The sequence below is a fragment of the Saimiri boliviensis genome, chromosome 16, assembly GCF_048565385.1.
Source record: "Saimiri boliviensis isolate mSaiBol1 chromosome 16, mSaiBol1.pri, whole genome shotgun sequence".
Classification (NCBI taxonomy): domain Eukaryota; kingdom Metazoa; phylum Chordata; class Mammalia; order Primates; family Cebidae; genus Saimiri; species Saimiri boliviensis.
Window position 1 is genome coordinate 72,752,760 of NC_133464.1, and position 122,655 is coordinate 72,875,414.

At 38.2% G+C, this 122,655-nt stretch overlaps 2 protein-coding genes and 1 non-coding gene across 14 annotated transcripts; 2 read left to right on the forward strand and 1 right to left on the reverse strand.

Annotated features, from left to right (window-relative positions):
- Nucleotides 1–4,462: 4,462 nt before the first annotated feature.
- SPART (spartin) lies at nucleotides 4,463–41,871 on the forward strand. Of its 10 annotated transcripts, XM_074387828.1 has the most exons (13): nucleotides 4,695–4,950; nucleotides 5,482–5,552; nucleotides 5,692–5,854; nucleotides 6,743–6,921; nucleotides 7,158–7,285; nucleotides 15,452–16,263; nucleotides 19,961–20,158; nucleotides 22,306–22,461; nucleotides 25,082–25,205; nucleotides 30,961–31,155; nucleotides 33,247–33,405; nucleotides 33,490–33,580; nucleotides 41,032–41,871. In XM_074387828.1, the coding sequence occupies exons 6-13, from the start codon at nucleotides 15,454–15,456 to the stop codon at nucleotides 41,297–41,299; spliced, it is 2,001 nt and encodes a 666-aa protein (XP_074243929.1). In that variant the 5' UTR covers nucleotides 4,695–4,950; nucleotides 5,482–5,552; nucleotides 5,692–5,854; nucleotides 6,743–6,921; nucleotides 7,158–7,285; nucleotides 15,452–15,453; the 3' UTR covers nucleotides 41,300–41,871. The 10 variants fall into 10 exon arrangements, with proteins under 10 accessions (XP_010343287.1, XP_010343288.1, XP_074243929.1 ...); XM_074387829.1 differs by lacking the exon at nucleotides 5,692–5,854; XM_074387826.1 differs by lacking the exon at nucleotides 5,692–5,854 and having other exon boundaries at nucleotides 4,720–4,950; nucleotides 5,460–5,552.
- A 2,227-nt stretch (nucleotides 41,872–44,098) lies between these two features.
- Nucleotides 44,099–106,714, forward strand: CCDC169 (coiled-coil domain containing 169). Of its 3 annotated transcripts, XM_010344988.3 has the most exons (8): nucleotides 44,099–48,931; nucleotides 50,667–50,746; nucleotides 62,661–62,771; nucleotides 62,854–62,894; nucleotides 90,632–90,730; nucleotides 90,927–90,980; nucleotides 96,074–96,150; nucleotides 106,194–106,714. In XM_010344988.3, exons 1-8 carry the CDS (start codon nucleotides 48,849–48,851, stop codon nucleotides 106,291–106,293), a joined length of 645 nt encoding a protein of 214 aa, XP_010343290.1. In that variant the 5' UTR covers nucleotides 44,099–48,848; the 3' UTR covers nucleotides 106,294–106,714. The 3 variants fall into 3 exon arrangements, with proteins under 3 accessions (XP_010343290.1, XP_010343291.1, XP_010343292.1); XM_010344989.3 differs by lacking the exon at nucleotides 50,667–50,746; XM_010344990.3 differs by lacking the exon at nucleotides 50,667–50,746 and having other exon boundaries at nucleotides 62,858–62,894.
- On the reverse strand, nucleotides 77,622–77,725 carry LOC120365795 (U6 spliceosomal RNA). The gene has a single exon (XR_005580644.1). It is a non-coding gene; the product is annotated as a U6 spliceosomal RNA (small nuclear RNA).
- Nucleotides 106,715–122,655: the final 15,941 nt, after the last annotated feature.

The window sequence follows — 122,655 nt, forward strand, 5'->3', positions numbered from 1 at the left end:
ATTCAAACTCGGGCTCTTGAATTTTAGAACTAGTGGTCCCAGACCCTCCACTACAAGTATGTGATATAAAAATATCTGACGGCGGTATGCATACCACTGGAGGTATGCAGAAAATTTACAGTGATATAAGATAATCAATATCCAGATCTTAGTTTCTTATGTGCTATTTCTTAGTATGTCTTTTCCTACTCCTCCTTTCACATTAAAACTTCTCCCACTCTGCACAAGAAATACACAGCCCTCAGCTTCCTAAATCTTACTCTGGTGCACTGCCCAGGGGTAAAAGCCCCAAGAGTGCCAAAATTTCAAAATATTGTTCTCTTCTATAATGGTATGATGGTAATTTTCCTTTAAAAATCTCAGCCACAGTTATTCACTATTTTTAGAGAATTATTATTATTATTTTGAAGAACGTGGTGAGAAAAAAGACAGGGGAGATAAGTTAGAAGTTAAGTGATAAAGGCTGGTCTATAGCTAATTATTCCTAGCCTGAGATGGCCAGGTGGAAATGACCAAGTCAAATCTCCTTGTAAACAAGCAAGGTATATCCTGGTAAAAAGAGAATGGGGAGTCCTTGTCTATGAAATGCTTTTTAGTAGGGTATACCTGGTCTGTCTCAATGGCATAAGGTAAATAAACCTGGAATTGATGGATATATTAACACATGGAATGGCCCAGTGGGAACTGTCAGTGTCTACCATACAATTATTTCAGTACAAAATACAGACAGTTCCTGACTGAAAGAGCTCCATCTTTTTAAGTGATCACTGGCATAGCTTACTCAGAGACCTCACCTGCTACAGCTAAGCCAGAGTGTGTTCTGACAAATTTGGGGAAGACGTGAGGAGCCGGGTTAGTGGTTTTGGATACTGCCATTATTTTCTTGTGACGGGGTAAAACCTCTGATTCTTGTCAGTCTGATTTGATAATTCAAGCCTTGTTTTACCTCAGTAAGATATACTAAATGTTAAAAATGTTTTTTTACATGTTTCCAAATATAAGCAATTATTTTCTGCTGATCTCAAGTACCCCTTGGGCCTAAGCAGATCCAAGTTTTGCGATGGTTGCAGCTTTTACACTTTGGATGGCCTTCTGTAGGAAATGAATTAAAAAGTGAATTTAAAAATTATGAGTTTTAAAAAGCCGACGACTACTACAGATACCACAAAATCCAGAAAAATAACATCATTTTATTATTCAGGTGCTCAGCACATCCCATTATACCTTTCCCTACCTTTCTTGGCTCTATGCTCTGATTGCTTCTTCATATAAAAATGATTTTGCAATATATTCCACAGATAGAATAGATAATACAGTTTTTCCTCTAGCATGGTTTATCAAGATTAGCTTTTTAATATAATTTAGGAAAACTTAGTTCAGCTTCATAATTCAGTATTAAGAGTATCGCGCCTGTAATCCCAGCACTTTGGGAGTCCGAGGCGGGTGGATCACAAGGTCAAGAAATCAAGACCAACCTGGTCAACATGGTGAAACCCCGTCTCTACTAAAAATACAAAAAATTAGCTGGGCATGGTGGCACGTGCCTGTAATCCCAGCTACTCAGGAGGCTGAGGCAGGAGAATTGCCTGAACCCAGGAGGCGGAAGTTGCAGTGAGCCGAGATCGTGCCATTGCACTCCAGCCTGGCTAACAAGAGCGAAACTCCGTCTCAAAAAAAAAAAAAGAGTATCGCAAATTTTCACAATTGTTACCAAATTTGGAAGGACCACTAATATAGGTTTTGCCCAGGTACTGATGAGCAAACCAAATCCTTTGCTTGTACTTTTCCACAGATTAGCTTCCAGCCCCATCCACTTTACACCTTGTTTCTTCCCCTCCCACATCCTAGTGGTACTGGGCACTGCAGGACACAAACAGAAAGCAATACGATGCCTGGCCAGTGTCTTTCTATTAGGGTACCAGGCAATTCTGCAGTCAGTAGTATGAATATTCCTAGAAGTCAGCAGTAGACCACTATGGCCAGCAGTAACTTAACCATACATGGAAGCTACTGTGAACATAAATATATCTCAGAAAACAAAAATCAACCACATTGACTTGATTACCGCAGCTTTGTAATAAGTTTTGAAAGTGGAATGTGTCAGTCCTCCAACTTTACTCTTCTTTTTCAAGACTTGTGTGTGTGTGCGTGTGGCTATTCTGGGCACTTATATTTCCCTGGATTGTATGAATTTTAGGATTGGCTTGCCAAGTTCTGGAAAAAAGTCATTTGCATTTTTGACCGGATTGTTTTGCATCTGTAGGTCCATTCAAGGAGTGCTGCCATCTTCACAATATTAAGTGTTTCAACCCTTTAACATGGTTTGTCTTTCCATTTATTTAGGTCTTTAAGTTCTTTCAACAATGTTGTATCATCTTCAGCATATAAGTCTTGCACTTATTAAATTTATTTCTAAGTATTTTATTCTTCTTGATATTATGAATGGAATTAATTTCATTTTTGAAATGTTCATTGCTAGTACATAGAAATATTATTGATTTCTGTATGTAGATCTGTTGTCCTGAATTCTTGATGAACTCATGTATTAGTTCTAACAGTATCGTAGTAAACTCTTCAGGGTTTTCTATACATAACAATTTTTTGTATAGAAAGTCTACAAGTTTTAAATACATTCATCTTTATGGCTGTTGGAAATTTTTAAAATTGTATTTAAATGTATATACTTTTTAAATGTAAAGAAGTAGAGTAGATGACTAATAAAAGATTTTCTTTTTTTTCTTGGTGGGGGTGGGGAGGGACAGGGTCTGGCTCTGTTGCCCAAAAAGGGGTTCAGTGGTAAAATCTCAGTCACTGTCCCCAGCTCAGGTGATCTTCCCACCTCCAACTCTGGAATAATGGGACTACAGGTGCACACCACCATGCTGGGCTAAATTTTTTTTTTTTTTTTTTTTTTTTTTGTAGAGACGGGTTTAGTCATGTTGCCCAGGTTGGTCTCAAACTCCTAGGCTCAAGGAATCCTCCTACCTTGGCCTTGGGAGTAGCTGGGACTACAGGCACAAGCCACCAAGCCTGGCCAATATTTGCAAGACTAAAGAAATATGACATTGGGATACAATTTCACAATATGGAATGAAAATATGAGTTCAAGAAGACATGATGTAAAATTTCCTTCTGTTAAAAGCTTGTTCACGTAGTTTTAAAAATTGATGACCTTATATATTAAATTGGTATTTAGATTCCACTGGCTACATTTAAAAGTTATATAACTTTTATTTTAAAACGTTAATTTACAATAAAACAGAAGTTGCCTCTTTTGCAACTATTTAAGTCAGATGAGAAATTTTGACGGTCAACCCAAAAACGTGGAAGAAAGAACACAGTCACAGTCTTTTGGGATTCCTTTGGTGGTATAAAAGCAAAATCATTTTGAAACCACTGTATTAATAAATTAATATATTAATAAAGGTTTTGTCTTTTGGGATGACTTGCTGCTACTTTTTTGAGATTTGAGGGAAGTATCAAATGACTCCCAGTTTAAAATTTAAAACCCTCTTCCCGTCCAATAGTCCCTATCACTAATTAATCTTGATTGAATTAATCTGATTAATTCATCGCGAATAAGTCACTGAAATCCTTAGGAAAGTCACTTAAGTGGTCTTACTGTCAAGATGGGTGGCTCATGCCTGTAATCCTGGCACTTTGTGAAACCAAGGCAGGCGGATCACTTGAGCTCAGAAGTTCGAGACCAGCCTGGACAACTAGAGGTCAAGCCTTGGAGACTAGCCTGGCCAACATGGGGAAACCCCGACTCTACTAAAAATACAAAAATTAGATGGGAGTGGTGGTGCACGCCTATAATTCCAGTTTCTCTGGAAGCTGAGGCATGAGAATCGCTTGAACCTGGAAGGCAGAGGTTGCAGTGAGCCGAGATCATGCCACTGCACTGCAGCGTGGGCAATAGGTAAGACTCTGTCACAAAACAAAACACAACAACAACAAAACTGGTCCTAAATGCTCAGGGCAAGTACACACTGCTTTTTCTTTTTTTTTCTTTTCTTTTTTTCCCCTAAGGCAGGCCTATTGAGGAGTTAAAAGTCTCTCATCTTCAATATTTTACTGATTTAAAAACACTTGTCAAGAGAGGTAAAGTATGTTCATCTTGATTTTTCTCTTTTAGCCTTCCATAATCCTAAATAGTATTGGCACAATTACTTTTGTATCGTGGAGTGAGGAATTAACATTTTTATGATAGTGATAGACTTTTAGCGCACATACACTCCGAGACTTAAAACATGTGGTGCAGGCGGGCTTTTGGAAATTATGCTCTGGATACAGAAGTCCCAAAGCTCAGGCTGCAGAGACATTGAGGGGACTGTCAGCCTTTGTTGTCCCTCGTGCACTGTGCCCAGCGCTCCCTCTTGCGGCTACAAGCGCTCACTGCCCACACTCGCTTCTAGTCTCTCCCGAGGCCTCCGTTACGCAGGGGAGAAAGAGATTGCGCAGGCGCAGAACGACCGACGTGGCCGCAGGGGACCGTGCCTGGGGGTCGCGCGGAGCCGCTGGCTCGCGAGTTTCTCTCTCGCCTGCCGCCCACGCTTGTTTTCTCCCTCTCTAGAGTGTTACGGTGACTGTTCCAAGAGGACGGACGTCCTCCCACGTACCATTTAGAAGGTCAGAGTGGGCAGAAGCCAGTCTGAGGTTAAGACGCGCGCGTGACCACGGGCGGCGTGACCGAGGCTGCGGCGGCGGCGCGCTCCGGGCCCCGTGGCGGGAGCGAGGCCGACGGGCGGGGCGGCTCAGTCGCGTGACGGGGAGCGCTCGAGAGCGCGCGGCCTGGAACGTCTCGGTGGTCCCGGAGAGCGCGCGCGCGAGGCCTTGGAAACCTCGGGACCGACCCGCGGCCAGCCCAGCGGCTACGCGTGTCGGGGAGCTGGAGCTGGCCCGGGCCGCCTCGCGGGGAGCTCTCGAGGCGACGCCGGGGCGCCCGAGGTCTGGAAGGCGCGGGTGGGGCGGCGGGGAGTTCACCCCTGCGCGGTCCCCTGGGTGGGCGGCGTGAGCGCCCCGGGGGCCCGCGGACCCCGCGGGGAGGCAGAGCCGGCGAGGGTCGCGGGACGAGGGCGGAGGCGGCCGGGGCCTCATCCAGGTCTCAGGAAGGGAGCGATTTCGTGAGAGAATAGTTTGAGAAGTTGTTCTGCGTCCCCTCCCCCGCCCCGGTGTCGTGCTTAGGGAACCTTCGGCCTCTCCTCCTTGGACTTTGTAGTTGGAGGGGGCCCTTCCCGCCCGCTTCGCGTCGCGGGGTCCTTTTCGGAGCATCGCTGTTCATCCTTCTCCCGGCCCCACCCGCGTTGTTTACTTTGGGTTCGCAGATCTCCCAGTTCTTTCGCCCTCCCCGCAGCGCCCGCTGCAGTGTCCAGGCTCGGCAGCCTTGCTCTGCCAGGAGGCCCGGGAACAACTGAGGTTGTATTGGGATGGGCTGCGCGTGATTTGTCTCTTTACAGAACATCCCTGCGTGCTTCCCAGGGATTGAGCTGCGCGGAGGATCCCTCGGACTTGACCGTGGGCCTGAGAAAAGTTTCCCTTGGAATGCGCAGGTTCGTGACGCGGCACATTATTGCGTGACTGTAGGGCTGACCCAGTTTTTCGCTAACTGTAAAGAAGTACTCTAGTAATCCACGGAGGATCCTCGAGATTGGCTTTATTGTATGATCCTGTAACGACTTTGCGTTCCAGGTTGTTAACGGCGTTTGAAATAATGGCCTCAGATGTGGAAGAATGTAGCAGTTTTTCTTTGAAATTTCCGAAAGTGCGGGGAAAAAGTATTAGAATATTGTACCCAATGACATATGGAACTGTTTTCTGATTCGTGGTTCTTTATCATCGTGGACTTCATTTGGTGGGTTTGTTGGACCTGTTTGAAACGGGAAGCCTTTCTGTAATGTGGTTTCGGGTCAGCTTCACCTGTGGCACTCTCTGAAACGTGGTTGTGTATGGTTTCCCTAACAGGCTAGAATGAGTGGGATGCCACGGAGAGAGTGCATGCAGGCCATAGACAAAGCCCCCTCAGCTTTTTTGGTAAAGGGCCAAATAGGCGTTAGGTAAACTTCAGCTATCTCTAGGGAGATAAATGCGTCATTATTAAAAACTACTTGTAATGTTGACTGTTAAGTGAGAGTGAAGTGAGGGTGTTACTACTTTCAGTGTTTATGGAGTCGAACTAAATTGCGAGGTATTTTGATTTAGAATTTTACCTTTGCCCTTGTGTATTTTTTTTAAGACACACACATACATTTAGTTATGTTGAAATAAATGTGTTTTGTTTCTTTTATTAGAACGTTAAAAAAATTAGAATTTAGGTGAACTACTGGTATCCAGGAACAGAGTTTGGTTTGTTCTCGAAGACTGTTAACACTGTTGTAGGTACTGTTTAATACTTCAGATTGTCGTTTCAAAGACTTTCTCTTCTCGTTGAAATCATGTAATAATAGTTTTTATCTTTTCTGGACACTCAACGCTTAATTGTGCTTAGGAATAGAATAGAGTTGTTTTTTTTTTTTTTTAAAGTCACCATCCTACAATCCTTATTTTTGTAAAATGTATTTTGTGAGACTGGTGAGGAAGTAGCAAATCCCAGTCACAAAATAAAAATGTGTTATTTTAATATAAACCGTTTTCTTTCTGTGTTGAAATTCCCCAGATATTAGACTAAAATTGACCATTAGACTTGTATGTAACCTCTAGATATCCAGGCTCTTCTCCCTGTGTAACCTTTTTCTCTCTTCAGGATGGAGATGAAGCAAGGAAGGTTATTAAGCAACCCTGTGGAATTAGCCCTCCCACTCCACCCTACACACAGGCAAACTCTTCTTTCTCAGGAGCCATCTTGTTTCCTCCATTCACACATTGTTTAAGAAATCTTTCATCACACTGTAAAATAAGCTTAGAAATAAAGGTATACCCAAGGTAAATATTGCTTCTAGCTGTATTCATTCATTATGTCTTGCTTCTACTTTCAAATGCTACCTATTGAAGACTTAAGCCACATGACTGTCTACCATGGGTCACTCTGGGTTTTCTTTCACCCTCCCTCACTCTGCTGACTTGTAAACATAGTAGGAGTTTTAGCTTTGGAATCAAATACAGCTTATCTAATTTTCATTTTTCTTTTCTTTCTTTCTTTTTTTTTTTTTTTTTTTAAGAGACAAGGTCTTGCTCTGTCACCCAGGCTGGCTGGAGTGCAGTAGTACAATCATAGCTCACTGCAACCTTGAACTTCTGGGCCCACGCTATCCTCTGGCCTCAGCCTCTGCAGTAACTGGGATTACAGGCGAGAGCTCATTTAATTTTCTTGACAAATAATTTTCTGATCCATGAACTGATTTATTATTTACTAGCTTTGTCTTAGGCAAACTGCTCATATTTATAAAACATTTTAAAAATCAAATATCAGCCTCCAAGAGTGAAGATTTGATAACTTTAGAAGGGTTCCAGACACACGTAGAGAGAGCTTAACAAAAGATAGTAAATTTTGGTGCTTCTAAGAGCCAGAGACAGACCATGTCCATTATATCTTTGCCATGTATTATAGTGTGAGTGGTTTTTAAAGCAGTACTTTTAATTTGCTTGTGAACCCCCAAATAATTTTTGTAAAACTGTCCCTCTTGCACACTTTTGGTTAACTTACAGCATTTTACATCAGGCTTTAGTTGAAACGGATGCAATTTCCCACATGGTATTGATACTGACATTTTAATATAATATTGGTACATCATTCTTTTACCTGTATTCAGTGGAGTATCATATCCTTGTAGTTTTAGATATATCACCATCCATTTTTAAAATATATTATATTTTACTACTTCGTTTTTGCTTTTTTATCACCCCCATTCCACAGAATATTATCTTAAGGTAATGTATTTTTATGCTTGAAAGCTTTTTATTAATTTCTGTCATACATGTCTTTGTAATTTGAACTTTTATAAATTGAACTAAGTTTAAAAATTTTCCTGTAATTCTATAAGTTGTAATTTTCTTCTGGATTGAATTAATATAAATAGTAACAGTTGATCAGAATAGCATAAATACCTGATAAATTTTAATGAATAATAATTAAGAGTAGAAGTTTACTGGAAATCTGTGTCTTCATGGAATAGATAGTGGGAGTTGTGCCTAAATTAAAGGAGGGTCTTTGAGCCCTTTGACTTATTTTGTGTTGGTAGGGAGGCTTTTCCATATTGGCAATGTCTGGAGACATTTTTGGTTGTCACAGCTGGGGTTGGGGAGGGGTGCTGCTATGGGCATCCGGTGGACAGAGCTCAGGGATGCCACTGACAAAGAATTAATTATCCAACCCAAAATGTCAGCCATGCCAAGATTGAGAAACCCTGATTTAGAGAATTTGTTTTGGAATCAGACTATTTAATTCCATAATCTAGTGCAGAGTCAGTAAACTTCTTTTTTTAAGTGCCAGATAGTAAATATTTTAGGCTTTTGGGGGCCATATATGATCTCTGTTGCACATTATTCTTTGTTTTTATAACCTTTAAAAAATGTAAAAGTAATTCTTAACTCCAGGGTCTTTCAAAAAAACGGGTGATCTATGGCAATTAATGCTTTCAAACCTCAATTTTCTTCTCTGCAAAGTAGTACTAATGGTAATACTGCTTCAAGAATTGTTTTTAAGGATTGAGATAAACACCTAGCGTACTGTCCAGCATATGTTAAGTGCTCTAAATGGTGTGTGGGGATAGTGGTGTCTTATAGTATTTTGCACAAAAGTGGGTGCCAAGTCACAGTGTTGTTCAAGATCCTGTTCAAGTCACTTGGACAAACTTAATGATGGCTGGTGAAGTTCCCAGTCAACTCTCAGAAGCCTATTTAACCTTTGCTGTCTTACTCTGAGTCTCCTTGTATCCTGAGGAAGATGGAATACAAAATACCTGTCCTGTGGTTTCTTTGGAAAAATGTGGCAGTCTTATGACACAACAGGATAGCATTCCAGGAAAAGAGATTGTTAATTTTGATAGGGGTGGTGGGGCAGAGCAAAAAGGTGGGTTTATGTATGGTCAATTGTATATGGTATTTTCTAATTGGGTACTGAATATGTTCTGTTGACTACCATGAAGTTGTTGCACGATAAGGCCGACTAGTGGTTTATTTTTCAGGCTGGAAAGTATTGCTATATTATTATCAAATGGAAGCCAGAACACAGCTTCTATGATGCTTCATAGTGTGGATTGCTGCTAAAATAGTCTCATATAAATGTAATTCTCCTATCACAAGTTTTCACGAGATCACAGGAAAAGAATTGCCATGTCTAATAAGAGTAGCCACTAGATACATGTGGATGTTGAGCACTTGCAGTGGGGTCAGTTGGAAGTGAAATATCTTTTCAGTGTAAAACATATTGAGTTTTGAAGACTTCATACCAAAATAAATATTTCACTGAAAGTTTTTATATCAGCTGCATATTGAAATAATATTTTTGATATATTTGGATAAGATACTATATTGAAATTAATTTCACCTGTTTCTTTTTTACCTTTTTAAAGGTTATTAAAAATTAAAAATTACTTGTGTGGCTTGCATTATAGTTCTGTTCGACATAGTTGCTCTAAAGCTTCCATTTACTTTTTAAATATAATAGTAATTAAGTTTTTTATCATATACATAGATTTAAGAATTAAATATTTATACAAGACATGCAGTGAAAATCAGAGGTCTCACCACACAAATCTTACCCCTTCCTCCCAAAGTAAGCTTGTATCACTTTTATTACCCAATTCTTTTGGTCTTTTTGTACCTCTAAACAGTGCAAATATATTGGTACTTTTTTCAGTTTTAGGCATTGTCCATTAACTTCTCAGTGGGAAAAGTGAAGTTTTATCTCTTTCATCCTTTGTCACATGCACATAAACTTTTTATCCATCCCATCTTTCATCTTTTCAATATGTTTGTATCGTATTTTTGTTAATATCGAGATTCATTGTGTTTATTATGACACCAATCAAAACTGAAACATTTAGTACATTATGAGTACTTTTTATTTCTTGCTCAATATCATTTTCTCTAGAGTTGTCTTGATTTTTATTTCCTTAGTTTTTAATTATTACTAATGAAACCCTGAATACTCATGGTTGTGTAGATCTTTTCTCAGAACTTACAGACGCATTAGGTATTCTATCAGTTTACTTTCTTAAAGAACTCTTTTCTGTTGTCTCCTACCCCAGCCTGGAGTGTTTGCCTAATTGTTATCTTGGAAACTCATCATCAGTCTTGGGATTCCTTTCATCAGACATGGCATCCAGCAAAAACGTGTCTGGGTTTAGAAGTTACTTTTACTCAGAATTATGCATTGAATGTATAATTTTCTTCTTCTGTTGTTGCCTTTAAGAAGTTCCTTAGCACTCTTATTTTTTTTGTATAAGCACTTTAAAGATGATCTTTTTGAGCCTAGCGTTCTAGAATATTGTGGTATGTTTCTTGGTGTGAATTTTTTTTTCTTATTTTTTGCCCATTGGTCTTTTTATTTACTTTTTAGAGATGGAGTCTTGCTCTTTCAACTCAGGCTGGAGTGCAGTGTTGTGATTATAGCTCACTGCAGCCTTGAATTCCTGCACTCAGGTGATCCTCCTGCCTCACTTCCTGAGTAGCTGGGACTACAGGCACACGCCTGCACATCTGGCTAATTTTTAAATTTTTTCTTTGTAGAGATGGTCTCACTGTATTGCCCAGGCTGATCTCCAACTCCTGGATTCAAGCAATTCTCCTGTTTCAGCCTCCTAAAGCACTGGGATTATAGATGTCAGCCACTGCACCTAACCTGTTGGTTGTTTTAAATCAGGAAATTTGTTTTCCAATTCTAGAAAGTTCTATGAATTACTTCTCTAAGTCTTTCATCCCTTATTTTTTCTCTGTTCTCTATTTCTATATTTCTAGACTTTTTTTTTTTTTTTTTTTTATCTGAAGGAGTCTTGCTTTGTCACCCAGGCTAGAGTACAGTGGCGGGATCTTAGCTCACTGCAACCTTTGCCTCCTGGGTTCAAGCAATTCTCCTGTCTCAGTCTCATGAATAGCTGGGACTACAGGCACATGCCAGGACACCTGGCTAATATTTTTGTATTTTTAGTAGAGATGGGGTTTTACCATCTTGGTCAGGCTGGTCTGGAACTCCTGACCTTAGGTGATCCACCCGCCTCGGCCTCCCATATTCCTAGAAGTTTTATTATTCAAATGATGTGCCTTATAGACTGGGTCCTGATTTTCTTATTCTTTCCTATTTTTCATCTCTGTCTTTTTGCCCTGCTTTCTGGGCATTTTCTGTAATTGTATGACCTCATCCTTCTTGAATTTTTCCTTCTTGCTTTTAAATATTTAATTTCCCAGAGTTCCTTTTGTCCCTTGAATATCCTTTTTTCAGTGTTCATGCACCACACCTTTTATTTTAAGGATGCAATATTTTCTTCTTTTTTATGTTGATGTAAATTACAGGGTTTTTCTAAAAGTTTTACTTTTCCTGCATATTGTCCATTTCAACCAAATTACATTGCTCTTATTTTAATCTTTTATGCTGGCTGTTTGCCTCATGTTTTGTGATCTTTGGCAGTGTTTGTGTATGTGTGTGATGAAGCACTAGAAAGCTGATCTGAGGTTCTGTGGGGTGGAACCTATCAACTGTGGTTTCTCAATGGTGAATTACTTGGACAGTTTTCCTAAGGGTACTCTCACTGTCACTATCTGTGGGTCTTTCCTCTTCGTGGTGATCAGATTCCTCAAGAAGATAACTTCCAGTCTCCTTTCTTAAGGGGTACTTGGCAGCCAGAACTCTAATTACCAATTTGTGGGGAAGAAGGCTGAGGGTCTCAATAATCTCAGTAATCAATGTTCATTTCATTTAATCCCCCTGCTTTTGGTTTTTACCCTTAATCATGCCTAATAGTTTCTTTTTTTTTTTTGAGACGGAGTTTTGCTCTTGTTGCCCAGGCTGGAGTACAATGGCATAATCTCGGCTCACCACAACCTCCACCTCCAGAGTTCAAAGCAATTCTCCTGCCTCAGCCTCCCAAGTAGCTAGATTACAGGCGTGCGCCACCACACCCTGCTAATTTTTTATTTTTAGTAGAGACAGGGTTTCTCCATGTTGGTTAGGCTGGTATCGAACCCTTGACCTTAGGTAATCTGCCTGTCTCGGCCTCCCAAATGCTGGGATTACAGGCATGAGACACCATGGCCGACCCATGCCTGATATTTTCTTATCCACACTTTATTTTACACTCTTCTAGATCAGAGCACTCAGTCTTTCGGGCTATAGAGAAACAGTGACCTGAGTGCTTGGTGTAGGAAATACCGGACGGTGCTACAACCAGTCCTCTTTTTTTTTTTTTTTTTTTTTTAAAGACGGGGTTTCACCATGTTGGTCAGGCTGGTCTTGAACTCCTGACCTGAGGTGATCCACCCGCCTTTGCCTCCAAAATGCTTGGATTACAGGCATGAGCCACCATGCCCGGCCTCAGCCAGTTCTCTTTTTTCAGCCCTCTCTCTACTTCCTTTCCGTAGTGAGATTGAATTCCATCAATTCTTACGTCTTTGGAGGTTTTTGATGTGATGTAAGTGCAGCTGCTTCTCTGATTTTCCCACTGACTGTTTAAGGCTTCTGTTTTCTCAAGTGTATTTTGGGAGTGTTCACTTGTCTGCCTCCTTTTTTGGTACCAAGCACTATTGATTTCTCATTCTCCCTATTTGTCCTTGTGAGTTTTGCCTTTATTATTTGTTTTATTGAGAAATCACATAAAATGCATATAGTACCCTAATCTTAAATTTATAGTTTAATGATTTTTAGGTATGTATACAGTAGTCCCTCCCTCCCCTTAACTAAGGGGGATACCTTGCAAGACCCCTAGTGGATGCCTGAAACCATGGATAGTGTGGCACCCATTGCTTTCTTTTTTTTTTTTTTTGAGACAGAGTTTCGCTCTTGTTACCCAGGCTGGAGTGCAATGGCGTGATCTCGGCTTGCTGCAACCTCCGCCTCCTGGGTTCAGGCAATTCTCCTGCCTCAGCCTCCTGAGTAGCTGGAATTACAGGCACGTGCCACCATGCCCAGCTAATTTTTTGTATTTTTAGTAGAGACGGGGTTTCACCATGTTGACCAGGATGGTCTCGATATCTTGACCTTGTGATCCACCTGCCTCGACCTCCCAAAGTGCTGGGATTACAGGTGTGAGCCACCACGCCCGGCACCCATTGCTTTCAATTGAAACATGTTTCTGTTCATATATGAGCCTTTTCCATCTTAACTAAACACTTATCACATGCTTTGACCATAAGTTTTGCAGTTTGAGGAACAACAGCAAAACTAGTGTGAATTTCTTTTTCCTTCTTTACAGTTTCAGGAATAGAGAATGTGTTCTTAACTGTAGAGATTAGCAACATCAGCATATGATTTTTTTTCTTGTTTAGTTGAAAACTTTCACGTTTTCACTTGAATGAAGCGCTCCACAGCTTCTCTTCAGTATATCCAAATTGCTGGCATCATTACTCTTGCACTTTGGGGCTATTATTAAGTAAAAAGAATTATTTGAACCCAACCACTACAAAATTGGGACAGTTGATCTGATAACCAAGATGGCTACTATATTAGTCCATTTTTACACTGCTGTAAAGAACTGCCCAAGACTGGGTAATTTACAAAGAAAAGAGGTTCATTTGACTCAGGGTTCTGCATGGCTGGGGAGGCCTCAGGAAACCTCATGGCAGAAGGTCAAGGGGAGGCAAAGACCTTCACATGATGGCAGGAAAGTGAGAGCTAGCAACGGCTGGGAAAACTGCCTTATAAAACCATCAGATACTGTGAGAACTCACTATCATGAGAACAGCATGGGACAAACTGCCCCCATGATCCGATCATGTCCTATTGGGTCCCACTCTTGACACCTGAATCTCATTGCAATTCAAGATGAGATCTGGGTGGGGACATTGCCAAACTCTATCAGCTACTAAGTGATCATGAGAGGGGAGCATAGACAGCATGGATGCCCTGGACAAAGGGATGATTCATGCCCCAGGGGGTCACAGAGAGGGACAAGAGATTTAATCATGATACTGAGAATGTGCAATTTAAAATTTACAAATTATTCGTCTGTGCAATTTTCCACTTAATATTTTCAGATCATGGTTGACTGCAGGTAACTGGAACCACAGAAAGTGAAACTGTAAATAACGGGGGACTACAGTACACCCTTGTAGTCATCACCCACATCAGCAGAAAACATTTCCAAAGGCCATGAGGTTCCCTCCTGTACCTTTGAAGTCTATAGCCTTCACCTATAAGCACTATTTTGATTTATGTCATATCATAGATAAGTTTTTCCCATTATTTAATTCATTCATATAGAATTGTATAGTATGTGGTCTCAATATGAAATCTTTTGTATTTGGCTTTTGCTCAAAGAATTGGTGAGATTCATTGATGTTGCAGGCAATCAAGTTTAAATTTTTTTTTCTATGTATTATTGCACTGAATGAGTGAGCATTTGAGTTGTTTTAAGAATTTGCCTTTTGTGAATGTAGTTGCTGTGAGTATTGCTGTACATGTTTTTGGCATGCACATGCATCCATTCCTCTTTGTTATATACCTGCAAGTGGAAATGCTGGGTCGTTGAGTGGGTGAATGTTTAACTTTAGTAGAAACTGCCAGTTTTCCAAAATGGTATATCATTTTTCAGCTTTCACGGCAAAGTGGAAGACTTCCATTTGTCTTCACTTAGCACTAGTCAGGCTTACATTTTAGCCATCTGATAAGTGTCTAGTTGTATCACTGGATTTTAGTTTTACTTTTTGTGGGAATAGTATGTTGAACACCTTTTCAGATGCTTTTCAAAGATTTTCTTCTGTGAAGTGCCTATTCATGCATTTTTCTCCTTAAGAAAAATGGTTATTCCTTTTTCATAATCTTCCAAGAGTCATCTTAGTGGGTTATGGGGAAGCAACAAGGCTGTGTGGGGTAACCTGCCACCTTTAAGTGGAAATCAGGTAACAAAGTTTCATTCACATGTTTTTTTTTCCTGATTCCTGTTTTCCCTAGTGTGTGGTTCAACTTATTTTTTATTGGTTGGATATAATCTGGATTTATATTATAATGAATTTTAGAATGAGACTTTTGTTTCAACCGTAAGGCTGTATGATAGGAAACTATTATAAGAAACTGGAACAAGAAAATTATTTAATAGAAGTATTCTGATTTATTCTCTTATGTTTTTAAATTAAGGTATTTTGGACCAAGAGTTTTCATTTATTTATCCATTCATCAAATACATAAGTGCTTTCTTTATGACAGACCTAATAGTAGGCTTAGAGGATAGTATAATAGTGAACAAAACCGAGATAAGCAAGACACTTGTCCTCTTAAAATATATTCAAGTAGGAAATAATGGATACTAAATAAGTAAACAATAGCTAAGCAAGATAATTATATATAATGTTTCCAATTTTGCAGAAATGGAGCAAGAGCCACAAAATGGAGAACCTGCTGAAATTAAGATCATCCGAGAAGCATATAAGAAGGCCTTTTTATTTGTTAACAAAGGCCTGAATACAGATGAATTAGGTCAGAAGGAAGAAGCAAAGAACTACTATAAGCAAGGAATAGGACACCTGCTCAGAGGGATCAGCATTTCATCAACAGAGCCTGAACACACAGGCCCGGGGTGGGAATCTGCTAGACAGATGCAGCAGAAAATGAAAGAAACACTACAGAATGTACGCACCAGACTGGAAATTCTAGAGAAGGGTCTTGCCACTTCTCTACAGAATGATCTTCAGGAAGTGCCCAAGCTATATCCAGAATTTCCACCTAAAGACATGGGTGAAAAATTACCAGAGCCTCAGTCTTTTAGTTCAACTCCCCAGCATGCTGAAGTAAATGGAAACACTTCAACTTCAAGTGCAGGGGCAGTTGCTGCACCTGCTTCTCTCTCTCCACCATCACAGAGTTGTCCAGCAGAAGCTCCTCCTGCTTATACTCCTCAGGCTGCTGAAGGTCACTACACTGTATCCTATGGAACAGATTCCGGGGAGTTTTCATCAGTCGGGGAAGAGTTTTATAGGAATCATTCTCAGCCGCCGCCTCTTGAGACCTTAGGGTTAGATGCAGATGAATTGATTTTGATACCAAATGGAGTGCAGATTTTTTTTGTAAATCCTGCAGGGGAGGTTAGTGCACCTTCGTATCCTGGGTACCTTCGAATTGTGAGGTTTTTAGATAATTCTCTTGATACGGTTCTAAATCGTCCTCCCGGGTTTCTTCAGGTAAGCCAAACAAAAATGGAATCATAATTTGAAATATGTGTAGACTACATTATTTTTGTTTGTTAATGTTTTTGTGTCCAGTATAAGTGCAAAAAGATAACAATAAATTATTTGTTTTTAAATATATTCCATGAAATTTATCAGCCTTGAACATCTGTGTTTGATTTTCTTTTTTAAAAAAGATATATTAATAGTTTTATTTTGGCATTAAGTTTGTGGTGATAAAACTTGAGAAGAGTGGTCATCCTTAAATTTTTAATTCTTTATCTGAAGAAGAAATCTAGTAAGTTTAATTTCAAAAGGGATTTATGTAATTCCTATGGATATGTAGCTGTAAATATTCACAAATATTGTGAAGACTTAGCTGAGGGTCTGAAACGGGCAAGACCCAGCCCATGGCCCAGAACAGTGGTTCTCTACCAGGGGTAATTTTGCCTCCCCAGAAAACATTTGACAATGTCTGGAGGCATATTTGGTTGTCATATTTGGAGGTTGATTGCTACTGGCATAGTTGAAAGAGGCCAGGGATGCTGCCACACGTTTACACAGAACAACCCTCATGAACAAAAAAAATTATCCTGCCCTAAATCCCAACTGTGCCAAGGTTGAGAGACCCTTGTTTAGAAGTAGAGACTGTGGTGCTACTTTAAGATATACTTTCAACAGTCCAAGCAGATAAATTTACCAGAATGCACTTGGTCCAAGAGTAAAGAGTGATGCTACATAAAGGTTGGTGTCAGGGCAATGCTGTGGATTTAGTGAGGTATTCTGAAGATAGTGGTCCAGTGACAACCTGGTTTCAAAAGATTGGACGTAAGTATAGGAAGATTAGTTCTTGAAATGAGGACTCAGTATATGTTGAGTATAACAAAGGAGTTTGCATTGAAGAAAGATCACTACTTAAGCAAAGTATGTGCTTTTATCCACAGTCGAAATAATGTGGTTTAGTAATAGCACAGGCTATCTATATTCATTTTCTCTTTCGGCATACTCTACTGTTGATTCTTGGGTAGTTTTTATGTGGAGTCAACTTGAAAGTTGTTTAAAGACAGAGGCTTACTAGTGATGTGTGAGGAAGATACTTTGAGGGCTTTATTGAAAGGAAATAAGATACTGGTCAGGAAGTATATTGTGAATCCTGTAGATTATTTTAGGGAAGGAACCTTAAGGTTAAAAAGAGTAGACTTATTAATTAGTGTTTGTGGTGGTGAATGATAAAAGCTTTAATAATTTCTAGTAATAGTGTTGTATTGCCGTGATGAAATTAAAAAATCTTTGGTTCCTTAGCAACTGGAGATGGGAGTAATGAATGGTGGAAATACTGTACTGGGGTCACATTCACTCATCCATTGAAATGACTTATACTTCAATACACATTTGTCCTTAGTGCTTTTAATTTTGTTTTTAATCTTTTCTCATATTTATGTTTTTTCTCCTAAATGAAAACTGAAATTTCACCCAAAATTTAATTTGAGTCTCTTTAACAGGCTCTCATTTGCTTCTATTCAGGTATTTGTAGTAGTGTGTCCTTAAAAGGAGTTAACATATATGTATACTGAATGTTTTCTTCCTAAAAAAGAAATAAGACTAATAAACCGACTGAATATTAGAAGTTAGATATTTCCTATGCTAAAAATCACTGTTGAAATCACTATTGGTCTAAATAGGAAATTAAAGTAATTTTTTTTTGGTTTTAGGTAGACGGAATTCTAGAACGTCCAAAAAACATTTTCTCTCGGTTTTAGTTTTAGTACCAAATACTTTTTAAACCTGTTAACTCTATAGTTAGTTTATACAGAAATTGGACATGAGCTTGCCCTCTGAAAATGAAACTGGGAAAAATCAGGCTATGGTAGATGAGCTCACTTACCTGTAATATCCTGTCCCAGGAAAGATCTATAAAGTATTATTTTTTTAAAGAAAATTTGGGGATATTCCAGTTCCATTAAGGTGACCAGGATATAGATAATCTGAGAGAAATCATGGAATAGTGAAGAAAAAGAACCTTTCCTAAGTTTTATTTTAGAAACTTTTACAATTTTTTTTGTCAACTCCATGCTGCTACTATTACTTGCTTTATATTTTTACACTAAATTATCCCACTTGTCAGTTTCAGCTTAATAATAACTGAAATTAAGGGAAATGTGTATTTTTTCTAGTACATATTAAAATATATAACTACTGAAATGTTAAAAATTTGTGGATAAGACAGTATTTTAATGATGAGCACAGTTATGTTTTGGTTTCTCAAAGAAAGTATTGCATTAGAAATAAGGCAGCCAGGATGTGAGCTTAAATCTGTGTGTGTGCTGGCAAGCTGACCTCCCCAGATGACACTGCAGGAGAGCTTTTGTTATTTTGCTTTGATTTCACAATAGACAATCCATAAACATTAACTTAAGCTATTCTGTTATGTTAGGTTCTCTTGGGTTTAGTACAAAAAATTATTCCACGTTGTGAATGAGTGCTGAGTTTATACTTTTTTTGAGACACAGTCTTGCTCTGTTGCCCAAGCTGGAGTGCAATGGCACAATCTTGGTTCACTGCAGCCTCCATCTCCCAGGTTCAGGTGATTCTCCTGCCTCAGCCTCCCAAGGAGCTGGAGCTAGGATTACAGGCATGTGCCACCACGCCCAGCTAATTTTTGTATTTTTAGTAGAGACGGGTTTCACCATGCTGGCCAGGCTGGTCTTGAACTCCTGACCTCAAGTGATCTACCCCCTCCCCTCATTGGCCTCCCAGAGTGTTAGGATTACAGGTGTGAGCCACCTTGCCCAGCCTGTGAGTGCTGGGTTTCTTTTTCTTTTTGAGACGGAGTTTCGCTCTTGTTACCCAGGCTGGAGTGCAATGGCGCGATCTCAGCTCACCACAACCTCCACCTCCTGGGTTCAGGCAATTCTCCTGCCTCAGCCTCCTGAGTAGCTGGGATTACAGGCACGTGCCACCATGCCCAGCTAATTTTTTGTATTTTTAGTAGAGATGGGGTTTCACTATGTTGACCAGGATGGTCTCGATCTCTCGACCTCGTGATCCACCCGCCTCGGCCTCCCAAAGTGCTGGGATTACAGGCTTGAGCCACCGCGCCCGGCCTGGGTTTCTAAATAAAATAATTGTTTGGACTTTCTAGTCCAGACTGCATGTGTTAAAATCCAAGCTCCACTTTTTAGTTGTTGATTCTAAGCAACTTAATTGACTTCTCTGTGCCTCAATTTTTTTGTACATAAAATGACAGTGATAGTAACTAATTTCATAGGATTATGAGCATTAAATCAGTAAATACTATTATTTCAGTAAATATTTCAAGTAAATAATACCTGAAAATAGTTTGTTTACCACAAAAGGAATATCTGATTCGAATAATGAAGGAAACCTTAATTTTCTTTGATTATTACTTATTTAAAGCTAGAGTCACTATTGATTAACACTGGGCTATTTAAGGCCATCAGCTTTAAGATTTTATAATTAGTGGAGCCATGGCATTTTTAGCGCAGTCCTTACTGCAGGAAGATTGGACTAGCAAATAATTAATTTTCTTGGGGATTTGCATATGTTGATGGTTCTATAAAGCCTTTTAAAATATGTTTCAAACTTTGAAGTTTTATTTTCTAGTATATAACAATTTTATCAAAACATAACTGAAAATCTAGTTTCATTCATTTGTATGTATATATTTTTTCTTCTAATGAATCCCTTTTAGGTTTGTGACTGGTTATACCCTCTAGTTCCTGATAGATCTCCAGTTCTGAAATGTACTGCCGGAGCCTACATGTTTCCTGATACAATGCTACAAGCAGCAGGATGCTTTGTGGGGGTCGTCCTGTCCTCTGAGTTACCAGAAGATGATAGAGAGCTCTTTGAGGATCTGTTAAGGCAAATGTCTGACCTTCGGCTCCAGGTAACTTGTGTGATCATCTTTAGGGTGAAAAAATCTCCTTTAACTTAAGCACTTCTGCTTTTAGAGAAACTGTAATAACCTTTACTGTGATCAAGGTTAGGAGACTGAAAGTTTATCATTTGTTTGTGTATTCACAGCTATGTGCTTGGAATTTGCTGTGAATAGTGGTTAAGATTGTGAGCCCTAGAGTCAGATTGCCTGTATATGAATTCAAACTCTTCCACTTAATAGCTATTTAGCTCAGCTGTTACTGATCTTCTCTACACTTTAATTTACTTATAAAATGGGGTTATAACAATGTCCACCTTATTGGGCTGTGGTGAAAATCAAAAATTCATACATTAAGTACGTATATCAGTGTTAGCAAGTAGTAATGCTCTGTGAATGTTAGCTATTGTTTTCACCACTGTTTTTCTGCTCATCTGGAAAAGTGGACTAATGGGACTAAATGGTTATGAGAAGATAATTTTAGCTTTAGTAGATGGGTTATGTTAGACATTTTAAGGGGTATGGTTGGCATTCTGAGGAAGAAACAGGTTTTGGTTGAGATGATTATCTTTGTTCTTGTGGTAAATGAAGGCCAAATAAAAAGAAAATACAATTTAAAATATGATCATCCTGAAACTTTCCTTATTTGGCATGTTTCCTCTGTCCACATATGTACCTGTAGAAATAAGAGTATCTCTGTTTAACAGGGAATTTGAATAGAGTATTATGGAGAGGCTTTATATGTTCTTGTAGCAAGAGGGAAAAATATTTTTGATTATGAATATTGACAGTCATCTGGAGTTGAATGAGGTTGGCATTATGATGGTATAATCTTTTATTCTCTCCTTCAGTCAGCAGATATTTGGAATTCATTAATCAGGTACTATGTTAAGTGGTGGGATGGGCAAAGTATGAGAACAGAAGACCACAAAGGGTGGGGGATATAAATAAAGAATCAGCACCTGTTCACCTGAGAATGACCTAGTGGTCAACAAACCAGTATGTTAGCATAGCAGCAGTTATTTGAAAAAATACATGATCTGTATACAGAAGTGTGTTGCCTCGTTGTACTTGTGGGGAGGAATTCACAAAGGCAGGAATATGGTCAAATAAAAGAGAGATCATCTTCACTGTTTACTAACTGAATGAAATGATGCTCTCAAGTATTCACAGACCTAATATATGGAACTGTTTCTCCCTTCACTCCTATATTAACTGGACCTATATTACTGGGCTTTAGGAAAGAAACTAAGCAGACTTTTAGATTGTACATTTATTTTCTCTGTTCAGTTTATTTTTTGGTTGTATGTTATCTTTAGCTTGCTTTACTGTCCAGAACTTCACCTGTAAACATAAGCTAGTTACTAGCTATAATTTTGACTTGTTTTTACTCTTAAGCATTCATTCAGCAAAGTGTATATTGTGTAGAAAATTTAAATATCAACCTTCCAGCCGGGCACGGTGGCTCATGCCTGTAACCCCAGCACTTTGGGAGGTTGAGGTGGGCGGATCACTTCAGATCAGGAGTTTGAGACCAGCCTGACCAACATGGAGAAACCCCGTCTTCGCTAAAAATACAAAATTAGCTGGGCGTGGTGGTGCATGCCTGTAATCCCAGCTACTCGGGAGGCTGAGGCAGGAGAATTGCTTGAACCCGGGAGGTGGAGGTTGCAGTGAGCCAAGATTGTGCCATTGTACTCCAGCCTGGGCAACAAAAATGAAACTCTATCTCAAAAAAAAAAAAAAAAAAAATTAACCTTCCAACAATGCAGAATAAAGCGGGCATGAGTTTTGTTAATTGCCTGTAAATTCATTTTGTCTTGTATATGTTACCTAAAATTTATTCATTAATTGAATTTAAATGTAGCTGCATCTGATTTAAAGATAACTTGTTCCAACAACTGCTGTAAGTTGTCTTTTCTACTTTATGTTTTGAAACTTACTTAGGCATATGCTATGAACCAAAGAACTCAGAGGTTTGGGGTTTGGTGATGAGACAAAACAAGAGTATAGAGAAAAAAGCAAAAGTAGTTGTTATTTATAGACTGCCAAACTGACATTCAAACAAGTATGTCATTTGAGCATGGTGTAATATAGCTGGCAGAAAGTCATCTAAGAAAAATTCTGATTTGAACTAAGCTTAAACCTTTATTCTCTAGGCCAACTGGAACAGGGCAGAAGAAGAAAATGAATTCCAAATCCCTGGAAGAAGTAGACCCTCCTCTGACCAACTGAAAGAAGCCTCTGGCACTGATGTGAAACAGTTGGACCAGGGCAATAAGGATGTACGTCATAAAGGAAAACGTGGCAAAAAGGTAAGTAAAAGAGTGGCGTGTGTGTTGTCTTCTAATGGTACCTTTTTCCAGTTTCATATATTTATATGGTCGTATTTCCATATACTAAAAGCAAAGCAACTTGTGCATAGTCAACATAGTGATCACTGCCAAAAACAATTAGAATCAGTTGTAATATTTCCCTTTTATAGTGTGTGTTACTTAAACTATTTTAAAAGATACTGTGTGTTTGGAGGATAGATATATTTTTTTTTCCCAACTATTTGAGAGATTTTATTTTTTTTGAGATAGGGTCCTGCTTTGTCACCCAGGCTGGAGTGCAGTGCTGCAAATATGGCTCACTGCAGCCTTGACCTCTGGAGCTCAAATGATTCTCCCACCTCAGCCTCCACAAGTAGCCAGCACTACAGACATGAGCCACCACACTTAGCCAAAATATTTTTATATTTGCATTAATGATTCATGTAACTTCCTTATTTTCTGTTTTTCTCTGCCATCCTATATTCACCAAGAGATTGGGGCTAAATATGCTACTGTCTCTCTTTTTCTTACATTCTGACACTTTTATTCAGTTTCTTGTTTTTTTGTGGGCAACAGGACAGAGATTTGATTTTTAATAATACATTGAGCGGTTTCTTCTTTCATTTCATAGGCTCTGAGTATGTGATATACTCTAACGGGTATATTTGGATTATTGTTCAGGAAATATTGAGTGCTAGAATGTTAAGCATAGATAGTGGAAAAAGTTTAAATTTCTTGACTCAATGAACTTACTGTCTAATGGGAAGGACAGATTAGCAAAGAGATTATTTCTATCCAATGTTGCCATTACGTAGAAGATACAGCCTAGCCTAATAGATAAGTGTGGGTGGATGAGTAGTATGGGAAGCAGTGAGGAGCTCCCTCCTACAGGACATTATGGCTAAGATGAGTCTTGAAGGTTAAAGAAGAGTTGGCTATATGAATAGCAAATTGAAAGGGATTCTAGGCAGAAGTGGTAATATAAGCAAGTGTATGAATAAAACAACATTGTCTTGAGTATCATATAACAGACAGTTTAGTATTGCCTGGAATTCATTGCTGTATTCCATATGGTAAATGCTCAGTAATTATCTTAGGAATTGATGAATATCATGTGAATATCCTACATTTATTTGCAAAGTATCACTGTGGTTTATGTTGAGTATCTTAGACCAGCTATATGAGGATATTGGGAGTCCAAAATGTTCCAAGAAATATATTTTACTCAAACACTTTTTTTTTAAAGTTAATCACAAGGGTACAAAAGGATATATGGTGAAAAATAAGTCTGCCCCCATTCCTTTTCACCAACCACCTAGCTCCCCTGTCCAGACACATAATTTTTTTTTTCTGAGTCTCGTTCTGTCACCCAGGTTGGAGTGCAATGGTGTGATCTGAGCTCACTGCAACCTCCGCCTCCCAGGTTTAAGCAATTCTTGTGTCTCAGTCTCTCGAGGAGCTGGGATTACAGGTACCTGCAACCACCCCTGGCTAATTTTTGTATTTCTAGTAAAGATGGGGTTTCACCATGTTGGCCAGGCTGGTCTTGAACACCTGACCTCAGGTGATTCCCCCACCTTGGCCTCTCAAAGTGCTGGGATTACACGCATGAGCCAGCATGCGTGGCCTCAGACACATAATTATTAACTTCTATTGTCCTTCTAGGTATATTTTATGCACAGCTAAATATATGTACACACATACACATAATATTTAACATAAATGGTGGCATGTAAAACATAATGTTTTGCTCTTTGGTTTTTTACTTAACAATATATTTGGAAATTCTTCCATATCATTTAGAACTTCATGTTTTAATATATCGTTTCTTGTTTTAAAAAAAATAACATGATATTAAAAATTATGTGCAGTTAAAAGCTTTAGATTTTACTTATGGGTGACTTTTATCCCATGTAGAACTCTTTTGTTTAATGTTGTTATTATATTTTATGTGACATTCTCTGTATTACTGGCCACTTTGACTTTCAAGTTATTTTATAATATTAATACCATGAGGTCTAAGTTAGCCTGCTTCTTATTTTTTAGAATGAGTTCATTTAGCTTTGAGAGTTTGGGTGTTGGCCCAAGCTCTCTTAACAGCTGTTCAGTTAGCAAAGTACAGATATTTCTGTGTTCTCCATTTCCACCTATATAGAATAGCAGATTATTCTCCTTCTTGTTTCAAATTAGACATTTGTTTGATCTCTGCCAAAACCAGTTTATGAATTCATCTTTCTAACTGAGTCGTTTAACAAAAATCTTTTAATCTTAATGAGTACCATGTACACACTAATCTCTAGGGATGATAACTGTTTGAAGGAAATCAGTCTAGTCCAGAAAAGAAAAATGTCCGTTTAGATGATTTGATAAATCCATATTGGACTTACATTGGAATTTAAATCTTACCAATCAAGATTTATATGGACCAGAACAGTTTTCAACTTCATGACAATTCTGGTATTATGCTTTATAAGATCATACTGGTAACTAGGTTGGCTGGAGATACTGTTCATTAATTATATCTAGTATTTGTTGGCTTCATATTTATTATATAATGCTTTCAATTTTTTCCCCCTCCAAGTGCTAACTCTTCACATTTTGAAACATTTTTACAATTTAGGCTAAAGATACTTCAAGTGAAGAAATTAATCTGAGTCACATTGTACCATGTGAGCCAGTTGCAGAAGAAAAACCAAAAGAATTACCTGAATGGAGTGAGAAAGTTGCTCACAACATTTTGTCAGGTATTATAGTAATGTTAACTTTTTCCCTGTCTAACATGAAGCCTTTGGAACCAAATAAAGATACTGTTTATTAGGGATTACTGAGAAAGATAATATTTTGTATTTCGGTTTTAAATAATCAATTTAGAAATAAATGTAGAAGGAACTAGTCTTTTAAAATATCTGATATTGTCGTTCAGGTATAAATTCTTCCTGGCCTATTATTCTGTTTTTCTATTGGGAAAATGGATAGTGAAAAGCTTCAGGACTCTTCAAACTCTTAATAGTTCTGAATCTAAAATTGGTTACCTTCCTTTCCCCTTTGAAGCTCCCTCTTACCCTCCCCCAATCCCTATCCCTCAGCTGTGGTCAATGTGTCCCTTCAAAATTTATATATTGAAATCCTAACCCCTGAGGCAATAAGTTTTAGGAGGTGGGGCCTTTGGGAGGTGATTAGGTCATGAGGGAGGAGCCCTCACCAATGGGATTAGTCCCTTATAAAGGAGGTCCCAAAGAGCTGCCTTGTCCCTTTCACTATGTGAGGAGTCAGTAAGAAGGTGCTGTTCTGTGAACCAGGAAGTGGGCCCCTCACCAGATACCAAATCTACAAGCATCTTAGTCTTATACTTCCCAGCCTCCAGAGTTGTGAGAAATAAACTTTTGTTGTTAATAAGCTACCAGTTCGTGATGTTTTGTTACAGCAGCACAAATGGACTCAGATACCCACCCAAAAAATAAGAACATGTTCATTCATCTTTGGAAGCGAAGCAGCACTGCCTAACTACACAGAAATGCAGACATGAGAACATCTGAGGGTTATAGCCAAGCCCTTTGAGAAGTAGTCTCTGGTGTTTAATTATGGTTATAAAGGGCTTCAGATCAATTATTCAGAAATCAGAATCATCATTAGTTACATATGTCTTTCCACTTTAATAGGTTAACATTTCATGTAGCTTTTTAGCTGTAGTGACTCTGATTTATATCCTTTGTTTTGTTTTTAAAAAGACATTGCTAGTCACCATTCATAAGTCAATTTCATAGCCCCATTAAATGGGTCTTGACTCATTTAAATGACTGTCAATTCAGGTTTTCATGTCCGCTAAAATCCATTTTAAAAGATGTATTATAAAGCAGAGGAAATTTTCAACATAAAAAACCAACAAGCTAAAATAATTAGCTACCAGGAACTAATAAAATATTTTTCCTAGTGCCGAAGAACTATGCTTGAGACAAGAAAAGGTCTTTTCCCCAAGTTTTTTGAGTTTATACTCATATAAGTTTGTTCCATTTACTATTGCTATCTAACAAACTGCCCCAAACCCAAAGGCACAAAACCGCAATTTGTTTCTGTGGAATTCAGTGAGCCAGGTATTTGGAAAGGTCACAGCAGGAATGGCTTGTATCTCTTTCATGGCATCTAAGGGCTTCATCTGGGAAGACTCAAAAGTTAGCTAGTGACTTGACAGCTGAGGACTGGAATCATTGCTGACACCTCTAGCGTCTGGGTTGGGAGAGGTCAAAGCCTAGAACTGCCAAATGTGCCTGCCTAGACATGGCCTATTGTGGCTGGACTTCCACCCAGCATGGTGGCTTTAGGCTAGTCTGGCTTCTATATGGTGACTTGGGGCTTCAAATATGAATCAACCAGCGAATAGACAGAAGCTGCATTACCGTTGCTGACGTATTCTTGGAAATTTCCAGCATCACTTGGTTAAAAGCAAGCAACAAGCTTGCCCAGATGCAAGAAACGTGACATAGACCCCACTTCCCACTGGGATCATATGGATCATATGGAAAGATGCACATTCGGAAGAGGAGACACTGTGGTTATCTTTAGAAATTACCAGCTGCCACTAAATCTCAGGCCTCCTAGATACCATGGTTACCACACAGTGGTACTAAGCAGTAGAGCCAGTTAATCCTTGTAAGAGATCTCTTTGGAGATTTCAAAAGAACTCTCAGCAGTGCCTAATTTTAAAACAAGCAAAAACTATGTTCTGGTAACATTATAAGGCTTTCTTTATTACTTAAGACCTCTCAGTTTCTTAATGCCAGTACCTCTTTTCGTTTTTATCCTGTACCTTCAGGGATGGTGTTCTAGTAATATCCCTCATAGTTTGTGACTATAAACCATTTGACTGTCTATCAGTCTATGTCTCTTTATGAGCTTTTTAATATGTAGAATAAATAACTAGTTCATCAAATGCTTACAGTATAAGGAAAACAAAGGGGGGCGGGCAGAAGATAATAAAAATTTACTCTAGGGAAAATTATCTGAATCAAGAGACTGTTGTTGCCTGACCCATTCAATCTGAGTACAAAATGAATATCCAGGGATATAAATTGAGCTTATTCATCTGAGCCCATAGTTGGTGCCTGTCCACTGTCAAAGAATAAGTAAAGATCACTAAAAGCTACTCTGAGGTTTCCCTAATATAAAAAGTGAAAAAAGTAAAACAACCATGCTTCAAGTTCAGCTGTATAGGCTTAAGAAACCTAGACTTAATGCTTTAAGAAGTCAGGGGCCATACAGTATCAATGGAGTAGGGCCTAGTAAGCTAATTGGAGGAATTAGAGGGTTGCCAACAGTAGACTGATGGAGCCTACCTTTGGAGCAACCTACCTTCAGCCATTCTGAAACACTTCAGAGGTTGTGAGATAGCAAAAGATCATCAAGAGTGTTTGTCCCCTCTCAACCTCCTAATCTTTCCCAATTTAATTTACACATGGACGCTGCAATGCTAGGCATACAGTTGACATGGAGTAAGACAGAATGATCACTTTCTGCCTACCTATTCCAGCATATCCGAGGGCTGAGAGTGAGCAGAAGGGAGGCAACTATGATGCCTCCCTAAAGTTTCTCCAAGATTATGTATTTTTTTTTTTTTTTTTTCTACCATTTTGTGCTTCTAGGCCCTGGCAAAAACGTTTTCATTTTGGTTAATTCAGTCTGTTAAAGAACAGCCAGGCGTCCCCAAACTACAGCCTGCGGGCTGCATGCGGGCCCTTGAGGCCATTTGTCCGGCCCCCTGCCGTACTTCAGGAAGGGGCACCTCTTTCATTGGTGGTCAGTGAGAGGAACACAGTATATGGCGGCCCTCCAACGGTCTGAGGAACAGTGAACTGGCCCCCTGTGTAAAAAGTTTGGGGACGCCTGGAATAGACAAAGAAGTCCTCCTATTCTTCAGTAGATTCTTTGTGGAACTCCATTGGCTGGTACAGCCTTCCAGCTGTCAGATCCACAAAGATCTTTATTCTAGCATGATTTAAATAAAATGAACAAAACATCAAAAAGCAATCATATATTCAACTTTGATGGGTATGGGATGGTTAAGTGCTAAGACAAATCATTTCTAGGTTTTTAGAGCACCACGCCAAACATAAGATACATGTCATGTGATTGGGAATTCAGTAGCCTTGTGGTAGCCAATTTTCTGCCAGTTTTCCACTGCTCTTAGCCAGAGGTAAAGAATATCAAAAACTGAAAATAGGTCAGTGTTCTAAACTCATATTTCTTATGATAAAATTATTAAAACTTATCAGAAAATTTGGGCTCTATGTAATCTTAGAGGTCAGCTAGCTTTTTACCAGGAGAGAAAGCTGTGATTTGGAACTTCTGTGTTGTTTTGTTTTTGTTTTTGAGACAGAGTCTCGCTCTGTTACCGAGGCTGGAGTGCAGTGGCGCCATCTCAGCTCACTGCAACCTCGGTCTCCTAGGTTCAAGTGATTGTCCTGCCTCAGCTTCCTGAGTAGCTGGGACTACAGGCACGCGCCACCATACCATGCCCAGCTAATTTCTGTATTTTTAGTAGCGACAGGATTTTGCCATGTTGTCCAGGCTGGTCTCGAACTCCTGACCTCAGGTGATCTGCCCACCTTGGCCTCCCGAAGTGCTGAGATTACAGGTGTAAGCGACGATGCCCAGCCAGGGACTTCCATTTTTAATAACAACCATAAATGATAGCTTTCTTTTGTTCAGTAAAAGTGGACAGTGTCCTACAAGCTGTAGTAGTTAGGTTTGAGTTAGGTAATTTTAACATCTGCCAGTGTCTCATATATTCAACAAACATTCATGGTCTGCCATACTACAGCATTGATAAAGTGCATAGGATGCAAATGTGAACAGAATCAATCTATATCTGCATTGTCCATGCCATTTAAAATATCTTAGTAGTTACCAATGAAATGTTATATTTCCTCATTTTCTGTTGCTGTGTTTACAGTTTTAACTTATTTATGTATGCTCTATACTTCCATGGTGCTATGTTGTTGATTATTTGCGTCTAGAATTTCTCATTAGTGCTATGACTTTTTGTTTATATCATTTCCATTTATTTTTCTCAGTCATCATTGTACTTCATCCTTTTTATTTCTCGTAGTGTCATTATAGGATTATAGTCTCCTTTGTTTCATTGTCATTTATTTTACAATTTCTCAGTTTTCAAGTTCAGCTGGTTTCTTACTTCTTAAAACTTTTCAACTTATAAGTTAATCTAAAAAGATAATTTTTTAAATGACTTCTTCAAGCCTTTTATTGTTTATGGGCGCCTGTTTGTTTGGGTTTGAATCCTTCACTTCCCCAGAAGTCGATTGTCAGGTAAGACAGTGTGGGTAGGCTTGGAGCTGGAGGTGGAGATGTTGACTAAAAACAGGAAGAGAAATATAAAATTTCGAATTACTTATTACATGCCACTTTTCATTGTTAATATTTTAAAATAAACTGGTATGATTTTCACATGATAGCTGGATGCTTACTTATGGGCTGGAGTAATCATATAAAACCATGCCACAGACCTTGAGAGAACATTCTTAAGTATTTCGTATGTTCAACTTTGAAAGCTTATTGCTAAGGGTTAGCCAAAAAAGAAGTATTTTCAATTGGAAGTCTCTGCAAAGTAGGGTAATACTTCTTCCCATCTTAGGGGACACTGTTCTTGTATATTTTTTCTTTTCTCATCCCTCTCCCAGTCTTTCTTTCCCCACATTCCCACTGACTCAGGACCTTTTGTCTTCACTAGAGAAGGCCCTTCCGTCCTTCTGTTCCTCTGGTGAGCACTTCTGCCATTCAAGCTATGAGAAGCATAAGCAAACCAAAGGGCTTGGGCCCACTCTGATGAGAAATGGCTAAATTATCTGGGCCTCTCTCTTCTCTTTTAGATTTTCTCTGCTCATGCATTTGGGTGTTGCCATGTTTTTGTCATTTAGGTTTATATAACAAGCTAAATGGTGCTGAGATCCAAGAGTTGGGTTTAGGATTGAGAAAGGAACAGGATCCCCTGACTAATGCTTTCAGCCTAAAGGAAGTAAGAGTTCTGCCTCGGTGTTTGAGATACAGTTCTTTGATTTCCATTTTGTGGTGTTTCTGTCTTTCTCCCTCAGGATTTCATGGGGAAAAGTGGTGCCTGGCCTAAGGCAAAAAGAACAAGAGTATCTGGGTTCTTTAGCCAAACCCTATTTTAATGGCACCAAAACTCAAAATTAATACCTAACAGTAATACACTGTGGTAAGTAACATACAGAGATACCTACAAGTTGCCATGGCAGCAGAGAGTAATGCAGAACTCTGTCACTGAGTGACATGTCGCCTAAGTATTCAAATATTAGCTAGAAAAGGTATATAAACTGTAGGTATAAAGTTAGCTTGAAAGTTTATGATGTGGCACATTTAGCATCTGATTATCAAACTCCTTTTATTTTTTTCTGGTTGATGTTATTAAAGTGTTTAAAGTATAATTAGACCTAATATTATGCAATTTTTAAATTTTCTCTTAAAAAGGTGCTTCCTGGGTGAGTTGGGGTTTAGTCAAAGGTGCTGAGTTTACTGGCAAAGCAATCCAGAAAGGTGCTTCTAAACTCCGAGAACGGATTCAACCAGAAGAAAAACCTGTGGAAGTTAGTCCAGCTGTCACCAAGGGACTTTACATAGCAAAACAAGCTACAGGAGGAGCAGCAAAAGTCAGTCAGTTCCTGGGTAAAGTAATTCTAGATAACTTTACTTCTTTAAAGTTAAATTTAAAATAACGTCTTAGTCCAGGTTTAATCTACATGTTCATTTAGATGTTATAATTTCAAGAATAAAGAATTAGGACAAAGCAGTTTCTCTTTGTTATTCATAGTGGGACCTGCAAACCAGCAACATCACATGGGCCTATCTGGAAGCCTTAGAAATGCAGAATTTTAGGCAGAGACACATCTACTGATTCAGAATCTGCATTTTCACAAGATCCATAGGTGATTCTTATTTGCATATAAAAGTTTGAGAAACTGGTTAAAGGGTTGTTTTGATGTGTTGGAGTGAAGAATGTGTGTACCTTTGAAAAAGAGTTCTGAATGTACAGTCATGTATTGTTTAATGAGGGGAATAAGTTCTAAGAAATGTGTCATTAGGTGATTTCATCATTGTGTGAACATCGTAGTGTATACTCACACAAATCTAAACATCACAGCCTACTCCACACCTAGGCTGTATGATATAGCCTGTTGCTCCTAAGCTACAAACCTATACAGCATGTGACTGTACTGAATACTATAAGAAATTGTAACACAAAGGTAAGTATTTGTCTATTTAAACACACGTAAACATCGAAAAGGTACAGTAGGACAATAAGAGTGCAGTATAAAAGATAAAAAATGGCTTAAAACCTTAGAGCACCTACCAGGACTGTCACTTGCAGGACTGGAAGTTGCTCAGAGTGAGTCAGTGAGTGAGTCCTGAGTGAATGTGAATGCCTAGGACATTACTATACACTATTGTAGACTTTCTAACACTGTACATTTGGGCCACACTAAATTTATTTTAAAAACAAAGTAATTACACTATGATGTTAAGGTGGCTGTGATGTTACTAGGCAATGGGACTTTATCAGCTCCATTATAATCTTATGAGACCATGAAATGTCTGAAATGACCAAAAGGTCATTATGCAGCACAACTGGATGTGAACCCTTGAATCCTTCTAAGGGATATGACATATTCTTTCAAGGAGAACAGTTTATTGCCTAGCAGTTGAGGGTCAAGAGGGAGGGATCTGTTGTTTGAGAAAAGCTGACTTAGTGATTCCGGTGCCAGTCTTCCCAAGCAATATATTTCTAACCCCTTGCTCTTAGAGAATCACAGCACTGAAATTTGGTGTTTTGAGATGGGTAGATAGGACCTTAATGGATTACCATTAAATTTAGTAAAATTATCTTTTTTGATATTTAGTATTTTTTGAATCAGATTTTGGATTGTTTACTTTTATAGAATTAAACACTTTACTGTTATTTCACTGAGTTCATGGAGATATTTATTGTTAGAAAAATATGAATACACTAGGCTGGGCGCGGTAGCTCATGACTGTAATCCCAGCACTTTGGGAGGCCGAGGTGGGCGGATCATGAGGTCAGAAGATCAAGACCATCCTGCCTAACATAGTGAAACCCTGTCCCTACTGAAAATACAAAAAATTAGTCGGGTGTAGTGGCACGCACCTGTAGTCCCAGATACTCAGAAGTCTGAGGCAGAGAATCACTTGAACCTGGGAGGCGGAGGTTGAAGGGAGCCAAGATTGTGCCACTGCACTCCAGCCTGGGTGAAAGAGCAAGACTCTGTCTCAAAAAACAAAAGAAAAAGTGAATACATTAAGCTGGAAAAAACTAAAAGTACTGACCAGTCTTGCATTGTAACAGTCCAAGAAAAGGCAGCTGGTTTTCTCAAGCAGATGTACAGGAACATGTATATCTGAGAGGCAAGGTTATAAACATCAGTAGGCTCTGCAAACACAGCTTTAAAACAAACAAAAGACTTTGTTTAAAAAATAGCTAGTCTATGCTGCATGCCTATAGTCCCAGCTACTCAGGAGGCAGAGGCAGGAGGATCAGTTGAGCCGAGGAGTCCAAGTCAAGGCCAAACCTGGGCAACATAGTGAGACCTCCGCTCTAAGCTTCATATCCATAAGTAGAAATTGTAACATTATAGGGTAAAACAATTTTAGATGCTCATTTAAGAATGTTGCAAGATGAGTGGTAAAAATCAAGGGAATAATATATTTTTCCTAAGTTTTCTTTTTTTATGGTCCTGTTAGTAGATGGAGTTTGCACTGTAGCAAATTGCGTTGGAAAAGAACTAGCTCCACACGTCAAGAAGCATGGAAGCAAACTTGTTCCAGAATCTCTTAAAAAAGACAAAGATGGGAAATCTCCTCTGGATGGTGCTATGGTTGTAGCAGCAAGTAGTGTTCAAGGTAACAAAGGGGCCCAGCATGTTAACTAGGAATATCTGTTTGCTTTGGACTAGATTTACTTACTTTTAAATATTATTTTTACAGGATTTTCAACTGTCTGGCAAGGATTGGAATGTGCAGCTAAATGCATTGTTAACAATGTTTCAGCAGAAACTGTACAAACTGTCAGATACAAGTAAGTTGAATTTTATCGTTTTCATGACTAAATGTCTTGCAGCATTTGTAAAAATTTATGACAGTGTAGATATTTCTATTAAGTATCTGATAAAATAATTTTTTCACTCACTGTTTTTCTTAAATAGGGAGAATATTTCTAGTATAATAATAGAATTCTTACCACATTGCTTTATATTACTAATTGTTACAAACATTTGTTCATCATTACAGTGAAGAATAAGTTTAATTTTTTTAAAAGCTTGGAATTTCTATATACCTTATTAACTTGCTACATGTTTTTGATGGGTGATATCTGCCTGCAAAAACTTGAATTATAATTAAACTCTTATACCCCTTGTTAATATTAGCCTTCTCTGTATACAGACTGTTAAATTATGTCACATCTTATTTGAATTTGATTACCACTGTACATTTGTATTGGAATGGGTAGATGGTATATCTTCAATTTCATATATCGAGAAATGGACAAACAAATGAATGATTTGTACATGCTCACCTGATTAGTTTATGAGTGCTTTCTCATTTGGCCTCAAGGTCTGTCTCTGGAGAGTGGCTGTAAATTGTAGTTCTGCTGTGTTGTGGCTCAAGAGGAAAAGCTCATCGTGTTTGCACTGTGCCTTTCACAGGATACTTCTTTATCCTGGCACACCCATGACCAGGTGTCCCTCTCTCACGGAACTTGTTTATGGCAGGTGCCCTTGTGGCTCTTGTCTGACCTGTGTTCAGTTTGTTCCTACTAAGATAGCCACTCTCTAGGAGACCCTGACTAAGAAGAGAGCAGGATTTGGGTGTGTTGCTCAGGTGAGACACAGAGAAGGCAGCACAACCACACACATTAAATAACAGAAGCATTTTATTACAGATCCTTGAAAGAAGAGGGGTACCCACGAAGGCCCACAGGAAGTCTGGAGACAGCAGAGTGCTCAACCAGTGTTTGGGTGGGGGTTGAACAGGGAGCACGAGCAAGGGAAAGGCGATTTGTGTGACTATGTTCATGAAGGTCCATGGGTGTTCTTTCTTTGGCTTTCCAGTGGGGCTTGGATTGTCTAGTTTAAAGAAAACAAGTGTGAACAGGGGAACTTATTTACATAACTCTAGTTTTATGTGACTCTAGTGTTGGACCATTGGGTTTTCTCGTGGTCAGCAGCTGTGGGGTATGCTGGGTTTTGAGTCAGTGAGATGAGAAACAAGTGGACTGTACTGCAGACAACCACATGGGGAGGGGGAAGTTTTAACTAGGCCAAAGGTGATGGGATGCAGCTAGGTTTCAAGCAACTTATGTCAGGCCTAAAATGAATGCTGAAGCAGCAACTGTATAACAAATTTATGACAAGTGGTATTAAAGGTGAGAATTAAAGCAGGGTCTTCTGCTTTTAGGTCCTTATCCTTTCTACCTGATTCTACTTTCTTTACACAATACTAGAAGAATCAAGGTCTAAAAACTAAATCTAGTATGAAGGACCTGAGTTGCTTTCTTAGCCTTGAATTAGTTTGGATCTTACTGTTTATTTAGAAAGAAAAAATAAGAGTAATATTAATAGTATTCACAACTCTTGGTTATTTATGTTAATTATACACTTACTGAAAGCATTTAGTTGAGTTCTTATTTTTGTATCAGTCATTGTGTTCATTGCTTTTCATATGTATTATTTATTTTCAACACTGTTACTGTCTCCATTTTACAGATGAGGAAACCAAAATGTAGAGTTAAATACCTAGTTAAAGATGACCCTCCTAGTCAGGCACAGTGGCTCATGCCTGTAATCCCAGCACTTTGGGAGGCTGAGGTAGGCGGATCACCTGAGGTTGGGAGTTCAAGACCAGACTGAGGAACATGGAGAAACCCTGTCTCTACTAAAAATACAAAATTAGCTGGGCGTCGTGGCACATGCCTGTAATCCCAGCTACTTGGGAGGATGAGGCAGGCGAATCACTTGAGCCCAGGAGATGGAGGTTGCGGTGAGCCGCGATTGTGCCATTGCACTCCAGGCTGGGCAACAAGAGCAAAACTCCATCTCAAAAGGAAAAATAACGACTCTCCTAGTAGTAGTAGAATTGGGATATAAACCAAGTGTTTCTGTCATCAGAACCTATGCTCCACAGTGCTAATTTAATTTCCATCCTTAATTGGTTTGATCTTCTCTGTCTGGGGCAGGTATACATTATTTGTTTGAAGATAAGAAATAGGGATTACTTTATTTTTAAATTTTTATGTAATTTCAGCTATTATAGATTAAAGGGTACATGTTCAGGCTTGTTGCATAGGTATGTTGTGTGAGGTTTGGGGTACAAATGATCCCATCACTCAGGTAGTAAGCATAGTACCCAACAGATGGTCTTTTAGCTCACAGTCTCCCCTCTCACCCTGCCTAGTAGTACAGTGTCTATTGTTGTCATCTTTATGTCCATGAGTACCCAGTATTTAGCTCCCACTTATAAGTGAGAACATGTAGTTTTCTGTTTCCGCATTAATTTACTTAGAATAATGGCCTCCAGCTGCATCCATGTTGCTGCAAAGGACATGATTTTGTTCTTTTTTAGGGCTGTGTAGTATTCCATGGTGTATATGTACCATGTTTTCTTTATGCAGTCCACCGTTAATGGGCACCTAGGGTGATTCCATGTCTTTGCTGTTGTGAATAGTGTTGCATTGAACATGCAAGTGCATGTGTCTTTTTGGTAGAACAATTTGTTTGCTTTTGGGTATATATCCAGTAATGGGCTTGGTAGTAATGGACCAAATGGTAGTTCCATCTTAAGTTTTTTGAGAAATCGCCCAACAGTGGCTGAACTAGTTTACATTCTGGGGCATACATACCTTTGAATCAAAGCAATATGGCATATCATCTTGGAGTGTCAGTTTTACCAGAAGAGTTTAAAAATAAAACATACAATAGATCTAAAATTCTTCTGATAGAAATATAAAACTCAAGTCTTCCAACTCACTTCTTGTCACTTGTGGCACTGAACTCTGACTAATATTTATTCATTGTTTTATGCCCCTGAGGTTACTTTGGGTCAGTCATAATTAGAAAAGTAGCAAGAACAGGAGAAAGTCAGAAATGCCTTTTAGGCCAAAAGATTACCATATTAGAAGATAGGAAGTGCTTTGTTGGGTTTGTTCATGTCTTACTCTAATGGAAAAAAAAATACCTAACTACAATTAATAAAAGTTTGAGATTCACATAACTAGGAAATACTGAATTTTAATGTAGATTTTGAACTTCTGGTCATGAATAAGGAGAACTTAATGTGATGAATAGCATATTTTTAATAGTGATTCTCAGCTCATTTATTTCTTTTGTATTACTGCTATTCTTTTTATCCTTCCAAAGATTCATGGAATTTTTTTTTTAAAGCAGGTAAGTGATAATTTAGTTAAGTAGTTTGTATTTCTAACTATGAGGGCAATTCAGTCTTAGCAGTAATTTAGTTTCTGCTATTAGAAATTTAGGAAGATGGGAGAGGTAGTAGAGAATAAAAGGTTTTATCTAATTAATACTGTTTCTTACCTGTGGACCTAATCTGGCCCAAAGTAGAAAATGTCTTTTAAGAGAAGAAACTAAAAGTGTTCAACCAGTAATAAATTATTGATAGAACTGAAGAAATGGAAGAGTTTGTTGTACCTTTGTTTAATTTTGTTCTTATTTATTTACATACACTTAGGTTTATTTATACTGTTCTGTATTTAAATTTACTATCAAAAATTTGATAGAGTGACCATTTGTGGAGTACTCTAATCCAACTGATGGTAGTATAATAAGGAAAATTTGTGTTCTCATTGCCTATGGTAAGCAGTTGCTGCTCTCCAACGTAGTTATTTTAAATGTGCCTTAATTTTATGCCTGGGAGAAAACCAAATGTATTCTATAAACTTCCTTATCTGATTTCAGGTGGATAAGCCAGTACAGAGGATTAAATAACTATTATTATTAAAATTTTTTGGTAAATGCATAGAAACTATTAAGATTCAATTTATTTTTGTCAGTTACATTAATACTTTCATTTGATATTTGGGGATGTGAAGACATACAGGAATAATGAAAAACAATAAGTAATTTTAAACCTGTTACACTTAATTGCAGTATAGTACCTATTCAGTAATTCATCACTTTTCTGCATAGCGTCTAAGTTTCACCTTTAAGCTCCTTTTATTCCACTTTAAGTGTTTAAAGAAGAATAATATAGCTTCGATAAGTTAGATCTATTTTTATTTTCCTCTTGCAATATTTTATCTTTGAATATATATTTGTGGAATGTAAGCTTAATAATACACTTTTTTTAGTAGAAAATTGACTGTTTTATGTTTTTTGTTACTGTGCTGTAATTAAGTGTAACAAGTTTATTAGTTTGGTTAGTGAAATTTAATTAAAATTCCCCTTAAATTTGCCCTGGATGAAGGAGTAACTTCAATGGCAGGTGTCATATTAGCCAAAACCAGTTCTGTATAACTGAACACATTGGAGAAATTTCAGAAAAATCCGGTTCAATTGTAGTTTTGAATCTCATTGACTTAGTTAGGGCTACTTTATATTCATTTTTTATTATTTTTCAATTGGTACTGTTAGTATATAAAATCCAAGTTAATGAGCTCTAATAAAGTTAATTTGTTTAAAAATGAGAGATCAAAAATAAATTTAATTTCTCGCCAGATATATGCTTTCTGGGAGTTTATAGCAGTATAGTTTGAATCTGAAGAAAAAGACTAAACAGTTATTTAGTAAGAGAAGAATAGATGCCTATTAGGAAAACTAGTTCAAAGTCATATTGGAAAGCAGGAGTGATACTTGAGGATATATTAAAAAATACAGCTGATGAAAAGCCATTTTATAGGATATTTAAGAATATATGTTTAGTATTTTAGACTTTTCAAAGTGCTTTCACACATATACATTATTTTTTGAGATAAAGAAGAGAAATTTGATGAGATGCAAAGAGATAGAAACTTGATGAGATGCAAAGAGATAGAAACTTGACCAAGGTCATATGGCTAGTTAGTATTAGAATCTAGTTTTCTGAATATTCTGGTTTTTCTTTTTTTCCCCCCCAAATTAATAGGGATTGCTACTGAAATTGGAGATCACCTAGAAAAACAGGCAAAATTAACAGGGTGCCAAAATGAATTCATTTTAGTACATTATTAAAAACAGTGTAGCATTTAGAATTGTGTTACCTATAGAAGTATGAGTGCAGTTAGAGGTTATCAAATTATATCAGTGGAATAGGGAACATTTCAGAGTCTCAAAAATGGAAGTTTGTAAATATGTAGGATTTTCTATACCTGAAAACATGACTGTGGTGAAATTCTTCAGTTGTGGTGTCACTTCATTGTAGCTCGCTCACATGGTCCTGGAAAAGTAAGCCCTCAGGAAAACGGCTCAACCAAGAGTTACGATCACTGTTTTTCAGTGCTGAAACTGCTGATACCTCTTTCTTTTTGTGTAGATACAGCCATTACCACCTGACAGTAGTATTTGTGACTAAGCCTTCATTGATAATGAGAAGGCCCCATCAGCAGTGGTGCATCTTCTGCACCATCAGCAAATCCTGTGGAATGCTGAGGGGTTACAAAACAGGGACTGGCTGCAAGCAGTTTAAGGGAGCTTTCCTGGTGACTGGTGAGAAGGCTGCCAGTTAACAATAGTACAGACTTGGAACGTTTGACAGACTAGGCTCTGCCATGCGCCAGCTTTAATATAATTATTAACATTAGGCAAAGGACAGAATAGAATCATCATTCAGGGGCACTGTTAAGATTACTTCACACTGGGGTTAAAAAAGCCAAGCGCGCCGGGCCCGGTGGCTCAAGCCTGTAATCCCAGCACTTTGGGAGGCCGAGGCGGGTGGATCATGAGGTCAAAAGATCGAGACCATCCTGGTCAACATAGTGAAACCCCGTCTCTACTAAAAATACAAAAAGAATTAGCTGGGCATGGTGGCACGTGCCTGTAATCCCAGCTACTCAGGAGGCTGAGGCAGGAGAATTGCCTGAGCCCAGGAGGCGGAGGTTGCGGTGAGCCGAGATCGTGCCATTGCACTCCAGCCTGGGTAACAAGAGCGAAACTCCATCTCAAAAAAAAAAAAAAAAAAAAAAAAAAAAAGCCAAGCGCAGACAAGCTGATGGGATCACAAACTACAGTTCTAGGCCAGGCTATTTAGTAATAGAGGACTTGTTAATTCAAAAGACAGATCTAGTGTTATATACAAAGTCCAGATAGAGGTCATAAAGCATCTAGGAAACTTCACTGTGTCCTGGAGAAAACATAAACTTTTGTCTTTTTGTTGTTTGTTGTTTAAACAGTCCTTTATTTGAGGAAACCTATGGACAAGAAAAGCTTTAAAAGCCTGTTACCAAAAAAGGGGTAGAGAATAAAAGAGTAGGCAGATATGTTTTGGTATGCTTGTATAAGACCTCAAGTTGCATTTTATCATCGAAATAGTATTAAATGCAGATATTCATTATTATCAATAATAACTACTTTTGTATATGCTTTATAATTTCCCAAGCACTTGCTATGCATTTGATGCTCAAAAGACTGAGGAAGATAGGGCAGGAATTACTGATTTCATTTGTTCAGTAAATATTCATTAAATACCAGGCACTATTCTGAATGTTTAGTATACATTAAAGAACAAAGCTAAGATTCTCCAACAGGGTTTATATTCTAGTGAGACAAGCAAAACATGAACAGTGATAATAAGTTCTATAGTATGTAGAAAGTGGTAAGTTATGGGAGAAGAAAGAGCAGTTTTAAGGGGAATTGATTGGCAAGAGATGGAGGTGGGCATGTGGGAGAAGTCAAACAGGTTAGATAATGAGAAGACTGTAGTTGAGCCAACTTGAAGAAACTGGAGCAGAGCACTGTGGGAAGTCCAGGCACAGAGCAGCCAGTACAAAAGTCCTAAGGCCTCTGAAAGCTAGGTAGGCTCGAGAAACAGCAAGGAGGCCAGTGAGTGTGCAGTAGGGTGGGATTGGGGGAGAGTGCCATAGAACCTCTGTTTAAAGACAAACTCAAATTCCTGTCATCTAAAAGATGTAGCCAAAAGTCTGGTTAAGGTAGAACTCGAAACTACTTATATGACTCTAGTTGCTTCTGTGAATATTTTTCCTCATATTTCCAGAAAGGGAGGATTAAAAAGAAATAATGACTGATTAATGACCTATATTATGATATATGCTTTATTTGACAGTCTTTATTACATCATTCTCAGCTAGTTTGAGTTTATTTTCACACACTGTTTTTACTAAAGGAGAAAATACAGTTTTCTCACAGTGTGATTTCATTCTCTGCTGTTTTAAGTTATTAATTAAATTGAATCCTAAGCTTTGAGTATGCTTTCCAAGATAACACAGTAATCATTTGACTTATTTAATACTAATTCAGAAGACCTTATTTTATATTTGTCATTTCATTGTACATCCTCTAATCTTTTTTTTTTTTTTTAAAGATACGGGTATAATGCCGGAGAAGCTACCCACAATGCGGTGGATTCTGCTGTCAATGTTGGTGTGACTGCCTACAATATTAACAACATTGGTATCAAAGCAATGGTGAAGAAAACTGCAACACAAACAGGACACACTCTCCTTGAGGACTATCAGATAGTGGATAATTCTCAGAGGGAAAATCAAGAAGGAGCAACAAGTGTCAGTGTGAGAGGAGAGAAGGATGAGCAGACGAAGGAAGTAAAGGAGACAAAGAAGAAAGATAAGTGATGGAGTGCTGGGAATCACCTATACCAAAGCCTTATGAAATGGATGAAATTTCGTTAAATAGACAAATGTGGAATTCCTCACAGATTAACCAGTATTTTTTAAATGTATTCATTCCTACAAATTACCTTTCATAAATTTTACAGCATGTCTTCTATTTAAAAGGAAAAGAATAAGTATTCTTGCATCTAATCTTAGAAATACGAAGTTATATTCTCAAGTTTATTTTTTTCCAAATGCAGCTAAAATATTTTTGCAGATAAAATAAAGCTAATAATACGTGTGCTATTTACACCTTATTAAACCTAATGTTGAGCTATTTTTATATCTGCTATCTTTCAGAAAGCAAAATTGGTAAACTATAGATTTGCTTAAAATTGGCATTTAGTAACCTTAATTCTTTTTGTAGAAGGAATGACTTAAAGTATTGTCTCCTCTTTTTGCACTAATTGTGGATTTTTTTAGATGCTTCTCAAAATTTTCAGTGCATAAGCTAAACAAAAACTAATCCTAAACTAAGAATTCTCAAAAAGACTCGTTCAAAACAGGGAAAGACAGATGAAAAGTAAAATGGACTACATTTGTAACTTACCTGTTTGTTAGGAAATGTTCTTTTTGATTTAAAATGAATACAAATAGATTATTAAGTCTTTTGTATTGAGACTAGTATTATTCTCTTAATGAGCCTAGGAAGTTTGGTGGCATTATTGTATTGTATTAAAATTCAACGTGATTATTATCAGCCTAATTGGATAAACAAGTACTTTATGAAATTATTTTACCATATCTGCTTCTGTTTTTCCAAAAAATATAAATATATATATATATTATATATATACACACACACACACACACACACACACACACATACACATACATAAACAGAATTGAGTTTGCTAATGGTAAATATTTTTATTCTGGGATTCTGTCACTGGAATTTATATTAAAAGACAAGTTTCAAAAAAGGAAAGGTTTTATTCATAATCAAGGTAAAGAATATGAAAACCTTATGGGTAATGCATGGTGGATAGGCATTGTGGTTTCCACCTCGGCAGAAGGCAGACTATTCACAGACCTGTTTACTTACATAGGCTAACAAACTGTGTAAGTAAATACCTAATGGTATTTTATTTTTGTTTATTGAATTTAAGAGATTGATATTAGTTTTCATAGCTGTGGTCCATTCTAATACTTTCTGATCTTCCAGTGGCTAATTAGACTTTATTTGAAGCTGTCTGAAGGATGCACTTTGTGAATAAAAAACTCTGAATTGCTTGACCTCAATATCACATGGGCTTGTATTTCGGGAGCACATAGAACTGATGGAGGCTTTTTCTAAGGCCAAGGAAAATGTACTAGTTGTTAAAATGGAAATAAAAGTGAATTGGTAAGTAGCTTACATATAATCTATGCTTTGTTCAAATTTAAGAAATGGAACTTCATATATTCTCATTTGTGGGACCTAAAAATTACAGTTGAACTCATGGAGTTAGAGAGTAGAATGATGGTTACCAGAGGCCAGGAGGCATTGAAGGCATGGGAGAGAAGTGGAATTGATTAATGGGTACAAAAATATAGTTAGTTAGAATGAATTAATTCTAATATTTGGTAGCCCAACAAGGTGACTACAGTCAACAATAACTTTTTATACATTTAAAAATAACTAAAAGTGTAATTGGAACGTTTGTAACACAAATGATGAATGCTTGAAGCAACAGATATACCCTTATGTGATGATTATAAATTGTATACGTATATCAAAACATGTATCCTATAAATATATGCACCTACTATGTACCCATAAAAGTTAGGCCGGGCACTGTGGCTTATGTCTGTAATCTCAGCACTTTGGGAGGATAAGGCTGGCGGATCACCTGAGGTCAGGAGTTCAAGACTAGCCTGACCAACGTGGAGAAACTCCATCTCTACTGAAAATACAAAATTAGCTGGGCGTGGTGGCACATGCCTATAATCCCAGCTACTTGGGAGACTGAGGCAGGAGAACTTCTTGAACCTGGGAGGCAGAGGTTGCAGTGAGCTGAGATGGCACCATTGCACTCCAGCCTGGGCACTCCATCTCAAAAAAAAAAAATTAAAAAATTAAAAACTTATAAAGAAATGGAATGGCAAATAACGAGATGTAAACTTTAAAAAGTTACCTTTGACCAGAGGTCAGCAAATATCTTCCATGGGCTAAATCCAGATGGCCACCTGTTTTCATAAATAAAGTTTTATGGAGGGCAGCCATACCCATTTGGTTACATATTGGCTATGGCTGCTGTCTTGTTCAACATGAGAGTTGAGTAGTTGCATTAGAGACTATATGTGGTCCACAAGTCTAACATTCACTCTCTGGCCCTTTGCAGAAAAAGTAGCCTGCCTTAGACTATAGAAAATTGACTTTTCCCACCATTCCACTGAATCATTAGGAGATAGGTGTCTTCTAAAGATTTGTGTAATAATTGATACATAGATAAAATTGTATAAAACATGTAAGGTATGATGAATAACGGAATTAACACTTATAAACTCATCACCTAACTAAAGACATGGAAAGCTGGCAATTACATTTATGTATGTGTTCTTCCTAACTTCTTTCCCACATCATTATTTTTTATTGTTCCTTGCTCTTTTTTAATGACACACATATTCTCCAAACATACTGTTTCATTTTTAAAGATTTCTACATATATTAATGTGAAGTCTTATTCAACTTGCTTTTTTGAGTTTATGTTTAAAATTCATTCTTGTGCTTATATGCATGGATGGTTTAGTTGCTGTATAATCTGTTAGTATACCACAATTTATTTATTGTTAATGTAGCATACATAAAAAAAAAATCATAGTTTTAACCTGTTTTCCTGATCTCCTTTCCTGACCTTAATAATTTTTCATGTTCATTTGCCATTCATTTCCCTCTACTGTGAAATTTGCCTGTTTGTCACTGCTGACAGTTTTGCTTTTCACATTTAGGTGTTTACTGAGAAGTGTGTGTGTGTGTGTGTGTGTGTGTGCAAGATGTATCTATCTAATTCTGCCTCGCCCCACCCCCACAGTGGATAATCAGTTATCCTCCATTTATTGAATAGTAATCTTTTCTTCAGTAATCTCCCACAGGTCTTTATATATCAAGTATGAGTGTTCTGGGCTCAGAGATGTTTGTTCCATCTGTCATTTCCTTTGTTCCTATGCCACACTGTCATCATTGTAAATAGTAAGTCCTACTGATTGTTAGGGCAAGAGGCTCAATTCCCTCGACCAAATTCTTTAAGAGTATTTTGGATGATTAAGTAAGTTCCAGAAGGAGTTTAAAATCTTTCCACAAAGAAACATCAGCCCCAGGTGGATTTACAGGTGAGTTCTAACATACCTTAAGAAAACGATGTTACATTGGGTGCAATGGCACACACCTGTAGTGCCTGATGCCCTGTGAATTCAGAGGTTTTCCATTCTGGTGGGTGGCAGCAGGTATTTATTCCACCTTTGTAAACTGTCCTCTAATCCTTGTGATGGTTCTTTCCCTGGCATGAGTACTTGCCCCACCACTTGTGTGCATTCATTAGTACTCCACTGCAGCGTGTACCCTGTGGCAGGCCAGGTCTCAATACCAACTGTTTCGGTACTGACTGAATCGTTAAAAGCTAAAAAAGCCAAGGCCCTTACACAAAGGCTAGCATGTAACAAAAGCCCACCAAGAGTTTTACCTGGCCCTTAAAACATGACAAAATAACGAAGGAATTCTTAACAGGACCTATTTAAGATTAAACAAGTTTCTTGGGGGTCTGACGGAATCCTGAAAACCTCCCTGGATTAGCAGGAGACAAGGGTAATCACCCCAGCACCTGGACCCATTTAGATTAAGTAAATGTACTAATGCTCCAGAGAAAGGTCTTCAGGACTCAGACCTTAGTTGTAGATTAAAAGAAGTTAATCACTTATGTCTTTAGATCAGGCGTCCCCAAACTGCGGCCCCCTGAGGCCATTTATCCGGCCTGCCCATTGCATTTCAGGAAGGGGCACCTCTTTCATCGTTGGTCAGTGAGAGGAGCACAGTATGTGGCGGCCCTCCAACGGTCTGAGGGACAGTGAACTGGCCCCCTGTGTAAAAAGTTTGGGGACGCCTGCTTTAGATGAATGCAGACTTACATGTAGACATAAAGATTAGAAGGTATAGAAGCTCTGGAAAACTCTAATTTTGAGTTGGTCTTGTGATAATTTCCAGGCCTTCTCCGTGTAACTGGTTGCAGAAATAAAAACTCTCTTCCTCCTCAGTTCATCTACATCTTATTTTTGGGTCACGAGAAATAGCAGCCCCACTCCCAGTTGAGTCTGGGAACACCCTTTGCAGCTCACTCTCCTATCTGCCCTGAAAAGTCTAGCTTGTTCTCCCTAGACTCTTAGAGAAACTCTTTCCTCAACTTAGGGCGACCACCAGCATCTGCCCGTGCTCCCCTTTCTGCTTTGCACCCTGGCCTTTGTTCGAGCTTGCCTCCTTTGTGTCCCATCTCTTGGTGATCACTGTCCCTTACTGCCTGATGTTCACTGTCTTCCAAACCATTGTTACTCCTTCCCCCAGCTTTTTAGTTATTTCAGGCAAGAGGGTAAATCCAGTTCCTTTATCGCTACAGATCTGTAGTTTTTGTAGCTGTTGACAAACGTGTTTTCTGCTTGCCTTTGTTCTTAATTTCCCACTGTGAGATCCTGCTAACAGACTTTTTTTTTAACTGTACTCCAGCCTGGGGAACAGAGCGAGACTCTGTCTCCCAAAAAAAAAATAAATAAATAAATTGCATTTCAGATACACAGTCAATAATTTTTTAGTGTAAATATGTCCTAAATAATGTCCTTTTATTTTATCTGGCAATTCTATTTATAGTACATTTAGGGAATTTTATTGAATTGTTTGGGGGAAATGTGTAGGGATAGAAAATATTATCTAATAATTTAATTTCTTGATCTTTTAAAGGAGTATTGGCTATTTTTTAAAAATTTACTGTGTTTTAGGTTTTGGGGTACATGTGAAGAACACACAAGATTGTTGCATAGGTACATACATGGCAATGTGGTTTGCTGCCTTCCTCCCCTTCACCTATACCTGACATTTCTCCCCATGTTATCCCTCCCCAACTCCCCACTCGCTGCTGTTCCTCCCCTAGCTCCCCCTCAGCAGACCCCAGTGTGATGCTCCCCTCCCTGTGTCCATGTGTTCTCATTGTTCAACACCCACCTATGAGTGAGCTAACAGACATTTTTAAGAAATCCTCTGGGCTGGGTGGCTCATGCCTGTAATCCCAGCCCTTTGGGAGTCTGAGGCAGGCAGGTCACGAGATCAGGAGTTCAAGAATAGCCTGACCAATTTCGTGAAACCCTGTCTCTACTAAAACTACAATAAAAAATTAGCTGGGCGTGGTGGGACACACCTGTAGTCCCAGGGAGTCTCGGGAGGCTGAGGCAGGAGAATTGCTTGAACCTAGGATGTGGAGGTTGCAATGAGCCGAGATTGCACCAATGCACTCCAGCCTGGGTGACAGAACAAGGCTCTGTCTCAAAAAAAAAAAAAAAAAGAAAAGGTCTGTACATTTATTGGTTGGATATGTCATCACATAATCCAGTCTTTTTCAGTTCATTCACTTCATTTTATTCTGTTTACTTGGCTCTGAGTTGCCCTTTCAGACTTACAGTGAGACAAAATTTTGATAAGCATACCTTCTATGTTAGGGTAATTCACAGAAACAGAACTAATAGGGAGTGTGTGTATAAGAGTTTATTTATAAGGAGTTTACCCCTACAATTACGAAGGCTGAGAAATCTCAAGATCTGCAGCTGACGAGCTGGAGATCCAGGCAAACTGATGTGTAGTTGCAGTCTGAGCCCAAGGCTGGAAAAGACCAGTGTTCCAGCTCAAGCAGTTTGGCTGTAGGCGCTCCCTCTTACTCCTGGGGAGTCAGCGTTTTTGTTCTATTCCATCTTCAGTCGATTGTCTGAGGCCCACTCACATTGGGGAAGACAATGTACTATACTCAGTGTACCAATTCAAATGTTACTCTCATCCAGAAACTCTACTCAAAAAGTATATATTCACAAGACTTCTGACCCCAAATTGTGTTTTCCACACCAATCAATTATCCCATTCTCACTAAAACCTTTGTCTCCACAAACCCTTGTCTAAAGACATTCTTAAGTCTTTTTGTATTTGAGATGTAGTCTTGCTCTGTTGCCCAGGCTAGAGTGCTGTTGCACAATCTCTGCTCACTGCAACCTCTGTCTCCTTGATTTAAGCCATCCTCCTGCCTCAGCCTCCTGAGTAGCTGGGACTACAGGCACACGCCACCACGCCCAGCTAATTTTTGTATTTTTAGTAGAGATGGGGTTTCACCATGTTGGCCAGGCTGGTCTTGAACTACTGACCTCAAGTGATCTGCTGGCCTCTGCCTCCCAAAGTGCTGGGATTACAGGTTTGAGCCACTGGGCCTGGGGGACATTCCTAAATCTTTAGTCAACTCTTTAAACCAACTGACAATCAGAAAATCTTTGAATCTAGCTGTGACCTGGAAGCCGCCCACATCCCCCATCCCTTCCAATTGCCCTGCCTTTCCGGATGTTAGCAGTGGACATCTTAACATGTATTTGATGTCCCCTGTCTCCCTAAAATGTCTAAAACTAAGCTGTACCCTGACCACCTTGAGCACTTGTTTTCAGGATCTCCTGAGGGCTGTCACCAGCCATTCGTTACTCATATTTGGCTCAGAATAAATCTCTTCAAACATTTTACAGAGTTTGTCTCTTTTTGTCAAGGAAACTCAGATCTATCAAGGGTAGGATGCAAACTTTGCGGTTAAAAATAGAATGAAATTTCAAGTTGCAGTGAGCAGCTCTGAGGTGTATGTTCATGAACAGCACACAGATGCAAAACAATCTGGAGCAGTCTTCCCGAGTTCAGGAGGTACCTTTTTAAGGCCAGCTCCCAGCTCTAGTGCTTGTTCAACTGAAGCAAAGGCGGACGCAGCTGTTCTTGGATCCAGCATTTCCCGAACAAAGGCTAGGAGTGAAACCGACTTTGAGGCCCGGGGCAATGTTTAGGAAACCAACCAAAGCCAGCCGGAGGCCAGAAAAAGCAGACGGACCCCTGACGCTCCGCTGTGTAGCCGAGGCACGACTAACCCCGGCGTCATGAGCAACGAGTGTCCCTCCAGCTGTTTGTTCTCCAGGGTCGCTCCAACAGACAGAGGCCGTTTCTGTTCCAGCCTACCTAGAATGCCGCCTGCCGCCTGCGGGCGTTGCTTTATGACGTCAGCACGTGCCTCAGCGGGCGTTGCTTTATGACGTCAGCACGTGCCTCAGCGGCGTTGCTTTATGACGTCAGCACGTGCCTCAGCGGCGTTGCTTTATGACGTCACCACATGCCCAGCGGGCAGGCGCGGGAGCTGCAACCGGGGTTAGAGGTGGCGAGGCTCCTGCCGTACTATCCTTGCTCGCTTCCGGGTGGCCCTTCATGTCTTCTACTCTAAGGTGTGCTGAGGGGAAAGCCGCGGGAGATCTCTAGACTGACACTATGGAGGAAGAGAAAGGCGACAACTTCGACGGTGTGAGCACCGACCGCTTGAAACAGCAGTTGCTAGAAGAAATCCGCAAGAAGTGAGTAGGGGGTGGCGCGGTGTGGGGTCCCGTCCACGCCCCCCGAGCCGTCACCTGCAGCATCTCTCAGGGCCGACGCCGCTGAGGACGCTGTGAGACATGCACCATGATTAACACCTGGGCACATCGGGCGACGTCCCAGAAGTGTTCCATGAGAAAGATTCAGGTGCCTCTTTGACTAAGCCTTTGGTATTGTAAGTAGGCAGCTTTGAGGTAGGATGTGCTGCCCTTGGTATCCAATCACATTAAGTGTATTTTACCCGCATACTGTAAGGCCAAAAGTTGTGTTTGGTTTTGATGTTATCATAAATCCAGGTTTTCTGTATAAAATTCCAAAAATTGGCCGGGCGTGGTGTCTCACGCCTGTAGTCCCAGCACTTTGGGAGGTCGAGGCGGGTGGATCACGAGGTCAGGAGTTCAAGACCAGTCTGGCTAAGATGGTGAAACCCCATCTCTACTAAAAATACAAAAAATTAGCCGGGCGTAGTGGCCGGCACCTGTAATTCTAGCCACTCTGGAGGCTGAGGCAGAGAATTGCCTGAACCTGGGAGGCGGAGGTTGCAGTGAGCTGAGATTGCGCCACTGCACTCCAGCCTGGGCGACAGAGTAAGACTCTATCTCAAAAAAAGAAAAAAAAATCCAAAAATTTTTATGTAGTTATGCGGTTTTTTTCATCCCTTTAAGGGGAACTTCATAAAATGACATGTTCTAAAAATGTTACTCCTCCTTTATGCTTTTTAACACAGTATTCATACTTCGTATTAAATTTTTGAAACAGTTAAAGTATTTTTTGAACATACTCCCAACTCCATCCACAAGTCCCGTGAGAATTGAACTCTCCTATGTGCCTAGATAACGTTCTGGCTTTTTCTCTTTTGTAGCTCCAGTCGCAGTATTTTAATTGCCTATTTCTTGTTTTGCTACCAAACTACACGCGTTCTGAGGACAGGGTCTGTGTATTCTGAGGGATTAGAGGATAAGAGCAAGTACAGTACTTGAGGACAGTCCTGAATAAATGCAAACCCCATCTGTTGTCACTCAGTAATTATACAATCTTAGACAAGTTAATTAACTTCTTTAAACCCTCAGTTTACTCAGCTCTAAGACTGGTATACAAATACACCTCTAACAGTTGTTCCCAGGTTGGAATGAAATGCACTGTAAAGCACTTAGCACTGGCTTGTAATACGCATCCAGTGGAATTTTGTGGCTGCTATTGCTGTTTTTCTGTCCACTGTTCACGGAATTCTTCAGTATTTAATACAATGCCTTGAACATAATAGGCATTCAAAAATTTATTGAATAAATGACCCTGTCTTATTATGGTAATGTTCTATTTACTGATGTCCTAAATAGCTAACCTTATAGTGTTTCTTTTTTTCTGTTTCAGTTTGTCAGCTGTTACGTATTAACCTAGCTATGCCTTTCTGTAATAATGTGCAGTGCCTAATTTGCTTGGTTCTGAAAAACCAGATAACTAACTTCTTTGAGATGATATTTAAGTTAAAAATAAAGGGTTTCCAATGGTTTCCTGGGGGCCTTTGAGTTCAGTGCATGTTTGAGTCCTAGAACTGACTAATTGGAAGCCTGTCTTTGCCTGATTCTTGTTTCTCAACCAGGACTTCAGTAAATGATGTGTCACAGTAAATTGTTCCTGAAGTAGTAGTGGGTTACTATATATTATTTTTTTATGTTATTTTTAATTGAATCATAACAAAAATATTTTAAATAACAGGGATGCAGTACAACTCTCAGTGTTTGAACTAAGACACAAGATAGCAGAACTGGAAGCCAAACTCAATACTGACAATGAAGGTATATAAATAAATATTTATATGTGTGACTCCTGTATAACTGTTGTTCATTTTACCAGGATATCTATAGTGCATTAAATTCCATATATTGAATAATAGTACCAAAGTTTCAGTATTGCTTTTTGGCCACAATAATAATTTATGATGGAGGCTTTAAAACTGATACTTCAGAATATCAAACCTATTACTATTTAATTATTTTTCTACCTTTCAAGTTCAAAATGTTTATTAGCAAAATCTTTGTTACATGACATCAATATATTATTTATTTATTAAATAAAATATCAGTTTTCTATTCTGTTATACTCTTCATATCTTAACTTCTGGACTTGGGATATGTTTAAAATCCTTATCTAGGTTTTGACTATCAGTGTTGGAAGAATGTGTGTTTGGTATAGGAGATGTTGTGTACACACACATTTATATATCCTTAAAATTTATGTAAATTTATGTGAATAATGTATGCAAAATATGACCCTGCCATATGTCAGCACTTTGAATGGAGTACCTTTGTTTTCCCTGTTCTGAAGAGGTTCACTGACTATTGGGAGAAAGTCTCAAACCAGAATGTGGATATGAGAAGTGATATAAGTCCTACCATAAGGATAAATGGAAACTTAGGTAAGGGAAACTTAACAGAATTCAGATGAGGTAATAAAGACAGGTTTTCCAGAACAGGCAGTGCTTGAACTGAATGCTAAAGAACAGGAGGAGTGCCGGGCGCGGTGGCTCAAGCCTGTAATCCCAGCACTTTGGAGGCCGAGGCGGGTGGATCACGAGGTCGAGAGTTCGAGACCATCCTGGTCGACATGGTGAAACCCCATCTCTACTAAAAAAAATACAAAAAATCAGCTGGGCATGGTGGCATGTGCCTGTTATCCCAGCTACTCAGGAGGCTGAGGCAGGAGAATTGCCTGAACCCAGGCGGCGGAGGTTGCGGTGAGCCGAGATCGCGCCATTGCACTCCAGCCTGGGTAACGAGCGAAACTCCGTCTCAAAAAAAAAAAAAAAAAAAAGAAGAACAGGAGGAGTTTATTAGGGCTATCAGGGTGGGCATTTATACTCTTCCCCATTTGGGGAGCCATGAACAAAAAGATTAGTGGCCATATGAGAAATACAATGCCACTTTCTGTAAGTACCCAAAGCTTTGTTAAAGCTTAGTTGGAGAATACTGCTTTGTCCCAAGGCTGAAGTAGCTTCCTCTATCTCCATATCTATATCTTAGATATAACTGGGGGCAGGCTCTGAGTGTACTTATCAAATAGTTGCATTGGCATGGTAGCTGGACCCAGTTACAGGAAAAACAAGCCATGCTCACAGGTACACATGCAGTGCGTTAACTATGCACACTAGTAAAATGTGGCTCAGCAAGTTGTACTAGCAGCAGTTCTCAAGAGAAGGCGCTAGTATGTGGGTATCAAGAGAAAAGGTCAGAATGATAGGAAAGAAAGTTCTTTTCTCAGTGGGCCAAAAGTAATGCCTAAGGTGAAGGGCAGAAACATTTACTCCTTTAAAGCCAGGGACTGTGTCAGGTGAGGTGCTTATTTTTATCCCCATTTATGGAAGAATGAAATCCAGAAATACAAATAACCTCTAAGGTCATATAGCCAGGGAGTGGCAGAGCCATGACTTGATCCTAGATCATCTATTTACCATGCCTTTAGTAAATGATAATAAAACTACCATCTATATGATAGTCGAAACAGTTCTGCTTGTCTATTGCTACATAGCAAACCACCCTATAATTTAGTAGCTTAAAACAACAGATTATCTCTTATAATTCTGTGGATTACTGTGGTTCAACTGGATGGTTGTTGATTGGGGTCTCTTGTTCGGTTACAGTCGGGTATACTGAAGATTCAAGTGTGCTGGTCTGACACTGGCTTTTGACTGAAAGCTCAGCTAGGCCTGCTTGTCAGAAACTCCTCTTGTACCTTTTTCTTCTCACAGGATGGTGGTTAGGTTCCAAGAGGATGTATTCCAAGAGCAAGCATTCCTAAGGACACAAGTAGAGACTGCCAGGCCAGTCAAGGGCTACTCCTAGAACTGGTGCAGAGGTATATCCACTGTATTCTATTGGTCATAATAGTCACAGATTCAAGGGAGTGGAGAAGTAGACTGCTTTTAAGGGTCGCATTACAGAGCAACACATGGGATGGGATATATTATTGTAGTCATCTTTGGAAAATACAATCTGCCAAAGGAGCATTAAACATAAAGCCATTTGGAGAACATGCTAAGTAATTGATAAAAATGGAACATAGATCATAATGAGAATGCATTAGGAGATGAGATTAAAGTTTATGAAGAAATAAATCAAGAAGATTGCTTGATGCTAATCAATCTACATTTATCCTGAAGGTAGTGGAGCAACAGTAGGGTGTTTTAAAATGAATTTATTATTGTAAATATGTGCACACACAACAACTATGGGTATGTTCACTGTTCAGATAATTTTTTCACCCTTTTATCTCTCTTCTCAAATCTCTACCACCTCTCCACGCATTCACACTCTTAGGTAATGAGCTTATCCTCCTCTTTCAAAGAAGAGAATCGATTAGAAGAGGACTTCTGCATGTTTCTACCCACAAAGCTACCCATCTACCTGCACCCTTGCACATCCTCTTTCCTCTTGTTCCTATGAATGGTCTGTCCTTATTCTCGTCTCAGGTTATCTCCTCCCTTTGTGCAGGAGATCCTACCTACTTGCACCTACTTGGGGATATTCCTCTAGTGATGTTCCTCTCTTCCCTGCAATGTTTTCCCTGCTCTGCTGGATCATTCCCAACAGCAGACAAACATGCTGAGTTTATTTTTTCTAAAGAACAGATAATAGGCTTCTTTTGGTCTCACTTTTCCCCTTCAACTAGCATCCCGTGTCCCTGCCCCATTTACGGCAAAAGTCTTCAAAAGAGTAGTTTTTATTTCCACTTTCTCATCTGCTTATTGTTTGATCTTGCTCATCACTGGACTAATTTTTAGGTAAACATTAAACACAGACAACTCCAAAGAGCTTTATATTCTCAAAGTCACCTCTTGAAGCTGTTTAGGATTCATAGGAAACTATATGTAGAAAATTTGATTTTATGTTTTAATTTGAATTTCACAACAAAGTTTAGCAATAAGAAAATGGTATAGAAAATGTTCAGGTGAGAATTATATTTGTGTAGAGCTTTAAGTGCATTTTTTTAAAGATTGAAACCTCACAACTACCCTTTGAAGATAGTATCATTACCTCCATTTTATAGGTTAAAAAATGGAGGCTGTGTGCAGCAGCTCATACCTGTAATTCCAGCACTTTGGGAGGCTGAGGCAGGCAGATCACCTGAGGTCAGGAGTTAGAGACCAGCTTGGCCAACGTGGTGAAACCCTGTCTCTACTAAAAATACAAAAAAAAAAAAAAATTAGCTGGGTGTGGTAGTGGGTGCCTATATCCTAGCTACTTGGGAGGCTGAGGCAGGAGAGTTGCTTGAACCCAGGAGGTGGAGGTTGCAGTAACCTGAGATTGTACTCCAGCCTGGGTGACAAGAGCAAGACTCAGTCTAAAAAAGAAAAAAAGGAGACTCCAGAATTTTAAATGGCTTTCTCAAGGTTACACAGGTGGTAAGTGATAGACCTGGAGTTGAATCCAGACCTTCTGGCATCAAATTCCATACTCGGTCTCTACTTCTTTTCGTTTTTTAAGCTTAAATTTGCTCCTCAGAGTTTTTCCTCTAGAGAAGAGAATCTTGGTTTACTGAGGTTGTGGGACATTTGCTCATCTAGGTACAGAAATAGTTAGATTTGCCCAATACATGCATGATTTTGACTCATTCTCCCTTGAACTCACTCCGATAGGAAGTTTTACCTTCAATCAACTGAACTGCTCTTGTCAAGGCCACCAATGATTTCCAGTTTGCTAAAACCAGTGTAAGCTCTAAGTCATCAGTTACTTGACCTACAGCTGATCATGACCTCATCCTTAAAACCCTTTGTTCAAGTGGCTTCTAGGACACCATATTCTCTTGGCTGTTTTCCAACCTACTAGACACTTGTCATTTCTCTTTATCTTCCTGATTTCTAAAACCTTGTGCCCCAGGTTGTGGTGCCTCAGTCTTCTCACATTTTCAATTATGTGTACCCACTGCTTAGGTGATATTCTCCAGTCATATGGAGGATGTCTGTATTCAGTCTGTATATTGACAACATACAAGTTTACATCTTCATCCTAGATTTCTCCCTTTAGTCATTTATAGGCTGGTTTCGATGCCCAAATCCCTTTGGCTAGTGGGTAGTATATTAATAGATCCAATGTATATTTTTTAAACTCACCTCTGTAAATGCTAAAAGTTTTAAAATAAAATGCCATTTGTTTTTTGTATTTCAAAACAAGGAAAAGAATGCTTCTATTTATCTCAAACTAGCAAAATAATTAACAATGAAATAGTAGAGGCATCCTTGGGGGAAAAAATACCAAAGCTGTCCGCTATTATTATTAAAATGCAACATAGTTTTGAAAGTTCCAATTAAGCAATAAAATATGAAATAGAAATGAGTTGTAGCTATTAGATAGAAAGTGATACAATTATTATAAACAGTATATTAATAAAGAATTAGAAAATGGTTGGATACAGTAATAAAAAAAATGTTTGTTTAAAAAAAATACCAGCAATAACCAGTTAGAAAATAGGGTTTTTAAATGAACCCACCCACAATTCCAACCCAAGCCATAAAAGATCTGACAATATCCTTGATGAGAAATATGAGGACTTATATAAAAAGAGAACAGAAGACCATAGCTATAAGGGAGTAACAGTTTAGTCCAAATTCTTACTTATTTAACGTGAGAGATTTCATACAGGAAACTCTAGAATAAAATGAATTTGGGAAAGCTTTGCAACATTAACACGTTTGCTGAGCTTCTGGAGAGTCTTGTCAGTCTTATGATTTCCATTTTAATGTTAATGCTGGTCATTTGTGCCTAAACTCCAAAGTGAGGGAAGGTATCGTGTGGTGTGTCCAAGCCTCCACTTTTCATAATGACCTGAGCTAGTTTTTCAGGTTTCTTTGGGATTCACTTTGGCCAACAGGTGGACACATTAAGTATGTTGGAGGGCTTCGGATTTTAATTTTTTAGTTTATATTCCCCATTTTTGGGTCAAGGTATGCAAAGGCAGTGTCCATAGCTAAGGTTTTATTTTGTCCAGGTTGGTGTGGCTACATACCCCCAGTCCATCATGCATCTCAGTGGGACCTGTATTGCCAAGGGACTTAGAGTCAAAAGGCTTACAGCCAATTAAATGTTTTAGACCAGGTGGGAATGGAGGTGAGCAGGCATTCATTAACCTTTAAAACCCCTTTTAGGCAACATAAGAGCCAAAAACCAAAAGTCAAAAAATAAGGTTATAAAGTGGACTTATCTATAAATTATCTGCATTGAGATACCGTAATCTTGACTTGTAGCAATTAGCTATACAAAACACAACCATTTTGTTCATCTGTTTAGGCATCTGTGTGTCTGTCCTTGATTTGGGGGGTCTTAATGAATTTTATCCCTCAAAATCTTGCCCTTACAATTACACAGTTCTGCAATAGTCCCTAAGCCTGGAGGGATTTAATAATTTCAAATTCTGGAGGTAAAACAAAATATGAAGTATTAGCAATGTTTCAAACAAAAAGATCATAAGCCCTGCCTAGTTCTGACAATTGCAGGAAAGGAAGCTTAATAGGTAGGTAGCTAAACATTTAAATTATTTAATATCAAGGCACAGAATAAATTATTTTAGATAGAAGCAAAATTATTAAGCAAATCTTAATGTTTTTTGAATACAGTTATGTCCTTGTGTCTCAAGAAAGTGGTTTACTATGATTATTGTCTTTGCCCAGATCTAAAGATGGGCTTTGGTTAACTTAGATTTGCTGTCAGATGCTGGCAGAACTCAGTGCCTTCTTTAGATGAGATATGTGTACCCAGAGTCAAAACCCTGTAACTTCATAGCACAAGGGTTAGCTAATAGCATCTGATAAAGACCTTTTTAAGGGGCTGGAGATGGTGGCGCTGGAGTTCGTGCCTTGATTGGAAGCTGCAAAAAGATTCTATAACCTTGCAGTGATTAACTTTATAGCTTTGATAAACCCCAGAATTAAGGCAAAGACTTAATTTAGGTTTCAATTTTGAAGATGTTTCTCAAATAAAGGGCTCAAAAACATTTGATTGAAACAGATCAACAGGTATTTGAAAACCAGTAGTTACTCATTTAACCAGAGTGATAATTGAAAGACTTAAAGGCAATACAGAAGGATAAATGCATGTAACAACTTTCAGCCTTTTAGGTCTCAGTTTTTCTAAGCAAATAAAAATCTAATAAAGACAACATATGAATTATCAAAATAATTAGATTTTTAATTGCTTACTGCCAATTAAATGTTTTAGGCCAGATGGGAAAAGTAAAATTTTGTTTCTTACACCAATTACTAGAAAGACAAAGAAAAACCTGAAGTGTGACTAGTTCTCCTCATAGAAAGCCTATTCAGACAACCTGGAAGTTAAACCTGGTGAAAAATGTACTTGAATTTAATCAGACACAGGAAGAATGTGTTCACAGTTATGAGTATAGCAGAGGAATACATAGTTCTTAAAACTTAGTAAGAAGTTTCTTGATTACATTGAAAAATTTAAGCCTGTCAAGAAAAGCCAAAAGTAAAGAATCAAATTATACTGGAGGAAAATATTGCTTTTCTAGACCTTCAAGATAAAACATTTTAGCCTCATGCCACAACAATAGAACTAGAGGAAAAATATTACAGTAGCTAATTTAAAAGCTGAAGGAGAGAGTTATCATCTCAGACCTTTTCAAAGGGAGAAAAAGCTGAAAGCAGTGAGACAGCAGTAGTTGAACTTCTGAGATACTATTCTGAGAAGTTTTGAAAAGAAACAGATTAAACAATTTTTTAAATGTCTTGTAATTTTATTGAGAAAAGTAATACCTTAAGAAAACCCTTGTCTTAGGGGATCAATCTTAGAAAGGGTATTAAAAATAATTTCCTTTTAATTATAGCCAACTTAATATATAAGATATCTTGTATAGTTTTCCTTCTACAAACCTTATCATAACTTGCATATACCATTTATTACATGCTCGGACTTCCTGACTTGTCCTAAAATTTTCTCTTTCCTGAATAACCAGCCATTTTATTTAGGACAATAATTCACTATATAAATTTTTTTCTCATATAAAATTATTTGCTTTTCTTTATAACCTTTTTATTATAAATACATTTTTATATCCACAACTGTGTGTCTCTCTTCCCTACTCACTGATTCTTTTTCACCTTCTTTTATAACTTTTAAATAACCTTTGAATTATTTAAATTATACTTTTTAAAAAAGTGAAAACACAACTTACAGAAGTATATATTAGAATTCTTATTCTTAGTAACCTTAAATTTTAGTGAAAACATAGGAAGCAAGAAATCCTGAAGTATTTATTAGGTGTTAGCATTTTTTGGATGAAACCATTCTACAATTTTAGAAATATGTTTTCCCATATTATAATCTTAATTGGAAATGTTCCAGAAATCCAATTATTATCTATTGGATTGAGCATCTATTATTTAATTCAAAATAATTTTAAGATTTTAAATTATACATAAAGTCTACTTAGAAGCATTTGTCTCATTTATATGTATTCACTTTTGCATTTTTTAATAGTTTAGATTACTTTTGAAAACTGAGATATTACCCCAAACTAATCATTATTTAAAGTTATTTCTCTATTACCCATTTTTAAAGTCTGAACATTAAATGGTGAATACCTAAGAACCCTAAAGTTAAATGCATTTGCTGATGACTCAGAAGATTTAGCTGTTTCATTGAACTAACAATCTTAAATTAGTCCTACTTGTCAAAAAAAAATACACAAAGATTATTCTGTTTTTGGCTGAGTTTAAAGTCTTAGAACCTTTATGTCAACTCTTGACACCTTAGTATGCACACTGATACAAATATAAAACCACTTAGTCAATAAACTCAGGCAAAAATGTATGCAGACAATTCTGAAGACATTTCTATTTTAGTAATTTTAAAACCAGTTTTATTTATTAAAGATTCACTTGAACTTGAAAACCATTTGGACTTAATTTTTGAGTACTCATTTACTTATAAGCCAATTTGGTAACATGCTAGACATGGCACAGAACATAATATATGAATATTACATAATTATATCTAAACATGTATACCTACATGCACAAAGAAAGATCCAATAACTTTTACCTTGGAACTCCAGCCATGAGACAGCATCACAAACTCACAGACCTACAAAAGATAGCTGGCTGCAAGTTCTTTTTCTGACAAAATTGGAAACTGTTCCCATGGTTAAACTTTGTTTGCCCTAATAGGTAATCCAAGGAAATCTGTGAACCAAAATTTTGGATAAAGCAGTCTCTATGGCATTTTTTCAAACCCCTTTTACCCTTGTTTTTTTTTTTTTTTTTTTTTTTTTCATTTCAAACAACTTTCCCGTGTTAGACCATAATGAGTCTTAGCACCAGCAGCTTAGTAACAGCAGATTTAAAGAAGGCAGAAAAAAAGGAAGATAGAGAGCTTTAGAAGACTTTACTCAACTCTGTAGCTTCGGGTTACTAAATTTGAGCTCTAAATTTTTCTTGTTGTAATTTACCCATCAGTTTAAAATGTACACAAAAATGGGCCATATGTAATCAGCTGGAGTCCCAAAGAGGGTGACAAAATCAGGGAACAGGATGTTGAAAAATTTTTCCTCTTCAGCACTGGTTTCCTGGTTTGAACAGGAAAAGAGAAAAAGAAAGGAATGGAGAGTAGAAAGGAGGTCAGGTTTTACATGCAGGAAGGGAGGCTTATGAGCCTTCCAGCTGCTGCACAGTACCCCTACCTCTCTTGTTTACCTCCTCTTAGGGAGAGCCTCAGCACCCCAGACCTGCAGGGTGTGGGATGAATCCCTCCCATTTCCTCAAGTCACCAGTCAAGGTAAACTGTTTCCAGCCAGAGGGAATTAAGGGTGGTTTTGGCTGAGAAGAGGAAGGCTGTAGGTGGCTTCTGAGATAATCAGGATGATGAAGATGGAAAAGGGGGAAAGAGAAAGAGATCAGGTGCACAAAGATCTCACACATGGACAAACAAGTGGTGTGCCTCCAAACAAATCCCTGGTTAAGGGGCTGTGTAAACTCCCAAATCCCTCATATCAGTTTCAAATGACTCTCTCCGGCAACTGACTCAGAACTGAGCAAAGGCCCAAGGGTGTGGCACAAATACAAACAAATACCAATGCAAAAAATGCTCATATGGTGTTACTGGCAGCCAAGTCTAAATAAAGCAGAGCCCCAGCGACACCCCAAAAGAGGCAAAGGGTGGTCAAGTACACCCTGACTAATGCAACTAGTTCTAAAGTTTGTTAACTTCTTTTGCACCAGTGAAGCATTGAAGGTAGCAGGCACCACAGTAGGAAGAAAAGAAAGGATCCCTAAGACGAATTCTCAGCAGTTGCTGAGAAATTTCCTAATATCCTAGCCATGGGTCAGCTAGCCACCAGCAACTAGTATTCACGGGTGGCCCTATGCCCCATCTGATAGAAACCAGACTGACAAGCTCAGACCCCACAGCATACAGCACTCCCCATACGGGACACTAAAATTGTAACCAGCAATTGTAAGCACTGATTGCATAGTTCAGTTAACAAGGGCTAGGTCTGGTAGAGCGAAAGTGATTTCATTGACCAAAACTAATAGTGGAGAAGTGGCCAGATTCCCATCCAAAATAACCATGTCCAATGTCTAGGTCAGGTTTTACAGGCAGGAAGAAGAAAGGGAAAAGGAAGGCAGCTCACAAGGGGAAACTTGATATGGAGGCATGCAGGAGTTGTGCTGGTTATAAGGTCTGTGTGGCTTTCCTTTGGTGGCTATGTTGGATCTTTTGTGTTGTCCTGTATTGATGTTGGGGTTAATAAAGTCACTTTCTACCAGACCTTGCTCTTATTAATTGGACTCTGCAAGTGGGGAGCAGCTGGATTGCAGTTGGTTACAACTGTGTGCTAATAGGTGTATCTATCATCTATCTGTTTATTTATTTATTTTTTTGAGATGCAGTCACACTATGTTGTGCAGGCCGTAGTGACACAATCTCAGCTCACAGCAACCTCCGCTTCCCGGGTTCAAGCGATTCTCCCTCAGCCTCCCGAGTAGGTGGGATTGCAGGTGCCTGCTACCATGCCCTGCTAATTTTTGTACTTTTTAGTGGAGGTTGAGTTTCACTACATTGGCCAGGCTGGACCCGAACTCCTGACCTCAACTGATCCGCCCGCCTCAGCCTCACAAAGTGGGAAATTACAGGTGTGCCTGACTGGCTTGTCTATATTTAATAATCTAAATTTGATGATTGAATTAAAAGTCAATAATACTTTAAAATAAAATGGGTTCAAAATTTATAAACTCTACTCAGATGTGCCAAAAATCAATTGCATTTTTAATTTTTTGGTAATCATTCTCATCTTGCTCTGAGGCGTCCATTCCCATGGTAGGAAAGGAGATACCATGACAAAAGGAGACTTTAGGTAGCAAGTTATAAAGATGACTCCATAAAGTTGGGCTCTACTTTATTTTTTGGATAAAAGTTTAGAAGTCTTTCAGGGCTTCTCCTTTCTTCTTGTTCCTTTCTAAAGCTTTTGGGTTAATGACTTTCAGTTTTAGTTTGGGAAGGTGTTCAAACCCAGCCCCTTTCTTTGGTAGACCACATTTGCATAGAGATGAGGGTATAAGGGAGACCTGTGTCAGGGCTGAAGAGGTTGGTAGTAGTATGTGCTGATACTCATTCTCCTTAACTCCTCCACCAACTGTTATGTAGCAGTAATTTTTTCAGACATGTAAAGAGCATTTAGAGTTGAAAAAGAAGCCATCTTTTTGCTCTCTACAAAGCCTGACTTTAAAGACTTGAAAAAGTTAGCTTTGGGCTTTGAATCTGAACAAAGACCTTTTAATTCTAGGCTGTATTCTCCTTTTTCCCCAGACATAATAAAAATGCTTTGACTTTCATAGCTGAAGGGATTTAGTGAAAGAAAACTGCTTAAGGTTAAGAGAAAATGCCTGAGAAGATAGCTAAATGCATATGTTCCTTCAGCTTAGCAATTAAGAGGATATGATTTCAAAGGCAGATAAAACTGGATTTAAAACCCAGTTTCCTTATTTATTAGCTGTGCCATCTTAAGAATGTTATTTGACATCTTTGAGCCTTGGTTTCCTCATCTTTGTAAAATAGGTAACTAACATTCTAAAATGAGGATTAAATTAGTTAATGTATGTAAAGCATTGCATGCTTTACACATAGCTGACATATAATTGATAGTTATAAAGTCGACTTCAGAATTGCTTTCAAAGGAAAAAAGTGAACATGACATTGGATGGAATATTAGTACTGTTTTGGATATTTTATATACATACTATATATATATAAGAATAAAAAATATATTTCAAGTTTCCTTGGAACTTGAAATATCCATATATATTTACAGATATATATATATATATATATATGTGAGATATATATGAAATACATGAATATTATATATATATGGGTATTTCAAGTTCCACAGAAAGAAACATGGTCCTGTTATTCCCTCTAATTGAATTCATTGTAAGGATGCACAAGGAAGTAAAAGAAAAAAGGAGGTGGGAAGTGAGGAAGAACAGGAATCACAGTCGTTGTGATAAGGTTTGGCTGTGTGGTAGCCTGAGTGTGGGTCTAATTCTTGCAATCTGGAAAGACTTGATAATTATTTCCTTCCAGTTGATCTGTATTGCCAATAAAGGCAAGTATAGTAATAGAGTAAGGTCAAGTTCTTCATGTTATTTTAATGAATAAATGACAGGTGGTGGGTGATCTTGATTTTTTTCCCGTTTTTACTCAGGTAGTGAATGGAAAACCCGTTATGAGACACAACTTGAATTAAATGATCAACTAGAAAAGCAAATTGCTTCTCTCAAGGAGAAAATGGAAAAAATCCATGGAAACTCTTCAGGTACAAAACCAATCATATGTATGTTTTATAAGTTGAGTTAAAACTGATAAAATATTAAGTGCTTATATTTGATTTATTGTAGATAGACTATCTTCTATTCGTGTCTATGAACGAATGCCAGTGGTGAGTAAAAATATGGTTAAACGTAAAGAATAATTAAAGGAAATTGTGTCTATTTTTTCTAGACATATTTCAAACAGAAGTTCGAAGACTAGGACAAGGTCCAAATAAAATACTTTTTTCAGGGCACCTGTTTGAAGTAACAAGAAATAATTTTTGAGTAGCTATAGTAGAGCACTAAATTGGCAGCTATATTCACAGGCGTCCAGAGGAGCAGAGCATGTATGGATACTGCTTTTTGAATCACTGCCAACCTTCAGTGAAAGATATAGACAAATATTGTGTTTTTGCTAATAACGACTCGAGGAGAAATAAGGGTTTTTGCACACTTGTTATTTTCAATCCAAACGTGCCTTTATTTCCATATCTTGGAAAGTCAGGAATTTTTTAATTTGAGATTGTTTCTTGCCTCCACCCCAACTCATAGATTGTATCGCCCTCTTGTGGCATTTAAAAATTACTGCTAGGGCTATGTTAAGCTTAGTGCCTTTTCTTAAGTGTAGGTAGAATTTTATTACTACCTACTGGATATAAAATATTCTATCTACCTGCTTCTTGATAACTGAGGCTCAGTCCTAACTCAAGAGAGTAGCAACAAGTGCTGGTATGACATGGTAAAATATCTTAGGGCATATCTAAGGATACCATATCTAATTGATTTTTCTGTCTACTACCTGAGACTCTGGAACATATTCATTCTGGCAAAAATACATTTATTTTCCCCGATGTATTTGTGCTGTTTTTGAAGAAAATGTGGTTCTCTAAGAGGTTTCATAATTTAGATTCAGAGACAGATAATTATATTTCTTTGTAGTAAAGGACTGAAGAAATGTTAGCACAATGAAGAGTAAGACCACAGACCAAACAGAAAGGAAAGAGAATGAAAGTTCAGTATAAATAGAAGCAGTTCTATTTATATTCTCTGGACAGATGCTTTCATGAGTATTTGATACTCATGAATCCAAGAGGGGTGTGTGTCTAAGTAGCAGAGATTAGAAATCTAGCCAAGGAGTCAGAGATAGAAGTGTCCAAATGTTGAGCAAAAAATATTGGGACCCAAAAATCCTATGTCCAGTCAAGAGACCCTCTTAGCTAAGAACACAAGATATACTAAGTCTCATTCTTTGATATAAAGAATAATATTTGTGAAATTCAGACATATAATTGTGTAATGTAGGCATATTTTTGGTTTTCTATTAGATTGAGTTAGGAAAAAGGGCTTAAATTAGTTGCTTTTGTGGGGTAGAGTATGAACTCAAACATCATCTGTAAATTTCCTGATTCTTTATTCTTGTCGTAGATTGTTTAGTGTTTAGGAGTAATCTGTACAGACATACTTATGAAATTGATGTGTTAATTTGAATACTAATTTTGAGTAACTTCAAACTGCAGATTTGCTTATGGGTAGCAAAAGGATTGGCACTCATTGCTGAGTAATATATGTGTAATATTTTAAATGTTATTTGACAACAATATATAAAATGTTATTTTTAAACTAGATCATTAAAGTTGACTTGATTTTAATATAATTTTATCTCTTTTTTATTGTGGTAAATATACATAATGTAAAATTTATCATTCAGCTTTTTTTTTTTTTTTTTGAGAGAGGGTCTAACTGTGTCACCAACGCTGGAGTACAGTGGTCCAATCTTGGCTCACTACAGCCTTCTTCTGCTGACCTCAAGCAGTCCTCCCACCTGAATAGCTGGGACTACAGACTCACAGCACCATGCCTGGCTAGTTATTGTATTTTTAGTAGAGACAAAGTTTCACCATGTGTCCCAAGCTGGTCTCGAACTCCTGAACTTAAGCAAACCACCTGCCTCGCCTCCCAAAGTGCTGGGATTACAGGTGTGAGCCAAGACCCTCAGCCCATTTCAGCCATTTTGAAATGTAAAGTTCACTGTGATTTTAATATTTTGGAAAAAATTATTCACATAAGTGAGAGTTAAGCTTTAGTCTTTGTTCTGATATTAGATTGGTGCCTCCAACCTTTTTTTTCTTGAGGTTCGCTTTTCTCCTCAGAAGAGAAGATAGATTATATTATCTTCTAAGTGTCTTTCAGTAGGGTAATTTATTAAAATTTTATTTTAGCATGATGTATCAATTAAGGGTTGCATTTGGCAGAATGTAAGCGAAAGGTTTTAAACAAGTAAAGTTTTTTTTTTTCCTTTTTTTTCCTTCATGTAACAGAAAGTATTAGAGGTTTGCAGTCCAGAGGTGGTACAGTGGCTCTGTAATACCTTGAGGAATCCAGGCTTCCCCTGAGTTTCTACTCTGCCATCTGTTTGTTAGTGGCTTTTGTCCTCATGTTTAAAGATGGCTGCTTCATCTTCTCACCTGCTTCACATGCTCATTCAAAAAAAGAAGTAGGTGAAGGCGATATGGCAAAGGTGAAGGCAAGTGAGATCTAATCCCCTTCAAAGAGCTTTCTAACATGCTGCACCCAGTTGTTCCCCTTAACATTTCATTGAGGGTTAGAAATGAAGGCATTTCATTTTAAAGTAATATGTATTCAGTTGATATTATTTGGAAAATAAAAGGCAAAGAAAAAGAATAGCATAAAATCAAACATATTCACTGTTGACAGTTCTGTTTTTAGTAATTTTTATATGCATACATATTGATTACAAAGAACAATCAAATAAATAAAGTCAGCCAACAAACAAAGTGAAAAAGAATTACAGCTAGTTTTTGTTGTTGTTTAAAATACCATTGTAGCCTGTGCATGGACAATTTTGAATCCTATGCTAATCAGGATAATTAAGTCAATTATTTCTTAAGTTCTCTTCATGTGGATTTTTCAAGGCTATATTATGTTCCATTGTATTGGAATGCTAATAATGTTCAATTACTTTTCCCTATAATGGGGTAGTTTAGGTTGTTTCTGGTTTTAATTTTGAGTTAAACAAAACCCACAGAGTATATTATGGCAAACAACTCTGTATTTTAGTATTAATAAATCTTCAGATATGTATCCCTTTTTGACTTTATATGTCTTTGTGAAAACAATTTATTGAGTTGAGATCCCTTTTGTTCTCCTCTCTGTCTTCTTTTTGCTTCCTCTTCATAGGCAAGGACTACCATGAATTTGTTATATGTTATTTGTTTATTTCTTAATATCTTTCTACATGTTATATGTATAAAAAGCATCATAGGCCAGGCATGGTGGGTCACGCCTGTAATCCTAGCACTTTGGGAGGCCAAGGTGGGTGGATCACCTGAGGTCAGGAGTTTGAGATCAGCCTGACCAACATGGAGAAACCCTGTGTCTACTAAAAATACAAAATTGGCTGGGAATGGTGATGTATGCCTGTAATTACAGCTACTCGGGAGGCTAAGGCAGGAGAATCACTTGAACCCAGGAGGCGAAGGTTGTGGTGAGCCGAGATTGTGCCATTGCACTCCAGCCTGTGTGACAGAGCAAGACTCTGTCTCAAAAAAAAGATTATTATACTGTACATATCATTCTTTTACTCGTTATTTAATTCCATTCATGTTAATAAAGATCTAGTAAATTTTATCAGTTATATAGTATTTCATTATATATATATATCCTTAGTTTATTTATTAGTCTATTTGTGTACATCAAGAGTATTTCAAAATCTCACTATGACAAGCATTGCCACAGTGAATATCCTTACATGTGTCTTTCAGTGTAAAGTATTCCTCTAGGCTTGGTAAACTTTTCTGTAGATGGGTAATAGTAAATACTTTCAGCGTTGCAGCCTTATGATCTCTGATCTCTGCTGTAGCTATTCAACCCTACTGCTGTAGTGTAAAGGGAGCCATAGACAATACCTAATTGGCAGGCTGTATTCTAAAAAATACTGGTTTACAAAATCAGTCAGAGCTGAATTTGATGTTTAGGCTATAGTTTCTCAGCCCCTGCTTTAAGGCAGTCACTCTTAAACTTTGGAAGGTTGCAGAATCACCCAGGGCAATTCATAAAAATAAAAAGGCCAACTCCTATCCTTCAATCTGCTTGATATCTGTGTGTTTTTAGTAACTCTTCAGGTAATTCTGATATACACCAAAGTTGAGAACCACTGCTTCAAGTATACATGTTCTTAGAAGTGGAATTTTAAAATCATAAGATAGGTACATTTTCAAATTATTATAAAGTATTTCTGGGTCAGTCTGTCTAAAGACACCCCAGATCTACAGTTAGTTCAGTATGTCTGCAATAAATAAGAGGGGTGATGAGTGATGAAGCTGGAAATATATGCAGAGGCTAAATGATAAAGGGTTTGGTATTCATGTTAGGGAGTGCTCTTCACTCCCCCCACCCCACCCCCTGACAGGCCCTAGTATGTGTTGTTCCCCTCCCTGTGTCCATGTGTTGTCAATGTTCAGGCCCCACTTATAAGTGAGAACATGTGGTGTTTGGTTTGCTGAGGATGGGTTTGCTGAGGATAATGATTTTCAGCTCCATCCATGTCCCTGCAAAGGACATGATCTCATTCCTTTTTGTGGCTGCATATTATTTCATGGTGTATATGTACTACATTTTCTTTATCTAGTCAACGATTGATGGGCATTTTGGTTGATTCCATGTCTTTGCTATTGTGAATAGTGCTGCTTAATGTATACTTTCGTATACATTATATATGTATACTAATTTTTATTAAAAATATACATTCTGAGGCTTTCCCCATAAATCCTCTTTTGGTAGGTCTAGAGTAAGGCCTGGACATTGGTGTTTTTCTGTAGGCATCTCAATAGGCTCTCTTAAAGAGCACAATTTGAGATCAGCAGATGTAGGGGATCTGTATCCCTCAGAGAAAGATGTACAATATGGCCTTGCTTGTGATAAGTTACTGTAATGTCTTATCAGCAAGCCCACCATATCCCTGCAGTCAACTGTATTGCAAACTGAAAGTGTCCTGTTCCTTGACTCACTCAGAGTCATAAAAGTGATGACCCCTATTTTTCTCTTTCTCCAGTTTTCCTATCAATACTCTCCCCCTTATCCTCCACCACACCCAGGCATCTTGAATCTTTTAGGGAAATCTCTCACCAGTGCATATGCTTTGTCAGTCAGTTGGATGTTGTTCCTAAAGCTAACAAGACTAACTGGTGGTAAAAAGAATTGGGGAGAAGGTGTAGAAACAGAGAAACATTATTAAGGAAAATATTTAATCTCATCTTCAGACATTCTCTGGAAGACTCTTGATCAATTTGTAGAAACCCAATTCATAGGAAGCCAATTTGCTGAAATCCAAATCCTTGAATAAGTTCTAATGAATATATAATTTTATTTAGTAGCATGTTAAGAAATGCTTGTTGAAAACCCAAACTTAGAAATTATTTAGCATTTAGTAGTAGTATTGAAAATATATTTAGAAAAAGAATATATTTCAGGTTATAAGTTCACATATATGAATTATTTTCCTTAAAGCAAGTTTTTTGTTGTTGTTGTCGTTGTTTTGTTTTGTTCTGTTTTTGAGATGGAGTCTGGCTCTGTCACCCAGGCTAGAGGACAGTGGTGCAATTTCAGCTCACTGCACCTCCACCTCCTGGGTTCAAGTGATTCTCCTGCCTCAGCCTCCTGAGTAGCTGGCATTACAGGTTCACACCACCACAGCTGGCTAATTTTTGTTTTCTTAGTAGAGGCGAAGTTTCACCATGTTGGTCAGGCTGGTCTCAAACTCCTGATCTCATGATCCGTCCACCTTGGTCTCCCCAAAGTGCCTGGATTACAGGCATGAGCCACCATCCCCAGCCAGCAAGTTTTTAGTAAATTTGGAATCCTAGGTAGATTGGTCTCCCTGCAAATTAATCTTTTGATGAATTGACTTTTTGAAATATTAATCTTTGGCTGTTTGTCTATCTTCCCTTCTGACATACGTTTCAGCTTGCCATAGGACAAACAGGAGAAGAACATATTACAAAAGCAGAGAAGCCTGAAGAAAGAGCTGGTTTTAAGTCTTAGTTCTTTTAAACCATTGGGCCATTGTTTTTATCACACACCTGGCACTTCAGAGAAACAAGACTTTCTCCTCTGTTATTCTCTGTTGTGGTCCATGCCATGTCCCACTGTCTGACTTCCAGTCTTATTACCCATTGACCTTCTCTATCTTTCCTTCATCCTGATGCCCCACATCATTTTCCTGACTGTGATACTAATTTTTTTCCTTTATTATGATTCAGATTCTTCTTTCAGCTGTGCTGCCTGATGGACATCCAGCCCTATTTGGGTCTTCCTGGGACCCATTGCCTCACTGTACACCCAATTTGTCATGTTCCTACTAGGCTCACTCTGGTGGTTTATGCCTTCTGAAAATTCTTAGAAATTTTTTTTTTCTTCTTCTTCTTCTTCTTCTTTTTTTTCTCTTTTGAGATGGAGTCTCGCTGTGTTGCCCAGGCTGGAGTGTAGTTGCTCAATCTTGGCTCATTGCAACCTCCACCTGGGTTCAAGTATTTCTCTTGCCTTAGCCTCTCCAGTAACTGGGATTACAGGCACACGTCACCACTCCCAGCTAATTTTTGTATTTTTAGTAGAGACAGGGTTTCACCATGTTGGTCAGGGTGGTCTCTAACTCCTGACCTCATGTTCCGCCTTCCTTGGCCTCCCAAAGTGCTGGGATTACAGGTGTAAACCACAGCGCCCAGCCAGGGATTAAAATTAATGATCTTAGAATACTATTGACACACATAAGTATATATTTTTAAAGTATTGAGGTCATTAAAATGATATAAACTCTGAGACTGCTCCTTAAGGTAGACAGCCCTCACTGGGTTTGTGTTTTCCCCAAGATCAGAATGGTCAGTTAGGGGATAGGTACATAGCTTCAAATCACAGAGAGGAAATTTAAACAGATTTTATATGTAAATCTAGAAACAGTGCTGTCCACAAGGGGGCATTTGGTGTTTAAGTATGTGGAAGGCTATGTTCTTTCATTGTTGCAGTTGCCTAAATTGAAAAGTACCCTGTATCTAGGGGCTGTGCTTAACGAAATTATATTCTCCTGTTTTTTCTTTTGTAAGCATTCAGCGGAGTGACTTTTTTTTAAACTTTAGTTTTGTGTGTTCTTTAACAATTATTGGTTTCAAAAATAATAATTAGCTAATAGAGTTTTCTTTCTGCTTTGGATAGAGATGAGGGACTTTTTTTTCTTCTTCTTCTTTTGAGACAAAGTTTTGTTCTTGTTGCCCAGACTGGAGTGCAAGGGCGCCATCTTGGCTCACTGCAACCTCCACCTCCCAAGTTCAAGCGATTCTCCTGCCTCAGCCTCCCAAGTAGCTGCGATAACAGGCATGCACCACCATGTCTAGCTAATTTTTGTAGTTTTAGTAGAGACAGAGTTTCACTGTGTTGGCCAGGCTGGTCTCGAACTCCTGACCTCAGGTGATCCACCTGCCTCAGCCTCCCAAATTGCTGGGAGTACAGGCATGAGCAACTATGCCTGGCCTGTGAGGGACTTTTAAAAAACTTAAGTATGCTTTATTTCAGGTGTGTAAACAGTATCCTGAAATTTCTTACTCTTACCCTGTTGTTTTGATCTACTCTTGGAAAATGACCTTTTAAAAGCAAATTAAAACAAGAACGTAGGTGAAATACATTATTGCTTGGAATGTTAAGAAGTAATTAGTGTCAAAACAAAACAGCTTTTTTATGATAATAAAAAAATTAGTCTTGTGTGTGTGATTTTTGTTGTTGTTAATATCTAGTAGAGTTTTCAGTTTAGCTGTGGTGTTGGTCTGTCTTTCCAGGCTGCAGTTTTCTAGTACATTCCCATTGATTTATATAATCAGATAAAAGCAGCTCCTTGGTAGGATCAAGAACATTAAGTTATGAGTCTTCCACTGAACCGAATTGGAAGTGATGGGATGAGAGAGTGCGTTCCTCTGATAAAACTGTTTTTAAGATATCTAGTTCATTTTGGAGTCAGTAAAATAAGAAGGAACCTTAAAGTTATTGTAGTACAGTTTTATATTTTTCAGGGATTTCTGGTATGTATATTTATAAATGGATTATTACAAATACATTCTTGTTAATGGTCCAGGTTATTTCATGATTGCTGTAGTTTTTTCAAAATCTATAATGTGTTTTTGTCTTCTCCCCAGGATAATTTATTTTTATGCTAGCCTCATCCCCACGATATTGGTACAATGAAACATCCTAACTTCCTGAGTTATAATTTCAAAGCATAGTATGTTTAAAACACAACTCATAGGAAGCAGGAACAGAGAAGGAGAGTGAAGTGGGTTCCAGGAATTCTGGGCCACACCAGCTATAACTGTGTTGTGGTAGTGCTGAGGCTAACTGCAAAAGAGAAAATACTTTGTGTCTTTATGTCGAACCTGGAGAGAATGAACAAGACAGAGCTGGGAGACAAAGTCATGTGACAGAGGCTGGAAGAAGCTACCAAGGTGTTAAAGCTTAAAGATAATAGTGAAGAAAGAAAGAAGGACAAGGCACTAGGTCCACAACTGCTATGAAGCTGCTTCTTAATACATTAGTCACATGGTGCCTATAAGGCTTTAGAAATTAGTACATTACAAAAAAATTTTAAATAAAAGCATTGACGGAATTTCTAACTCAAATGCCAGGGTTGGTTGGTAACAATCTCAAATGTGATCTATTTTAGAATTTGCAGTTTTTTGAGTATAAAATTATTCTATTATTTTTAAATCTAGCAGAATAGTAGAAATACTCTTGAAAGAGTAGTAGTATTGTGCTTTAAAAAATGCACTTAGTTGGAATGTTCGCCATTTTAGTCAAAACATTTTTCCACATTTTACTCAAAATATTTTTTGGTTGTGAAAATTAGTAAGTAAGGTAGTATGTGTGTGAGGCCTCAGGTAGGAAATCTTTTTAATGCCTATTATAGCTCATCACTTGTGTGTTCTCTCTTACATGCTCCTGCCTCACAAACCCATATTCTTCTCATGTATAAAATTCCTGAAGGACTCCTACCTGACAAAATCCAAATAACACATGTAAAACTGGAAAACTGCTTAGTGCCATTAGAAATTGAATTTATGAGGATAATTGGTGTAAGTAAAATCATAATATTTGGTAAAGTTTAAAATCAATTTTTGGTAAAGTTGAGTTCAAAATGTGAAGAAAATGTTAAGAATAGGTACCCAGGGGCCTGCGTTTACATTTGGATATGATACTTATTAGATAAGAAATGATAGCTGATGATTGAAATGAATGGAGAAGAAGAAAAGGAAATGAAATCTCAGCAGGTGAATGATTTAAACAAATTTTGGAAGGTTCATAGCTGGAAGAAGAGAAATGGACTTGACAGAAGTTGAGGAAGCAACAGCAGTGCCTGCCGAGAAGAGTATCGGTGAAAATAATGCATTTACTCTTCTGACCTGCTTAGTGCTTTACAACTTGGCATGTACAGAAGAAGATAGGGATGAGAAAGGAGCTGGAAACTGGGAGATAGTTGGACATGAACACATGGAGCATTTGGTCACTGGGACCCTTCTGCCATCCCGTACATCCAGCATACTCTCCTTAACTTAGGAGTCTATCTTCTGGAGAAATTAAACTGCAATAGCTCTGTACTTTGGAGTTTCAGACACAGAGAAATATGAGTGAGATAGAGGTCTAAGAATGATGGGATCAAATGAAAATATGCAGTTGTAATAATGGAACTCACCTCTCTTTTTCTTGCCCTAAGCCATAAAAACAGCGGTTAGGATTAAACCTTGTAGGATAGGAGATTGGAGGATTCCTCAGCGAAAAACCTGAAGTGCCCTTAAGAAAAGTTAGTGTGTTGATTGGGAAGAAATAAGAAGAAAAAAGGAGAGAAAAAATAATTTTTAAAAAAATAGAAAAGTTAGTGTGGTGACCCAACAATGAACCTCGCAGACTTCCCAGGACAGGAAGGTTAGTTGAGGACCCTAGGTGCTGGGCTTCAAAATCCATCACTACTTTTGTATCAGGTTTATACTCCCCAAGGGCTATATTCTCTGCCTATGATCAAGTGCAATGGAGCAACTAAGGTAGACCCATTCCTGTGAAACATGGGACTCCATTGTCAGCTTATCCCCATGATATTGGTTCATTGTCAGCTGACTTTGACTTAAAGTTTCCTGATGGCTTTTTTCAGAAATTTTTTATTTCAATGCATTTTGGGGTATGAGGATTTTTTCTTTTTTTTTTTTTCTTTTCCTTTTTTTTTGGTCACGTGGGTGAATTATACAGTGGTAAATTCTAAGATTTTAATGCACCCGTCACCTGGGTAGTATAATTTGTCCCTAAAGGGTATTTTTTTTTTATCCCTTCCTTCTCTCCCAGCCATACCCTTCTGGGTCTCTAAAGTTCATTATATTACTTTGTATGCTTTTGTATACTCTCAGTTTAGCTCCGCCTTATAAGTTAGAACATACGGTTTTTGATTTTTCACTCTTGTGTTACTTTGCATAGAATATTACCTTTCTATTTCATCCAAATTACTGCGAAATACATTATTTCAGTCCGTTTAACGGCTGAGTAGTATTCCATGGTGATATATTTCTTTATCTCCTTGTTAGCTGATGGGCACTTAGGTTGATTCTACATCTTTGCAATTGTGAATTGAGCTACATAAACCTACGTGTGCAAGTGTCTTTTTTGCGTAATTACTTCTTTTTCTTTGGGCAGATACCCAGTAATGTGATTGCTGGGTCATTTTGCTCTTTAAGGAATCTCCATACTGTTTTCCATAGAGGTTGTAGTAATTTATATTCCCATCAGCAGTGTATAAGCATTCCCTTTTCCCCACATTCATGCCAACATCTATTATTTTTTGACCTTTTAATAGCCATCCTTGCAGGAGTAAGGTAGTATATTTGTGGTTTTAATTTACATTTCCCTGAGGATTAGTGGTGTTGAGCATTTTTCCATATGTTTGCTGGCCTTCTTTTGAAAAATATCTATTCATGTCCTTTGCTCACTTTTTGATGGGATTGTTTTTTTTCTTGCTGATTTATTTGAGTTCCTTATAGATTGTAGATTCTAGTCCTTTATCAGATGTATGGTTTGTAAATATTTTTTCCCATTCTGTGGGTTTTGTGTTTACTCTGATGATTATTATTTTTTTTTGCTGTGTAGAAACTTTTTAGTTTAATTAGGTCTCATTTATTTATTTTTGTTTGTATTGCATTTGCTTTTTGCATCTTAGTCATGAATTCTTTGCCTAGGCCAATGTCTATGAGAATTTTTCCAACCTTGTCTTCTAGAATTTTTATACTTTCAGGTATTACATTTAAGTCTCTGATCCACCTTGAGTTGATTTTTATATAAGGTAAGAGATAGGGATCCAGTTTCATTCTTCCACACGTGGATTGCTAGTTTTCCCAGCAACGTTTATTAAATATGGTGTCCATTCCCCAATTTATGTTTTTGTATGCTTTGTTGAAGATCAGTTGGCTCTAAGTATTTGACTTTGTTTCTGGGTTCTCTATTCTGTTCCATTAATATGTGTGCCTGCTTTTTATACAAGTACCATGCTGTTTTGGTAACTATACCCTTGTAGTATAATTTCAAGTTCAGTAATATGATATCTCCAGAGTTATGCTTTTTGCTTAGGATTGCTTTGGCTATTTGGGCTCTTTTTTGGTTTCGTATGAATTTTAGGATTTTTTTTCTAATTCTGTGAAAAATGATGTTGGTATTTTGATGGGAATTGTATTGAATCTATAAACTGCTTTGGGCAATATGATCCTTTTCACAACAATGATTCTTCTAATTCATGAGCATGGGATGTGTTTCCATTTTTTTGTGTCATCGGTGATTTCTTTGAGCAGTGTTTTGTAGTTCTCCTTGTAGAGACATCTCATTTGCTAGGTTAAGTATATTCCTAGCTGTTTGTTTTGTTTTGTTTTGATTTTGCAGCTATTGTAAAAGAGATTGAGTTCTTGATTTGATTCTCAGCTTGGTCATTGTTGTTGTGTAGCAATGCTACTGATTTGTGTATATTGAATTTTTAACCTGAGACTTTACTCAATTTATCAAATCTAGGAGTCTTTTGGGAGGAGTCTTTAGGATTTTCTAGGTATATGATCGTGTCATCTGAAAATAACAATAGTTTAGATTCCTCTTTTCCAATTTGGATGCCCTTTACTTCTTTCTCTTTCCTGAATGCTCTGGCTAGGACTTCCAGAATTATACTTAATAGGAGTTATGCAAGAAGGCATCCTTGTCTTGTTCCTGTTCTCAGAGGAAATGCTTTCAACTTTTCTTCATTCAGTATGATGTTAGCTGTGGGTTTGTCATGTATGGTTTTTATTTGAGGTAAGTCCCTTCAATGTCTAGTTTGTTTAGTGTTTTTATTACAAAGTGATGCTGATTTTGTCCAGTGCTTTTCCTGCATCTATTGAGATTATCATATGGTTTTTGTTTTTAATTCTGTTTATGTGATATATCACATTTATTAACTTGCATATGTTAAATCATCCCTGCATACCTCGAATGAATGAAACCCACTTGATCAAGATACATCATCTTTTTGATGTGCCGTTAGATTCAGTTAGTATTTGTTGAGGATTTTTACATCTGTGTTCATCAGGGAAATTGGTCTGTAGTTTTCTTTTTCTGTTGTATCATTTCTGGGTGTTAGTATCAGGGTGATACTAGCTTCATAAAATGATTTAGGGAGGATTCCCTCTTTCTCACTCTTTTGAAATGGTTTCAGTAGGATTGATACCAGTTCTTCTTTGAATGTCTGATAGAATTCAGCTGTGAATACATCTGGTCCTGGTTATCTTTGTTGTTGCTTTTGGCAACGTTTAAATTATTGATTCATTCTCATTGCTTGTTATTGATCTGTTCAGGGTTTCTATTTCTTCCTGATTTAACCTAGGAGGCTTTTATGTTTCCAAGAACTTACTCATTTCCTCTAGGTTTTCTAGTTTGTGCTCATAAAGTTATTCATAGCAGTCTCAAATGACTTTTTTTTTTTTTTTTTTTTTTTTGAGTTGGAGTCTTATTCTGTCACCCTGGCTGGAGTGCAGTGACATAATCTCAGTTCAGTGCAACCTCCACCTCCTGGTTGAAGTGATTCTCGGCCTCAGCCTTCCAAGTAGCTGGGATTATAGGTGCCTACCACCACACCTGGCTAATTTTTGTATTTTTAGTAGAGCCAGGGTTTTACCGTATTGGCCGGGCTGGTCTCAAACTCCTGACCTCAAATGATCTGCCTGCCTCTGCCTCCCAAAGTGCTGGGATGACAAGTGTGAACCACCATGCCCAGTTTGAATGATCTTGTGTTATTTCTGTGGTATTGTTTGTAATGTTTCTAATATCATTTCTAATTGAGCTTATTTGGATCTTCTTTCTTCTTTTCTTAGTTAATCTAACTAATGTTCTATTTTGGTTATTTTTTCCAAGAGCCAGATTTTTGTATCATTGATCTTTTGTATCTTTTTGTTTGAATTTCATTTAGTTCTGCTCTGATATTATTTCTTTTTGTAGCTTTGGGTTTAGTTTATTGTTGCTTCCCTAGCTCCTTGAAGTATGACATTAGGTTGTCAAGTTGTGCTCTTTCACCCTTTTTGATATAGACATTTAGTGCTATAAACTTTCCTCTTAGCAGTACTTTTGCTGTATGCTAGAGGTGTTGATAGCTTGTGTCATTATCATCATTCAATTCAAAGAATTTCTAAATTTTCATCTTTATTTCTTTGTTAACCCAGATATCATTCAGAAGCAGATTATTTAATTTGCATGTATTTGTATAGTTCTGAGGGTTTCTTCTGGAGTTGATTTCTAGTTTTATTCCTTTGTTGTCTAAAAAGATACTCGATGTGATTTCAATTTAAAAAAACATTGAGATTTGTTTTGTGGCCTATCATATGGTCTGTCTTAGAGAATGTTCCATGTGCTGATAAGAATGTATCTTCTGCAGTTGTTGGAAAGAATTTTCTGTAAATATCTGTTAAGTCCATTTGTTCTGGAGTGTCATTTAAGTTCATTGTTTCTTTGTTGACGTCCTGTCTCAAAGATTTGTCTAATGCTGTCGGTGGTGTATTGAAGTCTTCCACCATTATTGTGTTGCTGTCTCATTTCTTAGATCTAGCAGTAATTTTTAAAATTTAAACATTTTAAAATGTTTTATAAATCTGGTAGCTCCAGTGTTAGGTGCATATAAATTTAGAACTGTAGTATCTTGTTGGATCAATCCTTTTATCATTATATAGTGACAATCTTTGTCTTTTTTTAATGTGTTGTTGTTCTGAAGTCTGTTTTGTCTGATATGAGAATAGCTACTGCTGCTCACTTTTGGTTTCTATTTGCATGGACTATCCTTTTGTATTCTTTTACCTTGAGTTTATATGAATCCTTCGATGTTAGGTGAGTCTCTTGAAGACAGCAGATATTTGGTTTGTGATTTTTTAATTCATTCCATATTTCTTAAGTAAGCATTTAGACCATTTACATTCAATGTTAATATTAAGATATGAGGCACTGTTCTCTTCATCATATTAATTGTTACCTAGATAGTTTTTTGTTTTCATTGTGTTACTGTTTTATAGGTTCTGAGAGTTTTAAGATTTCAAGAGGTTCTATTCTGGTGCATTCGGGGCTTTTGTTTCAAGGTCTAGAACTCCTTTTAACATTTCTTATAGGGCTGGTTTGGTCATGACAAATTCCCTCAGCATTTGTCTGAAAATGACTTTATTTCTCCTTCATTTGTGAAACTTAGTTTTGCTGGATACAGAGTTATTGGCTGAGAGTTGTTCTGTTAAAGGAGGTTTAAGATAGGACTCTAATCTTTTCTGGCTTGTAAAAATATGAAATTCTTAATGAATTTGTGTGTCATTCTTGCACAGGGGCTATGCTAATCTCTGTATCATTCTAATTTTAGTATATGTGCTGCAGAAGTGAGCACCCTTGATGGCTTTGCCATACTTTTCCTAGACTGCATTACATCCTAGGATGCTTCTGTTTTCAGCCAACTCTCTCTTTCTCTTCTTTACTAGGACTCAGACTTGCATTACTGTCAGACTGCACTGCTGGCCTCCTTCTGCTCCCTCTCTATTTTCTTTGACATGGGCATGTCTGATAGCATGATTCTTGCACATGTAATCCCATCTTAGTGTCTGATTCTCAGAAGACCACATCTAAAACTAGGAGTACAGACAGTGATATGAGAAAACAGGAGGTAAAGTTGGGGTTTGTAACTGGCTCACTCACTGTGTAGCAGAAAGAGGATCTGTTCTGAATAGTAGATGTGACAGCAATAGATCCTGGCCCAGATTGCACTGATGATGACCTTGGAAAATGTCCTGTTGGAGTGGAATACTGTCAAAAAAGCCATGATGCAGGCATTTGCTGCTAAGTTGTGAAACCAGAAAGCCTTAGTGGTAACCTCACAAGAGGCCCTCTATACCAGTAGTGAAAGTGTGGACAGGGTAAAACAACAGCCTAAAGACCTAATTGTGAGAGCTGCAGAGCTCCAGAGGCATCTGAATGCTCAGCTCAGGTAAGTCTGTTATGTGAAGGGCAGGACCCTGATAGGGATGACCAGGGATCCTGAAAACTCTGACAGGACATCTGGATAGATGCCCCTGAGGATCTGGATTCTACAAGTCTACCTGGACCCTCTAGGCATGCAGAGGTGGCCCACCCTTTCCTAGTAAGGGCTAGAAGAGTACCCACTGTGCTGGAAGATGTTGCAGAAGCCTCTTCCCAATAAAACAACTGCTTTCTCTCTCAGGAGCTGCACCCACCTCCTCTCCTGGCTGCCAAGCCAATTAAGAATGGTGCTATTCAGCATCTCTAGTTAAAGAAAGAAAGCAAGAACAGAGGAGCAGAAGGCTGAGGACAGTCAGTCCGGCAAAAAGCATAATTCTTTACTTATTTCCCAGACCTGAACCAATTTCTAGAATCAGAAACTATTGACCAAAGAGGTGGCAGATTCCTAAGAAAGGCCCTGCGATACTAGTCAAAGTTTATGTTATGACAGTATCCACAGTCCTCCCAAAAGGGACCTCTGGCCACTTACACAGGTGACTGTTCACTGAGAAAACTGAAATAACTAGATCTCTTAAGGATGACTGAACACAGAGTCTGAGTTGACATTGATTCTCAGAGTCGAAATCTATGACCAAAGTCCAAATCACAGTGGACTCAGTGTGCCCACAGACTCCCCTACCCCTGCAGTGATAATTATCTCCATCACCAAGTACATAATTGAAATAGATATACTTGACAGTTGAAAGTAACCTCCCTAGGGTCCTTAGTCTTTGAAGTAAAAGCTATCATGCTAGTAGGGAAAAGACAAAATAACAACTTCTGAAACTGTTCCCTTCACCAGACCAAAATTGTAAATCAAAAATATGTCTTATCCCAGGGAAGATAGTAAGGATTAGTTCCATAATTAAAGACCTAAACAATGCAAATATATTGGGGCCTACCATTGCTCTCTTCAATTTGCCAGCCTAATGGCTACAGAAACTTGATGTCTCTTGGGGAAAAACTGTAGGCTTCTGCAGATGTAAACAATTAGTAGCCTCAGTCACAGCTACTTTGCCTGATGTGGTATCACTGTCAGAGCAGATTAATAAGGTTTCAGGTACAGGATTATGCAGCTATTGATTTGGAGAATACATTCTTTTCATTTCAGTTAGAAAAGGGGATCAAAGTTCGTGACTCTTTGTTTCAGCTAGAATAGGTATAGAGCTTGAAAGTTGTCAATCTTGTCATTACAACAAGAAAACAGTGAACAAATTGAAAATCAATGACTTTTCTTGGGTACATTAGAAAATTGAATTTGCAGGGCAAACTCCTACCCTGAAATCCGATAAACAGGCAAAAGTGGATAGTCACAACTGAGATCTGCTTACCTAAAATGAGAGCTGCTAGAAGTGTAAACTGGTAAGTGTACCTAAGTGGTAATTTTGATTACTGGAAGGAAAATAGACAAATTTATTATGGAAGTTGGAGACTTCAACATCCCACTGTCAGTGACTGATAAATCAAGCAGGCAGTTGACCTGAACAGTGCTACCAATCAACTTGATCTAATTAACATTTATTGAATATTCCATCCAACAACACGAAAACACAGATTCCCTCAAGCTCCCATGTAACATTCATCAAGGTAGACCATATTCTGAGTTTCTTATTAGATTCTCAGATTCATGAGGACAGGTTCTGGGTTTGTAATTCTTAGTATGCTATCAAGCAGGCAGTTGACCTGAACAGTGCTACCAATCAACTTGATCTAATTAACATTTATTGAATATCCCATCCAACAACACGAAAACACAGATTCTCTCAAGCTCCCATGTAACATTCATCAAGGTAGACCATATTCTGAGTTTCTTACTAGATTCTCAGATTCACGAGGATAGGTTCTGGGTTTGTAATTCTTAGTATGCTATCCCTAGCACAATACCTGATACGTAAGAGATGCTTGATAGGTAGTTTTTGAATAAATGAATGAATTGTAAAATTAGGCTACAGGACAAAGAATCTAGTCAGGTTGAGAATAGCAGCAAGATATAGTCTAGTCACAAAGGAAGTACAGGTATATTAAAAATTTTTAAGTCTCAAAAGTTAGAATTGCAAATGCACACCTGAAAGTAACAGAAAACATCCTCTGTCATAGAGACTACCACTTGATTAATATTCCTAAGACCCTATTTTCATCATGTCATTTCTTTAATAACTTGAAATAGCTTCCAGTTCTTAGGCTTCTGAGCCTAGCATGTTAAGCTTTCTTTATCCAGTCCTTCCATAGCTTTCCTACTTTGTCTTTTATTTATTGCTCAAATATTTTGTTTTAGCTCTATGACTACCGTTAAATAATCATTTCTGATTCAAGTTTATGACCAATATATAGCTTCTTTCACCTCACTTTTTCCATCTAAATCCTCATTTTAGGGACCGTGTAGCCCATGTTGTTCAACTTCTTTTAAAAACTTCTTAAGTATTTATTGTCTGTGTTTTTCACATTTTGGCTTTTTATCAGATGTTGCCCATAATTTTAACTGCTATTTTGAATTTACTTTTCTGGAGTATGAATTTCTAAGTTTTGAATCCCATCTAATTCTGGTTATCTTTAATGCAAAAATAATTTGTGTTCTAGAAAGTTATTTGTAAGCTAACTTCTTTTAGAACTTAGAATACATTTCCATTAAAACTATACTAAAAAAGGTTGTATTCATTTTACATCTATAAATGTATTTAACAAATTATGTAACTGATCTACATTACTATGGTAGCCTAAACTTGGAATTCTTGGAGCAAGTGTCCATGTAGCAGAATTTTGAACTACCTCCATCACCCCCTGATTATTCCTTCAAAAGCTCTTCATACTAAGCAGTTTATTTCATAAGGGTTTAATTTTCTGTAAAATGACTTAAATTAGTCTCTTGTATATGTTTGCCTTTTATTGATTTTCTTCTGGAGCAAGTTTGTATTTGGGGGAACGGCTTAATTCTAGGAAGGGACCTGGAAACCATTCATGGTGCTAGTGTGTAATTAATTTTTGAAGAATAATAATACCTGCCTGAGAAATACCACCCAATTATGTTTTAACAGGATTGTTGGTCAAATATATATAGTGGGGACATGTCACTTCTCAGGGATGCATTTGTTTTATCACTAGAATTATTTTGAGAGACTGGAACTTGTCTTGTTTCATCTAATTATTCTCTTAATATATTTTTAAAATTCTAAATAAAGAGAACTAACTGTATTTCAGGAAGGTATGAGCTCTAAAATATCTTGCAGTTTTGCTTTGTGGAGATTTAAATTAGCTGCTTCCATTTTTCTTTGAATTGTTCTTTTAATAGATCTAGTGACCTAGATCATGACCAATATAATTGAGAGAATTTGACTTGACGATTTTTTCCCTTAATTTGCAACAATGTGAGAACTGATCGGAGTTACTGAAAATGGTCAATTATCAGTTCAGGATTAAATTTTAAACCAAATGAGTATATTATTGCTCTGACCTCTATCTAACCCTTTTCTTCTCTACTTTCCTACCAATGTTTTGGGGAACTTGATTATAAATTCAACAAATAATATAGCCTCACAATTCCTTTGACTGCTTAATTCCATTAATCCCTCATCTTCCACTCCTTTTCAGCAACCCAGATACCATGGCCAAACCCTAGACTTTAACATCTCCTTTGTAGAGGACACTTTGGTTTGGTTTGATCAGCATTCCCTCTGCCTTCTTCTGGAACAGAACTCCCTTCCTTCTGCACGTTGTGTTCTCTCCTTCTTTCAGTCATATGTTTTATGATGGAAAGAAGAGTTTTCACTGCTTTATTTGTCCCCAGAGATCATTAGTTTAGAGGTGGAGACCTTACATAGCCTGGCCAACCATAGTACCTCTTTTCTACTCTCCCCCATCACTGATCCAGAGCTGTACACAGAGACATAGTTCAGGAAACCAAGCCCCTTGGCTCTGGACCTATAGTTAGATGGCCCTTTTATGCACAATGCAGAGCCCAGAACATATTCCTAGGTAAAAATTGCTCTTTAAAGATGCTATGTTGGCCTATCCAGTATGTATCAACCTTCACCCCTCCGGCCACCTTTATCCTTTCACTTGGGACAGGGAATCTTCAGGTTTTCATGATTGAAGGCTTGAGCCACAGTTACAAGATTATTTGAAGCATGAATTGAATTCCTAAGTATAATTCAAGGCTGGTAGTACTTTTATTTATTTAGGTATTAGAACTAATCTTTGTGGCATATGTGAGGAGTCAGAGACTACCAGGACAGAGGCTAGTGGGAGACTAGATCTAGCAGTAAATCAGTGTATTACGTACCTTTTCACACCCAGAAGTAGATGGAGGTGTTCATCATTCATCAGGTGCTGGCACAGTCATGATGGTACGGTTCAAATAGCATTATGTGACAGTTGGTCAGACTGACCTTAGAAAATTATTTCCATTCATCTCCTTTCTTTCTAAGGATGAGATCACATACCTCCCCAAGGGCTGTGTATTTGGTAATCTGAACACTATGTGCTGAAATGTTGGCAGAGAAGGTTTAAATGTCTACATAAGTCATTTCTGGGTGGTGGATTCGAGTTGGGTGGGACCAACCATTTCTGGGCAGCATTAGAGGGAGAGACAGTTATTCCTCTATATGAACTTTCTGAAAAATTTTCTGACATGTGAAAGTCTCTTAGCCAGGGGTACCTCTTAATGGTTTTCCTGGAATATAAGAGAAAACTAAAAAGTGTAGGATGATTAAACAACCCAGACCTAAACAGATTTAGAGTAAATTGGCACCTGGGTCTATTGGGCTAAAACCAACTGATCAATTTACCTGAACTCACAAACGCACAGCAATAAGTTCCAACAGCAAGTTCCCAATGGCATTTTTGTAATGTTCAATTCTGTGATCACAGGGCAGGCTCGGGAGGCAAGACTAATCATAAAGAATCCAGCTTTTCTGCAGAACGGACACGTTATCTTCTAGTGGTAGCATGGGTTTTCTTTGCTACAGATTTAGCTTTATGCCTAGCATTCTGCCTTCAACTCATAAGCTTTGAGCCACTAATTATGCTAGGCTGCCAGTCTTGCATGTCAACCAGTTGACTGTCCAGCCAGTCCTACCTGAAAAGGACGGTAAGATTATTTTTTTCTGCCTAAAGGAGCCCTTTTGAGTAAAAACAACAAAATAAAACAAAACAAAACAAAAAAACCAAAAAACAAAAAAACTTTCTTCTTAGAACTGATAGATTGCCAAAGTATGTTGCTGGCTGAAGCACTATGGTAAGAAAGGTACAACTGTAACAGGAACACATGTCAGGATGAATTGTTGCTCTTTTGCGGGTGAAAGGCATCTTGTATAATCCCCTTGCCACCAAGCAGCTGACTGATCTTCTTGAGGAGTGGCACAGTAACAGGGGCTCATGTTGTTGTCTCTTGTTGGCAGGCTAGACATGGAGCAGCAGCAGTAATAGGTTAGTATTGGTGGGAAGGAACCCATGCTGTTGAGCTAATGCAAAGTTGCCATCTCAGCACTGTGGTTACTGTTCATGAGCTCATTGTCCATGCACTGGGGTGACCAAGAACAGAATCTAGATGCTATCTCCTGGTTAAGTCTTTGGTCCACTTGGTTTAATCCTCTTACATAGTGGGTGCTCTGTGGTGAAAATTCCTGTGCAATACAGAGATTTCACCTTTTGTTCCTACTTTATAGGGCCGTCCACATACTTCTTTCCCAGATCTCCTCATCCCCAAACATCACATCAGTACAGATTTCTACCCTCAGTGAATGTTGTCCAGGTAGAAGGATTACAAGATTCTTGAAAGTTTTTCTGCATTTCTATATGTGATACCCAGGAAACTGTGGAATTCTAGGTCCTTGCTGAAAAATCTAAAACAGATGGGGAAGGAGGCTCTTATGAAAAGTTGCATTCGGAAAAGAAAGGTTTAGAGTTTGTGAGGGATGCACTGATACACACAAAAAAGAGAAAAATATGATCAGGAAAAGGAGATTATAAATCAAGTCAAAGAAGGGAAAGAAGTAGAGTATAACAGGCATTAAGGTTGATAATCAGGAGAATTGTGAGGATATTACAAAGTAGACCAGTTCTAGAAACTAAGACATTAACCTAGATACCCCTCATCACAAATAGCTGGAATTTTTTACATAAGGGTTTGCTTACCTTTATTTCACTAATACCAGGAAACTAGTGTAACTCAGATTGGAAGATAAAAATTATACATTTTAATATTTCTCTGATAATTTATAATTATGTTTATGTATGGTATTATTGATGTGGATTAAGATAATTCACTATATTTCATCTTTTTTGTGAAAAAAGTGCCATAAACTTTTCCTGTATTTGGATGCCTATTTGATCCTGTTTTTGTAGATTTTGAAGTTTTCCCAGGAAGTAAAAATTGACTTAGAGTATACAGTTAACAATAGGACATCCTCTTTAAATGTCTTTGCCTGTACCTCGTTTGTTACAATGGTAGCAATAGAATGAACACACATATAATAATTGCTTACCCTGTGTGGCCTTTGGGGTCATTTTATCTGGGTTCAAATTTTAGCTCTACCTTTATCAGCTGCATGTCTTTGAGCCAGTTATGTTATCTATATAAGCTGCAATTTTCTCAACAGTTAAATAGAAATATATTAGCCATTTCAACTGTAGTAAGGATTAGATGAAATAATCTATGAAAAGCACTCAGGCCCAGGGCTCCCAGAGGTTTGGAGGTGGACTGGGCCAGGGCAGGACAAGGGGCCACCTCCATTGAAATAGGCCATGCCCAAAGGCCACAGACTGCCCACCCACCTCAGGCAGGCCTGTCAGCCACCCCTTCCCTCCCTGCACACAGTCTCCAGCAGGGCCAGAGAGGCCACCACCTGTTGAGAGTCTGGAGAAGGTGAGGCAGGAGAATAGGGTCTGGAGACAGGGGCCCTAAGGCTAACCTGCCCCTGACTTCTTGGAATTAAACCTAAAGGAAAATTTCAGCTTCTGATTGGTCATGAGCTGAGTCTTTACTTCAGCCTCTGATTGATCATGGCCAAGTCTTCACTTCAGCCTCTCATTGGTCATGGGCCTGTCCTTCATTTACATAGGGTATAACTCCATGTCAGCCTTTGATTGATTGCAGGCCAAGTCTTCACTTCAGCCTCTGGTTGGTTGTGGGCCATCTTCATTTGCATAGGGTGTAACCAATTGGAAGCCTCTAAAGGGTGTTATCAAGTTCTTTTAGTTAATAACCCCAGGGAACATTATATTCAGACCTCTTAAGTCACTTGCTTGAGCCTGCTCCACTCTGTGGAGTGTACTTTTGCTTCAGTAAATCTATGTTGCTGTCATCCGTTGCTTTGTTTGAGTATTTTCTTCAGTACACCAAGAAACTTGCAGTCAAGACTTCCCATCCAGTAACAAAGGGAAGCCAAGAAGCGGGTCCTGGGGGAGAGCTCACAATGCTCCTGAAGGAAGCCACGCCAAGATGGCAACTCTGAGCAGGAGACAGGGACTGAGTGACCCAGTTCATTGCCAGAGGGCAGGATGCTGCCTTGTAATTTGACCATCCTGCTCATGGCCCTCACTATCATGGTAGCTCTCACCACTTTAGTTATGCTGCCTACACAGACTGTAGTATCCAAGGCAGCGGGATCCTGGGAGTCCCTGCACCTGCCTTTTTGGAAAGAGCAGGGCCTGAGCACAGGAACATGTTTTAGATGTGCCTGCAGGGAGCAGGATTCCTCCACAGGCACTTATCCTGGCACCTTCAGGCTCTTGGTTGTTATTGTTTTCATACCTGTGGCAGATGATATAGACAGTCACACGGTAATGTCTGTTAATGGAAAGGGGTCCCAATCTAGACTCCAAGAGAGGGTTCATGGATCTTGCACAAGAAAGAATTTGAGGAAAAGCCATGGAGGAAAGTGAAAGCAAGTTTATTAAGAAGTAAAGGAATAAAAAAATCGCTACTTTATTGGCAGAACAGCCTCAAGGGCTGTTGGTTAACTATTTTTGTGCTTATTTCTTGGTTAGATGCTAAAGGAGTGGATTATTCATGAGTTTTCTGGGAAAGGGGTGGGAAATTCCTGGAATTGAGGGTTCCTCCCCTTTTTAGGCCATATAGGGTAAGGTCCTGATATTGCCATGGCATTTGTAAAGTGTCATGGTGCTGATGGAAGTGTCTTTTAGTAAGCTAATACATTATAATTAGCATATAATGAGCAGTGAGGATGACCAGAGGTTACTTTTGTGACTATCTCAGGTTTTAGTGGGTTTTGGCCCACTCCTTTACTGCATTTTTTTAATTAGCAAAGTCTTTGTAACCTGTACTTTGTGCCAACCTCCTATCTCATCCTGTGACTAAGAATGTCTAATCTCCTGGGAATGCAGCCCAGTAGGTCTCAGCCTTACTTTACCCAGTCTCTATTCAAGATGGAGTTGCTCGGGTTCAAATGCCTCTGATAAAACCTCTGTATAAGAGCAGGACTCAGCAGAAAGACTGTGGCCCAGACAGCAGCTGCCGAGCTGATGGAACCTGCACTCACCCAATTTGGCCAAAGAAGCCCCCATATGCTCTGTGAAAAAGACTTCCAGAAGCTGTTGTGTCAGTAACAGTCTCAAAAAACAAAACCACCAACACCGAACATCATTCTAGAGTCTGATTTGAAAACTAGGGTCAAATTCTGCAGAGACTTTCAAGTGGCAAGATACCACGCTAGTAGCCAGAGCTAAGGTCCCATCCATCACACAGGGAAAATGCTCCATTGGCCATTCCTCAGCTTCTGGTTCTGGTTTCTGAGTTCTCTCTATATTGAAGGTGTTTTAAAGCTAGAGGGACCTTTACCCACTTACTCATTAACAGATCTGAATATGGAGATAAAGAAGGGAAGCCTTAAGTCAGAGTAGCGTCAACAAGAAAACAAAACAATGACTGAGCTCGTAGTGTGTACTGGGCATTGGCTAGCTACTGGGGATAAGGAGATGCAGAAAACATAGCCCTTTCGTCAAGGAGCTCAATCTAGTAAGGTAGACAGACTATTTGTTGGCAGGACCAGGCTTCTCTGAAGCAGAAGGAAACTTGAAATTAGGATAATGAGCCTCACCACAGATAGGCCATCACACTGCCCCAAGAGGATTATGTATGGACATAGGGCTAAGACATAGCCCTGCTTTGACCCTCTAGCTGTGCTGTAGGGCTAGATGGGACCACGAGTGGCCCAAGCTAGGGGCTTCCATGAACTGTTTCCGCTCCCCCAAGGCATTGCATAAGTAATGTCATTTATATTTGCACAGCAAAATCAAGAACAAAGTTTTCTAAAACACCTGGTGCCTCCCTACCCCCAGCTCAATGGGTGGTCTACCCTGGTTGATAGGTCCTTGTTTGTGTTAGAGACAAACACTCCGCAGGGTTCTCAGTGGTCAGCTGTGGCCCACAGGGTGCTGGCAAGTGGAAGCAGAGCTGCAGAGCCCTTGGGAGCCACAGAGTGCCTTTGCCTGCCACACAATGCCTACCCAGCTGCTGCCGGCCCACCTGTTGGCAGTAGTAATTAGTGATGTGCAGAATCCTGGGACTAGTGCCGGTGAACCTGTGGATGCTCTGGGTAATCTGGACATGCACTGTTGTGGTGGCCTTTATGGTCGGGAGATGACATGCAGTGAGAAGAAGGGAAGAGACGGCCCAGAGGGATTCAGCCCAGGGTGAGGTTCGTGAAAAGGCCAGGGCCAAAATGTTCCCAGCACCCCAGGCCGGCAGGGGTCTCTTATCACCCATGCTGGAGGCCAGTCCTTGACCTCTCCAAACTCTCTGCTTGAGAGGTTCTAAATCCTGACTGACTGATATGGTTTGGCTCTGTGTCCCCACTCAAATCTCATCTTGAATTGTAATAATCTCCATGTGTCAAGGATGGGACCAGGTGGAGGTGATTGAATCATGGGGGCTATTTCCCCCATGCTGTTATTGTGATACTGAGTTCTTACCGGATCTGATGGTTTTATAAGTGTCTGGCATTTCCCCTGCTTGCTCTCATTCTCTTTCCTGCTGTCCTGTGAAGAAGTGCCTTCCACCATGATTGTAAGTTTTCTGAGGCCCGCCCCCCCAAGCCATACGGAACTGTAAGTCAATTAAACTTCTTTTCTTTATGAATTACCTAGTGCCGGGTATTTCTTCGTAGTAGCATGAGAATATACTAAAACAGTGAGCTTCTGAAAAAAGCATGAAAAAATAGGCCTCCTGAACCTCCCCAAGTGACTGATGCAAAGCACATCCCTCACACTTCACAGCACTGTGGAAAAGATCTACAGGGGCAAACTGCAGATGATCTGAATGACAGCACTGACCTTCAGCAACCTGCTGAGCTGCCCAGCCAAGAAATTGCAAGATGGAAGTGACACTTGCAGGCAAAGAAGGAGAAGAAGGAAAGCCGGGAGCAGGCCAAGGCAGGAATGAAAGTGAGGCAACTGACCTCCCTGGCCCACACCGCGCTGAGCACCCTGCATCTGCTTGAAGGTGGTAAGAGACAATGTGGAGGATCAGCAAAGGGGATCAGGGAAGCAGGACATAGTGGGTCCCCCAGCATCCCAGCCACAAGTTCCTCTGAAGACTGTGGATGACAATGGTAGCTTAGGTGCATCCTTACTTCCTGAGGGGAAGTTGAAGAAGCAGAATGCAATTATGGGAAGAAATCCAAAGAAGGAAAGAACTCGCAGGACAAGACCAAAGTCTGATTGGTGAGCAAGCCTTTCCTTTTTTTTTTTCTTTTTTTGAGACAGGGTCTCACTCTGTCACCCAGGCTGATGTACAGTGGTGCGATCTTGGCTCACTACAGCCTCTGCCTTCTGTGTTCAAGCAATTCTCCCTCCTCAGACTCCTGAGTAGCTGGGATTACAGGCGTGTGCCACCATGCCAGCTAATTTTTGTATTTTTAGTAGAGACGGGGTTTTGCCGTGTTGGCCAGCCTGGTCTCGGAACTCCTGAGCCCAAGTAATCCTCCTGCATTGGCCTCCCACACTGCTGGGATTACAGGTATGAACCACTATTCTGGGGAGTAGGCCTTTCTGCAGGGAGCAAATGCACAGCCTGAGAAGTAGTTCCTGAAGCAATTGCTGACCCTTCTCACTCTGTCTGAACTGCAGAAAGAACATGTAATGGGGCCTCAGCAACAGTCCATGGAGGAGGACACCTACTGCCTGGACCCTGACCTGAGGCTTCACAAGGTGCATGAAAACTCAAACTGCTTGTATCAGACTGCTACAAATTGTTCCAAGAACTGGCCCAAGAATTGAAGAAAGACACTTCAAGTTTTCATAGCAAGACCCTCTTCCATGAGAAAACATCTCAGGAAGACTGGATGACTGCCATGTCAATTGAGAGAGCTCTCTGGGCACTCTGGAAAAAAAATGACCACAACGGGCAGAAGCCAGCTGACAATGAAGCCATGTGCCAGTCTTTCCAGAGTGGTCCTTTGGTTCCTGGGGCTCTGCCTGCACCCCACAGGGCACAGAGTGCCAGAGGAACCTGGAAGTGCCAGGGCCACCAGAGCTCCCAGGAGGGAGGGAGGAAGGTCACGATGTGAGGGCTTGGGTCCAGAGCACCGGTTGATTTGATTCTGTTTTCCCCGTAGCTGGGTCCTGAATGCCCAGAGCCTCAGCAGAACATCAGCCAGTACTGCTCCCTTTAAAGGACTTTTGATTGATCTCTTGTTAGTTTAGCTACGATTCATTAGTTGATGCTGAAGTCGCCCTTATTGAAGTTTGATAGATAGTGTTACATTTGTATGATACTGTTTTTCAAATAAAGATTGTTTAATATGAAAAAAAGGAAAGCACTTAGTACAATACATGTATATTGTTACGGTTAAATAAATATTGTGGTTATTACTGATACTTAAAAAGTACACATCGGTCAGGTGCTGTGGCTCACACTTGTAATCCCAGCATTTTGGGAGGCTGAGGCAGGTGAATCACCTGAGGTCAGGAGTTCAAAACCAGCCTGGCCAACATGGCAAAACCATCTCTACTAAAAATACAAAAAATTAGCTGGCCATGGTGGCAGGCATCTGTAATCCCAGCTACTTTGGAGGCTGAGGCAGGAGACTTTCTTGAACCTGGGAGGTGGAGGGTGCAGTGAGCCGAGATCATGCCATTGCACTCAAGCCTGGGTGAAAGAGTGAGACTCCGTCTCAACAAAAAAAGAAAAAAAAAAAGGACACATCATAGAATTATGAAATCACAGAATGTTAGGTAGACAAGGCGTTTGCTAGTGAAGAAATTGTCATTTCTTATTTTGTTTAGAACATGAGTACATAGAAAATTTTACTATTTATATTTTCAGGAATCCTTAAACATATTACTTAAACAGCTAGAGAAAGAGAAGAGGACTCTTGAAAGTCAAGTGAAATACTATGCATTTAAACTGGAACAAGAATCAAAGGTTTGTTTTTACTCTATAGTTAGCAATTCCTTTGAAACTGCCATTATTTCTAATGTTATCTACAAACCTACTCTGTAATTATCATAAAATGCTTACAAAACTATTTTCTACACTATAGAGACATAAACCTTAACTTAGTCTTGCTAGTATTGCTCATCTCATATGTTGGATTCTTTACTTTCGTGTCTTTACATAGGCCTACCACAGGATCAACAATGAACGCCGTTCATACCTAGCTGAAATGTCTCAGGTAACTCTTTTTATTTCGAATTATTAGTGATTCCTCTTACTATAAATTATATTTTCCCCTTTTCTAGGTTTTGTTTTTGGTTTGGGAGAGAAGCAGATGTTGGAATTAAGTTTCTAAATATGGAAGGTATAAACAGGAAAATATACAACTTGTATAAAAGGTAAAAATGGCCATGCCTGTAACCCCAGTACTTTGGGAGACCGAGGCGGGTAGCTCACGAAGTCAGGTGTTCAAGACCAACCTGGCCAACATAGTGAAACCCTGAATCTACTAGAAATAAAAAAAATTAGCTGGGTGTGGTGGTGGGTACTTGTAGTCCTAGCTACTCGGGAGGTAAGGCAGAATAGCTGGAACCCGAGAAGTAGAGGTTGCAGTGAGCCGAGATGGCACCATGACACTCCAGCCTGAGTGACAGAGCAACACTCCATCTCAAAAAAAAAAAAAAAAAAAAAAAGGGTAAAAAGGACATAGCAGTTTTTCAAATTAAGAGATTATTAGCAGTTTTTCAAATTAAGAGATTATTTTTTATATTTGCTTCCTTAATTAACCTTTTAGTTTCACCTCTAACCACTGGAATTCAAACAGGTTGCTGCTATCTCTGTGCTATCATGAAATTAAAGGCACTTCACTTTATGATTATGCATGGTAAGATCTGAGAGATAAGAACTGCTGTTGGTAGAAGTGTGTACTTATAAATATAGGATAGGGAGCTGATCAGTAAGTTATAAAAGATGTGGCATCTATTTTCAAGCTCTTCATTTGCCTTTCCATTTTATTTATGATATTGTTGGTATTGTAGAGTTTTTATTTTGATGTTGTCAGAGCTCTCTTTTATTTATGATTTCTAATGTTACAGTTAAAAAGACAATCTCAATGTTTCATAGCATTCACCACATCTTTTAGTACTTGTATAGCATAATAGCTGACATTAACTATTTAATCACTATTAATCTTCTTTTGGTATATGTTTTAGGATTAGGATGTAAATTCAGTTTTCAATGTGTGCCATTGAAATGGAAGTGTCCAAAGAGCAGTTGGACATATATGACTCTCAGGAAACAAAGATTTGAAAATTATTATCATATAAAAAGTGAAGTCATTGAATGAATGAAATGCATTGGGGAAAATACACTGTGGGAAAAGAAAACATAATCTAGGGTATAACTCTGAAGAAGTTCAGCAGTGATAGTCAAGGGAAGAAGAGCTGAAAAGAGTGTTGGAATCCTGAAGACATAGCTAGGTCAGAAAAGGAGCTAGAGGATTTTGAGAATGAGATTGGCATAAAGAATAATTTGCTAATCACCAATCCGGAATATCTAGATGGATTAATGAAAGGGTTGAGAGGAAGGGCGGGCATTAGGTTTGGGGATTAAAGCCAATAATGGGATAGTTAGAAAAATTTGAGAAAGTCAGGTCTACAGTGGGTAAAGGGCAGTGTGGGTTGTAGTGCTGACTAAGGTAAGTAAGACATTGAGATAAGATAGGATCAGTCCTTGTAGTCTCTTGTCTGTAAAATGGATGATTAGCATAAACTTCATGGTCCTTGATACTGGGTTGGATGCACTGATTCCTCCTAGAACACAGGCACCCTTATGCCTTTCCTCAGACTATGTGCTTGAATATGCTCCTTCTCATACGTGTCAGTTCCACTTCCTTCAAGGTCTAGCACAAACACTACCTCTGTGTGGGGCATAACATGATGAAAAGACCAGACTATAGAGCCATTGCAAATCTGCATTTGAATCCCAGCTCTGTATTTATTACTGTGTGACCTTTCTGGGCCTTAATTTCCTTCCTCACCTGTGAAAAGGAAATATCAGTATCTTGAAAGGATTTTGTATGTAGAAAAATAATATATGTGAAGTGCTGAGTGAAATTTCTGGCATATAATAGGTTATAAATTCCAGGAAATGATGAATATCACTTTCCTGTGTTTCTTTCCTGATCCTCCTAGCCCCTCTCTGTGACAGAGGCACCAGAATTTCTACTTGCCTTAGCCTTCTACCTGGTCCCTTATTGCTGATTTATCTGTTTGCTTCACTCAGCTATAGGTTTCTCCCTGAGGTCAGGCAGGGTGACTCATGCTTTCTATTCCCTTTCACAAAGAGTGGCAAAAAGTAAATATGCAAAATTATTTACTGAACTGAACATAAAACAGAATTTATGTTCATAATCGTAAGCCCAAGTAATTAATAAAAAGATAATATATAACACATTGTTGGAGGATTTTTGTAAGGTTAAAAATAAAGTCTTTTGTCCTCAAAGCATTCATTTACCTTTGTTTATCTGTAAAATTCACTTATGTGAAATAATCCTACTCTGACTCTACAGGATCACTGAACATATGATAAAAGCCTATTTTAACAGCTTCCCAGGAAGATGTTAATCCTGTCCCTAGTATAAATGTTAATAAGGATTTTCACTCTAGAGTGAATTGTTAATCTTTATAGTGAAGGACAGTTCTAACCATGTGGACACTACGGTGATTGGAAAGGTTAATGGATGATTTGCAGTTCTTTCCATGCTGAATACATAAATAATTGATTTATTGGTAGATAACCAGAACTATTTGCTGAGTGCGCTGTTTATCCTTCTACTGCTGTCCTTTCTGTGGCTTTGTCTCACTCTTGATTCACTGTTTTGAATGAAACAGTTTCCCCCTCTCGGGAGTTGTCTGATATGCACAATGTAAGTACAGTATGGACATTGCTTTGTAATACATAGGTATATTGCATTATTTAAAGTCAGGCAGAAAGACTGATTAGAGTTTTTTGCAACACATAATAAACTTAAGTTTTAGTTTCTATCCTCGTAAACGTAAAATTTTAGTAATGGCTCTGAGAGATTGAGAAAAATAATGATTTTAGCTTACAGATAAGGAATCTGAGGCTTTGGTATTTCATTATCAGAAAGTTCTTATTGTTAAAATTGTTAAAACATCATATGGTGCCTCTTATTCTCCTTTCCTGAAACTTCCTTAAAACCCATTGGTTTAGTTACATCCTCTGAAGAATAAGAACAAGTCTACACTCCTCCTACATGATAGTTTTTCAAAGATTTGTAAATGACTCTCAGTCTTTCCATAGTTTTTTGTTTTGTTTGTTTTCTAAGCTAAAATATTAAGTTCCATTAGCTATTCCTCATGACATAGATTCCAGACTGCCCAAATATTTCTGCTGACTTTTTGGACAATTCTGTTATTGTTCATTTAAAAATATGGCTCCCTAGGTTTACATTTAGCACTTGAGATATAATCTCAACAGCATAGTTACCAAAGTCTTAACTAACTCTACCAAAATGGGTGCATTTTTCTTCTCTGCTGTCTGAGTGATCATTCTGAAATACAGATATAACAGTGCTATTTCCTGTTAAAAACCTTCAGTTTGCATTGCCCAGAAGATCACAGCAAAGCTCTGTCATGTGGTCTCCACAGGGTCCTCTCCAACTTGGCTGTTCCTGTCTCTGCAGCATTATTCCTGGTAATATCCTGGACTGCATTTAGACCAAATGCTATGTGCAATTCCTGGATATATCTGCTGCTTTATACCTAAGGTCCTTACTGTTCCTTCTGCCTAGAATACTGTATCCTTTCCTTAGTTCTTAATTGGCTACTCTTCCATTTGAAGCCCTCCTCCACCACCCTCAATTAGCTTCATCTGTGTGCTTATAAAGCACCTGTGCACATCTCTATCAAGGCACTTAACTGTAATCACCTATTTATTTTGCTGTTTCCCCAATAGAACCATGACCCATTTGTCTTTGTACCTGAGTGCTTAATGTAGTGGCAGCATACAGTAGTTGCTCAATAACATTAGCTAAATGAATGAATGAATGAATTCCGTTTTCTGTTCCAATATACCCAAACCTTGCACTCATATCAAATGATCTATATCGTAGCTCACACACAAAAAGACAGTCTATTAGGTGTGAAACTCAACTTTCCTACTTTTTATTTTCAAATGTATTCACATCTTTATCCATTGTTCCTGTTCCTTCTGTCTTAAAGGAAAAGGATCCCAAACCTCTTCCCCAGTCTGTTGCCTCTAGGACTTACTTAATAATATTCCTTCTCATATTTTTAATCTCTCTTTCATTGCCTTTGGCTTAACCTTTGCTTGTGACATGCTCAACCCTCCCAGCAAAACAAAATAGACCTTTACTTAAACATTAACTGTCTTCATGAAACTACTACCTTAGCTTTCTTTTTCCAAGCCAAACTTCATGAATAAATGAATATGCTCATTGCCCTTGCTTTTTAGTCTTTGATCTCTTTTTATTTCTCTTGTGACCCCGCTATTGGGCTTTCACCCAGTTTATCTCCTAAGAGCCAAATATAGCAACTCCTGTTCAAGTTTGGTGAAGCATCTGTGAGGCATTTTACACTGCCAACCATGCTCACTTCTTTGAATACTCCCCACTCTTCCTGACTTGACTTCCATGATAGTATTTTTTCCTGGGTTTTCTTATTGTTTAAATGATGGCCTATCTTTGGTGATTGTCCTATTCCTTATAAGTTGCTTTCTCAAGTTTATATTATTGATTCTCTTCCTTCTCTGTGTACCCTTAACGAATGATTTCATTCACTCTTGGCTTCAATTGCCATCTCTAAAGTCATCAGCCTCAATTGTTTCCGAATTGCAGATTACATTTATACTGCCTACTAGAAGTCTCCACTTTTATATCCTGGAGGAATTTCAAGGTAGGCAAAAGTGAAAATATTGTCTTTCTGTTTCTGCCTCAAAGTACTAAAGTTTCTATTGTCTTATGTACCATAATGGCAGGGTGCGTGTGTTTTCTATATTTAGTGTCTACTACAAGAAGTTTTAATGATCTATACCACATAGGTTATATGGTTTTCACAGTTTCCTCCATATATTTTTTAATAAGTCACATGTACTATGGGGCTGAGATGGGGGATTTCCAGAATCTTTAGAGGCTTGATAATAATGGAGAAGGTCAGACTCCCGTTTTTCTCAGCTTCTCTTACACATGCTACAAAAGAACCTGTGGGAGAGTGAATTGAGAACTGACTCTCTTATTTCTGAACTCAATTATGAACTAAGAGGATAAACAGTCAAATTTTTGTATTTCAGGGTTCTAGCTTACATCAAGTTTCTAAAAGGCAACAGATGGATCAACTGCCTAGAATGCAAGAGAATTTCGTGAAAACGTAAGTCTAGCTATGTATTTTCTTTCTAACTAATTACATTTGCACATAAATGGCACTGACAAAACAGGTGTCCGCTACATTTTGGAAGTTGACCTTCTAGGTTTTATAGCAATAATATAAAATAGCAGACGCTAAGAGAACTTAAAGAAGTTTATGATCATTTCCACTATTTTACACATTTCTTTTTTAGATCCCAGAGGCATTTTTAGTCCTCAAACACGATAATATATTATTTTTTAAACTAAAATAATACGTACCCAGGAGAGCTTAAAACTACACCATTAACAATGACATAAACACAGGCATACCTTGGAGATATTATGGGTTTGGTTCTGGACCATTATAATAAAGTGAGTATCACAATAAAATGAGTTACACAAATTTTGGAGTTCTCAGTGTATATAAAAGTTATTTTTATACCATTACTGTAAGTCTATTAAGTGTACAATATCATTATGTCTAAAAACAATGTAGATACCTTAATTTAAAAAGATTTTATGCTGAAAAATACTATTCATTATCTGAGCCTTCAATGAGTTGTAATGTTTTTGCTGGTAGAGAGTCTTGCCTCCATGTTGATGGCTGCTGATGGGTCAGGGTGGTGGTTGCTGAAAGTGGAGGTACCTGTGGCAAATTCTGAAAATAGGGCACCGATTTGCTGCACCAGTTGTCTCTTTTATGAAAGATGTCTCTATCTTATGTGTTGTGGTTTGATAGTGTTTTACCCACAGTAGAACTTCTTTCAAAATTGGGGTTGGTCTTTTCAAATTCTGTTGCTACTTTATTGATTAATTCCATAGAATATTCGAAGTCCTTGGCTGTTGTTTCAAAAATGACATCACAGCATCTTTAAAAGGAGCAGATTTCATCTCAAGAGACCACTTTCTTTGCTTATCTGTAAGAAGGAATTCCTCATCCATTCAAGTTTTATCATGAGATTGTAGCAATTCATTCAAGTTTTATCATGAGATTGAAGCCTGAAGAGATGACTGAATTGCTGTTTCCAAAACATCTACAGTGACTTCCTGCACTAAGTCTTGTGCCCCTCAAAGTCATCTGTGGGCGTTGGAATCAACATCTTCCAAACTTCTTTTAATGCTGACATTTTTTACCTCCTCTCATAAATCACAAATGTTCTTAGTGACTTATAGAATGATGAATCCTTTCCAGAAGGCTTTCTTCCAGACCCATCAGAGGAAACACTATCTATGGCAGGTATAACCTTATGACATGTATTTCTTAAATGATAAGACTTGAAAGTTAAAACTATTCCCTGATCAGGGCAGCAGAATAGATGGTATGTTAACAGGCATTTAAACAGCATTTATTCCTTGTGTATCTCCCTCTGAGTTCTTGTAACCAGGTACATTGTCAAAGAGTTGTAATATTTTGAAAGAAATCTTATTTTCTGAGGAGTAAGTCTCAACTGTGAGCTTAAAATATTCAGTAAATCATGCTGTAAACTCTAAATTCTTGTGCTGTCATCTGGGCACAGGAAGAGTACAGGAAGAGTAGGTTAATTAGTTAGCATAATTCCTAGGATTTATAGAGTACAGGAAGAGTAGGTTTAGCATAATTCCTAGGACTTTCAGAATGGTAAATGAGCATTTGCTTCAACATAAAGTCACTGGCTGCATTAGCCTTGGACAAGTCAACCTGTTTTTTGATGCTTTGAAGCCAGGCAGTGTCTTCTGCTCTCTAGCTAGGAATGTCCTAGATGGCATCTTTTTTCCAAAAGAGGCTGTTTGTTCACATTGAAAATCTGTTGGTTAGTGTAGTTGCCTTCGTCAGTGATTTTAGCTTGTTCTTCTGGAGAACTTGCTGCAGCTTCTTCATCAGCACTTGCTGCTTCACCAGAAACTCTCATGTTACAGAGAGGGCTTCTTTTCTTAACTCATGAACACTGGCTTCCAGCTTTTCTTCTGCAGCTTTCTCACCTCTCTCAGTCTTCAGAGAATTGAAGGGATTTAGGATCTTATTCTTTTTTTTTTTTTTTTTTAATTGCATTTTAGGATCTTATTCTTGATTAGGTTTTGGCTTTTAGAGAATACTGTGGCTTCTTTGGTCTTATCCAGACCACTCGAACTTTCTCCCTATCAGCAAGAAGGCTGTTTTGCCTCCTTATCATTTGTGTGTTCACTAGAGTGGTGCTTTTAATTTCTTTTAAGAATCTTGCCTTTGCATTTACAGCTTGACTTAACTGTTTGGCACAAGAAGCCTAGCTTTCAGCCTATCTCAACTTTCAACATACCTTCCTCACTAAATGACTAAGCTTATCATTTCTAGCCAAATTAAAGTGAGAGATGTGCAACTCTTCCTTTTACTTCGACACCATAGCAAGGTTACTAATTGGACTAATTTCAATATTGTTGTGTCTCCGTGAATAGAGAGGCCCAAAGAGAGGGCGAGAGACCCAGGAATAGCTGGTTGGCAGAGCAGTCAGAACTTACATACCTTTATTAAAAAGTTTGCTGTTTTATATGGGCATGGTTCATGGCTCCCCAAGACAATTACAGTAGTAACATCAAAGATCACTGATCACCATAACAGATAAAGTAATAAAAGTCTGAAATATTGTAAGAATTACCAAAATAGGATGCAGACATGCAATGAACATATGCTACTGGAAAAATGATGCTGATAGACTTGCTCAACACCGGGTTGCTACTAATCTTCAATTTGTAAAAATGCTGTATCATTGAAGCACAGTAAAGTGAAGCATAATAAGACAAGATACGCCTGAACAATTATAGCACCAGCCCTACTCTAAATATGTTCACTGGAGTGAACACTAAAATAATCATAGATGACAGTGCAGTTTAAACTGTTTTCCTATGTAAACAAAACCAATTTAGGATAAAGAACAGAGGGCCTGGTACAATGACTGATGCCTGTCATACAGCACTTTGAGAGGCTGAGGTAGGAGGATTCCTTGAGGCCTCAAGTTCAAGACCAACTTGGGAAACATAGTAAGACTCTGTCTCTACAAAAAATTAGAAAAATTGACTGGTTGTGGTAGTGTGTACTGTAGTCTCAGCTGCTTGGGAGGCTGAGACAGGAGGATCACTTGGGCCCAGGAGGTCAAGGCTGCAGTGAGCCACGATTGCACCACTGCATTCCAGCCTGGTCAACAGAGCAAGACACTGTCTCTTAGGGAAAAAAAAAAAAACTGGAATGTTTTGTAAGTTTAGAAGGTTATATATATACACAATTTTCCCTGGTCCTGTACTAAATACAGAAGAATTACTCAGGTAAACCTTCTCTGAGTAATTTTATTCCATGTAGGGGAAAACATTTGTATATAACTTAACATTATAAAAAATTAAGCCAAGATGTGAATCAGCTGTAAGTCAGAATCCTTTTTAAACATAGATCAGAGTAAGAGGCACTCAAGTATAGCAAATTTCTTTGGTGAAGATTAATGAGGTAGCATTAAATATATTTAGTTAGATAAAGTATATTCTTTCTTGAATAGTCAAATGCTTTAAATTATTATTCATTATCTTTATACATTTTCATTATTGGAAATATAATGTAGTTTAAATATTAAAATAAATTCTGACAAGGACTTCCCTAGAAAAACCATTATACCACTGTGTCAGAGTCCCCAAGACCACTCCCATATTCAGTGATTTGTTAGAAGAATTAATAAGGATTGGCAAATTCTTGTACTTGTGTCTAATATATTTTCCTTTTTTCTTTCTTTATCCAATCCATGTGCCTCACAGGAAATTTTTAGTGAAGGAATACAAAACAAAATCAACGAAGGGGTAAGGCACATGGGATGGATTCTAAGAAAACTAGGCTCAAGCTTCCAAAAGTTTTCTCCAAGTTAGGGTCACATAGTTAATTTAACTCCAGCAAGGAGTTGCAACAGCAGGTATGACAGTAAATGAGGTTTTATCTACCAGAGAAGCTCATTAGATACTTAGCCCCCAGTGTTTCTGCTGGGAACAGATCACATAGGCTTCCTCTGCCTGGCATGCACCAGAATTCCAGAATCCCAGAAGGAAAACAGGTATTCAATATAAACCACGTTGTTTGTACAAATAGCATAGGCACAGTGAATCATTCTTTTCATTTGGGAAAAGGTTTATATCAGTTTAGGGAACTGTTTACCCATAAGTTTCTGGATACCAGCCAAGAACCAACCTCGCAAGCAGGCTTTTCCAAAGACAATACTCTCAAGCCTGCTATATTGACTTTTCTTTATAACCACCCTAAATATTTTTATTAATATCTTGCAGTTCAGATTTATTTTCCAATTTATATCTGTTCTAAAAATATATACCTCTGTTACTCAAATTTTCTTAAATAGTGAAGAGGGAAATATTTCAAAAATGAAAGTGAAACTTCTTTATTATAATCATATATTAGCACATACACACATATATATCACCAGAATATAGAACTATGAGGGCAGTTTGGTTTTCCATTGAGTATTGCTGGGAGTTGGATCTCTCAGTGAGTAGACTGTCAAATGGGAATCAGCATGCAGGAAGTTTATTTTATTTACTTATTTATTTATTTATTTAGAGATGGAGTCTGGCTCTGTCACCTACGCTAGAGTGCAGTGGTATGATCTCTGTTCACAGCAACCACTGCCTCCTGGGTTCAAATTATTCTCCTGCATTGGCTTCCCAAACAGTTGGGATTACAGATACGCGCCACCATGCCTGACTAATTTTTGTATTTTTAGTAGAGCAAGGGTTTCACCATGTTGACCAGGCTGGTCTCGAACTCCTGGCCTCAAATGACCCTCCCGCCTTGGCCTCCCAAAATGCTGAGATTACAGGCATGAGCCACTGCACCTGGTCAGGAAGTTTGAGTGAGGGTTCTTAGGATCAATACCTGTGGGGGAAGGCTAGGAACCAGGTTTGGGCAGAGAGAGTAGGGCTATAGTGCAGCTGCAGTTCCATGTACCAAGCTGATTTATGCATGACTCAAGTGTGGGCCTTTTTCCTCTTGCAGAATGACCCAGACCCATATCCCTGGGGAATCTGAGCTTCTGTTTATCATGTACTTTCCAGGTCATGGCTAAGATACTTATCCACTTACTGTCAAAACTGGGCAAGTTAGTACCAAAGGACAACCAAGCTGATCACCTGGATGCCAAACTCATTCCTCCTCAGCCGCTTATGTAGCAGCAGCTGTGAATCAGGCTGATAATCAGCTTGCCTGTGTGGCCCTCCACGCCACAGGTCTGAACTGAGCTTAAGGTGCTGGTGCATCGAGGTGGATGGCACGGTCTGGGATACATGCCCTTTCAGCTGGTTTGTGCCCTCCAGCACTGCTTGTGCTTGATCCCAGATCAGTCACTTCCATCTCCGATGACACTTATTGTTGAATAGAGTGCCTGGCAAAAATTGGTGTTTAATAATTTTTGAATGAATTTATGACTAAATGGTCAAATGGAGAAAACATCCTCTACAGTCTCTGAAACTATAATGCCAATCACTCATCTAATAGAAATATTTCTATATCTAATAATCCAAATTAGGTATATATAATTGGTACTACCTCAAAATATTGCTTTTCTTACTTACTGGCTTAACTCTGGAAATTTTTGTTGATGACTCAAATTTGAGACTTTAAAGGAAGTTATGGTATTAGGCACCTCATAGAATGGGATAATCAAATGGTCAATGGACATATGAAGAGAGACTCAGCACTATTACTCATAAGCAGAATGCAAATTAAAACTACAAGATACAACCACAAATTTTGAAGATGGATGATTCCAAGTGTTGTCAAAGATGTGGAGGAATAGGGGATTCTCATACACTATGGGTAGGAGTATAAATTTCTACAACCACTATGGAATACTGTATTAGTTTGTTCTCACACTGCTATAAAGAATACCTGAGACTTGGTAAGAAAAGTTTAATTGAATCACAGTCCCGGAGGCTGTACAGAAAACATGGCTGGGGAGGCCTCAGGAAACTTACAGTCATGGTAGAAGGGCGAAGGGGAAGCAAGCACCTTCTTCTTCACATGGCAGAGCAGGGGAGAGAGTGAATGGAGAAGTGCTATATACTTTCAAACAACCAGATTTTGTGAGAACTCACTATCACAAGAACACTAAGGGGGAGATCCGCTCCCAGGATCCAATTACCTCCCACCAGGTCACTCCCCCAGCAACAGGGATTATAATTCAACATGAGATTTGGGTTAGGGACACAGAGCCAAACCGTATCAAATACATTTTAGTATTACTTTCTATATTTAGCTAATCATACACCTTCTCTGTTACCCAACAATTCTAGTAATATACCAAATAGAATGATGCATACATTTATACCAAAAGAATAAGAATGTTCGTAGCAGCTTTATTCTTGACAGTTCAAAACTGAATATAGCCTAAATGTACATCAGTAGTAGAATGGATAAACATTATATATATATATATGAATAATAATAACGTATAGCTCACACAGCATTATGGATAATTCTCAGTATTGAGTGAAATAGGTCAGAAGTAAAAGAATATGTACAATGTGATCTCATTTAAAGTTCAAAGATAAAAGTAAACTGTGATATCAGAACATAGGCTAGTAATTATTAATACCAGTGGGAAGGAAGAAGTAAATAATAATTGTGAGCAGCATACTGGTATCTTCCAGTATGATGATAATATTCTATTGATTGACCTAAGTGGTGGTTGCATCAGTATTTGCTTTATTATAATTCATAGATTGGTACATTTATGATTTGTCAACTTTTAATCAAGTCTCCATGGCTTTTAATGTTTGATTTGGTGGATATTCTCATATGTGCTAATATTAAAATATTGACTTACACAGTTTTCCTAATGTTCAGAACTAATCAGAATATTTGAAAATACCCTAGTAAATGTGAAATTCTTTTAGAACTCTAGCAGAAAGCAATAGTGCCTGATTGAATATTAGCTATTACAGTCCTGCTATGTAGAATTATGGCCACAAATGAACAAGATAACTATACTGCGGTTGAAGGATGTATTCTAGAGATCTTTACATACACCAGTTTGACAAAAGGCTCTTTATGATTAAATGGGAGAAACAGTCTTTTTAGGATAAGTTTAGTAAGTTGCCAAAAAGTCTAGAGAAGTTAATAGGTAACTTTTTTGACTGTGACCCATGGCGTATGTTAACTATGAAAAATCATATTCCTGAAAGCAAGGAGCTCAGAACTGATACCATGGGAATAGTTCTTAAAAATAGAAAACTATAGTTTATTTTTTTTCTTGAGTGTGAAACCTCATTTTTTTCTGCTTATGAATAGTTTTAAAGTGATTAAAAGCCCTAAAGGAAGAAAATAACCAAGAAGCAAGCTGTTGGTGCCCTGGAGCAAAACAATCTGAGGGAAATTGATTCTAGGACTTGGTAAGAGACAAATTGTTAGGGGCATATCCTTCTGATTTTGATATTTTTAAAGCAGCTACAGTAGAGATAACACAACCAAAATATCCAACATTAAAGGAATAAGTCAATACCTATGTTAATATTAGGAAGTTGCAAAAATTACATTCTAGCAAAGAACATTACTGATATAGCAAAACACCTATAATAGTAAACAAAAATTATAGCACAAAATACGTTAGTGAAATTATGGATGATTTATATTTACACCTCTTAGGTTTTATATAAGAATATGCATACTTTATAATCATTTTAAATAATTTTATGTTAAAAGGGACAGTCCAGATAGACTATGGAAATTCTCAAGTCAAAATAGCAGTGTAAATACTGTATAACTAATACAGTACAGTATTTTTAAAAAATAGCAAGAAGCAAGGTGGTACAGTAGTCCTCTCTTATCCAAGGAATATACATTCCAAAGACCACCAGTGGATGGTTTCACTGGTGGTCTTTGGCATGTATCTCCCTTGGATAAGAGTACTAACCACCAGTGGATAGTACTGCACTCTACGTATACTATGGTTTTTTTTTTTTTCACATACATAGTTATCTATGATTAAATTTACAAATTAGGCACAGGAAGAGATTAGCAATAACTAATAATACAACTTAACTATAAAGCATACTGTAATAAACGTTATATGAATGTGGTGTGTCTCTCTCTCAAAATAGCTTATTGTACTGTAATCACCTATTTTCAGACTGTGGCTGACCACACAGGTAACTCAAACTGTGGAAAGTAAAACCATGAATAAAGTGGGGACAAGTGTAGATGAAAATCAGTACTGACTTTGGAGCAGATAGACCCATAAGTTTTTGCCTCCACTACTTATTATTTAATGTGGCTTTATATAAGTAACCACTCTCAGATTCCATTTTCTTACCCATAAGATGCAGAGATGAAACCCAGAAAGAATGATAGGTATGAGAATTAGAGGTTATTAAAAAATCCCTAACTCAATAAACGTTATTATTACTATAGTACTTTATTGAATATAAAGAATCAGCAAAGTAATAATATATTTATTTGTGAGGACAGAAAAATACATATGACAATAATTTGGAACTGCAAGTGACTGTTATGCTATTAATAACAAACTTACAGACGGCTTAGCCACTACTGTTTATTTAAAAACTGTAATACTCAGGACCGTAGAATGGTTTCCCAGCTTTCTTAATGGTAACTGACACCATATTGTGATCCCTGTACTCACGTATTTCTATATTTCACAATTTATGAAATATTTTCTCTTACTCTGTGTGATGCATGTTGATATTTCTTTTTCTGTCCTTTTTTTCTTTTTTTAAAGAGTCAGGTCTTGCTCTGTAGCCCAGGCTAGATTGCAGTGTCACAATGATAGCTCATTGTAACCCTAAACTCCCAGGCTCAAGAGATCCCCCTGCCTCAGCCTCCTGAGTAGCTCGGACTATAGACATGAGCCACCATGTCCAGCTAATTTTTTTATTTTTTGTAGAAAATAGAGATGGGGTCTTGCCATGTTTTTCAGGCCGGTCTTAATCTCCTGGGCTCAAGCAGTCTCCTACCTTGGCCTCCCAAAATGCTGGGATTACAGGCATGAATCACTGCACCTGGCCCTTTTCTGTTTTTTTTAATTAATGTATGTTCTTTTTCCTCTTCTGTTCTGTTTCCTTTTCTGTTATTTTTATATTGCTATTGTAATTCAGTAAATCAGTCCACTAACATGCATTCTGCAGTTTGGAAAACACTGCTTTAAAAGACATCTAGGAGATTAAACATCTTTTACCATTGAAGTGCCTCAGCTTCATCATTAGTGTCATTAGTCAGTTATTATTCAGACATTAGTGCCATCATGTTAGTTGGCTCTTTTAGAAATGGGCCATATTTCGAAGCTACTCAAAGCATTCTTAGTGTAATAGAAAATCATTTAGTACTATAAATAATAAATATAATGAGCTATATTAATTAAATATAATAATTGGGTGGTTGTGGTTCCATATTTCACCAGAAAAAAATCATTTTTAAACATCATTAATAAAGAAATTTTTAACAGGAAATGGATTATTCCCAAAGCATATTTTAAAAATATTTTTTATTGAGATATTACTCACATACCAAAAAAATTATGCTTTAGCATACAACTCTGTATCTTTAGTACATTGGAAGGCAGGCCGAGGTGGGATGATCACTTGAGCCAAGGAGTTTAAGGCTGCAGTGAGCTATGATTGTGCCACTGCATTGCAGCCTGGCCAACACAGCCAGACCCAATTTAAAACAAATTTAAATAAAAATAATAAAGTAAAGTATACAGGTCAATGATTTTTCGTATGTTCATTGGATCACGCAAGCATCACCACTAACTGATTCCAGAACATTTTCATCACCCCAAAAAGAAAGCCTATATGAATGAGCAGTCAGTTCTCAAACACTCTTCTAGTAAACTCCTTAAGCTTTATGCCTCTGTAGCTCTGGTGAGATGATGTGTTATAGCAGAAGGCTGCCTAAGATTGCACTGTAAGCAGAAACTACTCACAGGAAGGTTTCCATGTGAAGGCATATGGGTGGGAACAAGGTGCAATATACAGTTTGCTCTGTGTGGCCTATAATTTTTTTGTTGAACATAATGGTGACGGAAAACTTATGATTAACACTTATTATTTCAGGGGAAGATATAATCCAGCTAATCAGAAGATAGTGAGTGTCAAGAGAGGACCAGTAAAAAAGATTACAAGATCAAACCATCTTCCAGAACTCTATCCGTGATTCCAGAACCGGGTGGATTTCTAGTTCTTCTCCCCCCGCCCATCTATAATATTCAACTTGTGAAATTAATGGTCAGCACATTTCTTCAGGGAATAAAATAGATAAGAAAAAACAGCCAACATTTTTTTTAACTCATATTCCACAAATGTGTTCCTTTGTCTGCATAAAAGTAATTTTCTCCAGTGACCCTAAACTAACTCACAAGAAGTGCTTGTGAGTTTTAAAATATCCTAGGAAATCTGAAGGCGCATGTAATTACAGCTGCTTTTAGTAATAGACCCAGGATCAGCTCTGATAGTAACATTGCTATTCTATTTGGTTTCTGGTTGGCTGTTAGCTAAAAGTGTGTATTCATAAAACCTTTTTGCCATTTTGGGCTGCATCTTGCTCAGTTTTTTAAATCACAGGTTTAAACAAAGCCAAAAATCAAGTCCATTTTAAATTGTGACTTGAAATATGGTATTGTAGAACAATCTTCAATCATGAATAAACATGTTTGTTGTTTCTACTCTGCCATAAACTTAGGAGATCTTTGGCAAGTCCCTCCACCTCATGTTTACTTTCCACAACTATAAAATGATTGAAGCACACTATACACTTTCTATGTTTTTTTACAATTCTAGAAAAGCAATATTTATTCAATCATAAGGTCCTGCCACTTACTTAGCACTGGTGATTTAAGTCATTTTGTGACATGTTAATTCATAGCGACAGTTGATGGACTAATTCTTTTTTTTTTTTTTTTTTTTGAGACGGAGTTTCGCTCTTGTTACCCAGGCTGGAGTGCAATGGCGCGATCTCGGCTCACCGCAACCTCCGCCTCCTGGGTTCAAGCAATTCTCCTGCCTCAGCCTCCTGAGTAGCTGGGATTACAGGCATGTGCCACCATGCCCAGCTAATTTTTTGTATTTTTAGTAGAGACGGGGTTTCACCATGTATGGTCTCGATCTCTCGACCTCGTGATCCACCCGCCTCGGCCTCCCAAAGTGCTGGGATTACAGGCTTGAGCCACCGCGCCCGGCCGATGGACTAATTCTTTAGACCAAACTGTAAGTGTTCACAATACTCAAGTCCAGAAGTGGAGATAGAATGAGGATAAGAAAAGAGAATTCTTTTGAGGCATTTACAAAACTTATTGAATCCTCTCATTCATGGTAGGACTGTTTTTGTCTTTAGATTGTTTTTGTAACTGTCACCTAGGTCTGGAACATATAACTTATTTGTCCACTTTAATAAGTGAAATCATTGGACTTTACATTTATAGATATCACCCAGAGGTAAGTATAGCGTCCAGCTAATGGTGTTCTTACCTGCACAAAACCTAAATTCTATTCTGTATCATCAGTAATGAATACCAAATGCATTTCTATAACTACTTCTATAGAAGTTTATTTCCTTTAAGGAAGAATATATAAATTTAATATAGCCAAAAATATTTTTAAATGACTTTAAAATGTAATGCAGAGAAATATAAAGTAACTATCTATAAGTTACTCTGCAATGGAATGATTTGTAAACATTTTCCCCTATTGTTTAGCTAACTATTGATATTAGGTGCCTTGACCCATATCATTAGACAAACATTAGATATTTATGTCTTATATCATCTTTCTTAGCATTAATAGAAAATTAATAATTTAAATACTAATTATTATAGGCTGGGTGTAGAGGCTCACACTTGTAATTCTAGTACTTTGAGAGGCCAAGGTAGGCAGATCACTTGAGTCCAAGAGTTCGAGACCAGCCTGGCCAACATGGCAAAACTTGTCTCTACTAAAAAAATGTATATATTTTATATATATATATATATATATATATATATATATATATATATATATATAATGCTGGAGTGGTTGTGCATGCCTATAATCCCAGCTACTTAGGAAACTGAGGCACAAGAATCACTTGAACCCAGGAGGCAGATTTTGCAGTGACCTGAGATCATTCCATTGCACTCCAGCTTGGGAGACAGAGCAAGATTCTGTTTAAAAAAATTATTATTATGATTATCAATGAAAAATAAACACTTTTTTATTTCATACAGAGCTAAGCTATTGTGGGGATGATTGAGGAATATTTAAAGTTATCTCAATCACTGGGATGAAATATTAGTTGAACATCATATCACAGGGACTCTATTACATTTAGGTGTTGGTTCTGCAGGAGCTACTTTGGGATACTTTTCAGATGTCATAAAATGTTTGTATTAAACAGAATTATGATATGTTGAGAGAGTATGAAGAACTGAAATGAGGGACTCAAAAATCTGTGTTCTAATGTCAGTTTTGCCACTTATAAGCTTTTGACTTTGAGTAAATAACTTTTCATATCCTCAGTTTCTTCCTTTATAGTGTTGGAAATATTTACATTAATTACTGCCTTGGGATTGCTGTGCAGATCAAGGGTACTTACCACATATTTATTTCTTTATTTCTTTAATAGCCACATTCCCACTAAAAGGGATATGAGTTAGCTTTTACTAAATATAGAGGTATCAAAAATACCTACAAGACAAAAGATGAAAATTAAAATTTAGCAAGAATTTCCTACTAAGAAAAGTTTTAGTCTTAAACCTTCTACCAGTCAGTGCAAAGAAGCAATGACTGCTTTCCTTCGTAGAAGGAATATACAAGTAGAGAAAAGCTGTATCTAGTTCTAAGCTCTGAAGGTAATTTGTCATAAAGAAAATGCAGTTACTGGCTGGGTATGGTGGCTCACACTGCCTATCACTTTGGGAAGCTGAGGTGGGTGAATTTCTTGAGCCCAGTAATTCCAGACTGGCCTGAGCAACATGGCAAAACCCCATCTCTACAAAAAATATAAAAAATTAAAACCAGGTGTGGTGGTGTGTGCCGGTAGCCCTGCTACTCAGAAGGCTAAGATGGGAGGATCACTTGAGCCAGACCAAGTGGTTGAGGCTGCAGTGAACCATGATCATGCCACTGCACTCCAGCCTGTGTGACAGAGTGAGGCCCTGTCTCAAAGAAAAATTTTAAAGATCTAATTATTTAAAATGACAGTTTAGGGTCCTTGACACTCAAATATGTATTGATTTCAGTATTTGTTTTCTTTTGTCGGAAAGTTCAGAATTCATAAGGCAAAACAATCAGTAAAACAATATATATTTAAAAATTTAAGACATCTAAATGTATTACAAAATATCAAGACACACCATTTTTAAAAACAAATATTGCTGTAATAACAAAGATAATGAGTATTGACAAGAGTGTGAAGAACCTGGAAGCTTCATATGTTGCTGGTGGGGATGTAAAATGATGCAGCCACTTTGGAAAACAGTCAGTCCCTCAAAAGGTTTAACACAGACTTACCATATGACACAGTAAGTCTCTTATGTATATGCCCAAGGGAAATGGAAAGCTATGTCCATGTAAAAACATGTACAGGAAGGTTTTTGGCACCGTTATTCAAATAGCCAAGAAGTGGAAATAACCCAAATGTTGATCACCTGATGATTGGGTAAACAAAATATAGTGTATTCAAACAATGGATGTTATTTGTCAGTAGAAAGGAAAGAAGTGCTAATATATACTACAACATGAGTAAACCTTGGAAACATTATCCTAAAAATAATAGAATAACAAAAGGCCATATATTGCACAATTCCATTTATATGAAATGTCCAAAACAGGCAAATCCATAAAGATAGAAGATAGATCAGTAGTCACTGAGGGTTGGGGGAAGGGTCGGTGATGGAGAATGACTGCTAGTGGATACAGGACTCTTTTTGGGGGTGATGAAAATATTCTAAAATTGATTCCAGTGACAGTTGCACAACTCTGTGAAAATAAAACTATTGTACACTTTAAGTGGCTTGATGGTATGTTTCGTGTTTTATACCTCAGGTTGTTGTAAAAGTTTGTTGTAAAAAAATTAAATATACATTAACATTTTGATATTAATTAGTAGATAAATGTTAATGAAATATTATTTGATCTTTCTCAAAACTATGATCCTAAAAATGCAAAAATGCATCATCGTTAGTACTATTATTGGGTATACAGCTTACTTTTTATTTATGTATTTGTGTGTGTGTGTGTGTGTGTGTGTGTGTGTGTAAAAATACAGTAAACTGGTTGGAATATCTGCTTTATTAGCATATTTGTATTTTCTCCTTATTCACATTGCTTCAAACAGCCACCTCTTAAAACAAGAACTGGACCCTTTAGAGGTCATTTGCTTGGAGACATTGGCTTTCAATGCTGCACGTGTGGCTGGGCCAATTAGAAAACAGGATACACCTTGGATGAAAAGCACTTTAGCTCACCTGCTTACATGGGTCCTCAACCTTAGCTGTGTGACAGACTCACCTGAAGAGCTGAAAGTAAAATATTTGGGTGTGTGTACCACCCCCAAGATTGTGATCTCACATGTATTTCATTAAGCCTCCCACAGGAAATTGTGCAGAAAAGATTGGGACCCACTCTGCTGGTTCAGTGTGGCTCCATCTCCCAAACTGAATGAAACTTCTTCCAACTCTCCTCAAGCTGACTTCCCGTCGGAATTTTTACTTTTTTCAGTGAGAGATAAGGATTTTATTTTTTCTTTGTTGTTATTTATTTCAAGTCTTATTTTAGACTCGGGGGTCCGTGTGCAGGTTTGCTACCCTGGTATATTGTGTAATGCTGAAGTTTGGGGCACAAATAATCCTGTCGCCCAGGGACTCAGCATAATACTCAACAGTTGTTTGTCAATGTTTGCTCTTTTCTCTCTCCAGCCTCTAGTGGTCCCCGTGTCTGTTGTTGCTATCTTTATGTCCATGAGTACTCAGTGTTTGGCTATCACTTGTAAGTGAGAACATGTAGTATTTGTTTTCTTATTCCTGTGTTAATTTGCATAGGAAATTGGCCTCTAGCTGCATCCATATTGTTACAAAGGACATGATTTCATTTTTTATGACTGTGTAGTATTCCATGGTATATTTCAGGAGTGCCTGGCATCTGTCAGTGGACTGGTACCCATCCATGGCCTGTTAGGAACCGGGCTGCACAGCAGGAGGTGAGCTGTGAGCAAGCAAGCATTACCACCTGAACTTTACCTCCTGTTAGACCAGCAGCAGCATTAAATTCTCATAGGAGCACGAACTCTATTGTGAACTGTGCATGTGGGGGATCTAGGTTGCATACTCCTTACGAGAACCTAATGCCAGGTGAGAATTTAATGACTAATCTGAGGTAGAACAGTTCAATGCCAAAGCCATCCCCTCCCCACAATGCAGTCCATGAAAAAATTGTTTTCTATGAAACCATTTTTGTTGTCAAAAGAGTTGGGGACCACTTGTGTATATATAGCACATTTTCTTTATTCAGTCCACTGTTGATGGGCACCTAGGCTGACTCTATGTCTTTACTATTGTGAATAGTGCTGCAATGCACATGCTAGTGGTCTGTCTTTTTAGTAGAAAGATTTCTTTTCTTTTGGATATATTCTCAATAGTAAGATTGCTGGGTCAAAGGGTAGTTTTAAGTTCTTTAAGAAATCTTTAGACTGCTTTCCACAGTGGCTGAACTAATTCACATTCCCACCAACAGTGTCTGAGTGTTCCTTTTCTTCACAGCCTTACCAGCATCTGTTGCTCTTTGACTTTTTAATATTAGCCATTCAACTGGTGTTAGGTGGTATCTTACAGTGGTTTTGATTTACATTTCTCTGATGATTAGTGATGTGGAGTATTTTTTTCATGTTTCTTGGCCACTTGTATGTCTTCTTTTGAGAAGTTTCTATTCACGTCTTTTGTCCATTTTTCAGTGGGGTTATTTTTTCTTTGCTGAGTTGCTTTTCTTAGAGATTCTGGATATTAGACCTTTGTCAGATGCATAGTTCATGGATAGTTTCTCCCATTCTGTAGATTGTGTGTTTACTCTGTCACTAGTTTCTTTTGCTGTATGTATGTAAGCTCTTTAATTAGGTCCCATTTGCTAATTTTTGTTTTTGTTGCAATTGCTTTTGAAACTTAGTCATAGATTATTTCCCAAGGCCAACATCCAGAACGGTGTTTCCAGGGCCCAGGTCTATTAGCTCATGCCTGTAATCCCAACACTTTGGGAGGCCAAGGCAGGTGGATCGCTTGAGTCCAGGAGTTTGAGACTAGCCTGGGCAACATAGTGAGACTGCCATCTCTACAAAAAAATGAAAAATTAGCCAGGGATGGTGGTGCATGCCTCTGGTCTCAGCTGCTTGGGAGGGTGAGGTGGGAGGATCACTTGAGCCTGGCAAACCAAGGCTGCAGTGAGCGGTGATCAGGTCACTACACTCCAGGCTAGATGACAGAATGAAACCCTGTCTCAAAGAAAGAAAAAAAAAAGTGTTTCCTAGGTTTCCTTCTAGGATTCTTGTAGTTTGAGATACCACGTTTAAATCTTTAATTCCATTCATCTCGAGGTAATTTTTGCGTATGGTAAAGGATAGGGGTCCAGTTTCATCCTTCCTTATATGATTAGACAGCTATCTCAGCACCATTTGTTGAATAGGGAATCCTTTCCTTATTGCCTATTTTTATTGACTTTGTTGAAGATCAGATGGCTGTAGGTATGCAGCTTTTTTTCTGGGTTCTTTATTCTGTTCCACTGGTCTATATGTCTGTTTTTGTGCCAATACCAAGCTGTTTTGGTTACTGTAGCTTTATAATATAGCTTGAAGTCTGGTAATGTTTTGCATCTGGTTTTGTCCTTTTTGCTTAGGATTGCTGTGACTATTTGGGCTCTTTTTTGCTTTTCCATGAATTTTAGAGTAGTTTTTCTAGTTCTGTGAAAAATGATGTTAGTAGTTTGATAGGAATAACATTGAATCTGTAGATTGTGTTAGGCAGTATGGCTATTTTAACAATATTCATTCTTCTAATCCAAGAACATCAAACGTTTTTCCATTCGCTTGTGTCATCTGGTTTCTTCTGGTGGGGTTTTATAGTCCTCCTTGTAGAGATCATCACCTCCTTGGTTAGATGTAATCCTAGGGCTTTCTGTGTATGTCTTTGTGTATGTGGCTGTTGTACATTGGATCACATTCTTGATTTGGCTCTCAGCTTGAATGTTACTGGTGTATAGAAATACAACTGATTTTGTATCCTGAAACTTTACTGAAGTTGTTAATCAATTCCAGGAGTCTTTTGGCAGAGTCTGTAGGATTTTCTATATATAGGGTGATAACATCTTTGAAGAGAGATAGTTTGACATCTTTTCCTGTTTAGGTGCTTTTTTTTCTTTCTCTTGCCTGATTGCTCTGGCTAGCACTTCCAGTACTATGTTGAATAGAAAGGATCTTATTTTTGGGAAAATTTTCCAACCAAGATTTCGAAACAGTAATGATGAGAGCATTATATGCTAATTGCCAATATTTTCCTTTGACTTGTTTAACTTTAAATAATCCATTTTTTTTTTTTTGCTTAATGACCTTGTAGAGATATTTATAAAACACCTTTTGATTTTTGACTGGGGCTGGAGTTTTTAAAAAATGCATAAAGAGCTATATAACATTGGTTTCAAATAAATTATTTCTACCTTTTAATCATGTTAATTAGTTTTATCAGGTGTAGCTGTAGATTCCAAAACAGTGTTATCTGTGTCAACCTTAGTACTATTATATTCATATTCTACTGGATAAGAAATTACTTATTTGGTACTAAGAATTATTCTTGCAACAGATGCTTATCAGTAACATTATTTGATTGCTTTTTGCTATGTGCACAAGTGAGGCTCTATCTAGACTTATATTCTAGGCATATTTCTTTTGTTCATAAATTAAATAATTGAGTTATAGATACTAATTTAATATGTAAGAAATTTTGATTTTTGATTTTAAATATCAGAATAACCAAATTGTAACAACAGAAGTGCTGGGACTTTGGTATTTAAAAAGGGCAGAGTATACTAGACTATTAAAAACCAGTATTCAAATCACTAAACATAATTGAGGTATGAAAAAGTACCTTTAAAATAATAAAGCATCACATAAATATGAGATCAGATCATATATTTGACAGTAGGGCACTATTTTTACAGGTTAACATTCAGTTACTCTGACTATGAATTAGAAAAAAATCTCGAATTTATAGCGTTCATTTAACTTTATTAAAGCAATTTGCCAACTCAGTTACAGAAATACAGAAAATATTGCTATCTGGAAACTACTCAGTTGTAAGTTTATTATCGTTGAAATTGTTTAAGCACAGATTAGGTAACCATTTGTCAGGAATATTATAGGAAGGATTCCTGCCATGGTGGTAGTGTGGATTTGGTTGCTGTCAGTATGCCTTCTGATACTAAGATCCTGTTATTCCCTGCTCATTCATCACACTATAAAACCAGAGACAAAATAACTTCCTAAAATATATGTTGAGTATACCATAGAGGCTGTATACATACAGGCTGTAGATATGAGCCTTCAAAAATGTTTTGCCATTAGCTAAAAACTAACAAAATCAGTTTTATTAGGGTGGTTTTGTGTTTATATTGCATGGTGTTCAATTGAGCTTCTTATATCTGTAGTTTTTGTCAAATGTGGAGAATTCGGGGCCCTTTTTGTGTTCTGCTCTTTCCTTTCCTCCTGGAACTTTAATTACAACCTGTTGTGAACCACTTGACATTGTTCCTTTTGGTTCTTTTTTTTAAAATATCTTATGTCACTTTATTTATGTTTTCCTCTAAATAATTGGATAGGTATATAATGGCTGGTTGGTTTTGTTTTGTTTTGAGACAGAGTCTTACTCTGTCGCCCAGGCTGGAGTGCAGTGGCATGATCTCGGCTCACTGCAGCCTCCACCTCCTGGGTTCAAGCGATTCTCCTGCTTCAGCCTCCCCAGTAGCTAGGACTACAGGCATATGTCACCACACCTGGCTAATTTTTTTGTATCTTTAGTAGAGAAGGGGTTTCACTGTGTTAAGACAGGATGATCTCAATCTCCTGACCTCATGATCCACCCGCCTCGGCCTCCCAAAGTGCTAGGATTACAGGTGTGAGCCACTGCACCCAGCCATAATGGCTGTTTCAACATACTTATTTGCTAATTACAGTATCTTTTTCATTTCTCAGTCTTTCTAGTGACTGATTTTTCTCCCGGTTTGGGTTGTCATTTTCTGCTTCTTATAATATCTACTAATTTTTCTATTAGATGTTAGGCATTGATGATTATTCATATTGTCGGTTATAGATTTATTCTTTTAGGCAGTTAAATTATTTGCAGTTCAGTTTATTCTTTTCCAGCCTTTGTTAGGGTAAGTATAGAGTGACCTTTGCCCTAGAGAGAGTTTAGCACCATTTCTAAGGCATAGCTATTGTGGGATCGCTGGTAAATTCTGTGAGTGATCAACTGGAACACTCAACTCCAGCTGGTTGGACCGCAGATGCCTCCCAGGCTTGTGTGGCACTCTGCTTGACCTCATAGAATTTTACTTTAAGCTTATGTGTCTAAATATCCAGCCACTACTCAAGGGGCTCCTAAGCAGATTTCTGGAGTTGTTTTTACATATCTGTTTGCTTTCTGGTACTCTGCAACTTCAGCCACTTCAACCTCCCTGAACTCCAGCCTCTGTCTTCTCAACTACGTGAAACCACCATGCTTTGCTTGGGAACCCCTAGCCTGCTCTGAGCTCTGTACTTGCAGGTAGAATCTACAATGATGGATAGGCCTCACTTCATTTCTCCCAAGCATCATAGTCTTAAGGTGCATGTCAATATATCAATATCTGCAGTTGTTTCACATATTTTTGTCTAGTTTTCTGTTTCTTCACAGTAAGAAGCTAAAGTTACTTCTAGTTACTGGTTACTCTCAAGGCCAGAAGTAAAGGATAAAGCATTAAAATAAAAGATAAGAAAATATTTTAAAATCTAATATAAAAATCCATTTTGCTATGCATCTGAAACTTTTTTTATGTAATCACTTAAATATGTTTTTCTCACCTTAATCACTGAAATTTGCACTGGATAAAATAACTGAATGGGGCTTTGTGTTACCTTGGTGAGGAGATAAGCGTATTCTGGGAAGAAAGAGCAAAAGATATTTATTTGGTGACCAAATTGATGGACTATGGCAAAGACTGCTGCTATACACTCACCAAACTGTTTCTTTTTTCTATGGGACACAGAACTAGGCCACATTTCATATGCATGAAACACTTTGTTTACCACTGTGTGATGGTGCACACATACTTCTTTTTGAGATATGCAAGAAACACTGTTTAGTAGTGTGTGGTATGTATGCTACTGTGTTTAGAGATACAGGTGTGAAACACTGTGTGCACCTAGGTGTGACCCTGTGACTGACTTCAGGCCAATATAAGCTAGGCATAAGTGATATATGTCATTTCTGTGACTGGCCCATTAAAACCCCCCAGGTGATCCTTCTTGGTTGTGCTTTAAAAAAAAATATGGGTGGATATAGAGGGTCTAGAAGCAAATTCTAAGGCCTCAAGGGATAGTAGATCCACAAGGTAGAAGAAACTTGAGTCCCTGAATCACTTCATATAGCACATGCATTCCCCTCACTTTTGCTAATCCTCATTTGATTTTTATGTAAGGGAAAAGGAGACCTTTTGTATGTTTCTGTGTGTGTTAAGCCACTGAGATTGAGGTTTTACTGGTTGAAGTGGTCAGCCTATGCTCACTTGTATCAAACAGTATTTTTAGTAAAACTTACAGGTATTTAGGTTTTCTTCAATAGATAATAATATCTTTCTTCGCAACTACATGAAGAGATAAATTCAGCTATTCATTGATAGTGATGGCCCCTGGCCTGCTGCATCACTGAATCAGATTCTTGAATCTCAATTCATATTTTTAAATTGATTCTAATTTGGTATATTTTCAAGTCTGCTGAACATAACTAAAACAATGATTTTTTTTAACTAAATCTTTTTGCATTTCCATCAGTGTCTTTCTAGTATGCTGTTCTTTTAAGCCTTAGTACAAATGCTGTAAATTCTGATAGCCAAATACTGGCTGGACCCAAACAACTGTGGAATGTAGCAGTCAGTGTGTGAGCATGGAAGGATGCCCATAATAACTTTTGTTCAGTTGAGGAGGAACGCACACCATCACTCATCTACAGCACTTATAAAATCCCATTGGGAAGATATGGTGAAAGCCCTCTTCACTGGGAATGGGATTGGTTCCTTTCTTAGGCTCTGACTCTGCTCTTGGGAGAAACGTTCTTGTCCATTTTTTCCCCGTAGCCTCTGGCCACAGTCCATGAGAGTTTTTTCCTTTTTCATCTTCTTACCCACATTCAAAGCAGATGATGAGGTTATGCCCTCTTTTGGGGAAGCACAGTTTTCAGAGCTCATATTCAGTTTGAACAAAATTGGGTGTCTAGAGGTGATTTTACAGTTCAAAGGCTTTTTAGTCCTAGTTTATATAAATTCCATCAAAATATTAGTTCTGTGTATAATTTCAGAGCATGATTTGTTTCTTTGGCCCATACCTCTGTCTGCCTACTGGAAGCTACCATGCAGGTATTCACATAATTGATAAAGGTGATGTGAAGTTAACACCTATTTATAATCTGATCCTTGCCACAAGGCTATTAGTGGCCTTTTGTGGCTCAAGACTTTTCTCAGCCTTATCTCTTTCTTTCTGGGATCTAGAAATAGCTGGCCTTTCCAACTCTTTAATGCCCTTAGATGCCCCGAATTTCTAGATTCTTTCTTAGACTGTCTCTATTCCCTTTATTTCTCCTTGCAAACTGGTCAGCTATATTGCATACTCATCAATTTATTGTCTTATCAATGGCAGCCAGTAACATCTAGTACACATGTATTAGTCCATTCTCATGCTGCTAATAAAGACATACCTGACACTAGGCAATTTATAAAGGAAAGAGGTTTAATTGACTCACAGTTCAGCGTGGCTGGGGAGGCCTCCTGAGACTTACAATCACGGCAGAAGGGGAAGCAAACATGTCCTTGTTCACGTGGCGACAAGAAAGAAAAGTGCCAAGCAAAAGGGGGAAAAGCCCCTTATAAAACCATCAGATCTTGTGAGAACTCATTGTCATGAGAACAGCATCATGGGGGTAACCTCCCCCATGATTCAGTTACCTCCCACCGAGTACCTCCCAGACATGTAGGGATCATGGGGACTATAACTCAAGATGAGAGTTGGGTGGGGACACGGCCAAACCATATCAACACATTATTATTAGTTGTTTTCCCAACATCCTTCCTTTGACCTATAGTCTTAGTAAGCACTTGATCTGCTGTGGCATAACAGGAATCCCAGGCTTCCCATCTCCCATATTTGTTTCTGTGCCTCTCACTGCAGACCTGCTAAGTTAATGCCACAAATATTAGTATTTTGTTAAGGCAGCACCTAAATTCATGTTATTAATTTCTCTATTATGACTATAAAAAATAACTGAGACCTCAGAGGCTTAACACAGAGGTTTCTTTCTCACACACATCACCATCCATTCTGGTTTCAGTAGTGAAAAGGAATAAAAATTAACAAAATGTTATTTATATCTGGGGAGAGAGAGAGAAATGCGAATGAGACACACACATAAGATATTTTAAAATTATTGATAGTATCTGTTAGGCTGAGTGGTAGGTACATACACATCCATATTATTATACTTTAAATCATACATATATAGTCAATATACTTGGATTTTTTTTTTTTTTTGAGACAAAGTCTTGCTCTGTTGCCCAGGATGGAGTGCAGTTACACGATCATAGCTCACTGCAACCTTGAACTCCTGGGCTCAGCCTCTCAGGTGTGTGCCATCACACCTTTTTTTTTTTTTTTTTTTTTTAAGTTTTGGTAGAGGTGATGTCTTGCCTTGTTGCTCAGGCTGGTCTTGAAGTCCTGGCCTCAAGCATTCCTCCTGGCTTGGACTCCCAAAGCGTTTGGATTACAAGCATGAGCCACCTACACCAGGCCTCTCAGCTGACTTTTAAACCATATTATTATATATCCATATATTAATGAGTAAAGTGTAAATGACATTTTTTCCTACTCTACCTCATTCCTCACCTTCACAAACAAGAAGCTTTTCTTCTTTAAGGTGGTCTGACATTTTTGTGCTAAAGAAATTCCTCGTAACTTCATACAGCCACAGTTGGCTGTCACTGTGGCTAAAGGAAAATTAGTTTGTTTATAATTTTGTGATTGCCTCAGACCGTAGAGCAATAACCAATGACTCCACAGAAGCTGCTTCTACTGCTTCTGCTGTGTTGCTACCCTGAGGGGATGCCCTCACAATGAATCACTGTGGCATTGCCCAGGCCCACTGTGGACTTTATGTGACACAGCCACTCCTCCATAGTTATAGTGTCACTTTGGTTTAGCTCCACATTTTCTAGCAAAGATTGTGGTTAAAATGAGGCAGATTTAGTAGAACTAAATCCTGTTTTAAAAAGTGAATTAAAATACTGGAAGATGAGAAAACTGTCAAGTCTTATAGCAGTCTAATGCAGGGCATCATTAGAAGTTGGTACTATTCTTTGACTGTTGTTACTGCCTAAGGGCAATGGTTCTTAACTCAGTGAGAAAAACAAATCACCTTCTATATGTATCCTAAATACTAGAGTGTGAAATCCAATAAACAATCTCTGCCCTACCGTGCTGCTAAAATCAAGTCATAATTGTTAAGCAGAGGTGTGAGATGGTATTAATCTTTTTGAAGTGCTATAACGAAATACATCCTGGGTGGCTTATAAACAGCAGAAATTTATTTTCACAGTTCTGGAGGCTGCAAAGTCCAGGATCAAGGCAGCAGCAGATTCAATATCTGGGGAAGGTCCACTTCCTGGTTCATAGATGGCATCTTCTCACTGTGTCCTCACATCGTAGAAGGGGTGAGGGATCTCTTGTGGGCTTCTTTTACAAGGGCACTAATCCAATTTATGAGGGCTCCTCCCGAATGACCTAAGTACCTTCCAAAGATCCCACCTCTTAATACTATCACCTTGGGGATTAGATTTCAAATATGAATTTTGGGGGGACACCAATATTAAATATTTAGCAGATGAAATTAATACTACTTTGAAAATTTTCCTGTTGTCTTCTCAGACTAACCACGAAACAAAAGTATGAGTCAGCCTGTTGTGTGGGAGAAACCCAAGCAAGCACAAGCGTAAGTAGGTGTGCTAACCTCAGACAACGCAGCTGGCAGAACTGTACTTTCAGGTTAGGAGGACTGAGGGAGCGGCAGAAAGGAGTCATGCATGCAGCAGGAGTGGTAGCCTCTTTGATGCAAGGATAATGGGACAGGAAATGTTTTTCAGGCCAAGGTCAGAATCAAAGAATTAAGTGAATTAGCAGCTGGGAAGGATCAAAAGATATATTCCGGGCAGTTCCCAAACCAATGAACTGTGCTCACAGTGGCGTGATGCCAAGTGCTATCCTTTAAGGCGGCATAGGGCTCCTCTATGCTTCAGGTGACTTACCCTATCCACACTACAATTCCAAAGAAAGAAGTTACTCTATGTGCTTGTGCAAATCTTACCCTGGGGACTCTAGTGGGACCTCAGGATACTATTAAGGAATACAAACTAATCTAGTCACTTGATTTAAAGCTAAGTCTAGAAAGCCAGACTGGAACCAAGGTATAATGTGGCCCTAATGTCACACTGAGGAATGGGACTTAATTGCAATAAGCAGAAAAACCCTTGTACATTTTTAAATAGGGAAAGGACAGGGTTAAAACTGACCTTTCCTTCTCCCCATGCAACCACCAACACAATTCACACCAGTTCCAGCTTTGAAATACTGAGTCTGCCATTTTGGTATGTGTAGTATTTTTTCCTTTCCTCCAAACCTCATCTTTTCCTTTCTGCTACACAAGATTCAAGACTGTGAAAGGTGGCAATGAAATTAAATGGTCTGCACTCTGTAATTTGGAGAGTTTATATTAATAGCAGAGTTTCTCCACCTCAGCATGAATGCCATTTTGGACCAGACAATTCTGTGTTGTAGAGCGCTGTCCTGGGCATTGTAGGATGTTTAGCAGCATCCCTGAACTCTACTGGCTAGAAGCCAGTGCACTGCCTGTGATAACAATGAAAAATGTCTTAAGACACTGCCAAATGTCCCTTGGAGGGCAAAATCTTCCCTAGGAAGAGACATTGTTTTAGAGTAGATGTCTGTTCATTTACAAAGCAAGTTTTTTGTTTGTTTTGTGAGACAGGGTCTCCCTCTGTTGCCCAGCCTGGAAAGCAGTGGGGCAGTCACAGCTCACCGCAGCCTCAAACTCCCAAGGTCAAGCAATCCTTGCACCTTAGCCTCTGGAGTAGCCACCGGTGTGTGCCACCACACCAGGCCATTTTTTTTAGTTTTTGTGGAGACTGGGGTCTCCCTATGTCTCTCAGGAACTACTGGTCTCCAGTGATCTCACCTTGGCCTCCCAAAGTGCTGGAATTATGGACATGAGCCACCATTACACCACTACACCTGGCCTTTTTTATTTATTTATTTTTTTAATTTTAGCTTGGAAACAAAAATAAGTTAATTCTTATGAAGCTTGGATTCATATTGTAGATACAGGAGTAGTTTTTTTTTTTTTTCTTCCTCTAATACAGTAATGATGACTTCCTCTCACATAATCTTAGGGGCATTTTTTACTTAAAAGCAATGATTCCGTTTCCGTTTCAACATTGTCTTTTCATTATTAGCATCAGACTTGCTTGTCTAGACCTCTGGAGCAATGAAAATCTGGTGTTTACGTATTCAGGGTGAAATGCTCAAAGCTGCCTCATTTCACACCCTACACTAATGCCTGGGCAGGACTTCACCTTTGGCTTATGTTGGTGAGCAAACCACTTCCCTCACAGACATTGATCTGGATACTGTCAGTTCCTGATTAACTGGAAAAGCAATAGAAGCGAAATTTATTATACTCTATTAAGACATGTACCTTCCAAAAGTAATGCAGAATGATCCCATCAGAAGTTTATCTGCATCTTTTCTTCCCATCAGAATTGCAGAGAACAACAGCAGTACTTTTGCAGGTTCTCAGGATCTAAATCGGGCCCCCAGGACACAGCACCAGCTGCTCAGGAACCAGGAGACTTGCCCAGAGACCACCTGCAGCGATGGTTCCCTTAGAGCTCCTCTGTGTTACATGCTTTAGTGAGATCCAGAGTCTACACTCCTCCACAATAACCACCGCACTTACAGCAATGGGAAAATGGTGCGTTAGTCAAGACAGACCCGAGGAAGGATCCTCCACGGATCGTGGTGCTCAACAGGTCTCAGTAAAATGTCCGGTGAAGCTTAAGTAGAGGGTTTACATAGCAGCAGCAGCCACGAGAAAATTTTATTGCCTCAGTCTCTGTTGAGAAAACAGGGACAGTATTTGTTAAACCACAGCACTAAAATGAAGTTTTATTTATTTAGAGACGGAATCTCACTCTG

Excerpts from the sequence above, each read along its gene's own strand:
- SPART (XM_010344985.2), top strand. The coding sequence starts at position 15,454 with ATGGAGCAAGAGCCACAAAATGGAGAACCTGCTGAAATTAAGATCATC. Across the intron at positions 22,462-25,081 it reads AAGGAAAACGTGGCAAAAAG|GCTAAAGATACTTCAAGTGA; the intron begins GTAAGTAAAAGA and ends TTTACAATTTAG. Across the intron at positions 33,581-41,031 it reads GTACAAACTGTCAGATACAA|ATACGGGTATAATGCCGGAG; the intron begins GTAAGTTGAATT and ends TTTTTTTTAAAG.
- CCDC169 (XM_010344988.3), top strand. The coding sequence starts at position 48,849 with ATGGAGGAAGAGAAAGGCGACAACTTCGACGGTGTGAGCACCGACCGC. Across the intron at positions 62,772-62,853 it reads AATCCATGGAAACTCTTCAG|ATAGACTATCTTCTATTCGT; the intron begins GTACAAAACCAA and ends GATTTATTGTAG. Across the intron at positions 62,895-90,631 it reads TCTATGAACGAATGCCAGTG|GAATCCTTAAACATATTACT; the intron begins GTGAGTAAAAAT and ends TTATATTTTCAG.